The sequence below is a fragment of the Anoplolepis gracilipes genome, chromosome 15 (genome assembly GCF_047496725.1).
Source record: "Anoplolepis gracilipes chromosome 15, ASM4749672v1, whole genome shotgun sequence".
Taxonomy (NCBI): domain Eukaryota; kingdom Metazoa; phylum Arthropoda; class Insecta; order Hymenoptera; family Formicidae; genus Anoplolepis; species Anoplolepis gracilipes.
Window position 1 is genome coordinate 7853657 of NC_132984.1, and position 144179 is coordinate 7997835.

Consider the following 144179-nt stretch of genomic DNA (forward strand, 5'->3'; position numbering starts at 1 on the left):
GGAATTCATAGACTTTTCTCAAGAAAAATCACTGAGACTTGAAATTTTTGGGGGGAGGGGGCTCGAGCCCCTATAGCCCCCCCCTGGCTACGCCTCTGACCTTGACATATATTGTGAAGATCATCACCCCGAGTAACATTCAAAAGGTTTTAGCCGTTGCTTGTTCTTTGTTAAAAAGTTATGAACAGAAAAAATCTTATAAAATATATGTAATTTTTGGACACTACTTTATATATAATATTGTAATAAATATTTCACTACATACTGCAGTAAATATTATTAACTCTTTTAAAGAACAATAAGTTTAATCTTGTTAAAATGACTCAGACAGTATTATTTTAGGTAAATATCTAGAAAAAGTCACACCTCACCGATGATGTTGACCTTGATATATGTTATAGAGAGGAAAGTAAATCAACTTTTTCTAATAACTTAAATGGCGGTCTCGTTTAGTTTCTGAGATATGTGACTTGAAATATTATAATTTTCCTACATACATATGCAATAGTGCTAAGAATTTTCATTTCTATTCGCATGAAATAATATAAATATGAGCGAAGAAATATTTTCATAACACACACACACACACACACACACACACAACACACACACGGGGGGGGTGCAAGGATTCGCATATGATTACATGAATATGTTCATGGCAGATGTGTATGTTCCACATCAAACTTCAGAATCAATGGTAATTAAGTTTATTTTTTAATTATTATTAACTAAACAATAATTTACAATGCATATACAATATAATCATATATAAAATAATTTCCAATTTTATTATTTTTATTTACTTTATTTCTACATTTTTAGTTTTATTTATTATTTTATATATTATTACATTTTTAGTTATTATACATATTATATATAGTTTTATATATTATTTCAATAACATTTGCAATAACTCTCCTTGCTCGAGAAAGTCTATAGTTAAATATCCTTTCCGGCGAGTTATCGTGACGTCCACTCAAAGGAACCATCATATTTATTTTGAGTGGAAACGCATTATCTCCAAGAAATACATATGGTATGTGTTTGTTTTTCATTAATAATGATTCAGGTTCTGGTAAATTTAAAGTTCCATTTTCCAATTTTTCAAATAAAATAATATTACGAAATACACCACCATCTGATATTCGTCCGTGACAACCAATGTTGCTATATATTATACAGTAATCGGCATTGCATTCTGCCATCAAAACAATGCTAAATGTGCCTTTGTAATTATAATAATCACTTCACTATGCCAAGGTGCATGTATAACAAAATGTTTTCCGTCGATGGAACCCACACAATGTGGAAAATTCCATCGTTCGTTAAAATCAGAAGCAATTTTTTTCTAATTATCAGAAGTCACAGGAAGGTGAAATAGGATATAAAATATAAATAAATTATGTAAATAAATAAAGAATCATTATTAATGAAAAATAAGTAAAAACTAAATACACATTTATATATAAATTAATAAAACAAAAATGATTCAAAGAGCAAAAGTTAAAGTCAAATAAAATAAATAAGTAATAAAAAATATACATTTATATAAAGCAACAAAACAGAAAAGAGTAAAAGAATAAAACTAAAAATAGAGAAATAAATAAACCTAAATAAATAATAATAAAGAAAAATAAACAAAACTAAAAATATAGAAATAAATAAAGTAAATAAAAGTAATAAAATTGTAAATTATTGCATATATGTTTATGATTATATTGTATTGTAAATTATTGTTTAATGATTATATTGTATTGTATTGTAAATTATTGTTGAAGTTCTATATAATTTTGACAAACGACATTTTCTGTTATAGAATGAAGAAAAAAAAAATGATAACAATGTTACAGATAATGTTGAAACCGTTAACGAAGAAAATATCGAAATTAATGAAAATGAAACTGAAACGACTGAAATCAGTGACAATCAGCAAAAAAAACATTTTCCTATCTTCGAAAAATATAGAAATTAAAAAGAAGAAACATCAAGCAACAATCGATGAACAAGCTAAAGAAGCATATATGCTTATTTAGTAAAAAAGGGAAAAGAAGCAACAGACAAGAAACAAAAGGATGAATGTGATATTTTTGGAGAATTGATTGCAGTTAAATTAAAAAATCTCGATAATTATACTCGACAGTATGTTATAAATGATATTAATAATCTAGTGTTTAGAGCAATTATGAACAATACTCGCGTTTTGCAAGATTCACAATTTATTAATTTCGTTCAATCACCGTCAGAATCTATAGATAACTCATATTCACCGCAACCAACTCCAACTATTTGTCATTCAGCCTTATCACTAATTATAACTGTTTCTTCGACATTAACTAATGAATTTCAAATATGTCCAAATTCTTCTCAACAACAAGCCTGAAAATAATTTATAAACTTGCAAATACGCATGCTTCTACTTTTCGTTATAATATAATTACATAAATTGGAATTAACTTTACAAAGACTCAACTGAAAATAAGTAAAATATTTTTGAAATGTGTAGTTTTTTTGTATATAAATTTTTTTAATATTATTTTCTTTCAAGCAATCTCTTACTTTTCGTTATCATATAATTACATAAATTGGAATTATGTTTACAAAGACTCAACTGAAAATAAGTTAAATATTTTTGAAATGTGTAGTTTTTTTGCATATAAATTTTTTTAATATTATTTTCTTTCCTTTATATTAATTGCATAACATTTTTGAAATGTAGTTTTGCATTGTATGTCGAATATCTTTATTTTCATGTGTATTTCTACATGTACATACATATATATATATATATATATATATATATATATATATATATATATATTTGAGAAAATAAAAATATATCTAATATATTGTAATCATACTATTGTATTACTTTTTATTATATATATATATATATATATATATGTGTACACTACAAAACTTCTTTATACTCTCTGCCCATAGAAATCCAGAATAGAAATTCTGGAAAAATTTGTAAAACCTAAAAGTTCTCCCACTATACAGTTGCTACGTGATTATGCCCACAATAAAAGATTTTTTCCGGAGTCTTTCAGGTAATATTTATGACAAATTCTTTGAGTTTTGATTTTCAAAGAAATTTTCTCACACATGTCTCTGGCATAGTGAGAATGATGTACATGTCTAGAAAAGAAATTTATATTTAAAAGAATACATAAAATAAGCTTTTATTTTTTTTTAAACAATTTTTTATATACCGTATGTCGAAAATATTCTTTGAAAATTTTAAGTCAAATTTATTAAAAAATAATGAGATACAATGATGTCTGTAAACTAAGCGCTCAGACGCGTCACGTAGTTTTCCTTTTGTGTCTATACATATACGTTTTCTACCGTTAAGCTGTGTTCTCTATTGTGAACATACTTAATTAGGTAATATATTTTACCCTAATGTAAATTTCCATAAAAATAATTCTTATTATTTTACAATAAAATAAATCTGCTTTTATTTATCATTCTCTCTTTATTCTTCTTTTATTTACATTCTCATAATTTCTTTTGTCTTTTTTTACTTTTTGTTTTCATTTATTTTTAATGAAATTATAGAAAGATAAATATATAATTGATATAAATGTTAAAAAACATGTTTAATTAATTTATTTTAGCTTTGTTATGTCGTGATTTTACACAACAATCTTTAATTAATTAGTAATTAATAAAAATTTTTTTCTTATGAAACCCAATCGACGAAAAAATTGCCATTGATTTAGCTGGTTGAAGTTTGGAACGTTCCTGGAGCGATTTTTTGAAAAAATAATTTGTTCCATTTCTTCTTTGGCACAGAAGAGCTTCTGAGAGCCAAAAACAAAATAAAAAAAGAATCGATCTGATACACCCTTCGGAAGATCTTATAAAATTTTCAATTTATTATTTACGTAATATATTATAATTAATACATAATGTAATATTTAAATTTATAATATACTGAGGGGAGGGAATGTTCCAAATATACATAAAATATATAAATAACATTCTTGATAAAAGTTTTGTATACTTTAAATATTACATAATATAATTTATATTATTAATTCTATGATATTGTTTCTGTGGCAGTTATAGCGGCATCGCGCGGGTAACGTTTTTCCAACCCTTTATTTGGTACGTAATGCGTGACTTCGAATTTGTCAAAATAACGCCCTACTTCACTATTTTTAATCCATTTCGGTGTTGCTAAAGTTATAGTGTCTATAATAATAAAAGTGCAATAATAAAAATAATACTAAAAATAAATAACAATAATACTTCAAATAAGTAAAATATCTAAATTAAAAAAGAAGAAAATAAGATGAATTAAAATAAAATATTATTTTGCAGTATATACAAAAACATGAAAAAAATTGAAGAAAATGTAATTTAAAATAAAGACGCGTCTTTATAATGATATTTATACCTTCTCCCACGTAACACATTTCATTATTTTCGGTAAGAATAAGGTAATGTGTTTGTTTCTTTGTATCACTACAAATCTTTAACGAATAAATCTTAGGTTTATATCGTCTATCTTCTACGGAGACTTTAACCGAATATCTGTCTTCGTATCGATGCCATCCAATTATCACGCCTGCAGAACAGTCAGTAGATTCATTACCATGCGTTACAATCATTCCGACGGCAAATTTTACTTCTTTTGGTCTTGTATTTGGCATTTCAAATTTTTCTATCTCTAAGGTGACCTAAAGAAAGTAAGTTCTAGCTTTAATTGATATTTATTATTAAGTTATTCTTACATAAACAGTAGAAAGTTAAATTACAACTAGTCGAATTAGAGATAATTATAATTCTTATGTAATTATATGTGTTATCAGAGAGAAGCTTTAGAGATTGCTTATTATTATTATTATTATTATTATTATTATTATTATTATTATTATTATTATTATGCGGCATATGCAGTGGTTACGTACAGTAAAGTGTGGTCGAATCTTTTTTAAATTCATACTCCAATCCTTTAAATTCATATTCCAGTTAAAATTATATCTCTGGTTCCCTGGCAAACCTGAATATATATTCCACGAATATTCATCATTAAACTGAACCAATCTCAAGAGTATTTTTTTTATCTAATAAAAAATAATTTAAATATGTAAATAAGATTCCAATATTACACACAAGAAAATTGTGCAAGTTTTCATCTGCTTAATTTTTAACAATACAAATTTATTAATTAATATTAAAATTAATAAAAATTAAATATGAGTAATTACCAACCTTTTTAGCTGCTATTACTTTCAATCTTACAAAACGCTGCTCTTCGATAAAACAATTTGGAAATTTCTTAGAATCTATTCTAAAACATCTTACATTTTCTGAACTATTTGTGGCACTGTAAATAATAATAAATAATATGTGTACGTATTTGTATGATAGAAATAAAAATATCGAAAAATTCAAATATTTTCAAATCTGATATTCATTACACTTACTAACTTGGTTTCCAAAATAGACGAACACGCTCATCGATATATCCGCGTGTTATATCACAACGTAGACCAAGTCTTCTGGCCACGCTGTGATATGTTACATATATTAATATTTCTTGACCATATTTATGTTCTAAACTAAAAACCTATGTCAGATATTACAATATAAAAATTAAGTAAAAGGAAGACATTTTTAAGATTAAAACAAACATATGGTAATGTTTATAGCATAATTGGCCATATTTTTACAATATATTACAATCTATAGTACTTACATAATCTATACATTTATAATTTAATTGTGTATTCCAATCTGCGTATTCCAATCTATATGGACGAAAGTTTAATTTGCCAAATATATATTCCTCGAGTATATCCATAATTTGGGTTTCTTCTGCTTCAGTCCAATAATTATCGTTGATATTATTGTTTTTCCAATAAGAAAAATTTTCTGCAGACGCCGAAAATATCGGATGGTCGGGATGTTTCTCTCTGAAGCTATTCAATACTTTTAGTATCATACTTTCCAGTGACGCTGTTACGAACGAGTAAAACACATCTTTTTGAGGCTGAAACATTTGTGCCATAATAGTAGCACCTTGTTCAAAAAGTTGCACTTTGTGAGGTTGCTCTTCAAATTTACTCCATTGTATCATCAGCTTATGTTGCCTCAGACAGTCAAAGAGTTGCATATTGTAATATCTTTCTGTTAACTGTTCGCAAGCAGCTTTCCTGAAAAATTTACATATTAATTATGCAATATATAGTCCATAAAGTTAATAGTACTTTAATTGATATAATCTTACCGTGAAAATTGGGTGAGTATGTTTTTAATTTCGTCAATATAGAAAGAAATTTTTATATTATCTTCATACTCGCTAAATATTGACTGTATATCTTTATTTAACTTAATATGTAACCGCAAGGTTTTGAATTGATTGATATATAATCAGAATAATATTTTTTAATATTTTTAGTATTCCGTAATCGTCTCTTACAATTAAAGCCTATTTCTATAAAGTTTACAATTGTTTTATTTTTTTCCCCTTCAGACTCTCTCTTTCCATTTTCCTTAAACTGATTGTTATAGTGTTCTCTCGCTGTAGGCCATCTGAAATTAAAATAAATAATATTATCGTAAATATTTAAAGGACACGAAATTGTTGCAATAATAAGAAGTTTTTATAGAATTAAATTGTTTAAATTGTGCAATATACAGAATTAGTCAAATCAACTTTTTTGTTTTAATGCAAAACAAATTATGCTGTACATAATTTTCAATTTAAATTGTAATTAAAATTTGCATACTAACAATTCCAATGACATAAACAACGGACAGTATTATAGCCATATTCTGAAAATATAACAAATTAACTTTTATATTCTATATATTTATAAAACATAAATTTAATGTATTTTATTTAATAACTTTATTAAATAAAATAGTTATATTATTAAAACTGGCTAATAAAAATCAAGAACCAGGAAAATAGGTGGAATTTATCTCCAAAAATATTTTGCTTGTTACAAAGGAAATACAAAATTTAAATATTCTATTAATTAATTAAAGATTAAATTTAATTGATAAAAAAATTTATTAAAATAATTGCTGGCACTTTTTATGAGATTTAACTTTTATTAATCCGTTTCTTAAACTTTTTATATTGTTTAATATACTTTTTACACTTTTTATAAATTTTATTTTTATAGAACATAGTTTTTGCAAAGTTGCTTGTACAATAGGTATGTTAATGATATCAAATTGCGAAAAATTAACTAATTACTAAGTATTTACCTCTGAAAAACCTTTTTCTCCATAAACTTGTCGTATTTGGCTACGTGTCGAAATTTCTTGCACACACATCTGAAATTAATGATATCCTCAATGGTGATATCATTGTAGCCAAGTATGATATCTATCACTTCTTCAGGTAAGCACATTATTGTAGCCATTATTAAAAAAAAAAGTTAAAAATTTATTAACACAAAAAAAGTAATTTAATTTAAAAAGATGGAACCAAGCTATTCGCGTTTCACTAATTCCCTGTTTGTAGTCAAACGAAATCTACATCAAAACTTAAAATTTTATGTATTATCAGGAGCACGTGTCATATACACTACAGTTCTCTACACTCTCTGTACATTGCTATTCTAGAATTTTTTGTAAACCTAAAGGTTCTCCCACTACATACAGTTGCAACGTGATTATGCGCACAATACGAAAATTTTTCTGAAGTCAGGTAATACTTGTGAAAAATCTTTTCAATTTCGAATTTCAAAGAAATTGCCTTTTGTTAAGATAAATTTTCACGAGCCGTTGAAACCGATTGTTTGAGACAAAAAGGATCACGTGACTAAAAATAAAAGTATCAATTCGTCAATTTTGATCACGTGATCCTTTTTGTCGTTCAAACGATCGGTTTTAGCGGATCGTGAAAATTTACCTTTACACATGCCTCTGACATAAAATACATATTTAAAAAAAACTTATATGTAGAAGTATTTATAAAATTAGCTTTTAATTTTTATTTAAAACAATTTTTTTATGTTGTGAATATTCTATGAAAATTTTAATTTTTTCTAAATATATTAGAAAATAATGAGATATAAAATGATGTCTGTGAACTAAGCGCGCACACGTGTCACGCAGTTTTCTTTCTGTATATAATTGCAGACATATTTAATTAATATTTTGCTTTATAGTAAATTTCTATAAAAAAATTCTTATTATCTTACAGTAAAATAAATCTGCTGTTATTTTTTCTGTTTTTATTTTTCTTTTATTATTATTTTTCTCTTTTATTTTATAGCGGTAACATAAACATTCTAATATAATATAATATAATAATTTAGAACTAATTTAATATAATGAATAGGTGGGACTTCGTAGAAGAAGAATGTCAGATATCTCGGCATGAGTTATAAGCAAAATGAACTAAAATCATGTGATTGCGGTTATTCAAATTTTGATCCTAAAACATTTTTCTAATAAACTTAGGCTATAGATTAGCATTACCGATTACATTCTCCACTGCAAGCCAAAGTTGATTTACATATTAATTCGGTTGATTTATTCCACTATAGATCCTATTTTATATTAAATTGATAAGTACCAACATGTATTTAAAGTGACAAAGATAATTATTCAAGTTAGGATCAGAGATAGAAGGATGAAAAGGTAAACAGCACGCAAACATAGTGGAAGAAATGACGTACATAAGTACCACCGTGTACATGTATTGTACTAAATCGAATAAAGAGTTACTTATGGCTTAAACTTGTTAGATTTATGATATATTAAGTATTAAAATTCATTTAAATTAGTTTTTTAAATGCACCGGCGAAGCTGCTTCCCTATTCGTATTCTCTCAAATCGTTATAAAGTTGCACATGAGTTTTCAATATATGTATATGATGTGAGAAAATCGCGTATAATAAATGAAACTTTTCTTTGTTTATAACTTTATAACAAAGAACAAGCTTAAAACTTTTTGGAGGATACTTAGGACAGTGATTTTGATAACATATGTCAAAGTCAACGTGATTGCAGCTAGTTCTGTTATTCTGAATTTTTATCAACTTTTCTTATAGAAATCATAAAATAAATAAAGAAATATTAGTAAATTTTCAATGAAGGTAAGAAATAGCGGAGTAACGAAATGAATTAGTATTAAACAATCTGGATTTAAAATCTGCAGCAGGAATATTATTATCACAAGAAACTATACCTAATTTTGCAGACAGATAAACAAAAATGTGTAATACAAGTGTTCATTATATCAGCAAGATATCAAAATAATTATAATACATATTATTGGGTAAAAAGTAATATAACTGTCCTAAGTATTCTTCAAAGAATTTTAAGCGTCGCTCGTTCTTTGTTAAAAAGTTATAAACAGAAAAAGTTTTATTTATTATACGTGATTTTCTCATATTATGTATCTTGAAAACTCATGTGCAACCAATTGATCGTTATTATTAATACGAATCCAAAATTATGCAAAACAACTTAAGAGATTGCAAAAGGCCTAAAGGTTGATCATTCAACATTTGTTTGACATTTGCATTAAATTAGAAAATCAAAAACCAAAATTATTTTTGCACCTAATACAACGCGAAAAGATACGTTTGCTTTATGTTATTTTGAACTCATACAATAAAATCGTTTGAATGTATTTTTTACATTTTTAATTTGACAATTTAAAATAAACAAGAATAAACAGAAGAGTTTTCTTCACCAACATAAATCAGTGGAATGAATTTCGTGTTTTTAAGTGGTATATTACATGAACATAGTTAAATAAAAATATATTCCAAAAGAATCACCAAAGTTTAAAATAACATATACCGCAATTATTTTTACATCAACCTAATATTTTTACAATGTTTTCTTGAACTGTCAATTCGTCACGAGAAACTTGATGAGAGCTATTTTTTTCAGCATTTCCGTAATGTCAGGATGTTTCTAAATGTTATAAACATAAATAAAATGCAGTAATGTGCTATTATTTCGATGGGTTATCTTAAAGTTTCTTAAAATTTACTGAGCCATCAAGCTTTTGCTGATATTTATATCATTAGGTTTTGGAAAGACCAACTTTGTCAGTAAAGGAATAAACATATGACTCACGCATGACTTGTAATTAATAAATTTTCTATAATTTCCTCTTTGCAATATTTCTTAAAATTTTTTTAGGTGAAATCCCTTAAATCAAATGATCCATCTTGCATTACAAAATATCATTGCTTGCTTCTACAGGTATATATACGTCAAAATTTCGATCGTATGCGTTAATTTCGTGGCACACAACTAAACAAACTTTGAAAATGCGTCTATTATTAAAAACATATGATAAAATTTAGCCATGGATAATAAAGATCCTATAAAATTGACTTATAACATGTTTATCAATATGCATTCTTTTTTCGATAAGATTTAAAAGACATTTTTTTTGGTACTTTTTTTCAATTAGAATACAACTGAGGCAGTTTCGTGTATCAACATCTCAAACTTCGATCGTACATTAGGTAAGTCCAATAATTGATTTTGCACCTACATATGTATTTTTTTCTTTTTTCTATTAGTTGCAAACATACACAGACACGCAAACAGAACAAAAATGTAAATTTGACCGTGTAACCTCCACGTAATACATCTTGCTAACGAATAACGTTAATGCTGGCGATACTTGGAATTTGTCAATTGATAACTCAAAGAATAATAGGTTTGAGCTATATTGTACTATTTTGTAAACATCTTAGTGTTAGCTACAAAACTGTATGATAAAAAAAATAGAAGTTTCTATTTAAAAAAATAAAGTTGACCTTTACTTGAACTTGGCAACGTCATCTACGGTAAAACTCATGTCATCATTAAATGCATTCTTTTAAATTTTATATGAAATATTTTATTTCTAAAATCCATTGTTTAAATATTCGACTGTTTCAAGATTTTTGAAATACTCTGTATATATGTATATGTATATATAATATTTTATAATAAAACGTTAGGCACGTGTGCACGCACATTATATATAGGGTGTCCCATTTCAATCAATCCACTGAAATATCTCAAAATTCGTAAGTTTAAATAAAAAATTTTTTTTTAATTAAAATTATATGGTTTTAAAGGGGCCATAAGATGGTACCATTTGTTTGGCCTTAAAGAGTTAGTTGGAGGTCACGTGAAGATCACCTTCAATTTTTTAATGGAACTCACTACATTTTATTACAGGTGACCTTCACGTGGCCTTCAAATAACTTTCCAAGATCAAACAAATGGTACCATCTTATGGCCCCCTCGAAACCATATAATTTTTATTTAAAAAATTTTTTATTTAAACTTACGGATTTTGAAATATTTCAGTGGATTGATTGAAATAGGACACCCAGTATATATCTGTGCGTGAGTGCATGCATGCGAACGCACGTGTGCGCAACGTTTTATTATGAAATATTATAATGCTAACTTATCATTTGTATTCCAGTTAAAAAATGTTTAAAAAGAGATAGTTGTTGATATATCGGACTATATGCGAAGATAAAATAATAAAGCACATACATGATTACGTGCACGGCACAATGAAGCAAGGAATTAAATGACACGATCTTAGTAAAAAAATATTTTTAAAAAAGCCTGAAAAATATATACATGATGGTTCACGTACAAATTGGAAACCTGATATTTTTAAGAAAAACAATCTGTTTTTTTAATATTTTCATGTAAAAATGCAGCGAAACAATTCAAATTTTCTATCATATTTTTCATGTCACGTTTTTTTTTGATTTTTGAATCATTGTTGTTTAAATGTAAGTGTATCATTAAGATTTTGCATGTGTCGTATAATACATATATTGATATTATAAAATATATCGATAAATTATACTAATAAATATATTGATAAAATATATGAATAAAATATATTAATAAATATTATAATATATATTGATAAATTTTTTATTAAATACTAAAAATATAATATCAATTTAACTTTTACTTGGAAATTGTATAAAGCAATACAAACTTTTATTAATATACATAGAAATTATTTATTTATAAAAAATACTCATCATCCTTTTCCAGCATTATAAAGAACGGTTTTAACCTGATTATAAAAATAAAATTACATACTAAAGAGTTTTATAAATAAAAAATTATAAATTTCTTTCATAATAAAAAAAGTATGTAGTATGCAGGATGTGCTTATTTAGCTATAAACGTCAAAGGTTTTTACAATTGCTTCTATTTCTTATAAACACTAAATTGATTATATCGTTTTTATAATCATTTTGTTGATAAAATGGTTGCTACATTTTGTACTTTGCACTTGAATATTAATATTAGTGGCTATTAATATTAATGAATTGAGTACTTTGCACTTGAATATAATATTAATATTATTAACATTCCCAACAGTTTCCTGTTATATTAAATAATATTTTTTTCATTATTTTGTGATAAAACATATGCAAATTAAACTGTCTGTCATGCTAGTGATAAAGTTTTTACTTAATAATAATGCGCATCATATAGAATCGCGGCAACAAAGTATTGTCGATTCACAACATTTTAAATCAAGCAACAAATTTAATCTTTTATATCTTTCGATAGTACATTATCTACAGATTAGTTTAGTATTAAAAATATGCAAACAAGAAGTTCTTTTAATTACTTTTACTTTGCGCAAGTGAATAACGCGGCACTGGCGACATTTATAACTCACGCTAAAATCGATCAAATTCCTAATGAGTTTAATTAATAATTTGGATTTTTGTAAACCTTAAGAAAAAGGAACCAACTTCCTTGATCTTGATGTTATCATAGTCATGAGTAATGTTCCCTGAGTAACGTTCAAAAGATTGTAGCCATCGGTCGTTTATTAAAAAGTTATAAACAAAATAATTTTTACAAATTATATTTCGGATGTAATTTTCAGACACTATGTGTATTCTATAAAATATATTAGCAAATTTATATATATATATAATACGACTATATAATATTATATGTATATTGTTATATAATATTAACAATAATTAAAACACCAATATTTATTATTTGAGTATAAAATAAATATCAAATTATAACAGTAATTTCAAATAATAAATTATTGCTAATGATAAAAAAAAATAAATAATTCAATTTATATAATTTAAAAATATAGAGGAAGCAGTAACTATACTGCACATACACACGCACACGCATAAAATTAAACAAATATGCAGAACCTTACATACTTCAGAAATGTCAAAAATTGAAAAATAAATTTATAATTAATAAATATAATGAGAAAACTCGTTAATGTAAATTACAAAAATAAGAAAGTATTATAAAGCCTGAAACGAGCCAAACTGTAAATGAACAGTCAGTATTTAATTTATGTATAGGTCACATTTATTAAATAAAGATAGATTACAGAAGTGAGACGTTTCGATGCTTACTTGCGTCTTTTCAGTCACGAATACATTAAAAAATGATTAATCATGATGTAGTTTAAAGTATAAATATGTAAATGGAAGAAAAGACTTCAACTAGATTTACTAAACAAAGTCTAGTCCATATCTGTAAAAAAAACTTAAGATGATCTGGTTTATTTCACATTGTCCCGTGCTTTCAGTATGAGAAACGAGTTTCATAATTATATGGTTTTACATCGAATATTGTTATACTTTGTAACTTTTTGTACAAACTACGATTTTTAAAACATTGTCTAGTGCTTGAAAGATATTTTTTTTACTATCTATTTTTGATAAGCAATACAGATTACTCCATTTTAAGCGAGAGAAAATGTAAACTCATATAGAATCGTACATTTATAAACTTTGTACATTTTTACTATTGATGAATACATATAACTTCATTACGCAAGTTCATTGTTTCAAATTTGACTTGTATTTCCGGTTTATTAATAATTCCACTCATATGCTTAGCTCTTTATATATAATCAAAATATGACTACTGTTTAGTAACAATCTTGATTTGAAGGAGACAATAACGTTTTTAAATACAAATGTATTTAAGAACGTTATTATAAACATATTTATTAGTATTATTTTAATGCTAATTCTGTTTTTTTTATTTTCATAACTATGGATAAAAATTCAATTGATCCAGCCATGTCGATTCCGGCGTTTTACACTGGACAAAGTATATTTTTGACAGGCGGGACAGGATTTCTTGGCAAAGTATACATCGAGAAGATACTGAGATCTTGTCCGGATGTTCGAGAAATATTTATATTAATGCGTCCGAAAAAAGGAGTGAACCTTAATGAAAGACTCGAAAAAATGTTAAACTTACCGGTAAGTTAGATATAAATATATACACAATATTTCTTCAAAAATTGTTATAACGTATTAATAAAAAAAGTTTCTGAATAATTTTTATTATACTGTTATTTTAATAAAAAATTGACATTAATAACTTTAAAATTAGAAAGGGAAAAGTAGAAGTATAAAATCTCGAAAAAAATTTTTTTTTAAATAATAAATTGTAAGAAAAGTCATTAAAGGTTTTAAACTTTTTGCGTAATAATATTTCAACAATTATTTAACAATTATGGCAAATTTTCTTACAAATAATTTTTATATATAATATTCTTTTATTTTAGTTATACGATAAATTACGAGAGGAACAACCTTCAAATTTCAAGAAATTAATTTTGATTTCTGGCGATACCAGTCAGGAAAATTTAGGTTTGTCGACTATCGATAGACAAATGCTAATTGAAAGAGTGACAATAATAATTCATAACGCGGCAAGCGTGAAATTTAACGACAGCTTAAAGTACGCTATCCTTACCAATACCAGATCAACGAGGGATGTATGTATCTTAGCCGAAAGTATAAAGAATCTAATAGTAAGTAAACACAGATTGAGAGAGATTCTGCATTCGCATATTTGTATAAAAAACTTTTTCTTTGTATTTCATTAAGTAAATTATCTTACATAGGATTTTATGCGATATATTAACATTATATTTATTTCTAAAATAATTTTTTATAAAAAATATAATTTTCAAACTTATATATATTCAAAGAATCTTAAAGAGACGTCTTTTTACATGAGAGCCATATTCATTTCTTAAATTGTGAACATTCTTCAATCTTTTACTGTAAACTTCTTAATTATAGCATTTTGAGCAAGGTATAATTTTAATATTAATTGTTTTTATCTGTTAAAGGCTTTAGTATATGTTAGTACTGCATATACACATTTGGATAATCCGTTTATAGAGGAAAAGACGTATCCACCTATAGCCGATTGGCGAAAAATGATCAAAATGGCCGAGTCATTGGATGAGCATATCTTGAGTATTTTTACAGCTAAGTGAGTGTGACAAATATAAATTCAATATACATATGTAAATACGTATGTAAATTTTAAATAGTGTTAATTAGAAAGAGAAATTATTGTTTCCATTTATAATATAATATTACAATTACTTTTTCAAGTTTTTTTTGCTATTTTTATTTGAAATTATGTACAGATGTTTGAATAATATTCCCAACACATACTTATTCTCGAAAAACTTAGCGGAGGGTGTAATACAGGAATATTCTTCATTTTTGCCTTGTGCGATTGTAAGACCATCTGTGGGTACGTAGGTTTTTTCGTGAATATTAAAAAGAAGTGAAGAAACAAAATTTGTGTCCCTAGAATACGGAGTCTGGACTCATAGATATCTTTTCATTTCACGTTCTTAATCCTGTTCAAAATGTCGAATCCAAGTGTAGCGGGAACATACTAAAGCATTCACGTATACATTCATGCATACATATATTGCATTTTGCGGACTTTGAGTCGAACTTTCAGACTCTGTATTCTGGGGACATTATAAAACATAAGTTTTCCTTTCTCTTTCTCTATCTTTTTTTCTCTTTGAATTTTATACAGAAAATCTTAAAATATGATATATTTGTATTGATATATTATAATAAAATACAGCATGTGTGTGTATGGATGTAATATACATATAAATATAAATAGCGCGAAAAAAAATATTCCAAAATTCTAAATTTTATCTAAATTTTAAATCTTACAAATGGTGATTTATCTTAACTCTTTTACTCTGCCTTTGCGCGCACGCATATAATAGTTATATAAATATTATTTAAAAGTATTGTTATTGTTGTTGAAACAATTTATTTAATTATTTTATACAACAATATATTTACTAAATTAAGCAAAAATTGAAAGTAAGTTTTCGGGTTTGCACTTTTACTATTTTTTTCCATTTTTGGTTTATAAGAAAAGAGAAGATATGTCGTTCTATGTACATATATCATAGCAGTCATGTCAAAATTTAATAATAATACGATAAAAACATATATTTTGTTTAATAGTAATAAATTCGCTGAGGGATCCAATGCCGGGATGGATAGATAATTTTAATGGTCCTATGGGACTGATTGCTGCTGGAGGAAAAGGATTATTACCAGTTGCGTATGCTAGTAACAATATTTCACAAGATGACATACCAGTAGACATTGTTATCAACACTATAATTCTTGTAACTTGGAAACTTGGATTGACAACGTATGATCATCAATTTATGTATTAATGCACATCTCTATCTGCGTTAAGTTACTAACGGAAATTAAATTTACGTTATACGTATTAATTTTTGTTATACATATATAAGTACTATTCAATTTGCTTCATTTTTTGCATTAGAGTTTAAAAAATTAAAAAGTCACATTTTTTTCGATTAAATTTATATATGATTTTCTCTCGGATAAAATTAGATAAAGATGTTTAAAATAATTAAATAATTTTTTTTTATCTATATTCTTAAAACTTAATTTGTTAATGTATGATGTTAAAATAAACTTTTTTATATTTTGTAATAATATCTTGTAATATTCTCACTATCTCGTATTTGTCTAATTGTAAGATATTTTTTAAACTTAATGCAGTTTCTATAAAATTTTATATTTAATGCATTTATTTATAATATTATTTATTACTATTAGTTTCACACCACAGTCCACGTGTTTTGTCGTAAACTGTACTTTTCCAAATGAAAAAAGTATATTATTTCGAGAAGTTTCCAACATAGGATTCAAAGTTATCAAAGAGATACCTTTTGAAGGAGTTCTCTGGACCCCTAGTACATTATTTGTTGAGAATTTAATTATATATTATACATTGACAATATTGTGGCATATCTTACCAGCTGTGATAATAGATTCAGTTTTAAAACTTTCGGGACATAAACCTATGTAAGTACTGAACAAATCAATTGCTTTTTAAATAATAGATTATTTATGAGAGAGAGAGAGAGAGAGAGAGAGAGAGAGGAAGAGAGAGAGAGAGAGAGAGAGAGAGAGAGAGAGAGAGAGAGAGAGAGAGAGAGAGAGAGAGAGTGAGAGGGGGGTGGAGGAAAGGAGAAAGTAAGTGAGGGAGAGGAAAAAAGAGAGAAGGAAAAGAGGAGAAGGGGAAAAATTGATTGATTGATTGAGCTTTATTAGCTTTCTCAGCTATTTGTAAAACTTGTTTTTTTCATATTTTTTTTAACATATAATCACAATGATGATTTTTCTATTATTATAAATGCCATATCCATTTTATTCTCTAATTCCGCACTGCTTACTCCATTTACATATATTAATGTATCATCTGCAAACATTTTTATACTACATTCTTCCAGGCAGATTTTAATTATATCATTTATATATAAAATAAATAATAAAAGCCCTAAAACTGACCTTTGTGGCACTTCATATTCTGTGGCAATTAGTTCTGACTATTTATTATTGAAACGAACCTGTTGTGTTCTATTATTTAAATACGATTTTAACCATTTTAATATCATTCCTCTAATTCCGTATTGATATATATATATACAATTCATATAAACACATAACTACAAGATATTATACTTACAGGTAGATTTCTTAAAGTATAAAAGTAATCAAGGATAAGCAAAACATTTAATGTAACACAAAACATATATCTAATTATTTATTTTTTTATCAACTCAGAATATTAATTTTCATGTATTTTTTTACGCAGTGTTTTATAAATATTAGTTTGTAACGTCATTTTAAAGTTGCACATTTTTTCAAATACTTTTTTTATTGTGGTAGTTTTGGATTCAACTTACCCAGGACTCATAATAACTAAAGTTATGCCATTGAATATGTAAATTGTCTTATATAAACATGTTATATATACTAGGCTCTTAGGATTGCAGAAGAAGATATATGTGGCTAATCGTGCTCTGAAACATTTTTCGTTTAACGAATGGAAATTTGATAATACAAATAGTCGAGCTTTAATGTCATCAATGCCATTTGATGACCGAGAAGCGTTTTCAATCGATCTTTCTGATGTCGACATAGAAAAGTGTATTAGGTAAGTATTCAATTCTCTCTTAACTTTAAATGAAAGAAAAAAGTATTAAATTTTAAAATCGATTCAGCACATTATTTAGAGCATATTTTTTTAGACTTTCATTTTTAATTAAAAACTCATTTCCATAAATATTTACTGTATTTTGCTGTTTATTAAATTATGTATCATAATTTTAAAAATATTGTCCTAAATTTTTAAACAAATTGCTTTTTCGTAAAACGCACAAAAATTGAAATTTACGAAAATAATTATTAAAATAATATTTATTGATAACAATATAAAAATATAATAATAAATAAAAAATAAAGTACTGTCACGTATTGAATGATATAACTTATACACTTCAATTTTAATATAAAATTACATTTTTTTCTTTTTATTTAACGTACTTAAAAATATAACATTTCTGATAATTAACACACATTTTTTCTTTTTCTATTCTTATCTTGAAAATTTGAAATTTTTAATAAAGAAACTTTTTATATATCTATAAAATAAAAATTTGAATAAATCGGTCGGATAAATTTATTTACATGTTTTAATTGGTACTGTATTAAAATAAAATTTTAATGTGAATTACAAGTTATGTTAGTTTATGAAACATTTTAATATCTAATTCTACTAATCGCACTGCGAGAGAACGAAGAAAAATGAAAACAAGAATAAATTAAATTTTTGTAACTTACACAAGCTGACAGAATATTACCAAAAAATATACTTATTGCTAATTAAAATATATATTAAAAATATAATAAATTTTAAAAATATAGAAAAGAAATTTTTGAATTTTAAATAATTCCTGTATAAGTCAATTTAACATATTGTGTAAATAAGCAACAAATGCATAATAAATTAATTAATTAAGCTTATCAGATTTATTTCAACTTTACGTTACTGAAAGTTTTTAATTGCTGTAAGATAGTAGTAGTATATTGATTTATAATATTGTTTAATTTTAACACCTTTCCTCTAATGTTTACATTATGTATGGAGAAAATTTTAAGGTATTAAGTATTTATTTTATTGTTTAAAGAAATGTAATAATAGGTATAAAAAAATATCTTTTACACGAAGACATGAATCGATTAGATGCAGCCAAAACACATTGCAAAAGGTAAGTGTTAAATATAAACAAAACATTGTTGTTTATATGTTAGATATTAAGTATTTGTTTGTAAAATGTATTTGTAAGATTAATTTATTAAATTATTAAATATCTATTTCAGAGTGGATCGATTCGTCGCAACTTTTAAAACTATTATTGCTATCGGTATGCTATGGATGATATATAAGTGGATATGTTTTTAAAGATTTTAAAAAGAAAAAGAAGGCCACTAATTTATAAATATTGTGCAATTTTTATAAATTAGTAATTACCTTTCTCTAAAATGTTTAATAAATTCTATAACTGTACAATTGTTGTATAATTCATTAATTATAATTTCTAACAATTACAATAAAAATTAAAACTATAAAGACATAAACAAATAGAATACGTATTATATTTTGTTCTCTTTCTCTTTTTCCCCCTTTTTTTTATTTTGCGTCAGAAAGATATGTATATATATATATAATTTTATTTTCTACAAACTCTGTTTTATTTCATACTTTTTCTATCTCTATATTGTATTTGTTTCACAAAACTGCGTGTATATGTACATAGAGCAGATATCTAATTTTTACAGTTTAACAATTAAAACAAAAATTATAAATAAGGCAACTTATAAAAGAAAAGAAAATGATTAAGTAAGTATGTCTAAAAGTTTCTTATTATTAAATCTCATATTAACACCTTTCATCTTTCATTGAAGACAATTATGACCTATATAAGATTTGATTAGAGCGTAACATTTTTTATATATCATTTTAATATAATTTTTATAGGAGAAAATAATTTTAAAAGATGAATAAGAGCAGAGCAAAAATTCACGTGGAAGGTAATTATACACAATAGCTGTGTTCCCTTTAGATGCACGCACTGAAAGCATCAGTCTACCTTTGTTACTTATTATATCTCGTAGAAAAGTAAAATAACGCTTTTAGTGCGTGAGTGTCCAAAGAAAACAGCCACAGATAAAACATGACAAAATAATATTATTTATTAACAAAGTATTGTAAAATAAAGAATATAATGATTAATTACTAAATAAGCTAAATAGTATTGAAAAACATAAATATTATTAAAACGTAAAAATTTAAATATTTTAATTTTAATAATTTTTTATAATTAATTTTTTTACATAATGACGATTTTTTTATAGTAACAAACATATAAATAAGTTCTTAACCCGAATAATGTTCTGATAAAATTACATAAACTATTAATAAAGAATTAACCAGTGAATAATATTTTTAATTCTTTTGTTAGTGTACGTTTTTAAAAATGTATATATATATATATATATATATATATATATATATAATACTCTCATAAAACAGTTTACATTTACAAAAAAGAACGAATTAAAAATATCTCAAAAAAAAGCAAATAAAAAATTCTTTACGTATAGAGTACTCATATCATAATGATGGATAGTAACAAAATAGAGTTATTTATTAACAAAAAATTGTAAATTAAAGAAACATGATAATAAATCATTAAAATAATTATACATATAAAATTATATTCCATTTAACACACAGAATTATAGGAACAATTTCGGGAACAATTACGCTCAATGTTCAGAATTGAGTGTAGAAATTTCCGTTATGATATGTGCCTTGCTATTATTGGTCCACATATCGAAATTTAGTGAATAAGAAATACAACAAATTTAAAAAACTGCTTGAGTTGCTGATTATTACTAAAAAAATTTATATTAATATTTAGTTTGTGTTATTTATGAAAATTGATAGAATTCTCGTGTTACATCCAGGCCCAGAGAAGGATGTGCCAAAGGAAGAACATAACAATTACTGCATTAAAGTCAGACGTCTTATGGTGAATGATTGGGTCGAACAAATCGCAAAGTTCGAGAAGCAAGTAAGATACGGTTCTGTCGCTATTATTCCGCTTTTCCAAAAGCCTGTTCTGTGGTTTCTTTTTGTAATAGAATTTAATCTCTTTTAGACGGAACGGAACCAAATGTAATCTTCGGACTGGGAGTGAGAGAAAGTTAATGAGAAAATAATAATTTAAACATAAAATCTAAATATATTCGCAAGTTAAAAAACAAAGTATTCATTAAATTCGTATATAATTTTATAATATTCATACATAATTTTATAATATATTAAATAATAATTTGATTATTAAATGTTGAGTGGGAATCCATGTGTGCAGGTTTGAGTGTGTATGTTGTCTCGCAAATGTTACAATACATTTGTACGGAGGTTTTCAGTCAGAATGACATCAAAATGATTCCAACATTAAGTTATATATAGGTTTTGACTAATTATGTTATTTTTTATATAAATAAAATTAAATGTAACCAAAAGTGTAAATGTGTCCTGTGTGAAAATATGAATAATATCGAGGAAAGTGGTCAATAAAGAAGTGTAAATGTGTCCTGTGTGAAAATATGAATAATTTGAGATAAACACAAACAACGAGACACGTCATGTCAGCGTTTCGTTTAAAAACTCATGCTGACATGACGTGTCTCGTTGTTTGTGTTTATCTCAAATTTAATAACCGTTGATTTTAACTAAGTGACATATTTAATTGTTCCATAATTAAGTTCTACTTTTAAATTCTTTCTTCTCTTTCTTAATTTACGTTTACACTTGAAAAGGACCATAACCATATGGTCGAAACGTCGTGTGAATAAATTGAATGATTTTGGCTAGTCAGGACGTTTTAATTAACCCGTTGTTTATAATTAAATACTAGCGACTTTAATCTCTAACTTATCTATTACTCTTATTATAATTTATCATATATTTTTAATAATATATTTACTTAATCCTTTATTCTTATTACATATACGTATATATATATGTATATATATATGTATATATATATGTGAGTGTGTGTATTATATATTATATATTTAATAAAAACTGTTTGTATCTTTTTATTTTTATTATAAATATATATTATATTTATTTTATTGTTATTATACATATATTTTATATATCTATATTTAATAATAACTACAAAAAAATTACCAATTATAGGCTCTATAATAATATATAATTTAAATTAAATATAACAAAGGCAATCAAGAGCCAACGTGGGTAAAGGACGTGAAAAAACTTCTCTCTCAATCGTGTTGAGTGTAAATCATCTATATTTTCTCAAACGTTTTGGGCTCTATTTTTGAGCCTTCTTCAGTGAATCATACCGCCGTTAACGTATGACGTGAGCGGTACGTTAACGGCGATAGATGATTTACAGCCAACACGATTAAGAGAGAAGTTTTTTCACGCCCTCCACCCGAGTTGGCTCTTGATTGCCTTTGTTGTATTTAATTTAAATTAATAAGAACTGTCGGCATTTTAATAAAACAATTAAAAAACTTGAAATCGTTTTATTTATTTTTTTCCGTTTTTAAAATTCTCATTTCAAAAGTTTTTAATTTTAATTATATTTTAATTCAATTAAATTTATTTAAAATTTATAGCTCTTTTTGTTAAATATTTCTATATTGGAGAAAAATATTTTAAATCTATCATGATGTATATGAAAGAAAAAATTCAATTAATATTAATAATTAATAATAAAAACATAATTTATTTATTAAGTTTAACACTTATAAACAATTTTGACTTTGACATATATTGTCAAGATCATGATTCTAAATAATGAAAAGAATTCAACCGCTTGTTGTTAGTTAAAATAAATTATTATGGTAATATTAAGATTTTATTTACTTATTATTGGTTTGATGTTAGCGAATGGAACTAGTACAGTCCTTGGTTTATTAGACCTGGATCTTAAAGTTTCTTCGACAATGAGACTCTATTATTAAAAGTTTAAATAATAAATTAAGTTTAAATAATAAAATATTACTACGTAGTAATATTTATTGTTATACTAAAGTGTATCCAATTTAAAATTTTTTAAGCATTTAAATTTAAACTTTTTTATGTATCTTGTTTGTTAAGTATTAATTATGTGTAATATAAGTATCCTACACACATACACATACAATTAAACAAATATATAGATCTTTACATAAAATGTTTAAAAATAAAAAAAATTAAGAAATGAATATTTGAGCGACGAATAGGCTGTGCATGGACTTGTCAAATGAGATCCACTTCACATTACATGCTTTCAGTGCAAAAAAAGTTTATAGTCATATAGTTTATTTCACATTTTTCCATTTCATTATTTAGTGCTTTCAGTAATACAAGTGTACATAATTATATGATTCATGTGGGATTTTTATATTTTGTAATTTTTGCGTGATATAAGATTTTTTCAACATTATCTGCTTGAACAAGATATTTCTTTTCTATCTACTTTTAACCTGAAAGCACTGGCGATGTAGAATGTGGATCTAGCTTCCAGCAGAATATTAAACATTCATGTAAAAATCTCTTACGGAGAAAATCCTCTCAACTATAACCTATTTTGGAACACTCTATAGGTATATATGTATAACGATTTATAAAGGTTTATAAACGTCTAAGTGTCTACATAATATAAGTATTAAAATCTACACAAGTAGCGTTAAAAATTGCATTTTTTATCAGTCTACGTTTGAATTTTGATTTGCATAAGCGTTAATTTTTGTTAATAATCTTTTAATAAACCATAAATTTAATAAAACACGGTTACAATATTTTGAAAATGTTCAAAATTATGAATTTCATAAAATACATCAAGGTTTAGTCCTCTCCTAGACATGCAATAAAATAAACATTTATTGTGTGGTACTATACTGTATTAATATTGCAAAATATACAATAAATTGTAATATAAATAATGCAAAAAGATAATCTTATGTGAGAAAGAAATAACAACAGAACGAGAAATATGCATTTTTTATCTAAATTGTTACTTGCAACTTGCAAAACAGTAAGAAGTGCGCTACACAATAGAATAATCACATAATAATGTGCATCTTAATTCAATTTAAAAATTTAAATTTTTTCCTATATTCGATAAACTTTGGTACAGACTCCATCTTGAATTTAATTGCATATATAATCTACTACTGTTATTTGATTGCAAATTTTAATTAAAAAAGTTCTAAAATAGAGCTCTTAAAATCAATGGCATAATATGTAACACATACAAGCATATTACGTACTCAAGATTCCTAAACTTCAGAAACAAATGTGCATTAAAAAATTCCAGGCAGATTTTAATTATATCGTTTATATATAAAATAAATAATGAAGGCCTTACTACTGACCCTTGTGGCACTTTATATTCTGTGGCAATTAGTTTTGACCATTTATTATTGAAACAAACCTGTTGTGTTCTATTATTTAAATATGATTTTAACCATTTTAATATTATTCCTCTAATTCCGTATTGATATATATATATATATATATATATATATTGTAAAAGGCGTATTTACCTTTTCCTCAGGCTGTATTTGATACGGGTATATAGATTTATTCGTTCTCAACGTTTTTTAAATGATATATATATATTTGCGAAACGAGTGTGATAATTTAATAATGATATCTGAGGCCCGTTGATTCGTGATGTTCTTCTCAATATTCTCCTTTTCTTAAAAGTATTGCGAGAGAGCCTCGAATTCTCCTTATATATGATACAATCCCTAGTCTTTTTCCTCCCTTAAAAAATCGGTCCAATTACCTATCTGATTTCAATGTCAGTACGTTAGTGGGGGTTGACACCTCCGCATTTCGATTCGCACACTTGAGACGATCGATTCGAACGAGAGCTTGATAAACATGCGACCGTTAGGATTGAGATGTAAACACGTTAAACAACAGTCGCACGACTACAATATATATATATATATATATATATATATATATATATACATACAATTCAGATAAACACATAACTACAAGATATTTTACTTACAGATAGATTTCTTAAAGTATAAAAATAATCAAGGATAAGCAAAACATTTAATGTAACACAAAACATATATCTAATTATTTATTTTTTTATCAACTCAGAATATTAATTTTCATGTATTTTTTTACGCAAAGTGTTTTAGAAATATTAGTTTGTAACGCCGTTTTAAAATTGTACATTTTTTCAAATACTTTTTTTATTGTGGTGGTTTTGTGGATTCAACTTTCCCAGGACTTATAATAACTAAAGTTATGCCATTGAATATGTATATTATCTTATATAAACATGTTATATGTAATAGGCTTTTGGGATTGCAGAAGAAGATATATGTGGCTAATCGTGCTCTGGAACATTTTTTGTTTAACGAATGGAAATTTGACAATACAAATAGTCGAGGTTTAATGTCATTAATCTCATTTGATGACCGAGAAGTTTTCAATCGATTTTTCTGATGCCGACATAGAAAAGTGTATTAGGCAAGTATTCAATTCTTTCTTAACTTTAAATAAAAGAAAACAGTATTAAATTTTAAAATCGATTCAGCACATTATTTAGAGCATATTTTTTTAGGCTTTCATTTTTAATTAAAAACTCACTTCCATAAATATTTACTGTATTTTGCTGTTTATTAAATTATGTATCATAATTTTAAAAATATTGTCCTAAATTTTTAAACAAATTGCCTTTTTGTAAAACGCACAAAAATTGAAATTTACGAAAATAATTATTAAAATAATATTTACTGATAACAATATAAAAATATGATAATAAATAAATAATAAAGTACTGTCACATATTGAATGATATAACTTACCATATACACTTCAGTTTTAATATAAAATTACATTTTTTTTTTATTTAACGTACTTAAAAATATAACATTTCTGATAATTAGTAGTGTTATAGTGGGGATTCTAAGCCATGGGGCGTTGAGGGGGGTGCGGGGGCGGGGGTATCTGGGAGGCGCGAGGGGTCTGATATTAGGAAAAGGGGGGTGGGGGGGGGGGTCCTACACACGTTCGAAAGTAGATCTGTTTATCTTTGCGGTTGATTTATAGCCGGGGGTATTTTAGAAGTCGTAAAACCTTTTTTCTAGTTTTATGATCATTTTATGGTCATTATATCATTAGGATTTTAAGCGCCGGCGTTCGGCAGCTTTGTACCCTCGCGGAAAATCTCCCATGAAACTGGAGCAAAACATGTTCCGAAATTTTTAGGGAAAGAACTGCAACTGCAAGGTGTTTATCTTTGTGGTTGATTTATAGCCGGGGGACATTTTAGAAACCATAAAAGTGTTTTTTTTTCTTTTTTTCTAATTTTTATGTTCATTTTATGACCATTAGAATATTATGGAAAAAAGAGATTTTAAGCGCCGGCGTTCGGCAGCTTTGTACCCTCGCGGAAAATCTCCCATAAAACTGGAGCAAAACATCTTCGGAAATTTTTAAGGAAAGAACTGCAACTGCAAGGTGTTTATCTTTGTGGTTGATTTATAGCCGGGGGACATTTTAGAAGCCATAAAAGTCGTGGGAAAGCAATAGAAATTTTTGGCCAACGCTGCGACGAACATGTCGGAACGTTTTTATAGATGCAAAAGCGTTGACGTTCGGTAGGATGTGTTAAGACAGCATTAGGCGAAATATAAGAAGAATGAGAGCCCCGTCAAACCGTAGTACGATTTGAAAGGGCATAGAGGAAGCTGTGGAAAAAAAAAAAAAAAAAAATTGAGTGGTTACTATCAGGCATTAGAATTGTTAGTGACAGTGAATAGTGAATAGTGAATAAATGGAAAATATTAATTTCGAAGCGATAATAGACGAGTCGTCAGACGAAGAGCATGCGTTGTCGGACGATAGTAATTATATTAGTGATTGCAGTAATACCGATTTTGACGACAACGTAGTAGAAAATGAACAACTCCGTGCGCAAAATCAACGTAAGATTTGCGCCATACACTTTTATTATTCAACGGGTGGTGCTCTAGCTCTCTGTGCTTCGTGTATGGACACCTTTCGAGATGACATCGGATTAATATACGAAATACGGAGACATAAAGTTACATCGCCCGATGAGGTGGATATGCGATGGTGCAGTAGCTGTCAAATTTTATTACATATAATAATGTCGCGTAATATGTGTTATGTTTGCACACCAAAATAGAGAGAGAAAAAATGGAAAACGTGCAGCAGAAAGAACGCGACTTGTTGGAGCGTTCCCACCAAGTCACCACATTGGGTGAATATTTTGGATGGCTGCAGCATTGCGAGGAGTTTATCGAAGAGCTTGAAGAACGCAGCCGTGTCAAGCGTCCGCGACTCTCAATCGGAAATAGACAATCTTTGGTGACAAGAATTGCGCGACTCGAGGGTGCAAAAACTCGATTGCAGAGACAGTTTATACCCAGTGGTGGTGATTATAGTAGTGAAAATAACTCGGAGAGACTCATATGGCGAGAGATTGATACGGCGTTTGAGAGCCGCATCTTGACTGGTGCGGTTATAAATTATAATCACACCGAACTCGTCAATTTTTGGAAGATGCGAGTGACATTGTGCTCGAGCACGTGCGAGACGTTATGCAAAAACATAACAGTGTGAAAGTGAATACAGTGTTTAACGGCGAGTTTGTGGCGGGCGATAAGCATGCCAATAAATCAATCAATACGAGAAACTGTGAACTCTTACATACATCCGATTTACGCGAGTGGTATGAGCGGCGAGTCGTCGAGCCAATCCTTGCATCGCTCGAAGAATTTCAGGAACGCGATAGCGGATGGGCATTATCGCGTATACTAAATTTGACTGTAAATATAAATAAATATAATCCTATGCGCGCCGGATGTTACGTGCAATTATCGCGAAAGATAATAATGAAACGAGCAGTGGTTAACGTGCAATCTAAAGACAATGCATGTTTTGCGTGGGCGGTAGTGGCTGCTCTGTATCCAGCTGAAAGATGTGCACACCGACAATCATCGTACCCGCATTATACAACAGTACTAAATCTCCAAGATATTGAGTTTCCAGTCACTCTTAATCAAATTAAAAAATTTGAAATTTATAATGACATTTCAATCAACGTGTACAGTTTTGAAAACGAAAACATTGTCCCTATTCACCTTACGGAGCAAAAGAGAGACAAGCACGTCAACTTGCTCTACGTGCAAGATGCGCAAGATATCGGACATTTTGCATGGATCAAGAATCTATCTAGACTTGTTAGTATGCAACTCAGCAAACACAAGACTAAAAAATATATCTGCGATCGGTATGTATATTTAATAAAACTGTCTAAAAATATTTAAAACAAGGATATAAAAATTTTAACTTTTATTTTACAGATGCATGCACTATTTTCACTCGGTCGAGAAATTGCAATCACATACAGTAGACTGTGGAAAGATGAACGACTGCGCTATCCGATTACCGAGCGATAAGGATAAGTGGCTCGCATTTACCAACTACAACAGGAAGGAGCGACTACCTTTCGTCGTGTACGCCGACCTGGAGTGCGTTTTGGTGAAAAAAGAAGAAGAAAATTTTTATCAACATCACCAAGTATTTAGTATGGCTTATTATGTACATTGCTCGTACGATAATTCGTTATCCGCGTATCATTCTCGTCGCGAAGCCAATTGCGTTGCATGGTTCACCGACGAACTTAAAAATTTGGCGCAACATATAGAAAATATTTTAACAACCAATGTCCCCATGGTAAATTTAACGCAAAATGAATGGAAAGAATTTCGAAGTGCGACTCAGTGTCATATATGTGAGAAACCATTCGTAGAAGATGATACGCGCGTACGCGATCATTGTCATTTGACCGGGCGGTACAGAGGTCCCGCGCATTCAAATTGCAATCTAAATTACAAAGAATCTTTTTGCATTCCAATAGTATTTCACAATTTATCTGGTTATGATTCTCACTTTATAATCGAGGAAATAGCCATAGCGTTCGAAGGGGGAATCGATTTACTTCCGATAACAAAAGAAAAATATATTTCATTTACAAAACATGTTAAAGGTACGAAAAACAAACCGGGAAATCACATTAAATTACGTTTCATAGATTCATATAAATTTCTCACAAGTCTCGACAAATTGGCGTCTTTTCTGAGCAAGGATAAACTCAAAATTTTACAATCGGAATATAAAAATTTATCCGCCGAAGATTTCAATTTATTAACAAGAAAAGGTGTCTTCCCGTACGAGTACATTGACTGCGTAGATAAATTGCAAGATGCGTGTTTACCATCACGAGAATCATTTTACAGTTCCTTGACAGGTAACACAGTATCTGAGAGCGATTACGCGCACGCTGAGATTGTGTGGAAGCGATTCTCCATTCGAACGCTAGGCGAATATAGCGATCTGTATTTAAAAATCGATGTTTTGTTATTAGCAGACATTTTTGAAAATTTCCGAGAGAGTTGTATCAAGAGTTATGGGCTCGACCCCGCGTATTACTATACTCTTCCCGGTTACACGTGGGACGCCATGTTAAAGTATACGAAAATTATATTTGAATTACTCACAGACATTGACATGGTTATGTTTATCGAACGAGGTATACGCGGTGGTCTGAGTCAATGTTCCAACAGGTACGCGCGTGCTAATAACAAGTACATGCAGTCGTATGACTTATCAAAACCATCAACGTACTTGATGTATTTCGATGTTAATAATTTATACGGATGGGCAATGTGTCAACCATTGCCCTACGCCGATTTTCAGTGGGTCGATAATGTTTCCAATTTTGATGTATCATCGATCGCGCTCGATTCGTCTACAGGCTACATCCTCGAAGTCGATCTCGAGTATCCGCAGCATCTTCACGATTCGCACACTGACCTACCGTTTTGTCCGACACACGACAAACCACCCGGCAAGCGCGAGGGCAAGCTTCTCGCAACCGTATTCGATAAGAAGCGTTACGTGATACACTACCGCAACCTGCAGCAATGTTCACGTCACGGTCTTCGTGTTACAAAAATTCATCGTATATTACAATTCACTCAATCTCCGTGGCTCCGTACTTATATAGAACTCAACACAAAATTTAGAACACTTGCAAAAAATGATTTTGAAAAAAATTTGTACAAACTAATGAATAATGCAGTGTTTGGCAAAACGATGGAAAATGTGCGCAATCGCGTAGATGTTAAACTTTTAACAAAATGGGACGGAAGGTACGGCGCAGAGACATTGATTGCAAAACCAAATTTTCATAGCAGAAGCATTTTTTCGGAAAATCTAATCGCTGTAGAATTACGTAAACTCGAGGTGAAATTCTACAAACCAATTTACGTAGGTATGTGTATTCTCGATATATCCAAGACATGTTTGTACGAATTTCACCACGATTATATGGTACCAATGTATCGGGAGAGATGCAAAGTCATGTACACTGATACGGATAGTCTTATATATCACATTGAGTGCGACGATGTGTACGAGAATATGAAACGCGACATCAGCAGATTTGATACGAGCGACTATGCGATAGACAATGCGTACGGTATACCGCTCGTGAATAAAAAGGTACCGGGTCTAATGAAGGATGAAAACAACGGTACCATAATGACTGAATTTGTCGGGCTTAGAGCAAAAATGTATGCGTTGCGCGTGGATGGTAAGAAGGATACGAAAAAGGTAAAAGGCATCAAGAGTAACGTTGTTGCGAGAACGATAACGTTTGACGATTACACGCGGTGTTTGAACGAAGAGATTGAAATAACGCGTAGTCAATCGTGTATAAGATCAAAATTACACAAGGTATACACCATTCGCGAAACAAAAATTGCTCTAAGTCCGTACGACGACAAGCGGTATATCGTACCTACAACTATTGATACGTTACCGTGGGGACATTATAAGATATCTTTATAAAATATAATGTGTGTATGTGTGTGTGTGATTTTTTTTTCTTGTATAAATATTTCATATTTTATATATTGTAATGACTATTGGAAAGGATCTATTAATAAAGATTTTGTATATTTCAAATATTTCATATATTTTTTATATTGAATACATTGTATTTCTTATAAAATTAAATTACATGATCCTTATGTACCCAAGAATTGTGCGAGCTATCAAATCCCAACCATTTCACGTAAACCTCGTCACCCCTCCTGCGCAGTACTTTCTCCACGAGATACACATCTGGATAATTCGCGCGATGCAACTCGTGCTCGTAAAATGCTCCAGCGATAGATTTTTTGCGATAATCCTCGAGTAGATATGTTACGGGATTAGTATGTTGCACTTTAACAATCTTAAACACCTCGGTTGTCCAATTTGGCGTGTAACCCTTTTCGAAAAGTTTTTTGTATTTGCTAACGCGTACCAGGTCACCTACTTTAAACTTTGCAGGAGCAGCAATTTTTATACTGTTGTATACAGTATTTAAAAGTCTATCAGCGATCGTGGGAGTAACATCGATAGGTCTCATATTGATAGTGCGATGTTTTCGCGCGTTATATTCTGCAACGAGTCGGGATAACGCGTCAATCCACTTGTAAGTTCCGTTCAGCGTAAACATCTTCCACATGTCGTTCTTCAGCGTGCGATTGAATCGCTCGACGACAGACGCCTTCAATACCGAATATGTGGAATAGTGATTAATGTTATGTTTCCGTATAAGCCGTTGCACATCGGTATTGTAAAATTCCTTCCCGTTATCAGTTTGTATGTTTTTCGGGCATCTCTTGCTATCTCGAATTATTTTGGCGATTGCATCAGCCGTCTGCCTTCCACCTTTACTCTTGAGTGGTGCAGCCCATGCATACTTGCTCAACACATCGATGACGGTGAGTATGTAGTGGTAACCTTTGTTGAAACGAGAATACGGACGCATCTCGACGATGTCGGCTTGCCACAGATCATCATATCCCCGCACTATGACGTGTCTTCGGGGAAAATTTTTTCTCGCTGGCGCATGCAGTTCGTTCACCAACTGTCGTCTCTCCAAACTATGTTGATTCTTTGCTTTGTCAGTTTTTCTCGATGTCCGTTTGTTGTTCACATTTTTTTCACTCATTTTCGTTTATCGCCTTTAATAGCCGTTCTTGACCTGTTCTTGACCTGTTCTTGACCTGTTCTTGGCCTGTTCTGACCTGTTCTTGACCTGTTCTTGACCTGTTCTGACCTGTTCTTGACCTGTTCTTGACCTGTTCTGACCTGTTCTTGACCTGTTCTGACCTGTTCTTGACCTGTTCTTGACCTGTTCTGACCTGTTCTTGACCTGTTCTTGGCCTGTTCTGACTTGTTCTTGACCTGTTCTGACCTGTTCACCGCCGTCCTTCACCCATTCGAAAATCGTTCTTGACCCGTTCGCAGCCTTTTTCACAGTCGTTTTTGACTCGTTCGTAGCCGCTTCTGACCCGTTCGTAGCCTCGTTCACAGACGTCTTTTGACCGATCGTAGGAGTTCTTGAGTTGTTTGTAACCTTGAGTGTAGCCGTTAAGAACGTGTTCGTAGCCTCGTTCGCAGCCCTGCTTGAGATGCTGATAGCCTCGTTCGAAGCTGTTGCAGCTGCTGCTGCTAGGTCGTTCACTGCCACTGCCACTGCCACTCATTGTAGTTTAGATAGCAGTTCGATAATTCTTCGTAGCTGTTCGATAATTGTTCGCAGCCGTTCTATAATCCTTCGTAGCTGTTCGATAACCGTTTGATAGCCGCTCCTAACCCGTTCACTGATGCTCATTTAGGTTTGATAGCTGTTTCTGAGTTAGCGTTAGCCGGGCGTTGAAGTTCGTTTAGCACAATCTGTATTGCTCGCACGTCCTTCTCAAGCGAAATCAGCTTCTCGTCTGATTCTTTCTGTTGATTCATTAATCTTTTAACGCAGGACTCCACGTACAGTTTGTTGACGGCATCGGTGTCAGCCTCTGGTTGCGCTACACGGCGAATTCTACGTGACCTTGCATCGAAGTCTGTAACGACGCGACACAAAGCGTTTTCGTGCACATAACTTTTTACCAATCTATCCCAAGAACCGTTTGTGCCTGTTGCATCATTTCTTGGATCGAATAATCCAAATTTGTTGATAGGCATTTTTTCTGATGCTTCGTAAAGTGTCACGCAACGCTGATCGACTGATTAGTTTTGTCGAGACACCATTTAATTTATAATAATTCCTGCTTCACGAAGTTCCTCGATGATCGACTGGATCTCGTTGTCGTGAGCGTTGTGACCAGCTTGGCGCGAAGCGTTGAGCAATCGTAGCCGATCCACTAGTTCGTTGGGATCGTCCCAGTGCACGTAATCAATCATATTGTTGGTTAGCGTCATAGCGCGAGGCATAGATATCTCCCCTCCAAATTTTGTATTTTTCGATTCGAGCGACATCAACGGTGCAATTATATGTTTGTACTTGTACCCCCTGTTACCCTTCAAATGGCCCTGCGCATCATAATCGCGTCTATGCGCGTTCGTCACCAATAATATGCTCTTGTATTTTTCCAAATCGTCCCCCCTCGTGTAAAGTTCGTCATCGGGAATTCTCTTGAAGATCAGCTCGTACAATCCTGGCGTTCCAATGTACCGCACGTCGTCTATGATAATAGAGTCATCTTTGTTGATGTTGAATTGTTTGTTGCCGAGTCGCAGTTCATTCTTTCTGTCAAAATAGACTCCATACACATGATCAATCTCGTGATTTTTGTCGCCACTAAACAAAGCGCCTAAGTACTTTTGCCCAAGTGGCCCAAAGTACTCCCGCAACGTTTCTTGAACTTCCGGCGTTTGTAACTTGTTTCGAACAAACGATGATTCGAGCATGTTGCCCGAGGTTTCGAAAACATCTTCGTTTACGCTTGTTGGTGCGGTTAACGACGTAGAGGCTATCGACGGTTCATACAGTAAAACGTCCGATCGTTTCCTTTTTTTCGGTGTCGCATCTTCCTCTTCCTCTTTCTCTACCTCCTCATTTTTAGCCTCTTCCTTCTCATCCTCCTTGTATCGCTTGATTTTAATCTTTGCGCTACTCTCCGACTTATTTTTCACCGCGAACGAGTTGTCGACAATCTTTTGCAGCGGCTCGATAATAGGTTTAAAATGGGTCTTGACCGCGATATCGTCATCGATGTTACCGGTCTTCAAAGCGCGATGTTTCTTGCGGATCGATTCGCTCGTTTTCGCAATCTCCTTCGCCATCTTTTCACGCTCGCGAATATTATCGCTCCCAGCCATATCGATAGAGAGTGTTGAACGCTCGCGTTTCACCCCTCACGACAGAATGTAGGCAACGACTAATCATTTTGTGGTATCGCAAACACGTTAAATCCGTTTCTGTATCGCCCGTTTGTAAGCAAGCTATCCTTGTCTATCACGAGAAATCCATACTTTTGCTGCCAACAAGTACGACATAACTCACTGAAATCCTCGTATGACATGTCGGTATTCACGTGATCGTTGTACACGTGTTTCAAGTTGGTGCCATCCTGTTTAAACAAGATTAGCAGGTTCGCATTGTCGCGTAAAAGATGTTTCGGTATTCTCGCGTATGTCTGGCAGAGATAGAAGCAGTCGACGTTCGAGTGGCGTCCCATTGAGAAATATTCTCTTATCGTATTTTGTTTGTCGCACGCCACGTCATCGAAAACGAAAATCGAGTTTGGACGTGCTTCGCTCGGTGGAATGACGTCACTGTTATTGGAGAATGTAAAATAGCCGATTTCATCGATCGACGTTAACAAATTCTCCAAATATTGATATTTTGGCTGTTGCAGTGACTTTGAATACACGTACACATTTTCAAAGCGGACGCCGTGCGGGCTTTCTATCAAACTAATCAACACGTTAGTTTTACCGCAATTCGAGGGGCCGCAAACGATTGCGCGTATAGTATTCGGCAGCATCGTACCGTGTCTACGCATTGTCACCCATCGAGCGTAATCTGACGTCGTAATTTGTCACGCGTATCGCGAAAGGTTGTCGCACGAATTTCATTTTCCCACTTCCGATTCGGATCGCACGCCTGTCTATTTATAGCTGCGCGGAACTACAAAGTGTTCAGTAACGAAAAAATGTTTGTCCTGCTATCAAGTCCTTACGATATTCTCGATTTGAGTGCCGAACAGCTACAGTTTGTATCTAAAGCAGTTTTATTGCGAATGTGTGGCAATCACGTCCACTACGTGTGGGACAAACTTCCGGAATACATAAAGGCGGATTCGGAGGTTCAGACCTATCGTCGCTGTTTCGAACATTACAATCAACCGTGGCAACAAACGCACATTGACGGTCCAGCGCCAATGATAAAAGATTGTCGTGAATGTCAACGCAAATAAGCAGAGGTCTATTAAATCGTGCAATAAACGCGCTTCCTATCGAATTACATATTCCTGGATACCAGTTTTGCGGTCCGGGCACGCGGCTAGAAGAACGATTGGCTAGAGGTGATCGAGGTATCAACCCATTGGACGCAGCGTGTCGTGAACACGATATAGCGTACTTTCGGAGTAACGATCTTGCCGAAAGACACGCGGCGGATAGGATACTCGCCAAAAAGGCGCAAACTCGCATCACTGCGAAAGATTCGTCTCTCGGTGAGAGAGCCGCAGCCACAGCTGTCTGGATAGCGAAGAAAACCAAAACGAAGTTCGGTATGGGTCTAAAGACGAAAACGAAGAAAAAGATGGTGAAAAAACGAATACTTCCGGTAGCGAAACGCGGGGGTGTATTACCGATTCTACCAGTGTTGGGCGCTCTCGGATCTCTGATTGGTGGAGCGGCTGGTGTAGCAAAGATGGTGAACGATGGAAAAGCTACACAACGTCAGTTTCAAGAGATGCTACGTCACAATCGTGCCATGGAAGGTCGCGGATTGTATCTCGCACCATACAAATATGGACGAGGAGTCTCAATGAAAAAGAAGAAAAAAAAAAAAACGTCAAAGAGACGCTAAAAATGCCAGAGGGCGTAACTACCAATGTACAATTGCTGCAACTAGCAAAACGTATGCACATTCCATATTTTAGAGGTGTTTTTATGCGTAACTCATTACCGATCGGTGGTATATATCGAAACGAGAGCGGGATCATAAATTTGGATAACGCTAAAGGCTCGGGTACTCACTGGGTAGCGTATGCAAAGAGGGGGAATTGTGCTATATATTTTGATAGTTTTGGCAATCTTCGACCGCCGAATGAATTGGTGCGATATTTAAATGTGACAAAAATAGAATATAATCACACATCCTATCAAACTTATAATCAAAGCATCTGTGGACAATTGTGCTTGCAGTTTCTCCGAACGGTCGATGCACGCGAATTTAAAGACATACATTGCGCTATTTAACTTAGTATTCGTTAAACAGTTTGGCCAACATGTCTATGACATTCACGCTGACTGGAAAGAGCAGCGTTCTCGCGGCAAACTACTTTCCCAACGTAGATTTAAGCGACGGTGAATACGAGCTTGGTCTAGCGGATTTTGAAAGTTATCGCACGATATCGAACGTGAATTCTTCGAATAATAAATTTTACTTTGGCAAAGACGATGCGGAAATTACGATTCCCGAGGGATCGTACGAGCTGCAAGCGATAAATGAATTTTTGAAACATACAATTTTACGAAAACGTTCGCAACACACAGTTCGTGATGGTGATAAAAAACACACTGACGACGACGATAACTTTGAGCCTGGAGAATGGCCTATAGTGCTCCGCGCTAATTACAATACGATGAGGAGCGAGATCAAATGCGCCTACAGATTAAATTTTAGCAAGCCTAACAATATTGGATCGCTGCTAGGATTCTCGAACCGTATACTGCAGCCGCGAAAATGGTACGAGTCGGACGTGCCGATTAACATTATCAACGTGAACATTATCCGCGTCGAATGTAATGTGACCGCGGGTGCGTACAACAACGGCAAACTCGTTCATACGATACACGAATTTTCACCGAGGGTACCACCAGGATATAAGATATCGGAAACACCGGCGAACATCATTTACCTACCGATCATCGTGCGGTGCATTACGGATTTAACGTTACGCGTTGTCGACCAGGAAGGACGATTACTCGATTTTCGAGGAGAAGAGATCACCATTAGATTGCATGTACGGCGGCGGCGGTAAAATTAGCGTGTGATGCTCGTGTTGAACGGATCGAAAGACGTGAGAGACAATACAATCTTTACGACGTCAGCGACAACAACATCGACATTTGCTAATATCCAATCATCCGGCACTAAGAAAAAGAAATTGAACGCATCAAACGTTGCGTTTTTACAATCTTTGGGATTCGTGGTGCGAAACATTTAAACGATGACTGACATTCTCGACATCGCGGATGAGCCAATCTTTGACGATCGCATCGTCAAGATTGAGACTCACTCCTATAACCCATTCGCCAACACAACGTTCGGACACAGTGATGAGATAAGAATACCCATACAACAACAGGATCTGTATACATTGCCGTACGAGAGTTTCTTATACATCGAGGGAGAATTAAAGATAAAGAAGCCAGCTGGAGGATTCAATGTGGTACAAAATAATTGCGTTGCATTCATGTTTGACGAGATTCGATATGAACTCGATGGTGTGGAGATTGATCGAAATAGAAACGTGGGAATAACAAGTATGCTCAAAAACTATGTAACAATATCATCCGATAGAAGCGTGATTATGAGAAATGCTGGCTGGAGTGAGCCAACTATTGTGGATGGACACTTTAATTTTTGCGTACCGCTCTACATGTTATTGGGATTTTGCGAGGATTACAGACGCATAGTAATTAACGCTCGTCACGAATTGATCTTAATACGATCGCGCAATGACAACAATTGTCTGCTTGGAGCTTCGACGCTGGAGCCTGTGATTAACATATTCAAGATACAATGGCGAATGCCACATGTGTTGTTGAGTGAAATTAAAAAGCTGTCTATGCTGCGCGCTCTGGAAAGCGGACGCTACCTCAGCATGGGTTTTCGCTCGTGGGATCTGTACGAGTTTCCGCTGTTGCAGCGTACAACCAAACATTCGTGGGCCATTAAGACCGCGACTCAGCTGGAGAAACCACGATACGTTATCTTTGCTCTGCAGACAGGCCGGAAGAATGTTATGTCCGAAGATGCGAGTAAATTCGACGACTGTAAATTAACAAACGTGAAACTCTATCTGAACTCGGAATGTTATCCGTACGATGACATGAATCTGGATTTCGATAAAAACAGATGGTCGATTCTGTACGACACGTACGCGCGTTTCTGCAAAAACTATTACGGATACGAGTACCTCGAACCGAGTCTCACTGTCTCACTGTTTCTACAGTACGGTCCGTTTGTGATCATCGATTGTTCTCGACAAAACGAATCGGTCAAGAGTGCAACCGTGGATGTGCGATTGGAATTTGAGTGTAAGGAGAATGTGGCTAATAATATGACTGCGTACTGTCTCATCATACACGATCGCGTAATCCAGTACAACCCGTTGACCAACGTTGTGCGCAAAATTACCTAAGTGTTTGCGACAATAATTTAGAGAGAGAGGGAAAGCTGGATATAAATCCGAGTGTTACGAGATGATTGTCATTCTTCTTAACTGACGAAAAGAGATCTCATCATGTCTGTACCAACGTTTGTCGATCTGCAAGGATTTGTCGTTTCGAATAAATTCATCGCAAAGGAGGTGGCGGTGCTGAGAAGAGGAACTGTTCTCGCACACTACATTTTTCGGAGTCCTATACCATGGCATCTCCTTACAAAATCCGAAAAGTGTCAAGCTTCTTGGTTGATGGCGAATCATCATGGACTACAATGGGAGGATGGAATCGTTGCGTACAGCATGGCGAAACGATTGATTACAACAGCTGTAGTTGAAGAAGAAGATGATAAAATGCAGTGTATCGTATACGTTAAAGGATGCCAGAAACGAGAATGGCTTGCTAATATGCTCGGCGACGATGCGAGAGAAAATTTAATCATTGAGACCTTGGATGCTGATTACGACGATATCGAATCTCTAAATAATCTAGATGTTAAAAATACTATACGATGTGAAAAACATGTTAAGAATTGCGCATTACAAAATGTATTCAAAATATTTAACTGGTGGTCGCAACGCCAGAAAGAATTGCAAGATTTGGAAAAATAAAATATTTAAACACTAATATGTTTTATTTCTTATTCCCCCTCCTCATTCCCTCCTTCCCTCACGAGTCATTTAAGAATTCTTTTTATCCGAGTATCGTCTCTCTCTCCCTTCTAAAAATTTCAGAGCACTAAAGTATTCTAGAATCTCCCACCACATTTACCACTAATCTCCCACTACTTTGAAAAACGGGATGTCACGTATATTTGATTCTTCATACGGTCAGTGTTGCGTTAACCGTTCGTGAAAGTGTTCCACTTTTGAAATCTGGAAATATGTACTACGTCGAAAGAAGCAGTGGCGGCCCCAGCAGAAGCGTGAATAATTACGTACCGAATCGTTATGAAACTCCATTGTTTGAGAACAAATGTGACAAGTAAGTTTTTGTTTAACTTCTTTCTATTTTTTCACAAATTGTTTTTAAACTAATTTTTTTTTATTTTATTTTTCTACAGCATTTCGTTGAAGCGTCGTGCGATTCGTATACTAAGTAGACGATACGCATTGACAACCACGGAATTCAAATTCCTTGAAATTGGTATCAACGTGGGTACACCGAGTTACGGAAATTGTCATAGGAGATCATCAAGGAAAGGAACTGGTATTATCTTTTGAAACGTGGAAGGGACTCTACGAGCAACGTCGCAATATTCACGATTTACTGCGAAAGGACTCTAAAGATACCTATAATTTTATAAGCGTTGGACCGCTAACAGTGCGAGTTCATACGATTAACGATACTAAACTTATAAGTCTCGAATCTTTAAACGTACGCATGATGATGATTGAACCGACGTTACACCGTATGTTTAATCTCGATCAATGCATCGATGTAACCTTTGATCGATTGGTTAGAATCACCGAGACAGTCGATACTAAGTTTACACAATTCTCCAATATCGCGTCCACTATAACGGATAATAAAAAAGTGTCAAATGTAATATGCGCCAGCGACGCCTTCAATAAACATCAACTCGTCGATTGCGAACTGGTAGCTTTAGTTTTTAGTCACAATATGTAATAAAAAAAAAAAAATATATAAAAGAGAAGAATAAAGTTTTTTTAAATTTAAATCATGATATAATTTACTCGCACGCATTTCCCATCCGTGCTTCCTCCCACCCGTAAACAGTCCCAGTTCTCATATGTAGCTCGTTGCGGGAATGACGTCATGCTGGGAAGGGAGATGCGAAGCTAGGGACCGCGAGAGAGTAAGCGCTAGGAAAGAAAGAAATAGCGCGAGGCGAAGGAGAGCGAGAGAGTAAGCGCTAGGAAAGAAAGAAATAGCGCGAGGCGAAGGAGAGCGAGAGAGTAAACGCTAGGAAAGAAAGAAATAGCGCGAGGCGAAGGAGAGCGAGAGAGTAAGCGCTAGGAAAGAAAGAAATAGCGCGAGGCGAAGGAGAGCGAGAGAGTAAACGCTAGGAAAGAAAGAGATAGCGCGAGGCGAAGGAGAGCGAGAGAGTAAACGCTAGGAAAGAAAGAGATAGCGCGAGGCGAAGGAGAGCGAGAGAGTAAACGCTAGGAAAGAAAGAGATAGCGCGAGGTGAAGGAAAGCGAGAACGCAAACAGTAATTATTTTTCTTTTTTCTTTTTATAATTTTTTTTCTTTTTTTTTCTTTTTATTATTTTTTTTTTTTTTTCCTTTTTATTATTTTTTTTTCTTCCTTTTTTATTATTTTTTTTCTTCCTTTTTATTATTTTTTTTTTCTTTTTTTTCTTTTTATATTTTTTTTTATATTAAATATTAAGTTATTATATCTAATTATATCTAGTATATGAAGGAAGAAGGATGGGATAGATGAAGGAAGCGCAAGCAAGCAATTATATGTGTTTTAACATAATTTTTTTTATTTAAAAAGTGTGTGTGTTTATTTACAAAAATCTGTGTGTGTGTGTGTGTGTGTGTGTGTGTGTGTGTGTGTGTGTGTGTGTGTGTGTGTGTGTGTGTGTGTGTGTGTGTGTGTGTGTGTGTGTGTGTGTGTGTGTGTGTGTGTGTGTGTGTGTGTGTGTGTGTGTGTGTGTGTGTGTGTGTGTGTGTGTGTGTGTGTGTGTGTGTGTGTGTGTGTGTGTGTGTGTGTGTGTGTGTGTGTGTGTGTGTGTGTGTGTGTGTGTGTGTGTGTGTGTGTGTGTGTGTGTGTGTGTGTGTGTGTGTGTGTGTGTGTGTGTGTGTGTGTGTGTGTGTGTGTGTGTGTGTGTGTGTGTGTGTGTGTGTGTGTGTGTGTGTGTGTGTGTGTGTGTGTGTGTGTGTGTGTGTGTGTGTGTGTGTGTGTGTGTGTGTGTGTGTGTGTGTGTGTGTGTGTGTGTGTGTGTGTGTGTGTGTGTGTGTGTGTGTGTGTGTGTGTGTGTGTGTGTGTGTGTGTGTGTGTGTGTGTGTGTGTGTGTGTGTGTGTGTGTGTGTGTGTGTGTGTGTGTGTGTGTGTGTGAATTTAAAAATAAAAATAAAAAGAAATAGATATAAAAAAAAAAAAATATATATATAAGAGATTGCACGCCGATGGTCGAGCGGTACGGCACGACGGCGACTGCTGCTGCGAGGCGCTGGAGGGGATGACCGGGCGGTCGTGGTGGCGTCCAGGTAGGGCTCCTGCATAACAGAAAAAAAAAAAATTTATTAATATTTTCATAATTTGAAAAAGAATACTTACACATCAAAGATTACTTACAATTACTGATCAGAATCAGTATCAGAATCTGGATCATTGTCGATAACATGTTGTAGATACAACATGTTATCGATATGTTGACGGATTTCCCGATGGATTTCTTGTAATTGCTCAGGACATGCTTGCCGATTTCCGCCTGGTAAACAGCAATTCTCGCAAGGCTTTCCCCTTAGTCTGTTGTTTTCATTCGTCCATATATAACTTTGTAGTTTAAAGATCACTGTTGAGGAATTTTTTATGTCAAGTTCGCGATTTCGTTGAAACTCCACCACAGCATTCAATAGTTTTTTGGTCACCATTTTTCACAGCACTTAATCCTAGCAAATGTCTACAAAAGTTTATTGCTGCGCACAAAAACGGCACACACTACATGTTATTACTTGGCACAGTGAGTGTCCACAATTATTACACGAGTTCCAACCGTGATAAATATATTGTCCTGTTTCATGTTTATACACAATTTTACCTTGTGTATATAAATCTTGAACTTCGATGAAACATCCCGAACAAAATTTTTCACTATTTTCCTCGTCCTTATCATACTTTTTTACTTCGTAATAAAATATTATGTTACACATTTCCTGCCGTTCAGTTATAATTCGTAAATTTTCACGCACTAACGGCACTACTTGTTCATTCAAATAGTCTTCCGGATCACTCTCATAATCAGAGTCATTTACTATTTCCACTTCTTCATCGCTGTCGTCGATAATAACCACATCTTCATTGTCTTCATTGTCTTCGATGACAATCACATCTTCTATATCCATTGTAGCACTAAATCGAAAGACACTCGACGACTGTTGAATACGTTTTAACGCGGAGACAGATTCTCAAATTCGAGCAGCCGAATGTTGGCGCTGGTGCGTTGCATTCTTTCCTTAAAAATTTCGGAAGATGTTTTGCTCCAGTTTTATGGGAGATTTTCCGCGAGGGTGCAAAGCTGCCGAACGCCGACGCTTAAAATCTCTTTTTTCCATAATATTCTAATGGTCATAAAATGAACATAAAAATTAGACAAAAAAGAAAAAAACACTTTTATGGTTTCTAAAATGTCCCCCGGCTATAAATCAACCACAAAGATAAACACCTTGCAGTTGCAGTTCTTTCCCTAAAAATTTCGGAACATGTTTCGCTCCAGTTTCATGGGAGATTTTCCGCGAGGGTACAAAGCTGCCGAACGCCGGCGCTTAAAATCCTAATGATATAATGACCATAAAATGATCATAAAACTAGAAAAAAGGTTTTACGACTTCTAAAATACCCCCGGCTATAAATCAACCGCAAAGATAAACAGATCTACTTTCGAACGTGTGTAGGACCCCCCCCCCCTTTTCCTAATATCAGACCCCTCGCGCCTCCCAGATACCCCCGCCCCCGCACCCCCCTCAACGCCCCATGGCTTAGAATCCCCACTATAACACTACTATAATTAATACACATTCTTTCTTTTTCTTTTCTTATCTTGAAATTTTTAATAAAAAAACTTTTTATATATCTATAAAATAAAAATTTGAATAAATCGGTCAGATAAATTTATTTACATGTTTTAATTGGTACTGTATTAAAATAAAATTTTAATGTATGAATTACAAATTATGTTAGTTTATGAAACATTTTAATATCTAATTCTATTAATCGCACTGCGAGAGAACGAAGAAAAATGAAAACAAGAATAAATTAAATTTTTGTAACTTACACAAGCTGAGAGAATATTACCAAAAAATATACTTATTGCTAAATAAAATATATATTAAAAATATAATAAATTTTAAAATTATAGAAAAGAAATTATTGAATTTTAAATAATTCCTGTATAAGTCAATTTAACATATTGTGTAAATAAGCAACAAATGCATAATAAATAAATTAATTAAGCTTATCAGATTTATTTCAATTTTACGTTACTGAAAGTTTTTAATTGCTGTAAGATAGTAGTAGTATATTGATTTATAATATTGTTTAATTTTAACACCTTTCCTCTAATGTTTACATTATGTATGGAAAAAATTTTAAGGTATTAAGTATTTATTTTGTTGTTTAAAGAAATGGATTAATAGGTGTAAAAAAATATCTTTCACACGAAGACATGAATCGATTAGATGCAGCCAAAACACATTGCAAAAGGTAAGTGTTAAATACAAACAAAACGTTGTTGTTGTTTATATGTTAGATATTAAGTATTTATTTGTAAGATTAATTTATTGAAAGCAATAAATATTTGTATTTTAGAGTGGATTGATTTGTCGCAACTTTTAAAACTATTATTGCTATTGGTATGCTATGGATGATATATAAATGGATATGTTTTTAAAGGTGGTATATTTAAAAAAAAAAAGAGAAAAGGCCACTAATTTATAAATATAGTGCGATTGTTATAAATCAATAATTATCTCTGTAATTATTATATTTATATAAAAAATCTTTAATAAATTTTATAATTAATTATACAATTGTTGTATAGTTGTTTAATTATAATTATAATTTATACCAATTAAAATAAAAATTAAAGCTATAAAGACTATATAAATAAATGAAATACGTATTATATCTTGTTCTTCTTCTCTTTTTCGCTCTTTCTTTTTTATTTTGCATCAGAAAGATATGTGTGTGTATATAATTTTATTTCTTACAAACTCTCTTTTATTTCATACTTTTTCTATCTCTATATTGTATTTGTTTCACTAAACTGCATGTATATGTATGTATGTACATAGAGCAGACATCTAATTTTTACAGTTTAACAATTAAAACAAAAATTAAAGCAATTTATGAAAGAAAAAAAAAGTTTATGTATGTCTTAAAAATTTATTATTATTAAAACTCATTTTAACATTTTTATACATCATTTTGATATAATTTTTATAAAAGAAAATAATTTTAGAGAAGATGAATAAGTGCAGAGCAAATTTACGTGGAAGATACTTATATCACAATGGCTGTATTTCCTTTAGATGCACGCATTGAAAGCATAATACTATCTTTGTTACTCATTATACCTCGTAAATAGTAAAATAATGCTTTCAGCGCTTGAGGGTCCATAGAAAACACAACCATAGATAAAACATAACAAAATAATATTATTTATATTAACGAAAAATTGTAAATTAAAAAATTGTTGTGTTCCCTTTAGATGCTCACGCACTAAAAGCATTTTCTTTTTGGAAATGTGAATTGTTTTATGGGAGTATCATATTTGTAAAAAGAAAACAAAACGAGTTAAAAATATCCTAAAAAAACAAATAAAATATATTCTAAAAATAATAATATCTGTAATAATGTGTAAATCCTTTACGTATATGTAAAGAACTCATATTATAATGATGGGCAATAACAATATAGAATTATTTATTAAGAAAGAATTGTAAATTAAAAAAACATGATAATAAATCATTAAAATAATTATGCATATAAAATTATATTCCATTTAAGACATAGAATTGTAAAAACAATTCCGGTAATTACATTCAATGTTCAGGATCGAGTATAGAAATTGAAGAGTGTTGAAATTTCTATTACGACATGTGCCCTGCTATTAATGGCACATATTGAAATTTAGTGAATAAGAAATAAAACTGAAATTTAACAAACTTTTGAGTTGCTGATTATTATTTAAAAAAATTTAAAAATATTTAGTTTATCGTTTATGAAAATTGATGGAATCCTCACGTTACAGCCAGGCCCAGAGAAGAATGTGTTAAAGGAAGAACGTATCGATTACTGTTATAAAGTCGTCTTACGGTGAATATGATCGGATTGAACAAACCGCTAGATTCGAAAAGCAGGTAAGCGACGTTTCTGTCTATTATTCTGTTTTTCCGAAAGTTTGTTCTGTGGTTTCCTTTAATAGGAAAATTTGGTCTCTTTTCGATAGGACGGGACCAAATGTGACCTTCGGACTGAGAGTGAGAGAAAGTAAATGAGAAAATAATAATGCAAACATAAAATATAAATTTATTTGCAAATTGAAAAACGAAGTATTCATTAAATTCGTATATATAATTTTATAATATTCGTACATGATTTTATTATATATTAAATAATAATTTGATTATTAAATGTTGAGTGTGAATCCATGTGTGCAGGTTGAGTGTGTATGTTTGTCTTGCAGATGTTACAATACATCAGTACGGAGGTTGTCAGTCAGAATGGCATCGGAATGACTCTAACGTTAAGTTATACGTTTTGACTGGTAGTTATGTCATTTTTTATATAATTAAAATTAAATGTAACCAAAAGTGTAAATGTGTTCTTTGTGAAAATATGAATAACATCATGAAGAAAGTGGTGATTAAAAAAACTGGTCATTGAGTTAGAAAATAAGCGAGGAAATGGGAAAAAATTGTTTCGAAAGATCGATATATTAGCATTAGAATATTGAATTAATTTATGCCTAAAAAAATTAACTTAGTTTTAATGAGAAAAAAATATGAGAAAGGTTCAGTTGATTTATTATTTGAGCTACGATATGGCGATATGACTGTTTTTTTATTACCAAACGGTTATTATCACGACTTTGCGAAAGGAAGGAAACGTGAGTCCGACAGGTTATAACATTCATTATTTATTCTCGGACATCCTGCATACAATCATTTTCATAAATGTTTTTCCTATTTATTTTTTTCTTTAGATATTTGAACTGTTTTATAAAAATTAATATTCAAAAATATCTAATATTTAAATATTCAAAATAATTAGTCATTTAAATAATATTTGAATGTTAGCATTTTGGAAAACATAAATTTTTATTATCTATTTAATTAAATTTAAACTTTTTGTTCTTTTATTTGTTAATTATTAATTATGTGTTGTTAAATAATTAATTATTTAATATGAGTGTACTACACACACACGCACGCATAAATAATTATTAATAATTAATTAGTGTGGTATGAGCATACTACACACATACACATATAATTAAATAAATATCTTTATTAAATAAATCTTTATATAAGTGTTCAAAAATGGCAAAAATTGAGAAATGAATATATGAGCGACAAAGAGGTTGCAAAGTGCAAAAGATGCTTATAATTATATAGTTTATTTCACAATGTGGTTTATTTCATATTATTTAGTGCTTTCATTAATGCAAGCATACATAATTATATTCATATGGAATTTTTATATTTTGTGTGATATAAGGTTTTTCAACATTGTTTGCTTGAAAAATATTTCTTCTTTTACTGTCTATTTTTAACCTAAAAAAAAGCGCACTAGAATATCATACAATTATAAACCTCGTTGAATTTTGTGTATGTGTATGGATGGATTGTGGCTCTAACTTCCAATAGAAAATTAAAAACTCATATAGAATCTTTCACAGAGAAACTCTCTTAACTATTATATAACATAGTTTTAAATACTCTATACCATATATAAAGATTTAGAAAGATATTTGTCTAAGTATCAGCATAATATAAATCTATATAAACTGTGTTAAAAATTGTACATATTTTTTATTAGTCTACGTTTGAATTAGATTTGGACGCATGAATATCGATTTTTCTTAATAATCTTATAATAAATAACAAGTAACGATTAAAATCTTTTGGAAATTTTCCGGATCATAACCTTAATCATAAATCATAGTCTTGTCGTTTCTAAATGCGTAGTAAAATAAATATTTATTGAATTGTGTTGCAACATCCTATATTAATATTGTAAAATATACACATCTGTATTAATATTGTAAAATATTATATATTGCAATAAATTGCAATATATAAATAATGCAAAAAGAAATTTTTATGTAAAAAGGCAAAAACGATAGAACTGGAAATAATATGCATTTGTGTCATCTGAATATATTTAATTGCAAATTTCAATACAATAGAAGTATATCACATAATAAAATAATCGCATTAGTATATTTTGATCGATTTCAAGATTCAAAAATGGTGTTATATTTAATAAACAAAAATTTCATACTACATACAACTGTTTGGATTTAATTCAATATCTACATTGATTGTAGAGTTTAAAAGATTAAAAAGTGAATCTTTTAAACTTAAAGTCAATAGCATAATATATAACATATACTTTGTGTACACAGAATAATTCATAAACGTACAAACAAGTAATGTACACAAAAAAAAAAAATTAAAACAAAAATAAATAAAAAATATTAAATAGCTAATTAGTATACATATAGTTTTTATGTAATGAAAGATTTTAGAAAATGCTAATTTTACTTCCTCATTGTAAGTATAAATCCGTTGCCTTACGAAAAAATTACAGTTATGCAACATGATGCAAACAACTGATATGAACTTTATGGATAAATTAAAGCAATGTAGGATAAATGAACAAAACATTTAACAAATGTAAAAAATTTTATTTAGTTTCAAAAATTTTAATTTTAAAAATTAAATAAAAAATAAAATAAAATGAAGTAATGTACTACTCAAGTGGAATACAATATCCTATTATCTGATAAAAAATAAATATTTCAATTATATTTTATTTATTTAATTTTAATTTTGAAAAACTGTCAGATTTCCGTGACTTACTCTAAATAAAGAGATATTATTTGTATATAACTTTTTATGCTTTACTATTTACAATAGTTTTACATATTATAGTTTAATCAAGAAAAACGATTTAAATATATGTCCTTAAAAAACAATATAAGTGCATTGTAGCTGTGCGTCGTAATTTCATCGTATTTTCATACGATTTAAATATATTCAAAATTTCTATTAAGTTTATATATCCGATAAATAATAATTTTATTCTACGTGTGGACATGTTAATTTGAATTGAATAAATAATTTATTTTTTATTGAATATTTTATTTTGAAAATAAAAGAGTTAAGCTTTGAATATCAGTTCTTATACACCATGTATATGTATTCTATTTCTAAAATAAAAACCAGTTCAGATTCTTTATATATATTTTAGAAAAATTTTACTAGTAACCGTTCAATTGTCATTATACAACCAGTAATGTAGTGATTGTGTACCTATTTCATCTAATATATGGTACTGAAATGGAAAGAAAACATATAGAACACCTGTAAATCGAAGTAAAGATTTGGGAAGATTAACCTTTCTTTTCAAGTTTTTAATGCGTAGAAACTAATGAGTCAGGCATGATAGTAATATAAAATTGTTTTATATATATATATATATCTTTCTATAGCGGCCTCGAGAACTTTAAAACTTTTACGACCACGGAAAACATTAAATACAATATTTTAATTTAAAGCAAAATTGAGAAAGTTATTTTTATATAAAAATAATTCATTATCCCGTTATTGTTTCTGAAAAGTAACTCATAATTCAATTTTTAGAAGTAACTCGTTATCATTATTGTTACTGAAAGTCATTATAATTTCTTTTTTAATACAAGATTAAGTTAAATAATGAAACATTACATTTTAGACATTATTTTATACTAAAATGTAACATAAGCGATATAATATCGATAGTTGCTATATAGCTATTAATGAAATGTATAATATTGATTGTGATATAATATTGATAACTAAAATTAATAAAATGTGTAATAATTTTGAAAATAATAATTAATTTTTAATTAGAAAAAAACTTAAAAAAATAAAAAAACCTCTTTTAAATACTGTGAATGTAAATAAAAATGAGAAAATTCTCTTATTGTTAATTTTTTTATACTAGATTTATAAATATGATCAAATTTGCCACATTTTTACATCTTCGGCCGTATATAATTTTAAAATTCTGACATGATACATTAATTTTTATAACGTCAAATTTTTGACTAATCATCGAATTGTTTGTCTAATTAACCTTTCTTACAAGTAGAAAGAAATAAGATTCTAAAAAGTGCTTTTAGCAGTTTTTATGTAATACCACATTTTAACCTTTGATCAATATGTTTCTTTGCATAACAACTAAATCAAGTATGTTGGAAAAAGTAAAGATAAAAATATTTAATCGTTAAATTCGTTATTTGAAAAATGTAACAAAATTATTTTTTCTATTACAAGTAACCCGCGTAATTTCTGAACCCTGGTTTAATTAATCGATACGATAAGTAGTTTAACATTTGCCTTAAGAAAAATTGTTTTAACCGCTGATCTTGAGAAAAAATATTTTACTCTTATAAATTTTGTTATTATTTAATAAAGGAAGTGTATCTCATATCTACTGATATTCTTTTACTGCATAAATAATTTAGTTATAGTCTAAATAAGAAATTTATTTTTCTCGTAATATAATAGCACGGAAAAGCTTCATAATCCCGTTATAATGTCTACTTTTATCTATATGTATATTCTTAGTTTGTAGCTGAGTATGTACTAAACTTTGACCATGCTGATGCGTATATCATGCGGATTATAATTAAACATATAATTATATAAGTAATTATATATTCTACTTTTCTGCGTAGTCGGTGGGGTTATTATGATATATATTGATTAGTCGCACAATTCACATATCTTACCTAATAGACAGTGTAGGATAGCATAGTCTTTTCTCTAATATCAGTTGTAGTCATCGTTAAGTTTTTATAGAATTTTATTTTTGCTAGAATTATCTGCTTCTATTTTCAAGTACTTGTAAAACTGGTGGTGAGTATAAATTTTTATTGCTTTTCTTCTAGATTTTTTTTTTTTTTAATTTTTGAATAGATTATTTTAAAACTCATTGTTGTGTAATTGAATTATATGCGCAATATTAATAGTTGGTACATAATTTAATAGTATATATATATATATATATATATACATATATTGTATATAAATATATAGTAATTTTTTTGTTTGTTTTGGTAATAAATTACATTTTTCTTATTAGTTTTGATTATTATTGTAATCTTACACAATTATGTTCTTTAATTACTAAAACATTTTAATTCAACCTGATTGAATTTGTCAACACATTCTATAAGCAAATTGTTAATAATGATGATATTTTGTATAAATAAATCAACTTTGTCTTACTATTATTGAAATTTTATATTAATACTAATTAATATTTGTTTAGTGCTTACTTAAAATTATATGATTATTTTCACTTTTCTGCGCATTATAAATTTTCAGCTGTTTTAAAAATAACTTTTCTAGTTTTAATATTGTCATATTTATAGTTCTAATTATGTTATTTATTATTCTAAATACAGAATTTTAAAATCTAGAATTGTGATATATCCCTCTAGAATTGTTAAAATTTAAAGAAGATGGATAATAACAAGCGATTCAACTCATATATCAGTGTTGATGCTGAAGAAGAAATCGTTATCTCTGATATTGCCGGGCGGTTTCCTAATTCTGACAATATAAAAGAATTTCAGGACAATCTTTTTAATAAAATGGATCTTGGTACAAGCGATCATCAACGCTGGACTAACTGTAATAATATCTTTCTCTCAAAATTAAAAATATCTTTATTTTCAGTAGAAAAATATTTATACGTGTTAAAATATACATCAATCGTAGTTTAGAATTTATATTATTAATACCCATACATCTATAAATGTAATATTAAATTGGAAAAAAATTACAGATAAAATCATTAAAACAATTAATACTTTAAAGCACTTATTACTTTGTACAATTTATTTTTACATAAATCACTTTTTGTTAATATTTTTATAATTTTTTTCTGTTTGTTATCATAATATCACTTTCTGTTTTATATCAAAATAATTGAGATGTATCTCTTTAAGAATATTTTAGTACAATTATTATCAATGACTTAACAATATGAAAAATTATTTTTATTTAAATAATTTTAAATCTTGACAGATATCTATGAAATGCCTCCTCGAATAGGAAAAATAAACAATATACAAAAACTTGACGCAGAATTCTTTAATATATCGGCCGAAGAAGCTCATGTACTTGATCCTGGAAGCAGAATGTTACTTGAGCATACTTATGAAGCAATTATTGACGCGGGTGTAAATCCTGCAGAATTACAAGGAACAAACACAAGCGTTATCGTAGCAACAAGTGTTTGTGATGCATATTTAGATTTAATATACGAAAAACCGCACGTATGTAATTCACATTAATTATTTTAATTTAAAAAAATAGATAAAAGAAGCACGCGCTCTTAAAATAGTGTATAAATATATTAATATATACATATAGAAAGATTGCGATATTAATATAAGAAAAATATTTTTGATAAATGAAATAAAAACTGTAATGGGTAACAGATTGCTGGATTACCCATTCTTGGGTGCAATAAAGCTATGATAGCAAACCGAATTTCTTATTGGCTTGGCGTTACTGGACCATCGTATAACATCGATACTGCATGTAGTTCGAGTCATTTTGCTATGGTGGAAGCTTATAGGATGATTCGATCTGGCGTTTGCGATGCGGCTATTGTTGCTAGTGCAAATTTATGCGTTCATCCTTTTGGAACTCATCAGTTTTTTCGTCTAGGTATGTGAAAAATAATATTAAGTGTTCAAGTTGTTGCATTGTCAAATGGTATATATATTTATTGATACAATTAACAGGATAACATTATTTAATCAATATTTGTTTAGTCATATTTTGTGAAATCTAATAGTTTCTGTTTTTGAACGATATAATTAAATCGCTTACATATATTTATCAAAGTATACAAATATTTAGTATATTAATTAAGAAATTGTATGTTTATATGGATTAAAACAAACTATTGATATTGTTTTAGGAGTTCTATCTGCTGATGGGTACTGTAAATCTTACGATCAAGAAGGTTCTGGTTACATGCGTAGTGATGCAGCTCTAGTAGTATACCTACAAAAAACCAGAGATGCAAGAAGAATCTATGCAACTTTTGTTTATGGTAAAACCAACTGCGATGGCAATAAAGAAGAAGGAATTACCTTTCCATCATTTGACAAGCAAAAAATGTTATTGGAAGAATTTTACGAAGAATGTGATATTTTGCCTCTTGAGTTATCTTACATGGAGGCTCATGCAACTGGTACTGTAGCTGGAGATCCTGTGGAATTTCAAGCCATCGATGAAGCTTTGTGCGCTAAAAGAGACTCTCCTCTGTTATTGGGTTCAGTGAAGTCGAATATTGGACATTCTGAACCCGTTAGCGGTCATTGTCAAATTGCAAAAGTAAGTTTACAACAAGATACGATAAAATTAAAATAATTATATGATCTAATGCTACATGTAAGCTTATGAAAGTATTTTTTTATTTTTTATTATAATTATAGAACTTGCAAGATATTATTATCACTATACAAAACTGTATTTATCTCATAAAGGTTATAATAGCGATGGAAACTGGTATAATTGCGCCTACTATACATTTTAAACGTCCACGAAAAAATATGACTGCTATTATTGAAGGAAGAGTAAAAATAGTCACTGAAAAGACAGAATTGAAAGGTGATTATATCGGTGTTAATTCCTTTGGATTTGGTTAATTTGGCGTTAATTGTCACGTATTACTGAAATCAAATACGAAAATTAAAGTCAATAACGAAGTAGACGGTAATTTATCTAGGCTTGTAGCTATATCTGGACGTACAGAGGAAGCAGTTAAAATTATATTAAATGACGTAAGTACACATTACAATTTCAATAATAATAATTTATAAGGTTCTAGTTTTAACACATTTGCTCATCTATTAGAGAGACATCATCCTGTAGTGTTTTGTGACATACTACACGCTAGCTGTATCACAGACTAACGAACATCTAGAAAGTACATACATATAAACAGAGACAAATAAGATATATATCTCATCAGTAATAACATCAGAAGAAAGGCAGTGTAATTAAATAAAGCTCTCAAGTACCCAGTGTTAGTTATGCAAATTGTATAAGTATCCCAGTATTGTTAAAAACTTTGTTTAATTATATTGCTTGCATTAAAATTATATTGAAGATGGCCCAAAAATAGACCGAAATCTGTTTCAGGATTTTTTGAAAAATCTTGAGTTTTATTTGCATTCTTTACATTCTGCGCCTAGCTCATTTTGTTTTTTTCTGACGTTATTAACATTATTTTATTAATAATCTAATCTTTCTTATACTTATCTCATATGGTTAATACAATATAGTTAATACTACTACAGTAATCTGTAATTTAGTTTATTTACGAATTAAGCTTTTGTTAAGAAAAAAAGACGATACAAAAATAATTACAAGTATATTGTACATATATACTTAAACACAAACATATACATAAAATACATAATTATAATATATTATAATAAAAAGAAAAATAAGCAAAAGCTACACAATACAACATTTATATATTACATTATAAAATAGTAATAATATAGTAGTACAAATAATAAAATATGTTAATAATAAGTAATGCAAAGAATAAAAAAATAAATTCTTACTAGAAGAAATTAAAACTAGAAAAGATTTAAGTAAGTGTTTCACGTGATATATAATATTTAAAAAAATAATTTAAAATATATTTGTAATTTAAAATATATTTAATTAAAATATATTAAGTATGCTTCATTATTAATTTTAATAATGAAATTTATGTAAAAATTATATAAATACTTAAAAGTCTAATTATAACACGTATATAGTTGCGATCACGTGCAAATACACACACACGCACACACATAGACATATACATATACATATGAGTTACTCAGATATATCAAGTGGTATGTACAAATCCATTAACAGAAGTTAGAAAAATAAAAGCCCAGTAAACGCTACATATTCTTGAAATATTTATAAAATGTTCCCAAAATTTAAAATAAACATTCCAAAAATATTCTAAAACATTCCGGAATATTTAAAGAATGTACAGAAAATATTCAAATAAAAACAAAATGTTTTGATTTTTTATTATTTTGTATACTGTTTTATTCAATTTTTTATTTCATTTTTTGTTTCATATATGTGGGATATGGGGGACAGAAAGATGTTATAAAATAAGAAAAGGATTTATTGAGGATATAGAGTATAATATAATGGTGTACGTACAGAATGACGGTTGAATACAGACTGCCCTGAGAGACTGCACTGATTCATCGTGCTCTCCCAATATCTTAATCTGTTATAAACAATGCTAGATACTCGTACCGTATGATTTAGCCGCTAATGACGCAACGGTGAACCGATACTTTTCTGTTATAAATAATGCTAGATACTTGTGTCGTATGATCTAGCCGCTATCGCCTGCAACGTCGCACGCGCGCATAAAACTTATCTTCTAATAACAGTGCTCTGAGGAATGCAGTATATTAAATAATGCGTTTTTAATCCTACATTTCGGCCATCCTGCAAGACATTCGCCCCCGAATGTTCGCGTCACTAATCATGATTTTTATCGATTTCCTCTTCATCTTCGCTTTCCATTTCTTCTGTATCATCGAACTGCAACCAAGGCTTCATATAATCGGCTGATGTAGATGTTTCTTATGGACCTTCATGTTCGCCTACTTTTACAACAGCATAACAATTATTACGCTTTATTTTACTTACACGATACGAACCTAAAAATTTACTACGAAATTTAAGCCCTGGTCCAAATTGAGTTCGTTTAATCGCAACGAGATCTCCATCCGTGTATTTTGACACGGTTTTCCGCTTTTTGTTAAAACCTCTTAAATTTTCTTTTTAAATCGCAGCAATTTTTTCTTTAGCTTCTTGTCTGATATCATCGCGTTCTTCTTCAAACATTTGCGTCCATTCTTTTTCAATCATTTCGCGAATTTGTGAATCTTCTTTTAAACGCATGTGAGTACCGAACATTAATTGAAACGGTGTCCTACCTGTGAGAACAATAAAAGAAGTGTACTTCCTACTTTCTTCAGCTACTTCAACGTGAAAGAATCCGTTTTTTAGATTGAGTGTACTGAAAATTTTCGCGCCTTGTAAACGATCTAATTAATCCTCAATCAATGGTAAAGGGTAATGGTCTTTTATAATTTTCTTATTCAATTTTCGGAAGTCAACACAAATTCTTGTATCACCATTTTTCTTTTTGACTAACACGACAGGACTTGCGTACTCAGAATTAGGTCTTATGATACCATCATCTATCCATGTTTTTAATTGGTTATCAACTTCTTGCTTTTCCGACTGAGATAATCTACGTGATCTTTGATAAACTGGAATATCATCTTTCAAAATTAATGTCATTTTAACATTGACTTCACGCGTTTTCTTGGACTCATAATTTTTTGCAATGACTTCTAGTTCTTGTCGTGTGCTTTTATCGGAAACATATGAAAAATCAAATGGATTCGCGTCTTCTATTACATCAACTTTTAACACCTCAGGTAATTCTGAATTATTCGCATAAATTGATTTTTCAGGAATTTTTCGGATAGTTACCTGACCTCCTACTGCATGTAATTCTACCTGATTCAAAAAGTCAGCACCAATCAAAATTGCATGCTTCATTATTTTATCGTCGACAACATGAAATATGATCTTATATGTTTCGCCGTCAATAATAACATTTATTTCAAATGAACCGTACGTGCTATTGTTTAACGAGCCTAAACCGTCAAAGTTTATCTTATTATTTAAATTCGGACGACCTATTTTTTCATAACATTCTCGATTCATCAAGCTCAGATCACTACCCGTATCTATTATACTAATAAAGCATTGATTCGCAACTTTTACCTGCTTTATCTGCTTCTGTTGCGGATTTTTAGCATTTACACATGCGGCTTCTTTCTGCGCACTTACTGTCCCTCTACATGATTTCGCGATATGTCTATATTGATTGCATTTAAAGCACTTGGTACCTTTGTCTTTCGTCGGACACACTTTACCCAAATGATCTCTGCTACCGCAGTTGAAACATCTTCTTGTCTCTGTCGAACTTGTGTCTTCTTGTGTCATCTTTTTCTTTTCCTCCCACTTCGTCTTTGATTTGCCTTCCCCTTTTATCGCTTCGTATTGCACGAACTTTTCTTTTAATTCACGTATTGTTTTTGCTCCATGTAATATTGTTTTATTAACTGCGTCGTCTTGAATACCTTCAATAATATATCGAATTACCGATTCGCGAAGTTAGCGCATCATTCTTTATTTTTGATTTTTTTGGTAATTTTTTGGAATTTTGTCTTGAAATGATATATAATTATAGAATTGGTACAGAACTAACGATAACTCTTAATAAACATCTTGATTTTCAATGTTTGTACTTTAGAGGAGAATGTGCCGTGCTGGAACGTGAAGTTAGCACATCATTTTTTATTTTCGATATTAAAAATGCGGAACTTTTTTTAATTTTTATCTAGGAACTACAGAACTATGAAAAGTGCTACTAGAACTCCCATTATTTTTTAAAAATTAATAGAATGACGTGCCAACTTCACAGACACATTGAAAAACATAAATATTATTAAAACGTAAAAATTTAAATATTTTAATTTTAATTAATTTTTTATAATTAATTCTTTTACATAATGACGATTTTTTTATAGTAATGAACATATACATAAATAAGTTCTTAACCCGAATAAAGTTCTGATAAAATTACACAAACTATTGATAAAGAATTAACCAGTGAATAATATTCTTAATTCTTTTGTTAGTGTATGTTTTTAAAATGTTTTTAATATATATATATATTAAAAAATTTTAAAAACATACACTATATATATATATATATATATTGTAGGAAAATGCAGAATACGGATAAAAATTTAATATATATATATATACAAGGTGGACCATTTTAATCCATCCAGTCGAATATCTCGAAAACCAAACCCGGGAGAGAAAAATGTTTCAGATAAAAGTTGTATGGTTTCGAGGGGGCCATAAGATGGTACCATTGGTTTGACCTTGAAAAGTCATTTGAAGGTCACGTGAAGGTCACTTTAAGTTTTTTAAATGGAACACTCTATATATTTTTACAGATTCTTGTAGCTCATCTCGAGAGCTTTCCAAAATACTTATGACAAAGTATTTTTTATTAAGTATTTTTTGAGTTATAAGGTTTCAAAGTTGCAGTATTTTGATATAAAATACAAGATATCTCGTAAAATTTTCATTTTTTGATTATCTTACTCTAATACTTTTATGCACAAAATAATAAGACGAATCAATTGGTGTAAAGAAAACACATAATTATGTTAAAGTAAAAATCTGAATTTGCAACTAACAGTTACACATTTTTACTTTAACATAATTATGTGTTTTCTTTACACCAATTGATTCGTCTTATTATTTTGTGCATAAAAGTATTAAAGTAAGATAATCAAAAAATGAAAATTTTACGAGATATCTTGTATTTTATGTCAAAATACTGCAACTTTGAAGCCTTATAATTTAAAAAATACTTAATGAAAAATACTTTGTCATAAGTATTTTGGAAAGCTCTCGAGATGAGCTACAAGAATATGTAAAAATATATAGGGTGTTCCATTTAAAAAACTTGACGTGACCTTTACGTGACCTTCAAATGACTTTTCAAGGTCAAACCAATGGTACCATCTTATGGCCCCCTCGAAACCATACAACTTTTATCTGAAACATTTTTCTCTCCCGGGCTTGGTTTTCGACATATTCGACTGGATGGATTAAAATGGTCCACCCTGTATATATTTCTTTTGTTAGTGTATGTTTTTAAAATGTTTTTAATATATATATATATACTCGAGAAAAAATAAACTTATGATTATATATGATTACATATAATTATAATTATATATAATTATAATAAGTTTATTTTTTCTATATATATATAATTATATCCGAAATTTAGGCCTTTCTGACTATATGTAATATAATTTGTTCATATATAATTAAATCTGAAATTTAACGCCATATAATTTGATCATATATATTATGTTCGAAATTTGGCATGACATGAGCTTGTCTTTATACTCGTATGTACAATTATACTCGGCTAAATCTGTTTCCATATATAATTAGATTTAATCAAATATGATTATATGTATAAAAATATGGTCATATCGCGCCAGCCGAATTTCGGATATTATTATATATGTTCATATAAAATTATATATAATACCAGATCTAATTATCCATATTTACATATAAACATACTATACTTATTTTTTTCTCGAGTTATTAGTTTTTATTATTATTTCTAATCGTATACAATTATGTTTTTTAATTACTATAACATTTTAACTCGACTTAATTTAATTTGTTAACACATTTTATCAGAAAATTATTATTAATGATAAAATTTTGTAAAAATTTATATTTTTGTATAAATCAACTTTGTGTACTATTGTTGATTTAAACCGTACACCCTCTATAGTATATATATATATATATATATATATATATATATATATATATATATATATATATATATACATATATACAGGGTATTCGGAAATTAATCCGACAAGCTTTCAGAGGTTGTCGGGGGCACCAAAAAAAAGATCATTTTTCGCAAATGAACCTAGGGTCGGAAACGTGTCGTTACAGCGCTGTGGCACACAGAGTGTTCGAAAAAGGTCGGATCTCGAAATATCTTTGTTGAGTGATGTCATGCAGGAAGATCCAAAGTAGATAATAATGTTTTAAAAAGGTTTCGAGGAAGGCTACAAAAATATGCGATGAAAACTAGGCGGTTTTATTTAAAAAATTCAAAGTGATCTTGACCTGACCTTAGCGACGTTTTCGACCCTAGATTCATTTGCAAAAAATGATCCTTTTGATATTCCCGACAACCTCTGAAAGTTTTGTCGATTTAATTTCCGAACACCCTGTATATTACTTTCTGTTTTATTTCAAAGTAATTGAGATGTCATATATCTGTTTAAGAATATTTTAGTACAATTATTATCAATAACTTAACAATATGATAATATTATTTTTATTCAATTACTTTAAATCCTGACAGATATTTATGAAATGCCTGCTCGAATAGGAAAAGTTAACAATCTGCAAAAATTTGATGCAGAATTTTTTAACATATCGGCCGAAGAAGCTCATGTACTTGATCCTGGAAGCAGAATGTTACTTGAGCATACTTATGAAGCAATTATTGATGCGGGTGTAAATCCTGCAGAATTACAAGGAACAAACACAAGTCTTGTCACAGCAATAGGTGTTTGTGAAGGATATTTAGATTTATTATATGATAAACCTCACGTACGTGATTTACATTAGTTATTTTAATTTACAAAAAAATCGATAAAAGAAGCACGCGCTCTTAAAATAGTGTATAAATATATTAATATATACATATAGAAAGATTGCGATTAATATAAGGAAAATATTTTTGATAAATGAAATAAAAACTGTAATGGGTAACAGATAGCTGGATTACCCATTCTTGGGTGCAATAAAGCTATGATAGCAAACCGAATTTCTTATTGGCTCGGTATTGCTGGACCATCCTATAACATCGATACTGCATGCAGTTCAAGTCATTTCGCTATGGTGGAAGCTTACAAAATGATTCGATCTGGCATTTGCGAAGCAGCTATTGTTGCTAGTGTCAATTTATGCATTCATCCTTTATTTACTCATCACTTTTTTCGTCTAGGTATGTGAAAAATACTATTATCGTGTTCAAAGTTGTTGCATTGTCTCAAATGGTATATACATATTTATTGATATATCTATGAGATAATATTTAATTAATTATATTATTGTAATTAATAATATTTTTTAAATCATTTTGTTAAATTCAGTTGTTTTGTTTTTAAATAATATATAGTTAACTCTTTTTCATGTATTTATTAAAGTTCCTTATAATAATAATACTAATAAATTAATAAAAAAATCGGTAACAAAATTATATTGATTGAAACAAATAAACTACTATTTTATATTGATTGAAACAAATAAACTACTAATAATGTTTTAGGAGTTCTATCTGCTGATGGATACTGTAAACCTTACGATCAAGAAGGTTCTGGTTACATAGTACGCGTAGCGATGCAGCTGTAGTAGTATACCTACAAAAAGCAAAAGATGCAAGGAGAATATATGCGACTTTTGTCTATGGTAAAACCAACTGTGATGGCTATAAAGAAGAAGGAATTACCTTTCCATCATTTGACAAGCAAAAAATGTTATTGGAAGAATTATAGGAAGAATGTGGTATTTCGCCTCTTAAGCTATCTTACATGGAGACTCACGGAACTGGTACTATAGCCGGCGATCCTGTGGAACTTCAAGCCATCGATGAAGCTTTATGCGCTAAAAAAGACTCTCCTCTATTATTGGGTTCAGTGAAGTCAAATATTGGTCATACTGAAACCGCTAGCGGTCATTGTCAAATTGCAAAAGTAAGTTTACAACAGGATACGATAAAATTAATACAATTATATGATCTAATGTGTTACATGTAAATTTATGCAAGTATTTTTTATTTGAATCTTATTTTTAATTATTATAAAATTTGCAAGATATTATTACTATAAAAAGTGTATTATCTCATTAAGGTTATAATAACGATGGAAACTGGTATAATTCCGCCTACTATACATCTTAAACGTCCACGAAAAGAACTGACTGCTATTATTGAAGGAAGAGTAAAAATAGTCACTGAACCGACAGAATTGAAAGGTGATTATATCGGTAATAATTCTTTCGGATTTGGCGGTGCTAATTGTCACGTATTACTGAAATCAAATCCGAAAATTAAAGTCAATAACGAAGTAGACGATAATTTATCTAGGCTTGTGGCTATATCTGGACGTACAGAGGAAGCAGTTAAAATTATATTAAATGACGTAAGTACACATTACAATTTCAATAATAATAATTTATAAGGTTCTAGTTTTAAGACTTTTGCGGCCACGAAACTCCTCAGAGGAAAGTATTATAGTTTCAATACATACATTATTATTTTAATAATAATAATTTATAAGGTTCTTAAATAAAACTAATTATTGGAAGGTTTTTCAGTGAGGTAGCTAGTAGATTTTTTAATTAACACGGTACACCTTTATTATAAGAAAATAGCCAAGGATATAAAGGAGAGATTATTATTGTAGTCACGCAATTCTAACGGCGATTATTATAGTCACGAGTTGTATCTCATCTATTAGAGAGACATCATCCTGTAGTGTTTTGTGACATACTACACGCTATCTGTATCATAGACTAACGAGCATCTAGAAAGTACACATAAACAGAGACAAATAAGATATTGACATAATAAAAGCATATATCTCAATACTAATAACATTAGAAGATAGGCAATGTAATTAAATAAAGCTCTTAAGTACTCAGTACCAGTTATGCAAATTGTATAATAAGTATCTCAGTATTTTTAAAAGTTTTGTTTAATTATATCGCTTGCGTTAAAATTATATTGCTGAAGATGGCCCAAAAATAAACCGAAATGTCCAATTAAATGTGTACTTTCCACTTTCCAAATACTACAGTCATAAGGTGTAAAGAAAAACTGATCACGAATTGGTTTCAAAAACCGACTTGTTCAGGCAGATACCTCAATTATTACTCCAGCCACCCATTTAAATATAAAATGAACACGATTAATAGCCTGGTTGATCACGCAATTCTGCTGTCTGATGAACATTTTCAGGCAAATAATATCAACAAGGTAAAACAAATTCTAACGAATAATTGTTATGCCCCCCCCCCCCCATCATAGACCGATACGTGCATAAAAGAATTTGCAGTCTGAAACATCAAAATAAACCAAACGCGGATGATAGTACTGGACGACTCAACATCTCTATGTGCGTACTAATGCCGTATGTTGAAAACTTAAGCGAAAAAATAAGCAAAATATTCACGGATAAAGATTTAAGAGTTGTGTATACGATACCGAAAAAACTGAACAAATAAATTAGATGTGGCAAGGACAAATTGAATAGATTTAACATGACAGAGATCGTTTATAAAATTGACTGCAAGGATTGTGATGCTACATACATAGGACAGACAAAAAGACAATTAAACACACGCATTAAAGAACATACTAATAATATTAAAATGCATACTAGCAAACATTTGGTCGTTAATAAGCATAGGACTGAATTTACACACGACTTCAACTGGACAACACTCACAATATTACATAACGAGAAGCATACTAAAAAGAGAGAAATTGCGGAGATGTTTTTTATCAAGATGCATGAGAATTCAATTAATTTACAAAAAGATACTGAAAATTTGAATCCCATTTACAATAATATTATTAAGAAATTTCAACGAATTTGACCTGAGACGTGTATTTGTTTTCCGATATTTTATACACAGCTTTAGTCTTCGTGCTGACGTGTAGGTGATATGTAGCATGGAAGTGTTTTTAACTTTTTGAAAAGTTACATTGTGTGAGGTACATAGAATTAAATTAACGCTAACATATATATGAAAACTACCATGGTGACATCATATTAAATAACTAAAATAATGTAATATCATTTTTGTCAATCAATTCTAGACTTGAAAAGGACCTAAACCAAAGGTCGAAATGTCGTCGATTGTTAGCTGATTAAAGACTCAATAAAGCTTATCAACCAGTTTGGTCGAACAATAATTACACTTAATTAATTTCATCACTGGTGATATATAATTTTATCAATTTATATATTACATTATAAAATAGTAATAATATAGTAGTACAAATAATAAAGTATGTTAATAATAAGTAATGCAAAGAATAAAAAAACAAATTCTTACTAGAAGAAATTAAAACTAGAAAAGATTTAAGAAAGTGTTTCACTTGATATATAGTATTTAAAAAAATAATTTAAAATATATTTGTAATTTAAAATATATTTAATTAAAATATATTAAGTATACTTCATTATTAATAATGAGATTTATGTAAAAATTATATAAATACTTAAAAGTCCAATTATAACACGTATATAGTTGCGATCACGTGCACATACTTAAAAAAAATACACACACACACACACACACACACACACACAACATATGAGTTACTCAGATACCAAGTGGTACCTACAAATCCATTAACAAAAGTTTGAAAAATAAAGGCCCAGTAAACGCTACATATTCCTGAAATCTTTATAAAATATTCCCAAAATCCAAAATAAACATCCCAAGAATATTCAAAAACATTCCGGAATATTTAAAGAATGTACAGAGAATATTCAAATAAGAATAAAACATTTTGATTTTTTATCATTTTGTATACTGTTTTATTGAATTTTTTATTTCATTTTTTATGTTTCATATATATATATATATATATATATATATATATATATATATCAAAATTTACACTAAATATTGCTTAATACACATACAGGTAATGTTCATAGAAAATTCTGAATATTTCATAATTATTTGGACGTTTTATGAACATTTCTCTACTATTCCAGGGAATCAGAACTTTCGGAATATGAATGGAATATTTCAGGAATACCTAGCGTTTACTGGGACTAAGCTTACATTTATCGCTAAATATGTGCCTTTAAATATATAAATACATGTATAATGACACATTTAGAGACATTTAACGATAAATGTGAGCTTAATCAGTGCATTTATGATTGACGAGAGATCACATTGTTTATATCTTAATAATCTTCTAATTATTCAAAATCGAGTTTGACTGAACTTATACTACTTAGCATCTGAGCCATTCATATATGTAGGATGTTCAACAGATGTTTTTTACAGAGTGTCCAAAAATAAATGGTGGGATTTTGATCGATTTTTATAAATAACAAATTGAATATTCGTATAAATGTTTTAGTAATAATTAGCATTTCAAACAGTTATATATATTATCTATTAAATAAATATCAATAAATGTTCCTTTAACAATATTAATACATGTCCATAATGGAAATTTTAACACTCCTCAATTTGTACATTCAATCTGAAACATTATATCAATAGAATTTTAGAAACAATTGCGGAAATTCTGGCCAGATGTTCTTAATCAAGTGTAGAAATTAAAAATGTTGAAATTTCCGTTACGACATGTCATATCGTTAAAGGAACATGTATCAATATTTATTTAATAGGTAATAAAACTGTTTGCGACGCTAATATAATTATTGCTAAAAAAAATTTATATCAATTACATACAATACAATACAATTTATATGAATATTTAGTTTATATTGAAATTTGCTGAATAGATAATAAATTAAAGAAAGAGAAACGCTCCTCGATTTTAAAAGACGCTCGTAATAATTGGCGGTTAAAGCATAAAGGTAACAATCTTATTACAGTAAAAAAATTGTGCAGAAAAGTAATAACTATATTTTGTAACTAATATTGAGTATACACGTGGCGAAGAAAACCAAAACTTGAGTAACGTCTTGATATTAATTTACAGTGCGCATACGTATGTACGTTTCTATCTCCGCCGAGATTCTCTTCAATGCAAAATAATCTTGTATGAAATGACGCAGTGTATTGATGAACATGAGTATATGACGTAAAATATGGTAGATTATTGTTCGATTCTCGTGTAGCAAATAGCTTGAAAGATGACCTGATTCGTCTACACTGATTTTTAATGAAGTCCTGCGGTCCGTCATCCCCATAGACAGCATTCATTGAAACTGTTAACGTGAGTACATTATATTAACATTTGAGACGGTCACCGAAACAATATATCAATTTGTTTCTCGAGAGTAATTAGACAGTTTCAATCAATACTGTCTACGGGGATGACGGGATGACGAACCGCAGGATACCATTAAAAATCAGTGTGGACGAATCAGGTCATCTTTCAAGCTATTTGCTACACGAAAATCCAACAATAATCTGCCACATTTTACTCATGTTATATTCATGAAAGTATTACTGAGAAAACAAATTTTTTTCTAACCTCTTATATAACTTAAATAACATTTTCAAATACTAATATTGTCTTTGACATTCAAATGTCTGGAAATCATGAGGTTTTAGAAAAAAAATATTTCAGACGAAAATTGTTTGGCTTGAAACGAAAAAAGGTAGAGATAGTTTGACTTTGAGTGTATACGTTATATGAAAGTCAACATAGTTTTTTTAAATGAAACTACTCTGAGTTTTTATATAAATCGATTTCGCAATATTCTGCATAAAAAGTTATAACAGTGTGATAGCAAAAATTTAATAATTACGAGATTTGTATACTTTTTATATTTTTATATTTTACGAAATATTTTATACTTCACGAGATATTTTATACTTTAATTTGACATAATTTTACATAAACTATAAAATACACCTAAAAAAAATATTTATTTTAGCACATGACACCTTTATAACTTTTTATGCAGAATATTCTAAGAAATTAATTTATTTAAAAAAATCATAATCAAGTGCAAAAAAATATAATGTAATAAAAAATAAATTACTCATTGTAAATTCATATTATTTCTTAAAAATAACTAATATTTTTTTTTACCTTAATTAATTTATCTCCTTATTCTACACATATAAATATGTATTGAGAAAAAAATAATTGAAAAATAAATATTTTACGAAATATTTCATAACTTACGTAAACTTATATCACATTAAAGTATTAAATATCTCGTAAACCATACAAATTTGTTCATTATATCTTTTTAACATTTTATGTCAAATATTGCAAAAAATCGATTTATATAAAAAAATTAGAATAGTTGAATTTAAAAACTAGGTTAATCTTCACATAATCTTAAAACTTACTCAAAGTCAAACTAATGGCATCATTTTCCGTCCTTTTTGAAGTTACAAAACTTTTGAAAGAAACAAAACATTTTTCTATAAAACTCTTGGTTTTCGAAAAAAAAACACTTGATGCAAGCGCTCTGATACACCTTGTACATATAAATCCTTAATTTTATTTAACTTCCAAAATATGCTATTAACAATAAGATAAAGATAATTTTTACATATTTGATATGTCTATAGGTACACAATCGGCCAATAGATGTAGAATATATCTCTCTGCTACATCATATTCATAGCGACAATATAAAAGCTCATCCTTATAGAAGATACATAATTGCTGGATCTAAACTATCTGATAACGCAATTATTAAAATGGAACGCAACGTATGTACCAAAAGACCGATTTGCTTCGTATTTTCTGGAATTGGATCTCAGTGTTTCAACATAGGTAAGTAAACCACACGCACAAGTGCGCGCGCGTGCAGAGACACACGTACACACACACACACATCATATTACAATGTAAAATCTAACAATTATTAAGATATAACATATTTGTTTACAATGTGTTAGACTATAAAAAATTAACAGTTATAATATTTTTAGTTTGCAATTCTTTTTTGTAATTCTTTGAATTACATTTATTAAGTACAACTAGATTTTGATATAAACTAAAATATAGTAACGATACTATTGGTACCCTAATGGAAATAGTCTTGCAACAATTTACGTATTTTTACAATTAAACAAACACACACACACCACACACACACCACCACACACACACACACACACACACACACACACACACACACACACACACACACACACACACACACACACACACACACACACACACACACACACACACACACACACACACACACACACACACACACACACACACACACACACACACACACACACACACACACACACACACACACACACACACACACACACACACACACACACACACACACACACACACACACACACACACACACACACACACACACACACACACACACACACACACACACACACACACACACACACACACACACACACACACACACACACACACACACACACACACACACACACACACACACACACACACACACACACACACACACACACACACACACACACACACACACACACACACACACACACACACACACACACACACACACACACACACACACACACACACACACACACACACACACACACACACACACACACACACACATACACAACGAAATTTAAATTAAAAATAATAGTTTTAAAGTTTGAAATCTCTACTTTCGAAAACTTACTATTATTTTTATGTTTCTCTAAGTTTGTAATTTTACATGTAAGAAACTACGAGCTGGGCAAAATGCGAAACTTTTTTCTCACGTTATGGGCCTGTCGTGTCTAACAAATCTGTAAAAATTTTTAACTTTCTGATGTGAAAGCTTAAAGTTTTTCTTACAAAATTATTTTTTAAAGTTTGCCTACGACTTTTTTTACCGAGTTATCATTGATTAAATAAAAAATAAGCATTTGGAATTTGATCGCTCATAACTCCGTCAAAAATCATCGTACGTACGGCAATGAGCAAAAAGATTCTTAAAGCTGAAACTTTGCTCCAATGATATAATTATCAAATTTTCTTAACAAACATAAATATGCTATAAATTATAAATGGATGAAAATAACGTAAAAATTATCGATTTTTCTTTTTTTTATTTTGACTCAGAAAACAATTGTGTGGAAAAACAACAAAAATTTGTTCTTCACATTTTTTTATACTTTGAATTTGACAAAAAATTGCCAAATAGCTATAAGATTTTTTTTCATAGTGGCTATGTTGTTATAGAGCAAAAGAAATTGTGAAATTGTTTAATTTCAATAAGAAAAAATAGAAAATAAAGTCAATTAACGTTAAAAAATTGGTTTTCAGCACACTGACATTAATTTTTACTAATTGTAAATGTCAGCTAAAGAAAAAGAAACATATTTTAATTTTTTTCTTTACTAAAATTTAATAATAAGTCGTAAAAGTATTTACAATTTTTTACCTACAACGAATATTTTTATGAGTAATATAAATTATAGAAGTTATAGATTATTGTATAAAACTACAATTATCCACAACTTTCTACAACATTTCACAAATATTTTTATGACCGATGTAATAAGTTGCAGAAGTAAGTTATTTTGATTACATTTAATTTTCTTACCACTATGCCGGACGTGATTATTATTATGTACAGCTGTTTTCAAATTTTTCTCATAAGCAACTATAAAGCTTGCAAAATATAACTAATAATATTGTAAGGACTATTTCTATCAGTCTAATTTCTGGTACAATCCCCATACAAATAACTCATACATGTATATTAAATTGATTTTTGGACAATTAAACAAATAAATATGTCCAAATGAATGAAAAAGTGAAAAACTACAATTTTTTACGATTAAAATATATAATGTAGTTGTAGAAAATCTCGTAACTTTCTACGTAAAATGAAAAACTATAAACGTGACCAAATCACGTGGTTTGGCGTAAAAATTACGTAAAAATCTAAAAAGTTATAATTGTACAATATTATAAAAAATTGTAGTTTTTGCGTAATTTTTGTGTGAGAAATTCTAAAATTATTTCCATCAGGGAAGCACGTGTAAAATAAAAAACCTTCAACAATTTTATTTATGTATGTTTAGAACCATTAAAATATGTATTACATTATTTGAAACAACGCTCGTGTCAACAATATTATGCAATAATATATTTTTTTTTAATATTGATAGGTCGAGCTTTAATGAAATTTCCAGTATTTACAAGAGCAATCCATAAATGCGATACTGTCTTAAGATCTCATAGTATATTTGTCACAGATATTTTAATAAATGAAGACACACATATTCTTGACAACGTAGTTAACTTATTTGTAGGCCTCACTGGACTGCAGGTATGAACGTAATTGTATGTATAAATATACTGTCTATATATCGCGAGATTTTTTTTATATTATTTCATATTTGTGAAGCTTTATCTTTAAAGATCATAAAAAAATAAAAATTCTTATAAAAAATGAAGAGCTTTTCAGATATACATAATTATATGCAAAAAACTAAGTTTGCAATATTTTATAAAACTATTTTTATAAAATTATTTTATTGAAAAGAAGAATATAAAAAGAAAAAATTAATATATTGCAGATTGGAATAGTTGATCTTTTAACAAGTATTGGTATTATTCCTGACATTGTAATGGGTCATTCCATTGGCGAATTGATTTGTGGATATGTCGATGGATGCTTGACGGCCGAAGAAACGATTATGCCGGCTTGGCATTTCTTAAGTCAAAAATAATAGATGGTTTAATGGCTGAAATTAATCTCGAGTTCAAAACTATGAAGAATATGTGTCCATCGGATATTGATATAGCTTGTTACACTAGTTCACATAATTCTATCGTGAGTGGACCAACAAAGTCTGTAAAAAAATTCCTCGCTAAACTACAGGTTTGAAAATGTTCAAATAGTACACTACGCACAAAAATGTAGGAAACACTTTTTATATGTCAAAAAATGGTATGTAAGACTGGTTTCAAAGTCAAGTAATTCAGTCAAAAAAATCGTAGAAAAGTTTTTAAAAAAGCATTTTGTAGGAAAAATGTTGTAGTTTGAGGAATTTGACTTAAATTTTTCGAGAAAAATTGTTTTAAAGAACTACAGAATGTCAAAGATATGTAATTTTAAGCAAAAAGCAGTGTTTCTCTTTTAGAGTATAGGAATAAAAGGATGAAAATTTTTTAAAAATTATCGATAGCACGTTAAAACTGAAACTTTAACCTTTAAAATGCTTTTTTTAATTTTCCTACGATGATTTTTCACCGAGTATTGACAATATTTCTGAAAAATACAGGTTTAGTTTTAAAGTCATGTAAATCGGTTAAAAAAATCGTAGGAAAGTTTTAAAGAAAGCGTTTTGTAGGTAAAACATTGTACCTTATGAAACTGAACTTGAATTCATCAAGATAATTTTTTTTATCAAGCTGCAGAGTTTTAAAAATACATAATTTTATATATAAGGAACAAAATAAAATGTGTTTTTTCTTAAAGCATAAAATAAGGAAAATACAAAATTTTTTAAAAACTGTCGATAGCGGATTAAAGTTGAAACTTCAAGCTTCAAAATGATTAAAACTTTTCTACGATGATTTTTTACCGACCTAGAACAGTTTGAAAATAGCCCATTTTTTGACATATAAAAAGTGTTCCCTATATTTTTGTGCATAGTATATAAATAAATTTATAATGCTTATAACTATATTGAATAAAATAAATGATAAAGTTTATTTCTGATTTAGAATGACAACATTTCTGTAAAAGAAATTTCCTGTGGACATATACCTTTTCATAGTCGTTATGTCGAGCCTGCAAGAGTTAAACTTTTGGAATACTTGACTCAAATATTACCACGGAAAACGTCTCCAACTTCAAAGTGGAAATTAAATGTTTTAAATAAATCTTATAACTGGTTCAACGCATCCTCAGACTCATGTCTAGCAAAATATTATACAAATCATCTACTAGCCCCGGTATTATTCTCAGAATCTGTGTGTTTTATTCCAAACGACGCAGTGACGATTGAGATAGCACCGCATAACATTCTACAATACATTTTTAATAATTCCTTGGAAACAACAAAAACAAATGTCGCTCTATATCAATGTTCTTACAAACCGAATATTAAAATATTTTTACACGGAATTGAAAAGCTTTATAATGCAGGATTACAACCGCAGATTGCAAATTTATATCCGGAAGTTAAATTTCCTGTAAGACGTGGTACACCGATGATTTCTCATCTTGTAAGGTAAATTACAATGATTAAATTATTGATTTAGCACAAGTTTTTTTTACTGTAGAACAAAAAATAATAGAATTTCAAAAAATACAAAATTAATATTAAAATTAAAAATAAAAAAAGGCTCAGAATAATACAAATACATGTTTATGAAAACGAGTTTATACGAGCGTAAATACATAAGAAAATTAGATAAAAATTTATAGATGATATAAATCCGTATAAATAAACAATCACGCAAGATCGTTTTCGGGTAATATGCCGCCGAGCATTACACAATCTTTACCGTTAATTCTAATTTTTTAGTTACTGAAAATGACCCGAAATAATAAATTCTTCGATGTATTTTATTTATATTATCATGTAATTTTTATCTAAATTCCTTACGTGTTTACATCTGGCGTATTAGCCCACTTTATCATAAACTTATATTTATAGGAAATTAAATTACGTTATTTGTAACTGTATGACAGTAGACACACTAATATTTTATACATTATTGAATGAAATCTTTGCAGATGGGATTATTCCGAAGATTGGTATACATATCATTATTCCGGACAAAGAAAACTTACCAAAGGGGAAGTGATTGTTACTATTGATTTATCAGATGAAGAATTTTCATATATGACCGGGCATGTCATTAATGGAAAAAATTTATTACCGGCCACAGGATATCTTTTACTTATATGGCAGATGATTAGCTGGTTGAAAAAGACAGATTATCTCGATATTCCAATTGTATTTGAAGATGTCAATTTTCTACGTTCTACGATTTTGTCAAAACAAAATCCAGTCAATTTAATTCTTATGCTTCAAAAAGGTAACTTTTACTATTAAAATAATTTTACGAATTAGATATATAAAAAAATAAAAAATTTTTATTTGAAATACGCATAAATGATAAAATTTGAGAAAAATAAATTAACAAAAGATTTGTATTTAATAAACAAACAGTTAATGATGAGAATGACAGCCATAGACATAAAAGTATAGACTATAGACCGTGCGTTTGTGTTTATTTGAGGAGTGGGAGTGGACACTCACGTAAAAAAAAATAGATTGAAATGTGTGACCGGGCGTTTTTCTCTCCATGCACTGTGCATTTACGGGAATGAGAGAGAACGCACGACCACACATTTCAATTTGTCTTTTTCTACGTGAGCAACTACCCCCATTCGTCAACACTCGGTCTATACTTTTATGTCTATAGTGACAGCAGAATTAAACAAAAATTTAAGTATATTAGTAATAACTACATCTACATTAAATTTATATTTTATTGATTGTGAGAAAATTGATAAATATAATAATTACTCAGGTAGCACATATCCGGTTCATATACGTTTTCTAAACGTATTCAATTTTTTTGACCGTCAAGCACTAAAAAGAAATAAGTTTTTGAAACCATAATTTAAGAAACGTTATTTTTGTTTTTAAAATATTTTTATAGACAGTATAAATTAATTTTTTTAATTTAAAATTATGTATGTATATGTATATATAATTATATGTTTATATTAACTTTGCCAAAAAATTAATATAACACTAAAAAAGCAAAAATAAAAACATTATGTAAAAATTAAATAAATTCACAACATAGTTTACTGTAAATTGACAGTAGAAATCGAGTATAAACTACATTTATGCTATCATTCTGTTGATAATATTATATGTAATAGATTCTATATCAAAATGTTTCTTTCTACTATCTTAAATTGAATCAACGAAAATGTCTGACATTGATTAAAGCAATGAAAGATTTCAAAGATTAATGAGTTTTCCAATTTTTGAAAATACTCACTTGTTTCTATTTCCGTATTATGTTTGCTTTAGACTAACAATTACACTAGAAAAGCTACTATCACTAATTCTTTTCAAAGATAAATATTTGATTTAGTTTTTAATATAATAACTAAATAATTTGTAACTAAAACTTCTTTTATGAGTAATAATACAAATAATATAATAATTCCTTTATTAATAACATTAATTAATTATATATTTTTATAAATATTATTTATTATTATCTTAAATACCTTATAGAAATTGTTTTCGATAGATTTAATTGTTAAGTATCATACGAATATTTTATTTCAAAACATCAAATAAATTTAATTCATTTTATAGCAAACTTGATTAAACTGTACTAATGCACATAAATTTACATTGACATAAGTAATTAAAAAGGTAGAACAATTAATACTTTAGCTTTTAAGCTATTATTATTGTCGAATACGAATAATGATAATAATAATTTATATTATTAATTACTTTATATAATATTTATAATATAAACATAAATAATCTATAATATAAATAAAAGTACCTATTACCTTAATTACTTATGCTTATATTGTACATATGAGTACCCGATAAAAATTTTTTATGTATTGTTATGCAGAATTGAATAAAATTATACAGTATTCTACACAATTGTGTAAAAATATGTATAATTATAGATGACACCGTATAAAACGTTACGTATATTTATATATAAATGGATTGATAGCTGCAACTAGAATTATGTATATGTAAGCTTATACATACTTATATACAATGCTTGCAACATTTTATTATATAATTATATATAAAATGAACAAATTTCGTATATAAATTTGTATAATTAGATACGACCATTTTTGTCTGATTATATGTAAAAATTTTTTACCGGGTACGATAACCTGTAATGTGCACCAATAGAATTTGCTATTAAGCATAGCATATTTAACATTTTAAACTTTGAAGAATTTCAATGTATAATTCTAATTTTATTAGTAAAAAATTAAATCAATACTTTTAAAATACCTTAACATTAAAATTGAACTACAATTAGTAACGATCACAAATATATATAGTTTTGTTGTTTTGCATTTAAGCATTCCTCTAACAAGCACAGCATAAAATTGCAAAAATCTACGCTCAATAAAGTACGATTAGGAGATACCACAGCTAACTTAATCTTTTAATTACAACTTAATTAATTTAATTACAAAATTATTTATAATTTACTGATACTATTGGTTATTGAAAATATTAATCTAAGTTTCTGACAAAAAAGCATATCTATTCGCGAAAGCGCGAGGTATCACGGATTCTCGGACGATCGGTAGCGAGGGAAAACGTTCTAGGAATCTTGAGACGATAAACGGACAACGGACAAGAGTCAAGCTGTAAGACGGACGAAACTTTAGACAAAAATTTAATAAAAGGGTCAAAGTCCTTTAATATTATTTACACTACAGTCGGACCTCTTATCCTACGACCCTCTTATCCTACGACAAAAAATCCTCTCATGCTACGACCGCGAAAGGGGAATTATACCCCCACTCTCAAATTTTTGTCGTAGGATCAGAGGTTTAAGAGGAAGATTCCGAACCGAAAATGTCGTAGAATAAGATGTCTGACTGTATTTACAGATTCTTGAATTGATTCGAGAGATCGAAAAGGCGTAGCCGGCTTAGGGCTTTCGCACACAATCGAGAATTTTTATTTTGCTGACCGCGAGCTACGGAGCGAATAAAAACGAATAAAATTAAGCTACTTAGTTTCACCGCGCGAGCAACGTGATGAGATCACCGGGTAAAGATTTCGAAAGACTTAGAGCGACGCAATTACTCTTTCTACATATATCTTTACGTAAACGAGACTTAGCGAAAGTGCCCGGCGCGCTTCTCGCTAAGTCTCGTCGATCTTTTATTTTATTTGATTGTATCTTTATTCTTTTAGAAGATTCCAGACTTTTCTCGATTTGTGCCACACATCCGCTAGCAGTTTTTGCTTGTTTGTTTGTCGTTGAGTTGTTGTCAGAATCTTCTAGAAAGGCACAATTAGCCATTGAGATTGTTTATTATTAAACGAGGCTCCGAGTTTGTTAAGACGAGCCTCGAACAATAGCAAAGAAGCGGCCTGCGATTGGGCGCTCGTGACGTGAGCGCTGATTCGGAGCTATGCGCGTGCGCGCTTCGCTTCCGAGGCGCTATTAATTACGAGCGCCAAAATGATCGTTAATAATTAATTTTGTACATCCTGAACAATATCATGATCATTTTTCTTAAAACTTAAAATATCATCATTAACCATATCATACAATCTCCTATTCTAAACCATATTTACAAGAAACTACTATCTTACCATATTCTTACAGGTAGTAACAAATTCGAAATAATCGAAGGAGATAATGCTGTCGTTACTGGAAAAGTACGAGTTCCAGTTAATATTGAAGACGAGAAAATATGTACTACATTTATTGATCGAAATGACAATGACAAAGAAGAGATGATTATGAAAGATATCTACAAAGAATTAAAACTTCGTGGTTATCAATATATGGGCGAATTTCGTGGACTAAAAAGCGCGTCAGTCACGGGAAAGAATGGTCATATCGTCTGGTCTAACAACTGGGTAACATTTATGGACAACATGTTACAGATGATGATTTTAGGACAGAATACGAGAAATCTCTTTGTACCAACAAAAATTCGTAAAATGGTAATTGACCCAAAATCTCATATAGAACACATCAGAAAATTTTCAAATAAAAAAAACGGTAAGTTTACAATGTTATAAGTAGGCACAATATTTAACAAAAAAATATTTTTTTTAAATATGCATATATTTAATATGTTATTGTGTTATATTGCAGAAATCCTTGTACAGAATTATAAACATTTAGATATCTTGATATCTGGAGGAGTAGAAATATACGGCGTCATAGCTACAGCTATATCTCGTCGACAAAATGTAGTTAATCCCGTTCTTGAAGAGTACAAGTTTGTTGCTCATCGAGATTTAACTGTGATGTCTTTGCAAGATGCAATAAGAATGTCGATGCACATTGCGCTTGAGTGTTACAATATGATAAACGTAAAAATTATCGAATTTATCGAGGGTTGCGATCAAGTGATGACGGAGAGTTTAAATTGTTTATTTGTGAATACAGTTTTAGAAGAATTACCACAAATTCAGTCTAATATAAAACTGGTCACAACACACGAGCAGTTCAAAGATATTGCTTTGCCTGGCAACGTTACTGTAACAGAATTTAGTAAACTGACTAAAAATGAAAATTGTTTAATAGTCATTGGTTTCGGAATTTTAACAAAAAATAAGAACGAATTATATGAACAATTATTATCGGTCATGATGCCAAAGGGCTTTCTTCTGACATTGGAAGAGTTGGATGCTACTTACGACTACTCATGTCTGGATAAGTATGAATTAAAAGTAGTTTTAGAGAAACGCACCAACGATAAGACAATTATATTATTAAGAAGAATACACGATATTAAGGGAAATCAGCAAATTGTGCACGTAAACAATTATGAATTTTTATGGGTAAACAAACTTCAATCATTCATGAACGTAGAAAATGAGACTGCAAATACAAGAATTATAGTCGTCGCGGAAGGAGATTTCGAATGTGGATTAATGGGCCTTGTGAATTGTTTGCGAAAAGAACCGGACGGTGAAATGATTAGAAGTGTATTTATTCAAGATAAAGATGCGCCTACTTTTTCATTGCAAGAATCGACGTACATAAGGCAGCTAGAACTGGATTTGCCCATCAATGTTATACGTACCGGTAGCATTTGGGGATCTTACAGACATTTTTCATTACCTTTACTAGAATCCAAATTCGTACAAAATGCTTATGTTTCTCAAATGGTACGTTAAAGAGATTCGGTATTTAGGAAAAATTAAAATAATGCTTTGTGATACTTTTTATAAATAAAATAATAGTACTGTAACTTTAATACAATTAAAATAATTTATTATATTTATGTATTTTAGATCCGAGGTGATCTAAGTACTCTTTATTGGGTTCAACATGATCTTTTATCTTTTATCAACACAGATGAAGAAAAATTAATAAAGATAATTTATGCATCCATCAATTTTAAAGATATTATGATAGCTAGCGGTAGACTCACCGTCGAATCTATTGCAGTTGAACAAAACAATATAAACAATAGTTCTTCAATTGGAATGGAATTTGTTGGGTTTAACCAAAATGGACAAAGAATAATGGGATTGTGTTCAACTGGGTAAGATAGCGATATAGATGAGTTTTAATTAATATATTTTTAATTAACAACCTGTTTAGAATAAATTTCTTGTATTCAAATTAGAAATGTTTTTCAAATAAAACGAGAAAAAAAGTTGTTATGTTTCATGTGCTACTTTTTACTGTTACAGAATATCATTCAAAATAAAAACACTTTAATGTGACTTTAATACAATATAATAATTAATACATTTATATATGATTTTCATTAATTATTATTTTTAGCGGATTGACGAATATTCGCGTAACTGACAAATATCTTAGTTGGATCATACCTGACGAGTGGACGATGGAAGACGCAGCGACGGTTCCCTGTGTATATAATACGTGCTATTATGCTTTGTATTTGAAAGGTCAAATGAAGAAAGGCGACAAAGTGTTAATTCATTCTGGTACGGGAGGCGTTGGTCAAGCAGCAATTTATCTCGCGCTTCACGAAGGTTGCGAAATATTTACAACGGTTGGGAGTGTCGAGAAACGAAACTTTATAAGAGAAACGTTTCCCTCTATTTCCGAGGATCATATCGGAAATTCTCGAGACACGAGTTTTGAACAAATGATTATGCAGAAGACGAGAGGTCGCGGAGTGGATATCGTATTGAATTCTTTAGCTGAAGAGAAACTGCAAGCATCCATTCGTTGCTTAGCAAAGGGTGGTCGTTTCCTCGAAATTGGAAAATTTGATATGGTTTCCAATAATCCTTTAGAAATATTTGCATTTTCCAAAGGCATTAGTTTTCATGGTATTTTATTAGAGAAATTATTATGTGCCAAACCAGAGAAAAAGGCAATATTGTGGAACATAATAAAAGAAGGTTTCAAGAATGGCGCCATCAAACCGTTATGCAGAAAAGTCTTTGAAAGAGATGATATTGAAGCTGCTTTTAGATATATGGCTGCTGGAAAACATATTGGCAAGGTATAAATTTTCAAATATATAACGGAAGGAGTAATTAATTAAAGTACATTCTCAAAAAATGCACACAATTTTTGTCTTTTGTGTTATTTTTAATATTACAAATAAAAATTATTTTTTAAATACTCAATATTTTTATTCTCGAATATTAAATTAAACTTAAAAACATGTAATTTTTTGAAATACATATAATGTATAAGTGCATGTTTTAATTTTTGACTTTAAAAATGGACTTGATTTATTATTGTTACATAAATTTATATATATCTTATTGTAAGCTTATTTATCTCTCATGCTACTAGTTTTTCTTTGCCGTCCGATTTATTCTCTCTCTCTCTCTCTCTCTCTCTCTCTCTCTCTCTCTCTCTCTCTCTCTCTCTCTCTCTCTCTCTCTCTCTCTCTCTCTCTCTCTCTCTCTCTCTCTCTCTCTCTCTCTCTCTCTCTCTCTCTCTCTCTCTCTCTCTCTCTCTCTCTCTCTCTCTCTCTCTCTCTCTCTCTCTCTCTCTCTCTCTCTCTCTCTCTCTCTCTCTCTTTCATTTCTCTACTGTTTTTTAATTATATCTTTTCTTATTTTTTTTTTAATAAAATCCACGTTTATTAATTTTATTAATATTCATAATTAATCCTTTTTAATATTTTTAATTCAATATCAATTCCTTTTAAATATTTTTTCACACTTCTTCCAAAACATTTTTCTAACGTTACTACATCATCAATATATGCCAGCAATTAAAATCTCTCACTGTTACGCCATTAATTTGACTCTATTCTATTTTTATTTCTGTATCCAAGATGAATATTGTAACAATCGAATTTACAGTCTTGGTTGTTTTTGTCGGCTTAAAATTTCTATTATCATTTATTTTACATTTTGTGTCTTTAAATAGTTATGTTATTCTTTGTAACAGCTTTTTTGTATTTCTGATTACTTCTTTTACTCTCTGTCGATATTATCAAAGTCTTTAAAATAAAAGAAACAAAAATGAAATTTTTTTAGCGGTCTTATTTTCTGAATTATACTGTAAAATTTATAAATGTCTTTTTAAGCTGTATTGTATTTCTTTTCTATCTAATCTACATTCTCAGCCATATCTTTTTACTTTTCCTTTTTCTCTTCAATTTCTTCGTCATATATCCTGTTAATATAATTATGCAACTTGTATATTATATATAATAGTAAAATATTCCTAAAATTTTCCATTTCCTCCTTTTAATCATTTTTTTAAACATAACATTTGGCATAATTATTGCTTCTCTCTGTGTAAAAAGAAAGATTTTGAAAAACATTTTTTTTCAACTATGTTTTATTGACTCTGAAATTTTTTATTGCTTTATATTACAGCCACATTTTATTAAACACATTATTCATTCTATAGATCTCTATTATTAATTTTTACGTTTTATAATAGTTTCTTATTCTTTATGCACTTTTTGCATTTTCCTTCTTTCTTTCTAATATTTTAAAATATATATAATAACGTTTTAAATTGATATTGTTTGTAGATAATGATAAAAATTCATAAAGAAGATGAATCCTTGGACACGCCTATACTCGCACGTCCCCGGTACTACTGCATAGAACACAAATCTTACATCGTCTTAAGTGGTCTAGGTGGTTTCGGACTAGAATTAATTGATTGTACGTGGTGCAAAAAATTTTGTAGTAACCTCACGAAATGGAATAAAGAATGGTTATCAGCAATCAAGAGTAACGTTATGGCAATCTTACGGTGTAAATGTACAAATTGTTACTACTGCTGATACATCGAAGTACGAAGACTGTGAATTTCTATTAAAATTTGCCGAACAACAAGGTCCTGTGGATGCTATATTCAATCTTGCAGTTGTTTTGCAAGATAGTATATTCAACAGTCAGTCCCCACAATCATTCACAGATTCCTTCGTGTCAAAGGCATGGATGACAAAAAATATGGACAAATTATCGAGAACAATTTCTTCCCAACTTCGACATTTTGTCGTTTTTTCTTCCGTTTCATGCGGAAAAGGTAACGCAGGCCAAACAAATTATGGAATGGCAAATTCCATAATGGAAAGAATTTGTGAGAGAAGAATGAGAGAAGGTTTACATGGCTTAGCTATACAGTGGGGCGCTATTGGTGACGTTGGGCTTGTCGCAGATATGCAAGAAGACGATAAAGAACTTGTTATTGGAGGTACATTGCAACAAACAATATCGTCTTGCTTGGACACACTAGAAGTATTCTTACTACAAGATCGGGCAATCGTAAGCAGCATGGTTGTTGCCGAGAAAAAAAAAGATTCTCAAGCAACAAATCCACTTGAAGCAGTTGCAAATATTATGGGTGAGTTCATAAGCAATTATTATGTAAAAGATTCGTGAGGAAATATTTATAAAAATAAATTTTTATTTGGCAATTTTATTTAAATTTAATTTTATTAAGATTACATTATATCGAAATAACCGAATGCATTAAAAATATTTCAAAAAATGTAAACTTCAATAATTATTATATTGATATTAACATTAGGTAAAGTCCGGTTAAAATTATATCTAAATATTTAATTCTTTTTCTAATTTTTAAAATAGGAATAACAAATACAAACATAGTAGCGCCAAATGTATCACTGGCTGAATTAGGCATGGATTCAATGATGGCAGTGGAAATTAAACAGACATTGGAAAGAGAATTCGATATTTTATTGACAGCGCAAGATATCCGAAATCTAAATTTTGCAAAGCTCAGAGAAATGACAAATATAGCCGATCAAGAAAAAATATACGACGCCACTGAAGATGATATAAATGATGATACAAATGATTCGGATGGTTTTAAGCTATTGATTCGAAAACTGAAAGATTCAGACTTGAGTCCAGATATTTATGTAGAACTTGCTACGAATAGAGAAGTTGCTGGAATCGAAATATTCTTCATACCAGGAATCGACGGTTCTGCAAGCTTATATAAATTGATGGAATCGAAAATTAATTCTTCGGCCATATGTTTGCAACATGGTGTACTTAATATGCCGAGTTTTACTCCTTCAATAATGAAATCAGCAAAATATCTTCTGCCTGTATGATTATAAGATAATCTATTTGAAAAACATATTTTATTATTAAACTGCCATTTAAATAATAATATTTGATTATACGTATACATATACGCGTACATGCATGCATGTTTTTTATGTACTGTTTTATATATTTTTATGTTTATTTTTCCAGCACATATTGGGGAAAATACAAAGTCGAAAAGAATTTTTAATTGTGGGTTATTCATTTGGATCTTTAATCTCCATTGAGTTAGCAAGATTATTAGAAGCTAGGAATTTTTCTGGACGTTTAATACTTATAGATGGAGCTCCTAATCAAATGAAATATTTAATTGAGAAATTGTTTTCTCATCCTTTAGAATCAGAGTTACAAAATAACATTTTACTTTATATAACAAAAATGTATTTTGGCTTTAAGAGTGAAATGGTTAGTCAATTATTAAAAATACATTGTAACTTTTTATTGCAAAAGTGATTTAAGTGTGTTTATACATAGGTAATGGAAAGAAAGATTATATAAAATAACTCGTTAGAGTATGCATTAAAATAACTTTTTGGAATGTACATTAAAATAATAAAAAGAATTAAATTTTTATTACTTATTTTATAATCTTTTTATAATTTAGATTACAAAGGATTGTAAAAGTTTCTTTAACGTTTTTTTGGCTAAGCAAATTTATAATAATAACAATATATATATATATATATATATATATATATATATATATATATATATACATACACATATATATATGTATATATATATATATATAATATATAAGTTATATAATATTAATAATAACACTGCTTAACAAAGATTTCTTCAAGAGATGGTGGCATATTTTTTAGTAAATTTGGATGTGCTAAATCTAAATTTGATCGTAAAAGTACTAGCTCATTAGAAGTTTGGAACAATTAAATGTGCAAAAAGCCACAATTCGATGTTTGCAATCTTTGAGTAGCACCTGACGTGCTAAAGAAATTCATCACAAATTAAATGTTAAACATTCCGTTCTACGAAGATAATTTGCAAATTCTTGAAAAAACCGCAGTTTGCAAAAAAATGACATTAAATTGATATAAAATACAATTTTTGTTACATTAACTTATTAAAGTCTATATATAATCCAGCTGAGATAGCAAAAATTATTTTGTGTTTCATATAATATATATGTAGATACACTGTCCGACACAATTTTTGTAATATGAGTGTGAATACTCATTTTCGATGCATTTTTTATTGCTAAACACGAATCTATTTTCAAAATTTGTCCATCACATCACAAATTTGAGAAAAATGGCATCAAAAGAAAATTTGGTGTAATGCTATAAAAACCCTTTTGACGCTATTTTTCTCAAAATTGTGACGTGATAATCCAATTTTGAAACTGAATTCATGTTCAGCAGGCAAAGATACGTCGGAAATGACTATTCACACTCGTGTTACAAAAAAAGAAGTCAACTTTTATCGGGCAGTGTAATTATCACTGTGTGTATCTAAAATTGCAAAACTCGCGATTTTTTATATCTTTAATATTAATTTTCTCAATATCCTAATGAGTTAGAATATTTTTACCGTCAAATTTCAATTCAGTATATTCAAATTTACTAAAAAATATATACCATGATCTCTGAAAATAAAATGTTTTTTTTGTCGGAGTACAGTGCAATTGAAACATAATGGTTATTATTTGAGCATATATATCGATATTAAATTCTAACACTAACTTCAGATAATAAATTATTACTAATAAGCAAATGAAAAAAATAATTCTACATATTAGTTTACAAATCCAGAGGAAGTAACTTAATAAAGATACACGTGCAGTATTTTTAATATGTGAGAACATAATATATTATTCTTAATTCAAAATGTAGATTATTATTGTATACAGACTATTAATTGTGCATAATACAATATATATTATTATTTACAGCCTCTATTAGCAATGAATAATTGCAGTACATGGCAAGAGAAATTAAACCTATTTGTTGCTCACTTTTCGAAGGAAGTCAGTGTATTGAAGTTAACTGCTGAAAATCTAAAAATGTTATGTTCGACGGTTTACGATCATATAAAAGCTATACAGGATTATAATATAACATCATTGCCACGCCTTAAATCATCTGTAATACTATTAAAACCCACAATTACGTTTATGACCTTTACTGAAGAGGATTATGGTTTACATAAGGTAAATTTGACTAGAGCACATTATTTTTAAGATAATTTTTATAAGAAAAAATACTTTTAGATTACTGAAAGTGCAGTGCAAATTCACTACGTGGAAGGTACTCATCTTACTATGATGAACAATGACAAAATAGCATCATTTATTAATGAAACTTTGTAAATTAAAAAATTATGATTTTTGCAGATATTATTTTCTTATATATTTTTTATACGCTATATTGTTTTACAATAATACATTTTTTATAAAAGTATATATTTAGAACATATAAAAAGATATATTAGCAACAGTACGAATAATAATATTGACATATTTTTTACATATATCTTAATATATACTTTCATAAAATAGCTTCTCGGTAAAAAATTTTTATATATAATCAGACAAAAATGGACGTATCAAATTATACAAATTTATATACGAAATTTGTCCATTTTATATATAATTATATATAATTATATATCATTATTCATAAAATGTTGCAGACATTGTGTATAAGTATGTATAAGCTTACATATACATAATTTTAACTGCAGCTATCAATCCACTTATATATAATAATACGTAACGTTTTATACGGTGTCATCTATAATTATAAATATTTTTACACAATTGTGTAGAATACTGTATAATTATATTCAATTCTATATAACTATACATAAGAAATTTTTTATCGGGTTACATTTGCAAAAAGATAAAGACGAATAACAAATATCTAAAAAAGAAATAATATCAATAATAATATGCAAATTTATTATGTGGAGGGCACTAATATCAATTCATGTACCAAGAGTAAAAAGTTGCGTAAAGTTATTGAATATATATAATTGGATATAATTAAGATTATAATTAAGAACTTAATAAGTGGTTACATATAATAAGAATCACTACATAATTTTCTTTATATTTGTATAATCATTGAATGTATGAGTTTATAAAAATCAGTAATGCAGGATAATTTATTTGACAATATACTACATTAATATGATTTTCAGTGCACAATAATATTCGAAATTCTGTACTTTGTCATTATTGAAAAATATATCTTTTTTACCAAAACGGCTAAATAGGGATAAAGTTAATAAGCTTATAGACATGTGTTCATAAAAGTTAAATATTAATTAATAATAAATTTTACTTTTCAATAAATCCTTTGTTGTATTATTTTGCATATTAAATGTGTAAAACACAAAAGTGTTATTGCAGTCAACATTTTATTTTATGAGTTAAAAAATATTATACATTAGTACAATATTCATGCAAAACAATGGTTAGAGTAGTTAACACTTTTGTGTTTTACACATCCAATATGCAAAATAATACAACAAAGTGTATTTATTAAAAAGTTGGAATTGTCATTGATTATACTATATATTGTAATTAAATTTTTATTAAAGTTATTTTATAAACGCATTTCCATAACACTTATTAACTTTATCGTACCTGTTGATAAAATATGAACAACCATTACGCAAAACATTACAAATTATGAACAATAACAAAATAAATTAAAAAATGCATAAAATGATAAAAGAATAAAAGATTGAGCAAAGTTGTTAAATATTTTTTATTTTTAATTTATTTATAAATAAAAAGATATTCAGTAATTTTTATTCAATCTTTTATTCTTTATTATTTCAATCAATAACAACATTTACTTATAAATTTATTTTTATTTATAATTTATTTTTTCAATTTATAATGATTTGTTAACAAATAATTGTAAATTAAGAAAATAAATTTTTAAGTAAATGTTGTTATTGATTAAAAATATAAAGAATGAAATATTGAATAAAAGTTACTGAATATCCTTTTATTTACCAATATATTAAAAATAAAAAATGTTTAATAACTTTTGCTCTTTATATTCTTTTATGCACTTTTTAATTTATTTTGTCATTGTCCATAATTTGTAATGTTTTGCGTAATGGTTGTTCATATTTTATCAGGTATGATAAAGTTAATAAGTGTTATGGAAATGCGTTTATAAAATAACTTTAATAAAAATTTAATTACAATATATAGTATAATCAATGACAATTCCAACTTTTTAATAAATACACTTTGTTGTATTATTTTGCATATTGGATGTGTAAAACACAAAAGTGTTAACTACTCTAACCATTGTTTTGCATGAATATTGTACTAATGTATAATATTTTTTAACTCATAAAATAAAATGTTGACTGCAATAACACTTTTGTGTTTTACACATTTAATATGCAAAATAATACAACAAAGGATTTATTGAAAAGTAAAATTTATTATTAATTAATATTTAACTTTTATGAACACATGTCTATAAGCTTATTAACTTTATCCCTATTTAGCCGTTTTGATAAAAAGGATATACTTTTCAATAATGACAAAGTACAGAATTTCGAATATTATTGTGCACTGAAAATCATATTAATGTAGTATATTGTCAAATAAATTATCCTGCATTACTGATTTTTATAAACTCATACATTCAATAATTGTACAAATATAAAGAGAATTATGTAGTGATTCTTATTATATGTAACCACTTATTAAGTTCTTAATTATAATCTTAATTATATCCAATTGTACATATTCAATAACTTTCGAAATTTTTTACTCTTGGTACTTTAATAATATATAGACTATCGTTTCAAAAGTTTGAAAGCAGTTAAGAATTGTTAACTATTAATTATTAATTTCCGAGAAATGTGATTAAAACAAAACGTTTTCTACAAAATAATCCAAATATGTAATAAACTTTTATTATAGATAATTTTTCGAACATATTACCAAAAAATTGGTTGTTTAACTAAAAAAATTGACTACTTTTATACTTTGGAATGATAATAGATTTTTAATAAGAACCTTATATGTATATTTAATACATATATATTATATATATTTAATATTGCATCAATAAAAACTAAAAAAAAAATTAAGATCTCTTTATTATATTTTTCTATTTAATGTCCATATTTTCTCGATAACTTTTTATTCAATTGTAATTATTTAAAATCTATAGCTCTTTAATTACTTCTATATAAAATGAAGCTATTTTAAATATATCAGAAAAAGTGTATGGAAAAAATTCGAATAATAATATAATATAAATAATTAATAATTTAAAAATATAATTTATTTTAGTTTAACACTCATAAATGACTTTGACTCAAACATATATTATTAACATAATAACTCTGAGTAATTAAAAAATTTTAATGGTCATTGTTTAAATATAAATATACAATAAAAACATAGAAAAATAGACGTAGACTTTTTAATTTAAAATTTTTGTCTTTCAATAATGTCTGGTACTCCTTTATCTACTTTAATAAAAGAGTGAGGTACAAAATTACATGTAAAGACTGCGCGATGTCTCGTATATTGGTCAGACGAGCAAACTTTTAAAGACAAAAATCAATCCTTATTATAAATTTGCATGAAAGGATAAAGTTGGCCGCTAATCGCGTTTGCATTGTTGCCGCTTTATTCCAATCGTGATTGGTCGTCTCGATTTGCGAGATCATCTCGTGAAACGCGAGCTGGTGTGAAGTGCACAGTACGAGCGAAACGGTACTCGTTTGACAGCTCACCAATTGTCAAATCGTTGATGTAACCGTAAATAAATTTTTTGTACAGTAAAAAAAGCAATTTATTACATTTATTGTCCGTGAATAGAGAGAAAACGAGAGAGAGAGAGAGAGAGAGAGAGAGAGAGAGAGAGAGAGAGAGAGAGAGAGAGAAAGAGAGAGAGTAAAAAGATATAATATAATATATATATATATATTGACGCTTCCGTCTATATCATGTAGACATATGACAGATATTCTAACTCCGTAACTATATATATATATATATATATATATATATATATATATATATATATATATATATATATATATATATGCATAATAGTTACGGGGTTAGAATATCTGTCATATGTCTACATGATATAGACGGGAGCGTCCGAAATGGCCACGTTCGGATTGAATACCACCAATCATATCGACCGATGCTTAAGGTCACCAGCAACGATTAGCCAATCAGAGAGTCCTATTTTGAATTGGCCAATCAAATACGTGGCCATTTTATACTCACTCGATATAGATACATTTGAGCATGCGCAGATGTCTCGAAGGTTGAAACAAAATTAATTATTACAAGATAACATAAATAATTCAAATTTGTTTTGCATGTTCAATATACCAACTATTCTCTGCTTTAAAAAAATATAAATTATTATATAGTTTATGCTTTTTTTTAAGCAGAGAATAATTAGTATATTGAAAAGTCTATAAATAGAAAGTTAAATATTAATTTTGTTTCAACCTCCGAGACATCTGCGCATGCTCAAATGTGTTTATATCATGTCGATATGACAGATATTCTAACCCTGTAACTCTCAACTTTAGTACTTAATAACTTTTTTCCTAATTGAGAGCGACGTTTTTTTCTTATGGATTCGTGTTTTAGACATAAAAATTTACAATATTGCAAAGTTTGAGCAAAATCGGAGAGTACAGGGCTTTCCTTTAGTTTTACCAATTATTGTCCGTGAATAGAAAAAGAGAGAGAGAGAGAGAGAGTAAAAGATATAATAGTATATATATATATATATATATATATATATATATATATATATATATATGCATAATAGTTACGGGGTTAGAATATCTGTCATATCGACATGATATAGACGGGAGCGTCCGAAATGGCCACGTTCGGATTAGACACCACCAATCATATCGACCGATGCTTAAGGTCACCAGCAACGATTAGCCAATCAGAGAGTCCTACTTTGAATTGGCCAATCAGATACGTGGCCATTTTATACTCACTATATAATTTGAGCATGCGAAGATGTCTCGGAGGTTGAAACAAAATTAATTACAAGATAACATAAATAATTCAAAACATGATAATGTATACTCGGCAATGAGAGCCATGCGCGGATGTTGATGCGTAAAGAAAATGCGTATAGAAATTAATTCTTTTTGCGAAAGAATTTTTTAATTAGTGTACAGGACACATATTTAGATTCTCATTTTTGAGAACTCTAAACCCCTCTATACCCGTATGTATTTTCAAATTATTAAATTCACGCGGGCTGAAAAATCGCGTTCTTCGGTTTATCAATCAATAAATTTATAAACAAATAGACGAGAGAAGTATCGGTGTGGGGCTGAATAGCTCAGTGGAAAGAGCAGTTGCCCAGCAAGCGAAAGACTCGGGTTCATTTTCCAATTCAGCGACTTCGCCCTGATATTTTTTTTCGTCTATATCTCTTTAGGGGGGTACAGAAGGGTTTAGAGTTCTCAAATATGAGAATCTAAATATGTGCTCTGTGCACTAATTAAAAAATTTTTCGCAAATTAAGAATTAATTTCTATACGCATTTTCTTTACGCATCAACATCCGAGCATGGCTCTTATTGCCGAGTATACATTAACATGTTTGTAAATATTGGAGCCGTATGTATTTTCAAATTAATAAATAATTCAAATTTGTTTTGCATGTTCAATATACCAACTATTCTCTGCTTTAAAAAAATATAAATTATTATATAGTTTATGCTTTTTTAAAGCAGAGAATAATTAACCGTAATTGAGAGCGACGTTTTTTTCTTATGGATTCGTGTTTTAGACATAAAAATTTACAATATTGCAAAGTTTGAGCAAAATCGAAGAGAATAGGGCTTTCCTTCAGTTTTACCAATTATTGTCCGTGAATAGAGACAGACAGAGAGAGAGACAGGGAGGCAGAGAGAGAGAAAGAGAGAGAGAGAGACAGGGAGAGAGAGAGACAGGGAGAGAGAGACAGGAAGAGAGAGAGACAGGGGGAGAGGGAGAGGGAGACAGGGGGAGAGAGAGAAAGAGAGAGAGAGAGAAAGAGAGAGAGAGAGAGAAGAAAAATATAAAATACGAGGCAAACAATAAATAAGTACATTATGTGCTTTTGTTGCTAAGCAAGTTGTATCTTTTAAAAAAACAAACAAGAAATATCAAAATCTTTAATAAATTTTTACTGCATATTTTTTATCTTTTAAAAAATCTCATCGTTGTCTTATTTGTTTAATAAAATTTAAAATAAAAAAAGCAAGAAAAAAACAAAGTACAAACTTGCAGAATCGAAATTTTATAAAATCTATGTACATAAAGCAAGAGAATATTTTTTTGTAATCACTACAAGAAAAAATAAAATTTTTAAATTGAATATATGTTCTTCCTGAGAAAAAAGTTCATATACAGGGTGGACCATTTTAATCCATCCAGTCGAATATCTCGAAAACCAAGCCCGGGAGAGAAAAATGTTTCAGACAAAAATTGTATGGTTTCGAGGGGGCCATAAAATGGTACCATTGGTTTGACCTTGAAAAGTTATAGTATTTGAAGGTCACGTGAAGGTCACTTCAAGTTTTTTAAATGGAACACCCTATATATTTTTACATTATATATTCTTGTAGCTCATCTCGAGAGCTTTCCAAAACACTTATGACAAAGTATTTTTCATTAAGTATTTTTTGAGTTATAAGGCTTCAAAGTTGCAGTATTTTGACATAAAATACAAGATATCTCGTAAAATATTCATTTTTTGATTATCTTACTCTAATACTTTTATGCACAGAATAATGAGACGAATCAATTGGTGTAAAGAAAACACATGACTCACGTGACCTTTAAATGACTTTTCAAGGTCAAACCAATGGTATCATCTTATGGTCCCCTCGAAACCATACAACTTTTGTCTGAAACATTTTTTTCTCCCGGGCTTGGTTTTTGAGATATTCGATTGGATGGATTAAAATGGTCCACCCTGTATAATAAAATATAAAACAAACATGTATAATAATATATAAAATATGTTCATGTTTCTTCTCTCGTATAATCTTGATTTATATTCTGTATACAAAAAAAATAATTAGGAGAATAACTTTGCATCATTTTTTTAGAAATGTAAAATTAAAAAAAATGTTCATAATATAATTTGCCTATATAATTTTATATATGATTATGTATAAGCAATTTTGCTTCTTCAAATTTTTCCTTAAAAAATTTCTTATTATTTTTTTCTATACGACAGATATGATACAAGAGGAAAAACCATATATAGATATATTTCATATATATAATCATATATGTATGTATATTTATATAATGTATTATATAGGTTTTTTCTGGGGATCTATTTTTTTTTATTTCAAAGTATAATAGATAGATCATGTGTGACACTTTCCAAAAACAAAGCTAAATAAATTTTTCAATAAATGTAATTCATTAAACGATTGTTGTAGTCATGGAAAAGTTATATTGGAACCTCTACCACCACTTTCTGATGAACTACAACAGTTATTTTTTGGAAATCATAAAAAAATCTAAAGAGTTTTTAACAAATCTACGAAGTTATAATAGTGCATTTTCTTTTGCTTCTTTTAATACTAACTTGGTTAATTTTAATGCACAAAGACGAGGTCCTTACTGCTTCAAAATTCAAGGTCAAATTTATTATCAAATCAATACTGCATTATATCCTGTGACAAAAAAACAATCAAGTTATGGACAGCTTTTTATTCTTGACACTGACGAAGTTACAGAATGTCGTTTAAATGTAAATACAAATCTCGATAAAGAGTTATTACATACGTTAGATGGTATTATTCGCAACAATAGTATATTTGCTCAGTCATATCAAATAATGTACGAAGAAATTCGAAATCAAGAAAATTTAGGTTTAAATGTACCTATTTTAAAAATGGCATTCTTAATTTCGTCCTTTCTGTTGACCAGTTCCGGCCGATTTTTTTTAATTGCTTGTTGCAATCTTACTAATTGTTGACAGTAAAGGTCCGAGTCAATTGTTTTGCCAGGCGGCAGCAGCTCATGATGCACGATGCCCTTCCAATCCCACCAAACACATAGCATCACCTTCTTTAGCATCAATCTGGGCTTTGCCACAGGTTGTGGAGCTTCTCTTCGCTTCGACCACAATCTTTTTTGCACATTGTTGTCATATGTGATCCACTTTTCATCGCCCGAGATCAACCGCTGCAGAAATGGCTCGATTTCGTTACGTCTCTGTAGAGATTCGCAGATGGAAATTCGATCGAGTAAATTTTTTTGCGTCAAGTCATGTGGCACCTAAACATTGAGCTTCTTTTGTAGTCAGCTTTCTCCAAATGATTTAAAACTATCTGGTGATAGATATTTAGTTCTTTGGCGATGTTATGGCTGCTTACATGCCGGTCTTGCTCAACTTTTGCTATAATTTCATCAACTTTTTCTGTGATTGGTCGGCCAGTGCGAGAAACATCTTTGACATCGAAATTTCCAGAACGAAAGCGACTGAACCATCTTTTGGCTGTTGTTTTTGATAACGTATCTTGACTATAAACAGCACAAATTTCTTCACAGGCCTGCGCAGCATTTGTGCCTTTATCGAAATAAAATTGTAAAATATAGCGAATTTTTGCAGAAATTTCACTCATCTTCAAGACGCACTAAATTAAGTCTGAATAAACGAATTTCAACAGTGTTTGTACATCTAATACTGTCAAATGTCAGCTTTTAATTGACGCTAAGTATGACCTGATGCGACTTATATTACCTAAGATATGTAACTCTAAAGCCATCTAACGAGAAAAGGGCTCAATACTTTTTCGACTATCCAATATTTAAGATAATAATAAATAGAGGAATAAAATTATCATTTATGATGAAACAGATGTGAATCATAATATTAATAAGAATATTTGCTTATATTCTTGATATATATAACAATAGATTAAAATATAATAATATATTAAAATAGATAAATTTCAGTTTTGCAATAACATATAAATTATATGCCGTAAAATAACAAAATAAGAAAATCGCATTGGCGCGCATGAAGCGCGCGCTACGATCTAGTCCTTATATGAAAAAGGCGTGTTACCAATTTTATTGTTGTCGCTTTTCCGCAATACTGATTGGCTGTCTCGCAGTCTCGTTGTCAAGTGCGTTTTGTAACTTGCTTCGCGCGTGTCGTCTGCAGCTGTCAAATTTTGACAGTTTGTGACAATTTGTAGAAAATTTAAATTAAAGAAAAGTTAAAGAAAACGAAGAAGAAAAAAAGAGAGACAAAAGAAAGGTACATATATTATATATGCATGTATTGTATATGATAAACCTATGTATAAAATTTTCCCATGATATTATATGTATATTAATTATGTAATTTATATTTGTGTAATAAATAGAAAAAAAGAATTGATGAAAGAAAGAAGGAGAAGGGATATAATATTAAATAAAAAAAGAGAAAGAGAGAGAAAGAAAGAAAAAGAAAGAAGAATGCTTTCGTAAAGTCAACCGTAAATATTAAAATTTAATATTCAACAATCAATTAGCATTGTGGAAAAGAAACGTTAACGCTTAACTTTAACATACACTATATACCTAACCATACAACACAATATAAACACATACCTAACCATACAACACAATATAAACACAAACAAAATAAATAGCGCGCGCCTAAACTGTTCTAGTAAACATAAAAATCATATCAACTAAAACACATCATTGAAATCTTGGATGCGGAGTCCTTTCTAAATAAAAGTTGTGTCGCAAATGCTATTTATTAGATGTCAAAAAAAAGTTTAAAAATCGACAGAAAGATACAGGATACTTACATTATACACACACGTTTATTGTTAAAAATATGTTAAAAGTTTAAGAAATTTCGCGCTTTCAGATTCTCTCTATTTGGAGGTTTATTTAGAGAAATTATTTAGAGATTCGAGTTTATTACTGGCGACTTGTAAACAGTGTTCGACTTTATTATTTTCAGTTGTGCATCCGACGGTTGTGTGCTCTTTGTCACAATTATACATATATGGGGGACGTAGGGTAGAACGGCCAACTTAAGCATTGAGCAAGTTTTCAACATATTAAAAAAAAAATAAATCGATCTTTTTTTTACTAAAAATATTCTTTGGAATATCCACTATAAGAAAAAACACAAGTTTATTATAAAATAATAGTTTAAATAGACGAGATTATTGATTTAGTAAAAGCCTAGATTTTCGTGATATGCTTTTCATGCGGGGTATCATTATACCATTGACTACCTCTAAAACTTGTTTATTTCATTAACATTGATGTCTAAAATTTTTTAAAAGTTGTATATTATAATATGATATATAGAACATAAAAATATAGATTTGTATTTTTAAATGATTACTATAAATTAATAAATAAAAACAATTCTCTTGTTATAATAAATGATTTTCTCTTTAAAACATAGAAAAATATTTTTTAATGTAATAATTTTTGGTATTAATTTTGAAAGACAGCATCTATGTATACTCTCTTTCTTTCTCTAGTATAAAAATAAAAAGTACAATATTTCGTGGGCTAATATTTCATTAAGCCTTAAAACGTATTTACTTTTAATCATATAAAAAATTATAATTAATCAATATTTACATAGACATAGTATGAAATTAATAAGAAAAGATCATTTTAAAACATAAATGTATTTACAGTAATAAAGAATAAAATTTTATCATTGTTTACCTTATGTAAATATATCGAAGAATTTCAACTCACAATCAGTTGCGGAGAGCACAGTAAGTGCATTAAATAATTTATAACAACTTTCAACTAAAAATATTGCGACCACTGATAACAGCACGCAGAAAGAGACACCTAATAGCAATAATTGCAACATATTTCATGACATGGTAGCATCTCTGTAAAAAGATATCGACTCTGTACGATTGTACCCCGCGGTGCCGTTCTACCCCACGTTCCCCTATTATGATAAGATATGTGATGATTTTTTTTCTGGTTCCTATTATTTTTCTTTTAATTTTGCCATTATAGTGTTATATTGGAAAGTGCAGTTAAACACACATTCGATATTTTTGTTTGTAAAGTTTGGAGCCGGTAAGAAACTTATTACATTTTGCGTCTCTGGTTATTTTAAGTGTTTTAATATGTTATATGATTAGACATTCTTACGTTCTATTGCTGAAGGTCGTCCATCTTTGGACTTAAAACACTTAAAAGTTGTACGGTTCAAATAAATGCATTGTTTTATTAAAAAAAAGTTGAATTTTCATTTATGTCTCTACGCTGGCTCCTATTACCTTTCTTCTTTGATATATTTAAAATTTAATATAACATCTTTCATTGATCTGATATTACTAAGAATAGTATTTTAAACTGTCGTTAAATTTCACATTTTTTCGCATTACTTCATTGCATTATAAACTATACTATATTATTGTATGATTATATTATAGTATGTATAAGCTTACATATACATAGCAGGTAATGTAAGTTTTACATATACATATTTCTAATTGCAGCTATCAATCCATTTACTCTTTCAGTTAGCATTTATGTGTAGACAAACTTATAAACTTTCTTAAACATTGTGGGTATGCTGCAAAAATATTGATTTTTATATTTAACTTGCCGATAGATTTAATATTTTCTGAGTCTTTCGTTTAGACTCCTTTTTTCGGACTTACTAATATAAATATTTCTCAAATATCCTTGACAAGATCTTTGTATTTTCTCTTAAGGTATACTTTGTCCAGAAATCACATCTATTACAAATATACTTTGTCCAGCATAAAATCCCAGAATCGACTTACATAGCTGGATCAATAATATTACTTTATCTGTCAATATTAAAAAAGACAAATATGAATAGTGTTAATAGCTACCCGGTAAAAAATTTTTATATATAATCAGACAAAAATAATCGTATCTAATTATACAAATTTATATATGAAATTTGTCCATTTTATATATAATTATATATAATTATACATAAAATGATGCAAGCATTGTATATAAGTATGTATAAGCTTACATATACATATTTTTAATTGCAGCTATCAATCCATTTACATATAAATATACGTAACGTTTTATACGATGTCATCTTTAATTATACATATTTTTACACAATTGTATAGAATACTTATATTCAATTCTGCCTAACCTAACTATACGAAATTTTTTATCGGGTAATAACTAATAGAAACAGTAATAAAAAATATACATATCATGTTACATTGTTGAATAGAATAAATAAATTAAATTTAGAATATTTTTTTTATATTTTTTTAATATTCTTGCTTCAAATGAAATCACATAACTTCAGAAAATCTGTGGCTCCTTGTTCTTTAATTCTTTCCTCTTTGTTTGTTTTATTTGTTGTAAATATATATATATATATATATATATATATATATATAATGCGAAATATCATTAATTAAATTATATTAGCAATATTTTTTGCTTGCAGATTTAAGAGATTGAAATTGTTTGCAATCTGTCACTTGTTTTTATCTTTTCCGATGCAAATTACTAACTCAGTTTTAATCATGATTAACATTTGCAAATGTGGAAGAAGCTGTATAATAAAAATCTAAAATTATACAGTTTTGTTTAAATTTTTGAAACACGGTCTAAAAATATAACTGTATATTTTAAATCTCTATTTTCAACTTTTCACATAACAGAATTTTCACAGCAATATCTATTTCAAATCGCTCTTGATGCAAAAAAATATAAATATACCCGAGAAAAAATGGATACAATATGATCATATGTAAATATACATAATTAGATATGAAAAAATCTGATAACATATGTAATTTTATATGCTCATATATAATAATATCCAAAATTTGGCGATATGATCTAATATGTTCATATCTTTATACAATCATATTTGCTTAAATCTGATTATTTATGAAAACAGATCTAGCTGAATATAACTATATAAAGATAAGATCATATCGCGCTAAATTTCGGATACTATTACATATGATCAAATCATATAGCGCCAAATTTCGTATATAATTATATATAATCATATATAACAACATATAATCGTAATAAGTTCATTTTTTTTTTCGAATATCTTTGAAAAACAATACAAGTGCCTTGAAGCATTGCATAATTGTATTTATAATTTACTTAAAAATTCAAAATTCTTATTATTTTTGCGTATTTGATAAGTAATAATTTTACACCACGTGTGAAATGCTTTTGGTAAGATGTAAAAAGTAACTATATAGAGTGGACATGCGGACAAGATTAGTTAAAATAGCAACTACAATTAATGCATTGAAAATAAATAGATACAATTTATTCTTTTATTTTCTAAGCATGGGCATGTACGATGCTTTTAATATCAAGTACTAGTATATTCATCGTGATGAAATAGATTATTCATTTAATTTAAATTACCACGTTCACGCGTGGTATAAAATTATCATTTATCGGATACGCAAACACAATACGGATTTTGAATATTTAAATGGATCAAAATAAATATAATAACAATGCTGCGACGCACTTGTTAGGTTTTGAAGGACATGAATGTTTAATATTCTGCTGGAAGCTAGACCCACACTCCACATCGCTAGTGCTTTCAGTTTCAAAGTAGATAGAAAAGAAATATCTTTTTCAAGCAGATAATGTTGAAAAAATCTTATATTACACAAAAATTACAAAATATACTTTCATATGAATCATATAATTATGTACATTGTATTACTGAAAGCACTAGATAATGTGAAGTGGACCAATGTGAAATAAACTTATATGATTATAAACCTCTTTTACACTGAAAACATATAATATGGAGTGAATCTCATTTGGCAAATCCTTCTGATCTTGCAATTCAAATCTCGTACATTATTATTTTAATTCAAGGACACTCGACTGCACACACTGCGTTACCTTCGTAACATCAGTAAAAATTCTGATTTTGATGAAATTTTGTACACAAAGAGAGTAAAATAAATATAGATGAATTTATAGAAATTTTCAGTTGCTACTAAAAGAAATTCTAAGGAATGAAATTATCTCTCATGTGTAGAGCGGCTTTTCGCTTTTCTCGATATATCTTGAAAATATTACGTAAATAATAAAATAAATATGTAATATGCAATGTTATTATATTCGATGATCTTTCAAGTCATATTGTACTGCACAATGTAAAAAAGTATTTCTACGTAGTTTTCTCTATTTAAAACTCGATGATGCAACGATACGACCTTTCGTAAGTTAAGGAATGGAAAAACACGTTCAATCAAGCAAAATATCAGTATCATCATCATTAATTATTTCTTAGTTATTTTATAATTTGTGTCTAATTAGCATTTATAACATTTAAGCATCAGCTAATTATAACTTTTATTGTAGTAGGTATTATAATACATTTAATTACTCAATCGCATGGTAAATGAGTATAAATGCTACCCTTACGGAAACTTAATTTTTTTTATAAATATGGAAATAGTGTGTGCTCAAAATGTTCCGGATATAGATGGCGACACACTGTGATGATGTGTTATATATGACTTTATGAACGCTTAGATACTTTTGTGCTGTGCTTTTTTAAATCCGCGAGACATACTTAACTTTTGTTCTTTTTTATACTTTTATATATTTTTCTTTCTTTAATATTTATTATGTTAAATGCACGTGTGCAGCAGTACTGTATATATATATATTTTATTTTAAATTATTAGATTCAAATAGCTAGTAATAAAAGATAAACGCGACAAATCAATCAAAAACAAATTAACTTGGTACATACATTCGAGTGAACAAAGATGTATAACAATGTGTTGTACAAGTGGAAGTTAATTTGTTATTCATTATAGTGACACTTGAAAAGGACCACAACCAAATGGTCGAAACGTTGTCGTAATATTAAATAAAGAATTTATTGGCTAGTTTGGTCGTTCTACTCATATTACCTACTATATATTTTATATTCAATAAGACTTTTCAACAATAAATATAAACAAAACTATGATAAGAATGAAATGTAGAAAAGTTTTTAGATAAGGGCAAGTCTTTTCTAAAAAGTTATAAATAAAATATGTTTAGAGTTTGAAATAATAGCTAATTACGTGCTAATTACTAATTGCTATGTTGTCAAGGTCACTGTCTTAAGTACCCTGTAAAAAATTTTAAGTATCGCTTGTTGTTTATTAAAAACTTATAAATAAAAAAGTTTTAGTTATTATACGTATCTCTGGTACATTCCCAGGTAGCAAGCACATGTCATTTTGACGTCGAAAACTGGTCATTTCTGGTTCAATGACGTCACGTGACCAAATAATGTCTAATTTAAAACGTCTTTTTTGATGTCTTAATGATGTTGTAAAAGAACGTCATAATATCATGATTCTTAAGTCATTATTATAAATTGCCTAATTATTACTATATTTTAACTAAAAACTCATTTAATTTTTTATAATATTTTAAATTATTCAAACAATTTTGTGTATAATTTTGATATTCACAATTTTCTATATCTCAGGGCCTTAACATGAATTCTATAATCTGAGACTTGATCATGACATTTGATCATGAATCTTTTCCTCTAGCGTGAACTCGTGAAAAGTGAAAAGTTTCATTAACAAATTCAATATTTGTGAATGAATTTTTCACTTTTCACGAGTTCACTCTAGAGGAAAAGATTTATGATCAAATATGTCATTAAAACGTCACTAATAGGTCTAAAATGGTCATGAAGTCACATCTTTTTAATGTCTTAAATGTCGTCATCGGTCTGTGACATTAGTCCGTCATTTTTCAGTAATTTTTACGTCATTACATCACGTCATATTTGGTTCGAACTGACTATATTTTGACGTCAAAATGTCGTGTGCTTACTACCTAGGTTATATGTACTGAAAACCCAATTGTATAATGATCCAACAGAATACGGGAAAATGATTATTTGTGGCTATAAGGTAAAAATTATTTTAAAAAAATGTTTTTCAATATATTTTTCGGGCATGGGTTGAATTAAGATTTTATATTGAAACGTAGTATCTACTGTCAGCCTTGATAGTTTCCACACTCTTAAGTTTTGTTATATTTATTTATATGGAAGAGCATGGGAGACGTTTCTATGTACATACTAGAAAGTATACGCTGGAAAATAACGTTCAGATGGAGGAAGTGCATAGAGGGATGGGGCTTCGCTTTGTTTTCATGCCTATATTTTTCATATACATATGTATATATTGTGACGTGACGTTTTCTTTCGTCCGTCACAAGGGCCGAAAGGCCCGATCGGGAAGGGTTTTCGCGAGGCCTGCGTCCTCGAATTATAAAGAGAGCGCCCTGCGAAATTTACTTTTTTATATTCGCGCGTTATTTGTGAGTTTGGCGGCAGCAACTTCTAGTCGACAGCTACGCGGATCCGAGGAGCCTGGTTATGACGGCGAGCGAAGACCAGGGACTGCGGGGAGATCACGCCCGGTAAGGACCGTACATTTTATCTAATAATTCATAAATTGGCGGAAACATCGACTGCCGTTAAAAGGTTTAAATCTGCAGGAGCATACCGAGAGCGAAGGACCAGAAAGAAACGGGCAAGGGGATGACCACTCCCGATATGTTGAGTATCGGAGCTTCAACTATGGAGCTGGAAGGTCGGACTCAACCATGGGGTCCGGGGAAGCCAAGGGCACCGGACCGAGCCGGCCGGAAGCTGCCGATAAGCCGCACCGGGAAGTTGCCTCGCGGAGACCGAAGGATCACAAGATCGATAATCCGAATTGAACGGGCCGCGATAAGGAGCCGCCGTGATTGGCCCTAAGGACCACGATAGCGCTGCAGGTGGCCTGATTAGGTACGATGTCGCCGGCGTGTCTCCCGCAGACCTCACGCTCGTCACTGTTCGGCGAGCGATCGAGGACGACAGGCCTATCGACCCGACTGATAAAGATCATCGTGCGAGACCGGACGACGGAGAAGAAGAAGGATTGTAAGGCCGTCAAACCGGTAACTCATGCGATTCGGACGAACGTACCCAATAATAATTGTCGTAAGTTTAGTGTCGCGATTCACGGGGAAATTATATTCCGCCGTCGCGTATTTGTTGCCGTACCGTTGTCGAGATTTGCGAGGGCCACATTTCGTTCGAGTCGTAAAAGGGTATAACGTCTCTCTCAATAGTCGCCGCCGATAGTCATTATTGTATTACCGAATTACGCATCGTTCAGTTGTCGAAATTTGTTGCCGCGTGTTAAAATTGTATCCGTCGGGAAGCGAGCTCGTGTACTGCGTGTCGCGTGTTACTTTAACTTTCCGCGCCATATATTGACTCGCGATCCGGGAACAATTGGTGTAACGTACTTGAGTCGAATGTAACTTTGTGTAGGAGGAAATCGAATCGGCGTATTCCGCTTGTTGGAGGAATTTCACACGCCGTATAAAATATCCAATAAGTACCGTGGTGATCGAGGGCGGAGATCGATGGGTGCCGACCGCGCAGGTTTGCGCACATTCCTGAAGCTTTAGAGTAAATCGATTAGCGCGATTAACGGGCGATCCGTGGCCGAGATCTATCGGATATTATTGAATAGCGTATTCCTACGATTGCCACGACCTTAATAAGTCGCGAGCGATCTGCAAAAAGTCTAAATTCCTCAGAAATCACGTGAAATTCGATACCTCGGTCGCGACGTCATACCGTCACGCGTCCTTCACATGCGCCGCGCGTGCGACATACACGCCTAGTTGTCGCCTTTAGAATAACTCTCGCGGAACGGCTTTCTCGCCCCACACCGAGAACCTTCTTGTATGTGGCATTCATTCTACCCATCTTTGTCAAATATATTTATTATTACATTTAATAATTGTGCCTGATTTTCCGGAAGACTTTCTTGCGTGAGAAGTATCGATTCTCGATCCCGTTCCGCTCCTACGCAACTCCCCCCCCCTCTCTACCGCTTAACTATGGATTAGCCGCTTTAGTTGCCGTCGAGATCGTAATTGTTTTACGATTTTTGAGCGGATCAGGCGAATACCGTATTAATTGGAGACGGCGCGAATTTTCGCGTCTGGCGCCCAACATTATCGTTTCGATAGAGCAAACGTGGGTTAATTAAGCGATTGCGCCGAAGGTGTTCCGTAGGCCAGTCCATCGGCCAAAAACTGTATCAAGGAGCGTACACGGTATTTACCGAAAAATGTATACACGGTCACAATATATATACATATATATATATATATATATATATATATATATATATATATATATATATTATTTCATATACTGATCTTAACAAAAGATCGTTAGAGGAGAATATTCTGAATTTTTTAGAATATTTTATCGGAGGAAAGCTTTAGAAGGAATTCTTCTAAAATAGAGAATACAATTTTATTCTCTATTTTAGAAGAATTCCTTCTAAAGCTTTCCTCCGATAAAATATTCTAAAAAATTCAGAATATTCTCCTCTAATGATCTTTTGTTAAGATCAGTATATGAAATAAAGAAAATATTCTGAAATTGTATCATACAAACCCCATTTGCGCTTACACCACTAGAGGGCATAACGGTATATTTTTCCCGTAGATAGAAAAACCTCTCGCAAGATAAGAACCCCAACCCAAGAGAGCTCAGTGTCGGGGTTCTTAGCCCTGAAGATGCAAACTACAACATTTACGAAACGTGATTACACTGTTTAATCACGCGGCATCCATCCAGAAGTCCCCAGTTTAGACAATTCTAATGGCCACGAAAGCCTCAAGACTATAGAAGTGTATATATATTCTTACATATTAAGAATATCTAATACTTTTCTATTTTTTAGAGGATTTCTGTCTTTAGTTAAAAAAATCCTCTTGGCGCTTATCTTAGAAAAAAATATTCTAAAAATAAGTGGTATATTCTTAAAATAAGAATATGATTTTTTCGGTGTAAGCAAAATGAACTAAAATTATATGATTGCGGTTATTCAAATTTTGATCCTAAAACATTTTTCTAATAAACTTAGGCCATAGATTAGCATTACCAATTACATTCTCCACTGCAAGCCAAAGTTGATTTACATATTACTCGGTTGATTTATACCACTATATGTAGATCCTATTTTATATTAAATTGATAAATACCAACATGTATTTAAAGTGACAAAGATGATTATTGATTCAGGATCAGAGATAGAAGGATGAAAAGATAAACAGCACGCAAACATACCCAGATAGCCAAATGTTCCGATTTTGCAATTATGTTGTCGATAACCGTTGCAGCAACTAATTTCGAAAAACTAGGGACAAGGTGCGACAGCATTATGCTTATCGGGTTGAGCTCACGTGATTTCTAATTCTCAGAACAGCAAACTGATAGCAATATGGTAACATCCATTGCTGTCAGCAAACAAAGAGATTTGACAGCAACTTGATGACAACCTATATTTATCGATTTGTCATCCGTGATTAATACACCGCATTGATAATGTGGTTAAATTTTTGTTTTAGTAAGACAGAAACAATAAAGTTAAAAATTCTTATTAATTAAGCATTCAAGGATAAGAAATTTTAACTTTTCGTTTCTACCCAGACAACATTATGTCGTCTTAAAGACGTCTAAAAGACATTCTAAAATTGCTAAGATATCTTAAAAAATTATCAGAAAAACGTATTTATGACGTCTTTAAGACGAATAATCTTTACTTATTCGGATAACCTACCCGAAATGTTATAATTTTATTTATTTGAATAAAAACTATCCGAAATGAAATTGATCGAAATGATTGTTACAATAATCTTATTTGTCGCGCTTTTATATATTTTTGGTTACTCAATTTTAAATACGAAATAGATACCTCATGTAGCGCTGCATAGCGGTAAGAAAATGAACTTTTTTTTTGTCCGAAAAGACATCTTTTAGTCAACTTTTGCTTTGTCGGGAAAACAACTATCAAAAGATGATGTAAAGATATCTTTTTTAAATTGTCTCTTCGATAAAGCAAAAAAATATAATATAGACATCTTTCAGATGGCGTCTTAAATTAAATGTTTTTTAGACGTCTTTAAGACATCTTCAAAATGGCGTCTTAAATTACAATGTCTTTAAGACGTCAGAAAGACGTCTTTTGGTCAAGTCTTAAAGGCGTCATAGGCCTTGTTTACACCGATCATTTGATACGCGTACTAAGTATTATACTAGTCTATCATAGCCATTTTTCTAAAGAATGGAATGGTTGTGATTGGCTAATAGTATTTAATATCAAAGTATATCGGTGTAAACAAAGCCATAAGAAAGACGTCTTTAATACGTCTTTAAGACATGCATGTTGTCTGGGAATATTATATATGTATTATTGCTATCATAATGCTGTAGTCAGCTGTAGACGAAATGCCAAATCATCAGATGTTACCATATTGCTGACAATATAACGTTTCAGTATCTCAGATCGTTTGCTTTAAAAATTTCGTAAATTAATTGTTTGTAATATGCTCTTATGTTGCTGAATTCAGTAGCGCGTTTTAATTCGATGTCAGCAAACGTACAACAAACATATAACAACTCATGCATTGCATTAGTTTGTTTTTAATGATTAATCACGCTTGGCTATCTGGGTAGTGGAAGAAATGACTGCGATTTCGCACAATACATGTATACGGTGATACATAAGTACCACCGTGTACATGTATTGTGCGAAATCGAATAAAGAGTTACTTATGGCTTAAACTTGTTAGATTTATGATATATTAAGTATTAAAATTCATTTAGATTAGTTTTTTTAAATGCACCGGCGAAGCTGCTCCCCTATTCGTATTCTCTCAAATCGTTATAAAGTTGCACATGAGTTTTCAATATATGTATATGATGTGAGAAAATCGCGTATAATAAATGAAACTTTTCTTTGTTTATAACTTTATAACAAAGAACAAGCTTAAAACTTTTTGGAGGATACTTAGGACAGTGATTTTGATAACATATGTCAAAGTCAACGTGATTGCAGCTAGTTCTGTTATTCTGAATTTTTATCAACTTTTCTTATAGAAATCATAAAATAAATAAAGAAATATTAGTAAATTTTCAATGAAGGTAAGAAATAGCGGAGTAACGAAATGAATTAGTATTAAACAATCTGGATTTAAAATCTGCAGCAGGAATATTATTATCACAAGAAACTATACCTAATTTTGCAGACAGATAAACAAAAATGTGTAATATAAGTGTTCATTATATCAGCAAGATATCAAAATAATTATAATACATATTATTGGGTAAAAAGTAATATAACTGTCCTAAGTATTCTTCAAAGAATTTTAAGCGTCGCTCGTTCTTTGTTAAAAAGTTATAAACAGAAAAAGTTTTATTTATTATACGTGATTTTCTCATATTATGTATCTTGAAAACTCATGTGCAACCAATTGATCGTTATTATTAATACGAATCCAAAATTATGCAAAACAACTTAAGAGATTGCAAAAGGCCTAAAGGTTGATCATTCAACATTTGTTTGACATTTGCATTAAATTAGAAAATCAAAAACCAAAATTATTTTTGCACCTAATACAACGCGAAAAGATACGTTTGCTTTATGTTATTTTGAACTCATACAATAAAATCGTTTGAATGTATTTTTTACATTTTTAATTTGACAATTTAAAATAAACAAGAATAAACAGAAGAGTTTTCTTCACCAACATAAATCAGTGGAATGAATTTCGTGTTTTTAAGTGGTATATTACATGAACATAGTTAAATAAAAATATATTCCAAAAGAATCACCAAAGTTTAAAATAACATATACCGCAATTATTTTTACATCAACCTAATATTTTTACAATGTTTTCTTGAACTGTCAATTCGTCACGAGAAACTTGATGAGAGCTATTTTTTTCAGCATTTCCGTAATGTTAGGATGTTTCTAAATGTTGTAAACATAAATAAAATAGTAATGTGCTATTATTTCGATGGGTTATCTTAAAGTTTCTTAAAATTTACTGAGCCATCAAGCTTTTGCTGATATTTATATTATTAGGTTTTGGAAAGACCAACTTTGTCAATAAAGGAATAAACATATGACTCACGCATGACTTGTAATTAATAAAGTTTTTATAATTTTCTTTTTGCAATATTTCTTAAAATTTTTTTAGGTGAAGTCCCTTAAATCAAATGATCCATCTTGCATTACAAAATGTCATTACTTGCTTCTACAGGTATATATACGTCAAAATTTCGATCTTATGCGTTAATTTCGTGGCACACAACTAAACAAACTTTGAAAATGCGTCTATTATTAAAAACATATGATAAAATTTAGCCATGGATAATAAAGATCCTATATAATTGATTTATAACATGTCTATCAATATGCATTTTTTTTTCAATAAGATTTAAAAAGACATTTTTTTGATACTTTCTTTCAATTAGAATACAACTAAGGCAGTTTCGTGTATCAACATCTCAAACTTCGATCGTACATTAGGTAAGTCCAATAATTGATTTTGCACCTACATATGTATTTTTTTCTTTTTTCTATTAGTTGCAAACATACACAGACACGCAAACAGAACAAAAATGTAAATTTGACCGTGTAACCTCCACGTAATACATCTTGCTAACGAATAACGTTAATGCCGGCGATACTTGGAATTTGTCAATTGATAACTCAAACAATAATAGGTTTGAGCTATATTGTACTATTTTGTAAACATCTTAGTGTTAGCTACAAAACTGTATGATAAAAAAATAGAAGTTTCTATTTAAAAAAATAAAGTTGACCTTTACTTGAACTTGGCAACGTCATCTGCGGTAAAACTCATGTCATTATTAAATGCATCCTTTTAAATTTTATATGAAATATTTTATTTCTAAAATGTATTGTTTAAATATTCGACTGTTTCAAGATTTTTGGAATACTTTATATGTATATATATATATAATATTTTATAATAAAACGTTAAGCACGTGTGCACGCACATTATACAGGGTATCTCATAACTAACGAGCCAACGCTCGTGAATGGGTAGAGCGGGTTAAATGGAATAGAAAAGTCCTGTACCATTTTACGATTTTCAGAATAATTATTAAGAAATTAATTTACAAAGATCGGCAAATCCGGCGCGAGTATCAGCCCGCCGCAAAAAAGATGGCGACAAGGACGGCTCACCGCTAGGCCGGTCCCTAAATAATAATCGTTAATCTATTGTTTTTATCAACGCTTCTTGTCTATGCCCCTGGTAACCGCGAGGCAATGGTGCCTATTTACGCCGCGCGCGCTTAGTGATCATCCTTAGGGCCGTCCTTCTCGCCATCTTTTTTGCGGCAGGCTGATATTCGCGTCGGATTTGCCGATCTTTGAAAATTAATTTCTCAATAATTATTCTGAAAATCGCAAAATGGTACAGGACTTTTCTATTTCCCGCTCTACCCGTTCACGAGCGTTGGCTCGTTAGTTATGAGACACCCTGTATATAGTGTGTCCCATTTCAATCAATCCATAAAATATATAAAAATGTCTCAAAATCCGTATGTTTAAATAAAAAATTTTTTAAATAAAAATCATATGGTTTTGAAGGGGCCATAAGATGGTACCATTAGTTTGACCTTGAAGAGTTAGAGGTCACGTGAAGATCACCTACAATTTCTTAAATAGAACTCACTACATTTTATTACATACTCTTATAGCTTACGTCGAGAGCTTTCTCAAACACTGCAAGAAAATATTTTTCATTAAATACTTTTTAAGTTATAAGGCTTCAAAGTTGCATTTTGACATAAAATACGAAATATATCTCATAAAATATGCATTGTTCGATAATTTTACCTGCACAGAATAGTGAGACGGATCAATTAGTGTAAAGATAACACATATTTATTTTAAAAAGGATAGAATTTGTAACGAGCATGTGTTAATACACATTTTTGAAGATAATCTCGGTTGACTTGGTTTAACATGCTCAAGCTCAGACTGAATTTTGTAAATAAATTTGCGCTTACAATCCGATTCCAAAGAACAATTGTGTGGACGTAGTAGCTTTCCATTCTGTTCCGTTGTTGGAGTACTTTATTAACGTGAGTTCCCCTTGCCTCTCACAATGGGTAATAATAAAAGAAGAATACGATAACAAATTTATTTAAAGATAAGGTAAGATTATCGAAAAAATGCATATTTTATATATAAGATCTTTCGTATTTTATGTCAAAATATTGCAACTTTGAAGCATTATAATTTAAAAAGTATTTAATGAAAAAAAATTTTATTATAGTGTTTGGAAAAGCTCTCGAAGTAAGCTACAAGAATATGTAATAAAAGGTAGTAGGTTTTATTTAAGAAATTAAATATGACCTTCACGTGGCCTTCAAATAAATCTCCAAGATCAAACAAATGGTACTATCTTATGGCCCCCTCGAAACCATACAATTTTTATTCAAAAAATTTTTTATTTAAACTTACGGATTTTGAAATATTTCAGTGGATTGATTGAAATGGGACACCCTGTATATATCTGTATGTGAGTGCATGCATGCAAACGCACGTGTGCGCAACGTTTTATTATAAAATATCATAATGCTAACTTACCATTTCTATTCCAGTTAAAAAATGTTTAAAAAGAGATATTTGTTGATCGGACTATATGCGGAGATAAAATAATAATGCACATACATGACTACGTGACGGCACAATTAAGCAAGGAATTAAATGACATGCTCTTATTCAAAAAATATTTTTAAAAAAGCCTGAAAAATATATACATGATGGTTCACGTACAAATTGGAAACCTGATATTTTTAAGAAAAACAATCTGTTTTTTTAATATTCTCATGTAAAAATGCAGCGTGACAATTCAAATTTTCTATCATATTTTTCATGTCACGTTTTTTTTTTGATTTTTGAATCATTGTTGTTTAAATGTAAGTGTATCATTAAGATTTTGCATGTGTTGTATAATACATATATTAATATTATAAAATATATCGATAAATTATGCTGATAAATATATTGATAAAATATATTAATAAAATATATTAATAAATATTATAATATATTTTGATAAATAATTTTATATTAAATACTAAAAATATAATATGAATTTAACTTTTACTTGGAAATTTTATAAAGCAATACAAACTTTTATTAATATACATAGAAATCATTTATTTATAACAAATACTCATCATCCTTTTTCAGCATTATAAAGAACGGTTTTAACCTGATTATAAAAATAAAATTACATACTAAAGAGTTTTATAAATAAAAAATTATAAATTTCTTTTATAATAAAAAAAAGTATAAAGTATGCACGATGTGCTTATTTAGCTATGAACGTCAAAAGTTTTATAATTACTTCTATTGCTTATAAACACTAAATTGATTATATCGGTTCTATAATCATTTTGTTGATAAAATGGTTGCTACATTTTGTACTTTGCACTTGAATATTAATATATTAGTGGTGTTATAGCCCCAGAAAAGGCTACAGATTTAATGAATATATATATATATATATATATATATATATACATATAATTATATTGATGCAGGAATGCATCGCGAGCGAAGCGATAATCGCGCGAGCCGCTGACGCAGCAAGCCACGCGCGCCCGAGACCGAGCGCGAACACGAAACCGGAAAGGTGTCGCCGAATTGCTAAAAGTACAAGCGAGGAAATTCGACTTTGAACTTGCTCGCCTGCACTAAAACGCGAATTCAGCAACATAACCATATTTGGTCATGTTGCTAAGGGACCCCCTCCGAAAAACCATGCAGTTCGAAGGGAAGCTCAGCACCCGCCGCGATGAAGCGACGGGCAGTCGTTGATCAGATCTTAAAGAGGAATAATCGTCACGGACAGTTATTAAATAGAACGAGATACACGAATAACTAAGAGATATACGCGCGCCTAAGATAAGCCGACGCGTATCAGACTACCTGTACGACAGAGTATACGAGAGATACCGCTCTCTCCCTTTAACCGATAATACACACGAGTGTAAATACGTACGCTGGGAGCAGTGACAAAATACCAACCCATTGATTTTATTTAACTGTTATTTATTATAAAAACAAAGAAAGCAAGCAATTAAAAAATATTATTAAAATAAAAGGAGGCCACTGCCCGCCGTATCCCCGGCTTTCCCTGAACGAATCCCGAAAAATCCTGTGCCCCCTCCTGGAGGCACAACAGTGGCTATTAATATTAATTGATTGAGTACTTTGCACTTGAATATAATATTAATATTATTAACATTCCCAACAGTTTCCTGTTATAGTAAATAATATTTTTTTCATTATTTCGTGATAAAACATATGCAAATTAAGCTGTCTGTCATGCTAGTGATAAAGTTTTTACTTAATAATAATGCGCATCATATAGAATCGCGGCAACAAAGTATTGTCGATTCACAACATTTTAAATCAAACAACAAATTTAATCTCTTATCTTTTGATAGTACATTATCTACAGATTATTTTGGTATTAAAAATATGCAAACGACAAGTTCTTTTAATTACTTTTACTTTGCGCAAGTGAATAACGCGGCACTGGCGACACTTATAACTTACGCTTAAAATCGATCAAATTCCTAATTAATAAGCTTAATTAATAATTTGGATTTTTGTAAACCTTAAGAAAAAGAAACCAACTTCTTTGATCTTGATGTTATCATAGTCATGAGTAATGTTCCCTGAGTAACGTTCAAAAGATTGTAGCCATCGGTCGTTTATTAAAAAGTTATAAACAAAATAATTTTTACGAATTATATTTCGGATGTAATTTTCAGACACTATGTGTATTCTATAAAATATATCAGCAAATTTATATATATATATATATATATATATAATACGACTATATAATATTATATGTATATTGTTATATAATATTAACAATAATTAAAATACCAATATTTATTATTTGAGTATAAAATAAATATCAAATTATAACAGTAATTTCAAGTAATAAATTATCGCTAATAATGAAAAGAAATAAATAATTTAATTTATATAATTTAAAAATATAGAGGAAGCAGTAACTATACTACACATACACACGCACACGCATAAAATTGAACAAATATGCAGATCTTTATATACTTCAGAAATGTCAAAAATTGAAAAATGAATTTATAATTGATAAATATAATGAGAAAACTCATTAATGTAAATTACAAAAATAAGAAAGTATTATATATAAAGTATTATATAGCCTATTACGAGCTAAACTGCAGATGAACAGTCAGTATTTAATTTATGTATAGGTCACCTTTATTAAATAAAGATAGATTACAGAAGTGGGACGTTTCGACGCTTACTTGCGTCTTTTCAGTCACGAATACATTAAAAAATGATGTAGTTTAAAGTATAAATATGTAAATGGAAGAGAAGACTTCAACTAGATTTACTAAACAAAGACGTCCATATCTGTAAAAAAAAATTTAAGACGGTCTGGTTTATTTCACATTGTCCCGTGCTTTCAGTACGAGAAACGAGTTTCATAATTATATGGTTTTACATCGAATATTGTTATACTTTGTAACTTTTTGTACAAACTACGATTTTTAAAACATTGTCTGGTGCTTGAAAGATATTTTTTTACTATCTATTTTTGATAAGCAATACAGATTACTCCATTTTAAGCAAGAGAAAATGTAAACTCATATAGAATCGTACATTTATAAACTTTGTACATTTTTACTATTGATGAATACATATAATTTTATTACGCAAGTTCATTGTTTCAAGTTTGACTCGTATTTCCGGTTTATTAATAATTCCACTCATATGCTTAGCTCTTTATATATAATCAAAATATGACTACTGTTTAGTAACAATCTTGACTTGATGGTTTTAAATAATAAATTGTAAGAAAAGTCATTAAAGGTTTTAAACTTTTTGCGTAATAATATTTTAACAATTATTTAACAATTATGGCAAATTTTCTTACAAATACTTTTTATATATAATATTCTTTTATTTTAGTTATACGATAAATTACGAGAGGAACAACCTTCAAATTTCAAGAAATTAATTTTGATTTCTGGCGATACCAGTCAGGAAAATTTAGGTTTGTCGACTATCGATAGACAAATGCTGATTGAAAGAGTGACAATAATAATTCATAACGCGGCAAGCGTAAAATTTAACGATAGCTTAAAGTACGCTATCCTTACCAATACTAAAGGGATATATATATCTTAGCCGAAAGTATGAAGAATCTAATAGTAAGTAAACACAGATTGAGAGAGATTCTGCATTCGCATATTTGTATAAAAAACTTTTTCTTTGTATTTCATTAAGTAAATTATCTTACATAGGATTTTATGGATATATTAACATTACGTTTATTTCTAAAAATATTTTTTATGAAAAATATAATTTTCAAACTTATATATATTCAAAGAATCTTAAAGAGACGTCTTTTTACATGAGAGCCATATTCATTTCTTAAATTGTGAACATCCTTCAATCTTTTACTATAAACTTCTTAATTATAGCATTTTGAGCAAGGTATAATTTTAATATTAATTGTTTTTATCTGTTAAAGTCTTTAGTATATGTTAGTACTGCACATTTGGATAATCCGTTTATAGAGGAAAAGACGTATCCACCTATAGCCGATTGGCGAAAAATGATCAAAGTGGCCGAGTCATTGGATGAGCATATCTTGAGTATTTTTACAGCTAAGTGAGTATGACAAATATAAATGTAATATACATATGTAAATTTTAGTGTTTATTAAAAGAAAAAATTACTTTTTTCTATGCATATTGTAACGTTTACAATTACTTTTTCAAGTTTTTATTTACCATTTTTATTTGAAATTACGTACAGATGTTTGAATAATATTCCCAATACATACATATTCTCGAAAAACTTAGCGGAGGGTGTAATAGAAGAATACTCTTCATTTTTCCCTTGTGCGATTGTAAGACCATCTGTGGATACATAGGTTTTTTCGTGATATTAAAAAGAAGTAAAGAAATAAAATTTGTGTCCCTAGAATACAGAGTCTGGACTCGTAGATATCTTTTCATTTCACGTTCTTAATTCTATTCAAAATGTCGAATCCAACTGTAGCGGGAACATACTAAAACGTTCACGTATACATTCATGCATACATATATTGCATTTTGCGGACTTTGAGTCGAACTTTCAGACTCTGTATTCTAAGGACATTATATAACATAAGTTTTCCTTTCTTTCTATGTCTTTTTTTCTTTTTGAATCAAATGCTATTTAAACAAAGTAGAAGTTTAACTCTCTTTTTATTTTATACAAAAAATCTTAAAATATAAGATATTTGTATTGATATATTATAGCAAAATACAAAATCTATGAATGTAATATATAAATATAAATAGCGCGAAAAAAAATATAAATTGTAAATTTCTAAAAATTATCTAAATTTTAAATTTTACAAATAGAGATTTACTTTAGCGCTTTTACTCTGTCTTTGCGTGCGCGTGTATAATAGTTATACAGGGTGTCCGGTAAAGATTGAATCAACGTTTGTGAGCAGGTAGAGCGCATTAAACTAAATAGAAAAGTTTTTTACCGTTTTGCGATTTCCGCAATAATTATTGAGAAATTAATTGAAAAAAATTGACCAATTTGCGCCAATATATTAGCGCTCTGCGAAAAGAGACAGCTATCACGCGGTCGCTAGGAGCTCAGCGAGAAGAAACAGCCCACTGTTACACGGTTATTATGCGTGATACTACCCAGATAGCTAAACGTGATTGATCATTAAAAACAAACTAATGAAATGCATGAGTTGTTATATATTTGTTGTACGTTTGCTGACATCGAATTAAAACGCGCTACTGAATTCAGCAACATGAGAGTATATTACAAATAATTAATTTACGAAATTTTTAAAGCAAACGATCTGAGATACTGAAACGTTATATTGTCAGCAATATGGTAACATCTGATGATTGGCCATTTCATCTACAGCTGACTACAGCATTATGATAGCAACAATACATGTATAATATTCCCAGACAACATGCATGTCTTAAAGACGTATTAAAAACGTCTCTCTTATAACGCCTTTAAGACTTGACCAAAAGACGTCTTTCTGACGTCTTAAAGACATTGTAATTTAAGACGTCATTTTTAAGATGTTTTAAAGACATCTAAAAAACATTTAATTTAAGACGCCATCTGAAAGATGTCTATAATATATCTAAAAGATGTCTATAATACATTTTTTTGCTTTATTGAAGAGACAACTTATAAAAAAGATATCTTTTCATTATCTTGTTATAGTTGTTTTCCCGACAAAGCAAAAAGATGACTGAAAGATGTCTTTTCGGACAAAAAAAAGTTCATTTTCTTATCACTATGCAGCGCTGCATGAGGTATCTATCTCGTATTTAAAATTGAGTTACCAAAAATATATAAAATCGCGACTAATAAGATTATTGTAACAACTATTTCGATCAATTTCATTTCGGATAGTTTCTATCCAAATAAATAAAATTGTAATATTTCGGGTAGATTGTCCGAATAAGTAAAGATTATTCGTCTTAAAGACGTCATAAATATGTCTTTTTGATAATCTTTTAAGATGTCTTAGTAATTTTAGGATGTCTTTTAGACGTCTTTAAAACGACATAATGTTGTCTGGGTAGAAATGAAAAGTTAAAATTTCTTATCCTTGAATGCTTAATTAATAAGAATTTTTAACTTTTTTGTTTCTGTCTTACTAAAACAAAAATTATATGATTGATCCTTTGAAAAATTATCGCCACATTATCAATGCGGTTAATCACGGATGACAAATCGATGAATATAGGTTGTCATCAAGTTGCTGTCAAATCTCTTGTTTGCTGACAGCACTCAATGTTACCATATTGCTATCAGTTTGCTGTTCTGAGAATTAGAAATCACGTGAGCTCAACACGACAAGCATAATGCTGTCGCACCTTGTTCCTAGTTTTTCAAAATTAGTTGCTGCAACGGTTATCGACAACATAATTGCAGAATCGGAACATTTGGCTATTTGGGTAGCAACCGCGTGACACCAGCCTGGCTATTCTCGCCACGTGCTAATACGCTCATACAAATTAGTTGATTTTTTAAATTAATTTCTCAATAATTATTGCGAAAATTGCAAAATGGTAAAGGACTTTTCTGTTCAGTTTAATGCGTTCTACCTGCTCACGAGCGTTAATTCAATCCTTACCGGACACCCTGTCCGGTAAGGATAAATATTATTTAAAAGTATTGTTACTTCAACCATTTATTTAATTATTTTAGATAACAATATATTTACTAAATTAAGCAAAAATTGAAAGTAAGTTTTTAAGTTTGCACTCTTCTATTTTTTTTTCCATTTTTAGTGTATAAGAAAAGAGAAGATATGTCGTTCTATGTACATATATCATAGTAGTCATGTCAAAATTTAATAATAATACGATAAAAAAATATACTTTGTTTAATAGTGGTAAATTCGCTGAGAGATCCAATTCCAGGATGGATAGATAATTTTAATGGTCCTATGGGATTGATGGTTGTTGCCGGAAAAGGATTACTACAAGTTTTATATGCTGGTAACAATATTTCACAAAATGACATACCAATAGACACTGTTATCAACACTATAATTCTCGTAACTTGGAAACTTGGATTGACAACGTATGATCATCAATTTATATATTAATGCACATCTCTAATTGCATTAAGTTACTAACGGAAATTAAATTTATATTATACGTATATTAATTTATGTTACACGTATTATACGCGTTATTTAATTTGCTTCGTTTTTTGCATTAGAGTTTAGAAAATTAAAAAGTCACATATTTATTTTCGATTAAAGTATTCTTGAATAAAGCATTATTATTATTGACATCTGACCCTCGTATCTCAAAAACTATCCATTTGTTGATCTTGAGCCTATTGGGACATCATAAACTATATCATATTAAAATTTCAGCTAATTTGACCGAGGTCACTTTTCCATAAGAATCGTGCGGAGTCCTTTATAAATATATGATCTTCTCTCGGATAAGATTAAACAGAAGTGTTTAAAATAATTAAACAAATTTTTTTATCTACATTCTTAATATTTAATTTGTTAATATATTGTATGTTAAAATAACAAATTTTTACATTCTGTAATAATATCTTGTAATATTCTCGCAATCTCATATTTGTCTAATTGTAAAATTTAAACTTAATGCAGTATTTATAAAATTTTATACATAATGCATTTTAATTTACAATATTATTTATTATTAGGTTCACACCACAATCCACATGTTTTGTCGTAAACTGTACTCTTCCAAATGAAAAATGTATATTATTTCGAGAAGTTTGCAACATAGGATTCAAAGTTCCGGAAGACATACCCCTTGAAGGAGTTCTTTGGACCCGTAGTACATTATTTGCCGAAAATTTAATTACATATTATGCATTGACAATATTGTGGCATATCTTACCAGCTATAATAATAGATTCAGTTTTAAAACTTTCGGGACATAAATCTATGTAAGTACTGAACAAATCAAATGCTTCTAAAATATAAGTTATTTATAAAATATTATTATACAAAATTATACGAGAGAGAAAGAGAGAAAGAGAGAGGGAGGGGGAGAGAGAGAAGGGAGAGAGAGAGAGAGAAAGAAAGAGAGAGAGAGAGAGAGAGAGAGAGAGAGAGAGAGAGAGAGAGAGAGAGAGAGAGAGAGAGAGAGAGAGAGATCTTTGATTGATTGATTGATTGATGTTTATTAGCTTTCAGCTATTTGTGGTACAGAAAATTAAATACTTATTTATATTACATTATAATAAATATGCTCCTTTAACCTACGCTTAAATGATTCAATTTTTTCACTTTTTTTATTTCAACTGGTAAGGCGTTATACATATTCACTCCTTCATAAAACATACTTTTTTGCGCGCTTCTTGTTCTATGAAGTTGTAATGCAACGTCTCCGGTTTGTCGTGTTTGCGTTTCACTCTCATTTCCTACTATTTCTATCCTACTTCTTAATTGATTTGGTAACATATTCTTTAAAATCTTAAAAATAAATATGCACACGTTATAATATAGCCTCTGTCTTACGGACATAAACTGCAACGTTTGCAGCATGTGTCCCACTTTGGTATAACTATCACATTGCAATATAACTCTCATGGCTCAATTTTGCACTATCTGTAATTTATCCAGCTGTGTTTCCCATATCTATTAACAACGTTGTTTATATACGATGCACCTGTTATACATTGATATAAATTTACCTATTCTATTTAAAAAACTTTTTTTCATATTTTTTAACATATGATCACAGTGATTTTTAAATCGAAGTCTATCATCAATAATTATACCTAATATTTCATTATTTCTACTCGCTCTATCTCAGTTCCATTCAAACATTTTAATGCAATATTTCCTTTCAGTTCTTTCTTAATAATCCTGACTATTATGTATTTTGTTTTTCCTACATTCATTTTCAACTTATTTACTGTCAGGGCAATTAGAAAATAACTCACAGTTGATTACACTTAACGCAAAGAGCTAAAAGACTTTATTTTGTACATAACGTGGAATAATGTCGACAAGACAGACAGCGTTATATCAGAAACTAGAAAACTAAACCTAAGGGGGAATCAACAAAACAAGCATGAAATGTATATTAACTAAAGATGGTAGACTCATTATACAGGATGTCCCATAAAGATTGAATCAACGTTCATGAGCAAGTAGAGAGCATTAAACTGAACAGAAAAGTCTTGTACCATTTTGCGATTTTCGGAATAATTATTGAGAAATTAATTTACAAAGACCGGCAAATCCGGCGCGAGTATCAGCCCGCCGCAAAAAAGATGGCAAGAAAGATGGCCCACCGCAAAAAAGATGGCGAGAAGGACGGCCCACCGCTAGGCCGGTCGCTAAATAATAATCGCTAATCTATTGTTCTTATCAACGCTTCTCGTCTATGCCCCTGGTAAGACCTAACCTAACCACGAGGCAATGGCGCCTATTTACGACGCGCGCGCTTAGCGACCGTCCTTAGGGCCGTCTTTCTCGCCATCTTTTTTGCGGCGAGCTGATACTCGCGCCGGATTTGTCGATCTTTGTAAATTAATTTCTCAATAATTATTCTGAAAATCGCAAAATGCTAAAGGACTTTTCTGTTCAGTTTAATGCGCTCTACCTGCTCACGAACGTTGATTCAATCTTTATGGGACATCCTGTATAGAAAAAGTAACTGACTCTAGAGAGCGCGTCGATGACTCAATCTAGTTCCAACACTCCTCCTATCGACGCGCCAGGTAATCCTAACATTTGAACACAACGACTATGCTTAATCTTTGGCAAAAATTTAGTTAGTACGTCAGCAATCATTGAGTCCGTCCTACCGTAATTGGTTTCAATTTCGCCCTTTTTCTGTATTTCTTTAACAAAATGGTACCTTAAATCTATGTGTTTACTTCTATTGTGATATACAGCATTTTTACTTAGTTGTATAGCACTTTGGTTATCACAGTATACTACAGTAGGATCGTACGCACAGTTTTCAAATTTCATATGACGTAACAGTCTCTTTAAATAAATTGTCTCTTTTGTGGCCTCCGATAGACCTATGTATTCAGCCTCCATCGTTGATAAAGCCACTGATCTTTGCTTCTTCGCCAACTAATTGGACCTTTTGCCAAAATAAGGACGTTTCCAGTATATGATCTTCGGTCGTCGATATCGCTTCCCCAATCAGCATCAACGTAGGTACACATATTTTTATCCTTTTCGTAAGTTATTCCATATTCCATGGTACCTTTTATATATCGTAATACACGTTTCGCCGCTTGCCAGTGTAATATGCCAGGTTTCGAACAGAAACGGCTCAAAACGCTCGCTGCAAACGATAAATCAGGATGAGTTGTGTTCGCCAAGTAAATTAATCCGCCAACAAGTTCTCTATACGGCTTGCCTTTCATTTCGTTTATTTCCTCTTCCGTTTTTGGTTCATTTTCTTTAGAGATCCTAATGTTTGATTCTATAGGTGTGATCACCGATTTACAATCGGACATTTCGAATTTTTTGAGGAAATCGTATGCATATCTTCTTTGTGATAATTTTATTTTTCCAGTGGGTCCATCGCGTTCTATATTTATGCCCAATATGCTGCTCACTGGTCCCAAGTCATTCATTTTGAACTTGCGTTGTAATATTTTCTTCCGTTCATTCAATTTATTGATGTCTCTTGATCCTATCAATAAATCGTCGACATAAACTATGATTATTAAATCGCTTTTGCTATTGTTGTCCACATGCATCTGCTTCTGTTTTCTTCATGTTGATGCTTGATAAACAATTATCCAATTTCTTGTATCATTCACGATCAGATTGCCTTAATCCGTATAAAGACCGCTTTAATAGGCACGCTTTATCTTCTTGTCTTTTAACATAGAATGCTTGTGGTTGATTCATATAAATTTTTTCAGACAGATCGCCTTGAATATAAGCGGTGATTATGTCCATTTGATGGACGTGCATTTCTTTTTGTACACAGGCAGCTAAAAATGTACATATAGTTTCAAACCTTGCCACTGGTGCGAATACTTCGTTGAAGTCAATGCCTTCTCTCTGTTAGTTTCCTCGCACAACTAATCTTGCTTTATAACAATCAATGTCTCCATTTTGTTTCCGCTTAATCTTGAATACCTATCTATTTGAAAGTACTTTTTCATTTTTCGGACGATCTACTAATATCCAAGTGTTGTTTTCTCTTAGAGATTCTCGTTTCATCGCAGCTAGTCACAATTCTTCATTATCTCTACTGAATATATCTTCCACATTGTAGGGCTCATCTGGATTTTTCGCGCACGCTAAATTTGTTTCATGAAATAATTTTCTCGGCCTTCTTTGTTTGCCGGTTCTTAAAATCTTAGGTCGACCGGGAGCTCGTTTAATTGCCGTATCATTAATGGTTTCCTCTTCAGGTGATGATATTTGATTCTCGTTTTGTCCTTCGTCTTTTTCTTTTATATTTTCAACGTTCGTTTCCTTTTCTGATATTTCGTCAACGATTTTGCCATCCGCGGGTTTGGAATCTATTTCTAGCACATTTAATGGAGTTTCTAGATAGTTATTTTTCTTTGCATTTTCTTCGCTTAATGTTTTGTTGAATCGAACATCGCGTTGTTTAATCACTCTTCTAGTTTCAGATTTCCACAGCCTTTAAGCCTTTGATTCTTCTGAATAACCTACTAGTAAATTCCTTTATGCGGTCCCTTCTTAAGTGCGATTACTCTACTGCCAAAAATGCGCATGAATCCTATGTATGGCTTTTTGTTACTCCATAATTCCATCGGCGTGACATCATCAAGTTGTTTGGACCGACATCGGTTTCGTATAAATGCAGCTGTATTTATTGCTTCGGTCCATAAACTTTTAGGTAATTTAGATTGGATTAACATACAACAGGCCATTTCCAAAAGTGTGCGATTTGCTCGTTCAGCAACTCCATTCTGTTGTGGCGTATATGCAACACTAAGTTCTCTCTTGATTCCTTCTGCCTCTAAATAATTCTTGAAGTCCTTAGAAACGTACTCTTTGGCATTATCCATTCGAAGTTTTTTTTAATAAAACATCCTGTTTCCTTCTCGACTCTTTTCTTATAATTTTTAAATGCGATAAAAATGTCTGAGCGTTTTTAAAGTATGACCACATGTATGTATTTTGTATAGTCATCTGTAAACGTTGCAAAATATCTGGCGCCGCCAAGAGATTCAACATCGAATGGACCACATATGTCAGAATGTACCAAATCTAATTTACTTGTACTTCTACTGACAGAGTCTTTGTACGGCAGTTGATAAATCTTAGCTTTATCGCAAATTTCACATATGAAGTTTTCACGAATTAAATTTATGTCCATATTCATCACCATATCTCTCGATTTTAGTTTGTTTAAATCACGAAAATTTAGGTGTCCGTACCTCTCATGCCATAGTAATTGCTTGTCATTCCTTTTTGATGAATTGTATAAAGCTGCATTGTTAGTATGTGTCAGTTGATCTTCATCCAATACATATAATTGATTTTGTCTCTTCGCATGGATTGCAACTGTTCCATCCTTGTGTTTAACTTGTGCATGATTTTTAATAAACGTTACTGTATAACCATGATCTGTTATACTAGATACTGATAATAGGTTATTTTTAAATCCTGGTACTAATAAGGTATTCTGCAACTTAATTTGACTTACATTATTATTCAGTTTGACATTTAATTTAATAGTACCTGCACCAGTTGATTCCGTGCTATGTTTTCCAGCAGTGTGAATTTGACATTTTTCTGTATTGTCCAGCTCGAAGAATTTCTTTACATCATTGCACATGTGGCGTGTGGCACAACTATCTAAGCACCATTCGGACAACTTACGTTCTGCGGATAAAACTGTAGCAAACATTACATTTTCTGTGTTTGTTTTTGTATTCTTTCTTACACACCTGCAATCAGAAGCGCTGTGACCAATTTTTCCGCAATTATAACATTTACCTGTAAATTTTGATTTTAGCTTTGTATTTTGTTGATTTGTGTTTGGTTTTGCATTTTTAATTGCTTTATTCTTATTTTTAGCCAGGAGAGCATCATTATCATCTTCATCGATGGTGTGCTTATCGTTGCGTTCCAATCGCCTCGCTTCCTCTTCAATTAGTTTTGCTTTCAATGATTCAATGCTTGGAATTTCGTCCCTAGATTCAATTGCTACACAAAAATTTTCATACTCGGCTGGCAATGAATTCAAAATCATAATAGATAATAATTTGGGTGGTATTTGTATTCCCGCTTCTTCTAATTTTTCAGCAACGTTACAAAATGAACTAATATACGTTGCCATTGTTTGCGAAGATTCTTTTTTCATGCGATACAACTTTTGATATAGAGCAGCTTTTCTTACTGGACCTCTCGATTCGTATATGTGCGCTAATATATTTCAAGTTTTCTTCGACGTTCGAGCTCTTTTTATATGGTTCAATTGATTGCTTTTAACACTTAATTAATAATGCTAACGCCTTTTCGTCTTTTAGCGTCCATTCAGCCTGGTTTTGTTCTGTCTTCACGGTCGTTCAGCTTACATAGGACCACAATTCGTTGCAGATCAGAACACTTCTCATCGTTAACTTCTATGACTCGAAATTTGTTTCGTCGAGTTTTTCGATATGTTACGAGTATGCTATCACCGCCATAGCTACCGTTGCCCATAAAATATTTTTGTCGAACTGTTTACTTCTTTTCGCAGTTACACACGCCTGAGCCCATAATCTGTCAGGGCAATTAGAAAATAACTCACAGTTGATTACACTTAACGCAAAGAACTAAAAGACTTTATTTATTGTACATAACGTGCAATAATGTCGACAAAACAGACAGCGTTATATCAGACAGAAACTAGAAAACTAAACCTAGGGGGGAATTAACAAAACAAGCATAAAATGTATATTAACTAAAGATGGTAGACTCATTATATAGAAAAAGTAACTGACTCTAGAAGGCACGTCGATTACTCAATCTAATTCCAACATTTACATTCATCCATTTTTCTATTATTCTAAATGTCATATTCTTTTTTTTCTCTAATTCCGCACTGCTTACTCCATTTACATATATTAATGTATCAACTGCGAACATTTTTATACTACATTTTTCCAGGCAGACTTTAATTATATCGTTTATGTATACAATAAATAATAAAGGCCCTAAAACTGACTCTTGTGACACTCCCACAGACTTCTATATATAACTAGACTGCTAACTCCGGCAAAATACATAACCCCGAAAAGTATGTACAAAACTTACGTGTATGCGTCATTATTTGGTAGTATGACAGTCACGCTGATTGGTTGAATTTAAAGCAATGTCACTCACAAACGAGTTTTCTATAGCAGCCATATTACATATCTATTCCCTCCTTTTCTCTATCCTACCAATGTTGTACATATTTTTCGGGGTCACTTTTTAAGTCTAATATATAAGGAAGTTAGCGGTCTAGTTAGAGTATAGAAGTCTGTGGACACTCCACATTCTGTGGCATTATTTAAATACGATTTTAACCATTTTAATACCATTCCTCTAATTCTGTATTGATATATATATATATATATACAATTTACATAAACATATAACTACAAGATATTATACTTTCAGGTAGATTTCTTAAAGTATGTATATTAAAAGGATAATGATTAAAATAATCAAGGATAAGCAAAACATTTAATGTAACAAAACATATTAAATTATATATTTTTTTTATCAATTCAGAAAATTAATTGTCATGTATTTTTTTTACGCAAAGTGTTTTAAAAATATTAGTTTGTAACGCCATTTTAAAATTGCATATTTTTTCAAATATTTTTTTTATTGTGGTGGTTTTGGATTCAACCTTCCCAGATTCATAATAACTAAAGTTATGCCATTGAATATGTAAATTGTCTTATATAAACATGTTATATGTAATAGGCTCTTGGGATTGCAGAAGAAGATATATGTGGCTAATCGTGCTCTGGAACATTTTTTGTTTAACGAATGGAAATTTGATAACACAAATAGTCGAGATTTAATGACATTAATCCCGAGAAACGTTTTCAATCGATCTTTCTGATGTCGACATAGAAAAGTGTATCAGGTAAGTATTCAATTCTCTCTTAACTTTAAATAAAAGAAAAAAGTATTAAATTTTAAAATCGATTCAGCACATTATTTAGAGCATATTTTTTTAGACTTTCATTTTTAATTAAAAACTCATTTCCATAAATATTTACTGTATTTTGCTGTTTATTAAATTATGTATCATAATTTTAAAAATATTGTCCTAAATTTTTGAATAAATTGCTTCTTTTGTAAAACGCACAAAAATTGAAATTTAAGAAAATAATTTTTACTGATAATAGAAAAATGTAATGATAAATAAATAATAAAGTACTGTCACGTATTGAATGATATATGTATAATTTATATACATCATTTTAATATAAAATTACATTTTTCTTTTATTTAACGTATTTAAAAATGTAACATTTCTGATAATTAACACATATTCTTTCTTTTTTTTTCTATCTTGCAAATTTGAAATTTTTAATAAATAGACTTTTATATATTTATAAAATGAAAATTTGAATCAATTGGTCAATTTATTTATATTTTTTAATCGATACTGTATTAAAATAAAATTTCGATGTATGAATTACAAGCCATGTTAGTTTATGAAACATTTTAATCTCTAATTCTACTAATCGCTCTACTAATCGAGAGAATAAAGAAAAATGAAAACAAGAATAAATTAAATGTTGTAACTTACACAAGCAGAAAGTATATTATCATAAAATGTACTTATTGCTGATTAAAATATATAATAAAAATATAATAAATTTTAAAAATATATAAAGAAATATTTGAATTTTAAATAATCTCTGTATAAGTCAAGTTAATATATTGTGTAAGTAAGTAACAAATGCTTAATTAATAAATTAATTAATTGAGTATATCAGCTTTATTTCAACTAAACAATAATAACAGTTTTTAATTGCTGTAAGATATTAGTATATTATAATTTATAATATTAGTTTTAATTTATTATTAGCTAATTTGATTAAAATCGAATTATAATAGTTGATATAATTTTATTAACAAGATATAGCATTCTTTTAAACGTGAGTTTAGTATTACTGCTTTCATTATTAGAATTTTGTAAAATGTTGTCACAGTGTTTTTCTAAGTTTTCTAAATTTAAATAAAATTATACTGAAATAATTACAAGGAAATATTCATATCTATGCAGAATTTTTTCTTGTTTTTAATGTTATAAATGAATATTAAACAATATATCTGAATTAAACATAATTATTTAGTTTATTATATTTAGTACATTTTTAGAAGGTGGCTATAATGATTTTGGCCTTGATATATGTTTTCAAGGTCATGACACTGAATGAACTTAAAAAGATTAACTGTTACTATTTAATAAAAAGTTATTAGAGGAAAATATCTTATTGGCGTGTTTTATTTTGTCCTTTTTCTATTGTCACTTGTTATCAAAATTTTTTTTGTAAGAAAAAATATTTTATTATCGTTTGATTAGATTTTTAATCTTATCATTATATAATTCTTTTTTATTAATTATCTTATAGTAAAAAAAAGCTTTCTATTTTACAAATCAGTCATTCGATTGCATGAAAGTTAAAAAGAATTGCTGTTTTAAGCCATATTTTGATTCTATAATATCCTGTAGTATTTCCTGTCATTTGTAAATAATATATATATATATATATATATATATATATATATATATATATATATATATATTATCTTCTCAAAAATATGAATATATTATATATAAATTTATTTCTGTTTTAATTATATTGAAGTAAAAAATGTATATATGTATATAATTTTAAAAATTTGAAATCAGTTTGTCCAATATAGATTATACTTGAATGACATTGTGTTTCAATTTTAATGTAATTTCTATATGTTATGGCATTTTTGTATTTATATTTCATAAGGAATAAATCTCAACCTTGAGAAAAAAAGAAGGAAAACTGAATGTTACAAGAAGTTCCGGTTCATTAAAAAGAACAGGCCTATTCTAACTTAGGCCATAGTCCAATCTTATATTTAAAGCCTATGGCACACGATACTTGTTTTCATGCTTCATTACATTCCAGCATTATGACGATTTGACAATTATTTTACAGTCGAACTTCTTATCCTAAGACCCTCTTATGCTACGAAACCTCTTATCCTACGACAAAAAATCCTTTTATGCTACGACCGCGAAAAGGGAATTATACCCCCACTCTCAAATTTTTGTCGTAGGATCAGAGGTTTAAGGAGAAGATTCCGGACCGAAAATGTCGTAGGATAAGAGGTCCGACTGTATATAGAAATTACTATTGATCAGTTATAGTGCTGGAATACATTCCAGCACGAAAACAAGCATTGTGTACCGTAGATTTCAAATCTTATGCATTGTCTGTAAAAAATATCACTTATAAAAGTGATATTTTTGTTACTGATCCAATTTCTTAAAACCTTAATCATGCTCAATAGCAAGAGGAATCGATTTACTTTTATGTGTCCTTTACTGTAAGTCAAATTGATATTTTTAATATCCTTGTTGAAACTAAATAACCGACCTAGAGCTTACCATATACATTACAGACAATGCATAAGATTTGAAAAGTAATATAAGCACTTTTTATACATTTATTTGATATGTAAATGTGTATCAATATTTAATTTAAATTTTATGCATTGTCTGTTAAAACGCCAGCTTTTATTCGCTCCATGAAAAGGACAGAGGCGATAGCGAACAGCTTTTTAACGCTGTTTTGCGTACGCGGTGGAGTGGAGGTAAAACGCCAGCTTTTACTCGCTGCGTGAAATTGTGCCTTAACTGATCAATAGTAATTTCTATATACAGGGTGTTCGGTAATAATCACCCCACCTCTCATAGGCAGATAGAGCAAGTCAAACCGAATAGAAAAGTCCTCTACTATTTTGCGATCTTTGTAATAATTAACGAGAAATTAATTAAAAAATATCGACTAATTCGTGTAAGTATTATACGTGGCGAGAAAAATCAACTCACTCTGCAAAAAGAGACAGCCCACTGTTATGGCTATCACACACAAATGGACATAAGCTGCATATGCATAGGACGGCTGGACCAAGAAGCATCAAGCATTAATCAATATGGCAATTTAATACTCGATGCTCATTGGTCCAGCGGTTTTATGCTACGCATATACAGCTTATGTCAATTTGTACGTAATAACTCTTATGCGTCGTCTACAATGGCAGCAAGCAGTATAGAATTCAGAGTAAGCAGTAAGCAGTACGAAAAAGGATTCGTTTATTTCGTCGAGAGTAACGATTGAGATCCGCGCTGATTGGCTGTTCGAATCACGTATCCTCCGTTCGACTGGAGCCGATTCCACACAACTAAGAAGAAGAAGAAGGTTGAGGGCGCTAATCCGTCAAAGTTCAGCTGTCCTTTTAGCTCGGGTCTACAATAGCTGTAGTAAGATTTAAGCCGTAAGAAATGAACCAATCATATTCATTATTCTTCTCTAAAGTCAGTTGTAATTGGTTAATTTCTTACGGCTTAAGGCTTACTACATCTATTGCAGACCCGGTCTTAGGATCTCTTTAAACATAACGATTTTATTCAGATCGTTACAAGTCAATGCTCCCCCTCCCACCCTTATAACATTTTTTCTCTGTTTAAAGCTCTAACATAATTATTCCGTATTTTCTCCGCAAAAATAACATTTCCGTTTAATTTCCCCCGTGCGTGGCCTTACTAAATCTATAAACAATAACTGAATCAGTTTTAAACTGGGATCGCTGACATCACGAACCAATTCATTACTATAAAAGGCAAAAGAAAAAGATGTCTTATTTTCTTTGTTGTCGTTATTTTTGCTGTTATTAATTTTGCTAGTGTTGTTTTAATAGGACAGACGGATTACTAATATTAGAATTAACGGACATTGAACTGCTAATCAAAATATAGAATCTAATATGTGTTAATGAATATTATATTGTTTATAATAAAAGGCAGACAAAGGAAAAAAATATTAAAAAATCATACATTATCGCAACTAATAGTAAGTACGATAAAAATTAAATTCATATAATCTTTAAAATAAAGGAAAATATTAAGAACATTTAAATTGTCGTAAGACAATTATATTTGTACTTATATCTTTATAATAAAAAAATGCAAGATATTAAATTTTAAATAAGTAAATATGTATTTAAAATTTTTTTATATGTTATTTAGAAAGCAAATTCAGTTTGCAACAGATTGCAGATAACTTAAACAAGAAAAATTCGAAAGTAAAATTAACAACTTTGTTAACATCAGGTATTATAATATATACTAAATTAACATAAAAGTGTAAAATATATTTATAGCTTTTGCAACTTAAATTGCAATAAAATGTCTTGATTTCATTTTCCTAAATTTGATTTTACAGATTCTCCACCAACTGTCAATTACAATGCTGCGTTAAATATTGATACACCAAATGTAATATTTGAATTGACAGAAGGCACTTGCATTCCGTTAAGCAATAAATGTGATATGGAACAATGCAATACAAACTCTGATTTTAATTTGACAAATTGTGATAATACAAATAATATTGACAATATTAGAGACGGTGCATGTTTGACTGATGAAGATGCTCATTCTGTTGATAAAAATCTTATTACATCAGTTGTGAGTGATAACAACGAGATGAATGGTAAGTCTATGATACAAATAATTTATAATCAGATTATAACACGCAATAACTATTCTACATGCAGCTTTTTTACATACTTGTATGATAATAAATATAGCTTTCGTAACATAATTGCACCCAATAAAAATGTCTGTACCTAATTTGTGTAAATTTCATTTTTTAAATTCTTTAAAAATAAATATTCTGCATGCAGCTTTTTTACTTTGCATGCTGCATACAATATATTTATAGCTTTTGTAACAAATTGTAATAAAATGTCTTGATTTCATTTTCCTAAATTTGATTTTACAGATTCTCCGCCAACTGACAATTACAATGCTGCGTTAAATATTGATACATTATATATGATATTTGACATAGCAGAAGACACTTGCATTCTGTCAAACAATAAATATGATATTGAACAGTACAATACAAAGTCTGATTTTAATTTGACAAATTGTGATAATAAATATAATATAGATAATATTAAAGATACTGAGCATTTGCCTAAAGATGCTCCTTTTATTGATGAAAATCTTAATGTATCAATTTTTAGTAACAACAATGAGATGAGCGGTAAGTCATGATACACATAATTAATAATCAGATTATAACATTATGCAATAAAATTCTGGAATAAATATAATAATTTTCTTTATACAACTTTTTCACTTACTTTGCATTACAATACATTTACAGCTTTTGCAACTTAAATTATTCGCAATAAAAATGTCTATTTTATTTTAATAAATTTTGTTTTATAGATTCTTCACTAACTGCCAATTCTAATGCGTTAAATATTGATATAGCCAGTAAGCTTTCTGATGTAAAACAGAACGTTCAAAGATGTGATGAATTTAACTCTACTTTTAAAATATGTGAAAATGGAAATATTGAGAAATTCAGAAATCTTAAAAAAACTCCGAAGATTTTAGACATACAAAATGTTAATATACTAGTAAAAAAGATATTACTTCCAATACACACAGAGAACATTGATATTACATACAACAATTTGCAGCTAAATAATACATATAGCCATCAATAATAATATTTCTTTAAATGTAAATATTTTCAATAATATTTCAAATAATACATTCGTTCCAATTGCGCAATCTACACTCACAGAAAGTCAGTTAGGTTTGGAGTGTGAAATCAATGATAATAATACTGAATCTAATATATCTATTATATCTAAAAATAATTCCGATGATAGTTTTCATTTGTCAGATTGTTTTATACTTGAAAACACAGATAAAGATGAAGATGAAAGTACAAACAAATATACGATTAATATGAGTAAAAATAAAACTAGACAATACATTAAGTTTAACATCATCATTCTCATCAAAAGTATGTGATGATAGAAATATGTATGTGAAAACTTCTGACAATCCTAAATTAAAACGAAATATGTCCATATTGTAAAAAATTTCAAACTCAATTTGCAAGGCACTTGGAATCAGTAAATAAAACTGAAGATGTGAAAAAATTTCGTTTTTTACCTAAGGGTAAGTTTTATGTTATATACAAAGTTACCAACATTTAGAATCTTTTAAAAGTAAAATGAAATTGAAAATTTCAATGTAGAAATAATAGACATTTTTTTCTCATAATTTATCATTACTTTCGAAATTTTAATACTTTATATCTTTAAAATTATGCTTTAAAGTAAATTTCTAATTGAATTATTCGAAATTTTATGAAAAATGAAACTATTAAACAATTAATGCATTATTTCTTTACATTAAGATTTTCATGTCTAACTTGAAAACATACTATTAAAGTATTATTGGCGAATTTTTGCATTTGCCCAAATCAAAGCATATTATTTTTTATTTTTATAAACTAATATTTATCTGAAAATGTTTTTCACACTAAATTCAATGAAAGTTTGTTATAAAGCTGATAGATATTATATTATTATTTTTATATGATTATATATATGATAAACATAAATAAATTTCTCCTCTAATTCTAGATATTAAAAAAAATGCTTATTATAGTCCCCAGCTTTACGCCTAAGGGACTGTTTATACCTTTATTTCTTTTTCCTAATACATTATATCCTTATAAACTATTTTATTCTATAAAAGCCTTATACTAATGTTATATATAAAAAATTTGCTAACTATAACATTCGAAATCATTTTTTATGTTTTTCAAATGTTAGTAATTCATATTGTATATAATATATATAAAATTTTGAATAATTTATTTTTAATTTAATCATAATTTATTATATATTTTGTATTTATCATTTATTAAGGTAATTCAGAACAAAAGAAGATTATTAATTTACTTAGACGAAAAGGAAATTTCATATATAATATAAATTTTTATTTAAATAAAGGAGACTTAATTGTATGCCGGCGTCCGAGAAAAAATTTAAATAGACAGCCAAGCAATTTTATTCCCTGTGCAAAATGCAAAGGTTTTTTTTTCTGAAAATAATATAAGACATCATTTTGCGTCATGTACACAAAAAAGAGATTATCTTCAAAGAAATGTAAAAATATTGGGACGTACTGTGGCTTGTCGTATACATTATGGTGCAAATACACCATTAAGAAGATTAGTATTTCCAGTGATGAGGGAAGACAGTATAATTCAAATTATTAGATATGATGAACTATTAATTGGTTATGATAATAAAATGTGTCACAAGTATCGTCTCCAACATCAGCACGATATGATCAGAGCGCGATTGAGATTACTTGGACGATTTTTAATTGTTTTGAAAGCTCTCGATAATAGTATAATAGATTTCTCTTCAATATATGATCCAATAAAATATGAACAATGCATTAAAGCAGTCAACGAACTCGCACAATTTGACGAAAAAACTTGGACATATAAAATACCATCCATTGCATCATCTTTGGGAACACTTATAAAACAAGTTGGACAAATTTTAAGTAGTATGTGCATTAAGAAACAAGATTTTAACAAACAAACTGCAGTAGAAAATTTTTTGAAATTATTTGAAGAGGATTATCCTGTCACTGTAAATAAAATTGTGTTTGAAACTCAAGGGCATCGAAAAAGGCAAGAAAATATTGTATTACCATCTATAAATGATATTAAGATATTTAATGCTTATCTCAAAACTGAACGCACAAAAGCTTTAGAATTTTTACAAACAAATGATTTCTCAATTCAAGCATGGCGTTTGCTAACTGAAACAACATTATTATCCATTATGATATTTAATAGAAGACGTGCTGGTGAACTAGAGCGTGTTTTAATTGAAAATTTGGAAAATTGTGTAGTTTCAAAAGAAGAAGCACCTGAATTATATAAATCTTTATCTAAATATGTACGAATGACAATACGCGGTAAATTAGGAAGAACGGTTCCTGTGTTACTCCATGAAGAAGTATTAAAATGTATGCAAATGATTGTAAAGTATCGTAAACATGCTGGCGTTCCTGAAAATAATCCTTATATTTTTGGTATATATTCACATGACAAAAAAAGATACAAATATTTGAGAGCATGTGTATTAATGCGAAAATATTCTATAATTTCTGGCGCGAAAATGCCAACTTCGTTACGAGGTACAATGTTACGGATACATATTGCTACGGTATGCATTTCATTAGATATGCCTGAACATGAAGTGAATGATCTAGCTGATTTCATGGGACATCACGAAAAGATACATAAATCACACTATAGACAGTCAATTGTAACAAAAGATTTGGCTATATCACGTTTACTCAAATACGCACAAGGAGAAGATACAACAGAAAGCGATGATGTTGATGAGAGTGAGAATGAAAATAAGGATACCATGACTATTATCTCAGATTTAAGTTTAAATACTTCTGATACTTCATCATTAACAAAAACAAAACAATCTAAACAACTGTATAACAAAGAAAATTATATCGATAATCATATAAATGATAATATAGAAAAAACGAAAGGTACGTTTGAATAATTTCTATATCAAATATATATTATTCCTTAATAGGTTTTACAATAAATATACAAGACTTTAAATAACCTGATTTTATACTGTTTAAAGTAATTATTAAATAGCAGATATTATATAATATAAGAAAAAGAAACTTTTATTGTTTTCTATATATATTACAATTATACAAAAGAAAAATATTTTTTTATTTTTCAATGTTACTTTTTTTAAGCGTTTTTTAAAGTCATATTTTTTAATTCTTTCTTCTATCATTTAGTGATTATCTTAACCCGCATTCATTTAGAGATATATTCTATATGTATAAGCATTTTATACATAATGTGAATTTTATCATTATTTCAGTAAACCGTTTGGCTTCTAAGAGGAAAATTAATTATGATATTGAAAATGTGACCGAATCAGATGATGAATATGATACAGATTTAAATATTTTATCATCAAAAAAGATAAAGCGATCTAAACAGATGTCTAGAAGAAAGAATGACGTAAATAATACACAGAGAAGGAAAAGTAAGTTTAAATAATTTTAAGTATACACGTTACTTTTTATTAAATAATATATTTCATAATAAATATACTAAACTAACATATGTAACATTTTATTTTAGTATCTCCTTTTGGTTCTACAAGAAAAAGTACTTATAAGGTCAGATGGACGAATGATGAGCGCACAATAGTTTTATCTTCATTCAAAACTTTCATAAAAAATAAAAAATTGCCATCTTTACGTAAAATTAACGAAATAAAAATCAAATATCCCGTATTAAAAGCTCGTACAAGTGCCCAGATAAAAACTTGGTTACATAACCAAATAAGAACAACCACTTAACTATTATCTTTAAAACTATTATCGTAAAAATTGCTCTTGTTGTATATTTTGCTATTGTCATATACATATATACATATATATATATATATATAAATATATGTATAAAAATTTTACTATTATCGTTTTGCTTAAGAAATGATGTTTTATGGTTTGTGATAAATTTCTTAAATATGTTTTAAAATTATATATCTCTTTTCTGGCTATTCTCTAACTATAACAAAAGTGTTTTTTATTTAAGAAAAGTAATCATTTAAAATTGTGCGATGTTATTTTCACGAAATACAAGTATTGCTTCCAATACTAATATTATATGCTACGATGAAAAGATTCCATTTTTTTATATTATTAATGCGATATAATTTTATTAAGATTCAACAGTACAAATTTAATATTTATATCTCTTTCATTATATATATTATATTATTTCTAAATGTATATGATATGAACAACAGAATACATATCACTTTTTTAAAGCATGTTAAAGCGAATAAAACATAATTGAGTCTGATAAAGCAGTTTTACGATATTTATATACGATATATATGATTTGAATAAATATACATTTCATAGTGATCTAAAAAAATTTTAAAGTAATATAATGATGTATAATAAATACGTATATGTAATTAAGATAGTTTTGAAATACAGATAAAGTTTCAAATACAGATAAACAAATTTAATCCAATAACATGTAAATTATATGTTTATTCATACTTATTTACACGATAATTATAAATTTTTGTTAACGTGTAAAAATATTCGTGTATTACTTAGATTAACAAAAGAAAGAAAAAAGAATTTTATTTAATAAAAACAACATATAAATAACATTTAATGTAATTGGATTTTATTTTATACCCAAATTTTTTTCTTATTCTATATTAAGATTCTACATTAAGATTAAGATAATTAGAATGTAACAAAATCTAAAAACAGAAATTCATAATATTAAATAAAGAAAACACTAAATATATACAGTTGTCAAAAATGATTTAATGTAGCCATAAAAATGATTTAATGCAACCTTTAATGTAAACTATATATCAATGGTAAAAAGGTTGTTTTGACGACATTGTATATTTATATATATAATGTCGTTAAAACAACTTTATACCGTCTGGACAAATATATAGTTTATAGCAATAATAAGGCACTTTTAACGACCAGTCGTCAAAACAGCCTTTACATAGCTACAATTTATATATTTAGTCGTCAAAACTGCCTCTGTAACACTAAAAAGTATATATTTCACATACATTGTCATTGAAACTGCCCAACTATAAAAGAAGTAGTCAAAACTGCCATTTTATACTTTTTTTCATATTATTTGAAAATTAAACCGAATATTTTAAAATGACTTGTTGCATGGTACTCTCTGGACAGTTGCGCATATTTTTATATTGAATAAAAAAAGTGTCGTCAAAACTGCCCCTGGACATATATATATATATATATATTGTAGGAAAATGCAGAATACGGGTAAAAAAAGTTAAATAAAATGACTCCGATGTTTGAGTAATTAATAGTATACATATAATTCGTATGACCATAAAGTTTCCGTACAAATATTAAATAAGCGGAATAGCCGGAAGATCGCGAAGATACAAAAGATCGATCGTTCACGTCGTCGGTTTCTCGTCTTCTAAAAATCGTTAACAGTTCAAAAGTCTGCTCGACCTCTCGTCAGACGACAATACGCGCAAGAAGAGACGACAAAACACGCAACACAAATATAAACACGCAATACAAAATATAAATAAAAATACAGATTTAAAATATAACGTTCGATTAATTTTTCTTTTTTCCCTACAATAATTAAAAGTTTTATTACAAATTTAATTAAAAATTAATCTAATTATGTTATATTTGATATCATTTTAATCGCAAATAGATTATATGACTGTTTACTTGTAAATAAATTAATTCGTTTCGAAAATATGGCTTATCTACAAACTTTTATTTTTTTATTTTATTTACAATTAAACAGTCATATAATCTATTTGCGATTAAAATGATATCAAATATAACATAATTAGATTAATTTTTAATTAAATTTGTAATAAAACTTTTTATTATTTCTTTATTTTATTCGATTTATGTCATGTTTGGTTTTATTTTGCAAAAATCTCGTTTCAATTATTTTCGATGTCGAGAATAAGGCCCCAGGTTTTTCGATTTCAAAGCTCGCCCGAAAAATATTTCTTCCAGCGAGATTGTGTAGTTTGATACTCCCCCCCCCCCTCTCCTTCATAAGCGAGCGAAACGCGGAACACATGGTGTCTTACAAAACAGCCACATGTTACGCGCCGGAGAAACGATCTATTTGCCATTCAAATAATAGGTTTTCACCATGCGGACTCGAGACAAATTCGAGACAGCTATTTTTCACAAAAAGCGACAGGGAAAAAAATCAATTTTAGATTAAATAATTGATGTAAAATAAAAATTTTGCATTGGCAATTAGAACAATTAATTGCCGATTATTTTATGACGATATAAGCTAGACTGCTAAAAGATTTGATTAATATTACATTATATATCCAAACGAAGTTAATTGTCGCTCGATACATAATTGATATAAGGAAATCGAAGAGTTTGACAAACTATTATGAGCGAATTCAATGAACAGTCAAACGATCGAATCAAGCAAATTCAATCGACTGTTCGATTGACAATCAATTAAAGCAATTTTAATAAATTATTACTTAAACAACGATTAAATATAATAAATTTTATGTAAATTTTATCGATTAATAATTAATTACAATAAACTTAATCAGAAATTTTTGTCCTGTGTTCCATTCCATGACAATAAATTAAAAATTTAATCTTTAATTAAACTAAGGAGGAACGAATCAACAACAAAATTAAAAATTATTAAATCTAATATATGTATAAATCTTAATTGATTGTCATTGATTGGAGAATAGGAAAAAATCTCTGAATACGTTTATTTGAATTAATTACTAATCAAAACAATTGGCATAAAATTTATTATATTTAATTATTGTTTAAATAATTTATTGCTTCGATTTATTGTCAATCGAACAGTCTTCGATTAAAAATTTGCTTGATTCGATCGTTTGACTTTTGATTAAATTAGCTTATACCAATCGTCAATGAAAGAACTGTTCATTAAATTCGCTCATAATAGTTTGTTAAACCTTTCGATTTTATTATATCAATTATGTATCGAGCAACAATGTACTTCGTTTAGATATATTATTAATCAAATCTTCGATCAGTCTTGCTTTTATCGTCATAAAATAATCGATAATTAATTGTTATAATTGTCAATTCGAAACTTTTTATTTTACATCAATTATTATATCTACAATTGAAATTTTCCCTGTATATACACATTATTAGCATATAATTATTACTAATAGAATAAGTTATGTATTTTACCAGAATTCTTGTATATTTCCTTTCCATAAACAAAATGTAAAAGCCTACGATCACCTGGGCGTATTAATGCAAGCGGTGTGAGCATGTGTGCCATAAAAAAAATTTAAATTGAATTCTGTATTTGATGTTTTTAAAAATAGTTGCAATAAAATAATGAGATATTTTCGATTAAAATGACATAAAATTGGATAATATATAATAAATAAATAATAAAAATTTATATTACAAATGTAATTAAAATTTATCCGATTTATGTCGTGCTTGATGTCATTTTAATTGTAACAATTTCATCAATTTATTAGAATTATTTTTTAAGAAATAAATAGCGAATTTCTGTTTTTATTCATATGTTTATATTCGTATAAAGTTTATAACTATATTTTATACACACACACACACACACATACACACGTATATGTGTATGTATAAAATATCTATTATAAACTTTATATGAATGTAAAACAACAGAAATTTTGCTATTTTTATTTATTAAAAAATCATTCTAATAAATTGATGAAATTGTTACGATTAAAATGACACCAAGCACAACATAAATCGGATAAATTTTAATTACATTTGTAATATAAATTTTTATTATTATTTTATTATATATTATCCGATTTTGTCATTTTAATCGAAAACATTGTAGGGAATTATCGGGATTTAGGTAGTAAAATAAATTTTAACCTGAGAATTAATTTGATAATACGTATAATTAATAAAATATATTCGATTCCCGTACAACGATAACATATATATAGGAAAACGGACGGATCGGAAAAACAAAACTATACTCGCTCGCTCGTCGACCGTTCCCGTCGTCAGTCTTTCGTCTTCTGCCTCAAAAAGCGTTAAACGTCCTCGACCTCTCGTTCGGCAATAATATATTGGAGGTGATAAATACAAACAAAACATGAACAAAATATAAACTCGAAAAATAACCGTCGAATATAATTTCTAATTTCCTACATTCAGCTGTCCTGCGCCTGCATTCGTCCCGAATGCTCTTCATCTTTCTCTTTCTCGTCTTTCTCGGAGATCTCGCCGTCATCGTCTTCATCTCTAAGTCAAGGTTTTATGAAGTCGGCTGCCGATGTTGTTTGCAGCGGTCCTTTATGATTTCCGATTTTACGCAAAATATAACGGTGATTGCGCAAAACTCGTACTACTTCATACGGGCCTAAAAATTTATGAGAAAATTTAAGGCCTGGAACATGCTGTGTGCGTTTAATGGCGACGATATCTCCCTCATTATATCGAGTAGGTTTTTTCCTATTCTTGTCATATCTTGCTTTATTTTCGCGTTGGATCTTTTCAATATTTTCTTTAGCTTGTCGTCGCAGCTCGTCTCGGTCATCACTGAATGAAGCAATAAACTCTTCCTCGAGAATCTCTCTGATCCGCAGGTCATCACGGATGCGGGGACACTCACCCAAAAGAACACGGAAGGGTGTCATTCTAATGCATCTATGAAGCGTGATATTAAGACATAACTGAGCGACATCCAGATGTCTATACCATTTATGAGGCCTCGGAGCTGATAGTTTAGTTGGCAGCGGTATCAAGGTACGATTCAGGCGCTCAACCTGGCCGTTGGCTCTTGGAACTCCCGTCATAGTCAACTGATGTTCGATGCCCTCTGAGTCACAGTAGTCCCTAGAATTCTCTTGACGTAAACGCGGAACCCCTATCAGAAATAATTCTCCTCGGATTACCGAAGGTAGACGATTGCTTCCTCAAGCGACTAACTACCTCGGCTGCGCTTGTGGATTTTGTCGCATATAACCACGTAAACTTCGAAAATGCGTTCACGATTGTGAAAATATGAACATAACTCTTTTTCGTTGACGGTAAAGGGCCTAAATGGTCGACATGGAACGTATCTAGCGGCACGCTTCCCTTCTCAATCGGGTTCAGCAAGCACTCCTGTCTACCGTGCTTCCGTTCAGCGAGAATGCAGGCTACGCAATTTTGTAGGATCTTCTCAGTTTAGTGCGTAAGCCCGGAATCCAGTAATTTCTCTTTATTAATGCCTCCGTCTTGCTTGCTCCAAAATGTCCTTGCTCGTGAGCCTTCCTTATAATTTGCATTTGCATCGTCTTCAGAACGACTACTCGAATGTCGTCGTCTATTTCTTTGTATAAAATGCCGCCTCAGGTTAGATGATTGGTTACTTCCCCATGTTCGGTTGCGTCAATGAGTTTTCGTAGTTCTTCATCTTCTTCCTGCGCAGAAGGTTTCGACTGAGAGCGTCGGCGTGCACCATGCCTTTGCCTGGGCGGTGCTCTATACTATAATCAAATTCTTCTAACAGCAATGCTCATCTAGCCACTCTTACGCACAGGTCTTTCTTCAACATGGTCAACGCGAACGCCTTACAGTCTGTTACAATTTTTTCTCGAATTAGATCTCTAAACGTCGCGTTAATGAATCTCTGAAATACCGATGGCGAATTACACAAGCCGAAGGGTATTCGTAAAAATTCAAACTGGCCGTCGGGAACAATAAACGACGTATATTTCACGCTTGATTCATCCACACGCACATGGAAGAATCCATTTTTTAAATCGAGTGTACTAAAAAATTTCGCATCTTGCAACTGATCGAGTTGGTCCTCGATCAACAGTAATGGATATCGATCCTTTATTATTTTTTTATTAAGCAATCTATAATCTACGCAAAGTCTGTAAGTGTCGTCTTTCTTTTTAACGAGCACAACAGGGCTTGCAAAATCGGATGTAGAAGGTCGCACAATACCCTGCTCTCGCCACTCGTCTATCTGAGCATTAACAATATTCTTCTCCGCCTGTGACAACCGTCTCACTCTTTGGTACACGGGTTCGTCGTCCTTTAAAATAATCGTCATCTTAATGTCAGAATCGAGAATTCTATTTGGTCGGTAATTTTCTATCAACATTGTGACGACCTGCTTATGTTCATTTTGCATGTGAGATACATTTATCGCGTTCGTTTCGCATACGTCAATCGAAAGCACATCCAAAACGTCTCCGTCGGCTACTGATTTACAACTCGGACTAATCATAATGGCACCCTGCTTAACAGTCATCTTTACCGTATCTAAGAAATCGGTACCAATTAATAATTTTTGCCGCGATACCGTGTCAGAAACGATTCGTATGAGAATCGGATATGAATTTTCGTCGATCGTAATTTGCGCTTCAAATTCTCCCAAAACGGTTATTTCGTTAGATCCTATTCATGAAAAACGCGTTTTAGTTGCTCGAAAATTAGGAGATCCTATTTTTGTACTCATCCGCACGCATTAACGAAATGTCGCTGTCCGTATCAATGAGCGCTTCGATTTTCACGTCATTGATCTCAACAGCTTTCATATATTTTCTACGCGAGGAATGCTCTACCACGCACGAACTCTTGGGCGCATTATTTTTTTTGTACATTTTACCGCTATGTGTCCGAACTCTCCGCACTTAAAACATTTAGTGCTCAGACTTTTTGATGGACAATTGGCACTAACATGATCGCGCACGCCACAGTTAAAGCAACGCTTGACGTCCGGCCACGCTTTCCTTTTCTCGCTGTTATTATTATTACTGTCTCTCTCACTCCAATTAGTCGCGCTACCTCGCTCATCTGTTGTTGTGCCGTTCCTTTTGTCTGCTCGATTCGAAATTGTCGGCGTAATGTCACTGCTTCAAATGCTTTTAACAACGATTCTATGCTTGTAAAACGCTGGATATATGCTTCGTTACGTAACACATCGTCGGGTATCCCTTCTATCACATGGTCTATCATTTCGTCAGTATCGATTGGTACACGGTTGCCCATGATCAATTTTTCGTGTACGTACTCGTAAAATGTCTCCTCTCTCCTCCAAGCACGCGCCTCGAATTTTTTACGGATCGTCATTTTGCTCTGCTTATGCCCAAACATTGCCCTCAACTCAAGAATCAGGATGTCAAAGATCACAGAAATAAATTCAGGTTTCGAGTAAAACCATTCGAGAGCCTTTTTCTTTAGTTTCATTCCGATCAAAATCTTCATATGATCGTCATCTAATTTATATGTTGCCCTTAAAAGTTCTAGCTGTCGCTGCCATGTATCAAAATTGCTAGAGTTGCTGTCAAAATCCGCCAGTAAGTCTGCGATTGTCGTTAAATTTAACCGTAGGTATAGTGAAGTGGACATACTACTATTGCTTTTCGCAATTGTCTCTTCCCGATGCTCTTGATTCAGAATTTACGTTCCTGCTTACACGCAACAAATCATTCTCTCGACAAAGAAGTTCAAGCTCACGCTCAGCGATCTCTTTCTCACGCTTGTAAAGTTCTATTTCCAGCTGGTATAGAGCATGAAAATCCTCTCTAGGGTCATCGCGGCGGGCGCTATCCGTACTCTCCTCAATTATCCACTCACCTAACGGATCCGCTTCCTCCAAACGAGCAATAAGCTCGGGATCTGTCCCAGCAGTGGACAGTCCATAGCTCTCTAAACGCCCCTTAAGTTCCGTTGCTTTAATTTTGCGAGGATTCGACATGATCGTCGCCGAAAAATTCACTCGTCGTCGACACACACGCAACGTATCTTCGCACTGATAACGTACCTGCCGTCTGCTTGGCACACACACAATTTCTCGACACTTCGTCTAAAATCTTGCACGCATACTTGATAGTCTAACAACAGAGTCACTAATTAGTATTTAACGTTACTCTTCTTTCTTAAAAACTTTAATCTTTCACAACGTCTTTTTCAAACGATCCATTCCGACACGACTCAATCCGCTCCTATCTGCTCCTATCCCGGACGAGCTCCCAAATTGTGTAGGGAATTATCGGGATTTAGTGAAATGAATTTTAACCCGAGAATTAATTTGATAGTACGTATAATTAATAAAATATATTCGATTCCCGTACAACGATAACATATATATATATATATATAGGAAAACTGACGGATCGGAAAGACAAAACTATACTCGCTCGCTCGTCGACCGTTCCCGTCGTCAGTCTTTCGTCTTCTGCCTCAAAAAGCGTTAAGCGTCCTCGACCTCTCGTTCGGCAATAATACATTGAAGGTGATAAATACAAACAAAACATGAACAAAATATAAACTCGAAAAATAACCGTCGAACATAATTTCTAATTCCTTACATTATATACGATATACATATATATATATATATATATATATATATATATACATGGGTTCTATCAATAAATATTATAATAGATTACATCATACTCATGGAAAAAAGTTGAATTGGTTACTAGAAAAAAAAGTTTCTTTTGATATGATGAGAATAAGACCGATAGAATACAGTATCGTTATGGACAATGATAAGTTACATCCTATATCATACACGCAGAATAATACAGAAATCGGAAAAGATTCTTCTTTTAACATACATGTCGAAGCTAAAGATTTTTCTATGAGCACTAACCATCCTCTAGAACAAACCAACAATAATTGGTTCATCAATCTGTCAACAGTCGATATCCCTTCTGATGTTTCTAATCTTCTACAGTTAGGAAGTAATTTTTGCCTCCCACATAAAGATAAAAAAATAGCCATTTACGAATTTATAAAAGATATCGAAAGCGGGGAAAAAAGAAACAACATAATGAATTTACCGACAATCCGTAACACAGCCATTTATCATTTTAATAAATTTTTGCATAATAATAGTAAAAAAGACCTAATACAACAAAATTTATTTGCGATGCAAAAAACAACAAAAAAATTTTGTATTGACAATCCGAACATTATTTTTACTCGCGCAGACAAAAGCAACGTCACAGTTGCATTGGATAGATTAGATTACATCAGAAAAGTTGAGTTAATTTTGGAGGATAAAAACAGTTACTCGTGCATTAAGAACAATCCGTGTTTAAAAATAGAGAGGGATCTTAATAACTTATTGAAAAAATGGTTAAAGGAAGAATTGATTTCAAAAAAAGAATATTATTGGTTACACTCTAGTGATTCCTTACTACCGAAAGCCTACGGTCTCCCGAAAATACATAAAAAAGATATTCCATTCAGAGTCATTGTTTCGTCTATTAACACGGCATTGTATTCGTTGGCCTGTTTCATACATAAAATATTATTAAATAGCGTGCCGATTGCAACAAGTCATGTGAATAATAGCTATGATTTATAATTTATATAGTGAACTTTCGGGCAAAAAAATTGATGTAAATGACGTTTTGATTTCTTTGGATGTAGTCTCGCTATTTACAAATGTACCATTGGATCTTGCGATCAACAGTATTAACAAGCGTTGGGATTACATAAAAACCTATACTACATTGCCACAGGACGAATTTGTGTTTGCGGTTAGGTTAGGTACCTAACTTTGTATTGACATCGACGTATTTTACATTTAATAATAAAATTTATAAACAAACTCATGGGTGTCCTATGGGATCTCCATTATCACCCATGATTGCCGATTTAATTATGCAGGACTTGGAAACATCAGTTCTAAATTCGTTAGATTTAAACACATCGTTATATTATAGATATGTTGATGATATAATGGCCGCTCCAACAAATTCAGTTTCTAAAATTGTGAACGCGTTTAATAATTATCATGATCGATTGAAATTCACATTAGAATGCGAGGCAGACTGTTGCTTAAGTTTTTGGATTTGTTAATTAAGATAAAAAATAACACTATTTACATTGATTGGTTTCGCAAAAAAACTTTTTCAGGAAAATTACTGTCTTTCTTTTCGAATCATTCGTTCTGCCAAAAAATCGAGATTATTTATAATATGATTGATAGAGCTTTATTGTTGTCACATTCACAATTCCATCAAAAGAATATTACATTAACAATTAACATATTACTGAGCAACGGTTACCCTCTTGAAATGATATTCAAAATTGTAAATAGAAGAATCAACAATCTCATTTCCAAAAAAATTATTAAAAACAACCAAATAGAACGAACAACATACTCCGATAAAAATAATGACAGAGAAATGAAAAAGATTTTTGTTGTTCCATACGTAAAAAATCTTTCTGAAATGATTGTTTCAAAGATTGAAAAAACAGATCTTTTAATAGGATATCGATGTTTGAATAAATTTATAAAGGTACAAAAAGACAAGAATCTTTTCATGACGAATTCGAATGTCATATATAAAATAAATTGTAATGGTTCTAACGCGTCATACGTGGGACAGACTAAAAGACAATTACAGACACGCATAAAAGAACAATATAAAATTAAATTCAGACAGGCATTCGGTTATTTCGGAACACATTCTAAAAGAAAAACATACATTTAATTGGGATGACGAAAATTTTGGATTATGAATCTAATTACCATAAGAGACTTATTTCGGAAATGTTACACATTAAGGAACAGAATAACGGATTAAATTCAAATAAGGATACAGAATTGTTAAACGAAACGTATTATGACATATTACAGGAATTAAAAAATACATAAAAACTTGTTTGTTAGACGACGAATATTTCGAATAACAGGATGTTTGTCTGAATATTAGAAAGGTAGTTCCTCGACCTTTAGATCTGCCTTATTAGTATAGTTGCGAATTTATTGGAGGTGAGATGTCGGATTCTATTGAGAAGAGCGTTCTGGCAATTTTTTTTAAAGACATAATGGACACAAAAATAAGCGTGAGACGGGAGAACAAAATCTTTAATTTTATTATTCATCTTTACAATTTTAACACGGCATAGTTTAGCGTTTTTTTTTACAAAAAAATCTTTTTTCAAATTTGTTTATAGATGTTACAACTTTACGCATCTGAAAAAACGCATAATTTGTTGTTGGTGGACAGTTGTTGTTTCTCGCCCTCAACCAATGAAGGGATGATTGTCTTACTGACAAATGGCGATGACTGCGTATTTCTAAGATTTATTGCGTGAGACCCGCGTTCGTATTGACATCGTTTGTAAAACTATATTGTATAAATGTAGTTTAAATGCTTTATTTGCACATATAAAATATGTAATAAAATTTGGAAACGTGTGGAACTTGACATTTAACAATCTAATCGCGTAATTTTACCATCTCATCTTCGGGTTCATTCTCACTATCTTCAATTTCTTCATCTGTTGTTTCATTAATTTCATCGTCATCTGAACCATTTTCTTTGGCATCAACATTTTCATCAGCTTCAATTATATCACTGTTTGTACTTCCATCAGTCTCAAATTCTTTGTGTAGTGTATTTTCACCGACTTCGAAATTTTCTTTTACATTTTTATCGCCTTGCACGTCATTATTAACCTCATCACTATTGATATTTAAAAACATTTTTTTCTCTATTTTTTTTTCTTGCATAGTATTTTCGTTTCCTCAATCGTGAGAATGTCCATATATTTTCGATGTCATTCATTTCAAGTATCTCAAAATTATATTACCACTTATTATATATAACGAAAAAAAACGACAAAA

General features: G+C 30.0%; 5 protein-coding genes and 1 pseudogene across 8 annotated transcripts; 5 read left to right on the plus strand and 1 right to left on the minus strand.

Annotated features, from left to right (window-relative positions):
• Nucleotides 1–13894: 13894 nt before the first annotated feature.
• On the plus strand, nt 13895–19782 carry LOC140673719 (fatty acyl-CoA reductase 1-like). Its single transcript, XM_072906835.1, has 9 exons — nt 13895–14237; nt 14546–14794; nt 15119–15264; nt 15425–15534; nt 16281–16473; nt 16911–17159; nt 18118–18294; nt 19328–19408; nt 19521–19782. Exons 1-9 carry the CDS (start codon nt 14025–14027, stop codon nt 19600–19602), a joined length of 1500 nt encoding a protein of 499 aa, XP_072762936.1. The 5' UTR covers nt 13895–14024; the 3' UTR covers nt 19603–19782.
• Nucleotides 19783–33304: 13522 nt separating this feature from the next.
• LOC140674146 (uncharacterized) lies at nt 33305–34035 on the minus strand. The gene has a single exon (XM_072907529.1). The coding sequence runs from the start codon at nt 34033–34035 to the stop codon at nt 33376–33378; it is 660 nt and encodes a 219-aa protein (XP_072763630.1). The 3' UTR covers nt 33305–33375.
• A 16417-nt stretch (nt 34036–50452) lies between these two features.
• LOC140673726 (fatty acid synthase-like) lies at nt 50453–83757 on the plus strand. The gene is given in 22 exon segments (XM_072906837.1): nt 50453–50574; nt 51162–51354; nt 51751–52001; nt 52167–52398; nt 52655–53073; nt 61338–61628; nt 66742–66949; nt 69307–69467; nt 69718–69838; nt 69841–70022; nt 70871–71379; nt 71889–72193; nt 75518–75919; nt 76016–77037; nt 77164–77417; nt 77663–78356; nt 79857–79990; nt 79992–80677; nt 80923–81410; nt 81562–81816; nt 83327–83584; nt 83645–83757. Coding segments are annotated over 21 exon segments (7143 nt in total). The 5' UTR covers nt 50453–50574; nt 51162–51182; the 3' UTR covers nt 83744–83757.
• On the plus strand, nt 60325–61150 carry LOC140673724 (fatty acid synthase-like; annotated as a pseudogene).
• A 27766-nt stretch (nt 83758–111523) lies between the features above and the next one.
• On the plus strand, nt 111524–122953 carry LOC140674147 (fatty acyl-CoA reductase wat-like). Its single transcript, XM_072907530.1, has 4 exons — nt 111524–111559; nt 111883–112022; nt 115587–115835; nt 122812–122953. The coding sequence occupies exons 1-4, from the start codon at nt 111545–111547 to the stop codon at nt 122951–122953; spliced, it is 546 nt and encodes a 181-aa protein (XP_072763631.1). The 5' UTR covers nt 111524–111544.
• Nucleotides 122954–124828: 1875 nt separating this feature from the next.
• LOC140673990 (uncharacterized) lies at nt 124829–132544 on the plus strand. Of its 4 annotated transcripts, none has more exons than XM_072907270.1 (8): nt 124829–126311; nt 127139–127222; nt 127335–127604; nt 127896–128162; nt 128351–129097; nt 129856–131518; nt 131872–132039; nt 132138–132544. In XM_072907270.1, the coding sequence occupies exons 6-8, from the start codon at nt 130177–130179 to the stop codon at nt 132356–132358; spliced, it is 1731 nt and encodes a 576-aa protein (XP_072763371.1). In that variant the 5' UTR covers nt 124829–126311; nt 127139–127222; nt 127335–127604; nt 127896–128162; nt 128351–129097; nt 129856–130176; the 3' UTR covers nt 132359–132544. The 4 variants fall into 4 exon arrangements, with proteins under 4 accessions (XP_072763371.1, XP_072763370.1, XP_072763372.1 ...); XM_072907269.1 differs by lacking the exon at nt 124829–126311 and adding an exon at nt 126322–126962; XM_072907271.1 differs by lacking the exons at nt 124829–126311; nt 127139–127222 and adding an exon at nt 126322–126962.
• Nucleotides 132545–144179: the final 11635 nt, after the last annotated feature.

Excerpts from the sequence above, each read along its gene's own strand:
- LOC140674146 (XM_072907529.1), bottom strand. The coding sequence starts at position 34,035 with ATGCTCGAATCATCGTTTGTTCGAAACAAGTTACAAACGCCGGAAGTT.
- LOC140674147 (XM_072907530.1), top strand. Across the intron at positions 112,023-115,586 it reads TTGAGTATTTTTACAGCTAA|GTTCACACCACAATCCACAT; the intron begins GTGAGTATGACA and ends ATTTATTATTAG. Across the intron at positions 115,836-122,811 it reads CTTTCGGGACATAAATCTAT|GCTCTTGGGATTGCAGAAGA; the intron begins GTAAGTACTGAA and ends TATATGTAATAG.
- LOC140673719 (XM_072906835.1), top strand. The coding sequence starts at position 14,025 with ATGGATAAAAATTCAATTGATCCAGCCATGTCGATTCCGGCGTTTTAC. Across the intron at positions 15,265-15,424 it reads TTGAGTATTTTTACAGCTAA|ATGTTTGAATAATATTCCCA; the intron begins GTGAGTGTGACA and ends AATTATGTACAG. Across the intron at positions 16,474-16,910 it reads TGGAAACTTGGATTGACAAC|TTTCACACCACAGTCCACGT; the intron begins GTATGATCATCA and ends TATTACTATTAG.
- LOC140673990 (XM_072907270.1), top strand. The coding sequence starts at position 130,177 with ATGAGGGAAGACAGTATAATTCAAATTATTAGATATGATGAACTATTA. Across the intron at positions 131,519-131,871 it reads TAATATAGAAAAAACGAAAG|TAAACCGTTTGGCTTCTAAG; the intron begins GTACGTTTGAAT and ends TCATTATTTCAG. Across the intron at positions 132,040-132,137 it reads TAATACACAGAGAAGGAAAA|TATCTCCTTTTGGTTCTACA; the intron begins GTAAGTTTAAAT and ends ATTTTATTTTAG.